Source organism: Chelon labrosus, assembly GCF_963514085.1.
Source record: "Chelon labrosus genome assembly, chromosome: 17".
NCBI classification, from domain to species: domain Eukaryota; kingdom Metazoa; phylum Chordata; class Actinopteri; order Mugiliformes; family Mugilidae; genus Chelon; species Chelon labrosus.
Genome location: NC_140350.1, coordinates 9,986,900 through 10,114,371, shown reverse-complemented (window position 1 = coordinate 10,114,371; position 127,472 = coordinate 9,986,900). Strand labels below are relative to the sequence as shown.

At 40.8% G+C, this 127,472-nt stretch overlaps 1 protein-coding gene across 1 annotated transcript; it reads right to left on the bottom strand.

The window, feature by feature from the left end:
* Window positions 1-7,530: 7,530 nt before the first annotated feature.
* Window positions 7,531-110,374, bottom strand: igsf9bb (immunoglobulin superfamily, member 9Bb; the record flags this gene model as incomplete). The annotated part of the gene is made up of 21 exons (XM_084565162.1): window positions 110,144-110,374; window positions 76,958-77,149; window positions 68,217-68,363; window positions 58,435-58,586; window positions 56,583-56,700; window positions 48,869-49,010; window positions 44,537-44,682; window positions 39,533-39,675; window positions 39,146-39,286; window positions 38,929-39,045; window positions 38,286-38,436; window positions 37,718-37,829; window positions 33,906-34,081; window positions 31,027-31,253; window positions 26,331-26,415; window positions 23,763-23,927; window positions 21,072-21,117; window positions 18,975-19,061; window positions 13,517-15,151; window positions 8,333-8,460; window positions 7,531-7,745 (listed from the first exon to the last, which is right to left on the bottom strand). Exons 1-21 carry the CDS (start codon window positions 110,205-110,207, stop codon window positions 7,531-7,533), a joined length of 4,389 nt encoding a protein of 1,462 aa, XP_084421288.1. The 5' UTR covers window positions 110,208-110,374.
* Between the last annotated feature and the right edge of the window lie 17,098 nt (window positions 110,375-127,472).

The following is a 127,472-nucleotide window of genomic DNA, read 5'->3' as shown; positions in this document are numbered from 1 at the left end:
GCTACATTTCGTCTGAAGCAAGGAAATAACTAACTGAAAAAAGCACCACAGATGTTTTAAATAGCACCAGTTGTCAGAATGTATGTGGTGTGTTGTTTTTTTTTTTTGTATTTTTTTTTGTTTGTTTGTTTTGTTTTTTTTTGGCAATGTACAGCACTGACTTGAATGTCTGGAGTAATTTTTAGCAGCTTCTGCAACGCTCCACGTTCACTTCAGAGCGAAAGGCAGGAGAATGTTCATTAACTTGCACATGCTTCAGTTTAAAACCAAAATCAAAACATCTGGATCTCCCAGTCAGTTTCCAGTTCCCGAGCAGCGCCGCGGGCCACTGCTTCCGTTACATACATACTGTAAATATACACTGTCAAGTTCATCTATCTGCACAGTTTGTGAATTCAAAGAATATACGATTAGGTTTCTGTGCTCTGCTGTGATACAGATTGCAAGGGAGCACCATAGTACGGGTGGAAAAATCTCCATTAATCCATGCCAAAGCATATTTGTAAAAATGTAACTGCAGAAGCCAGCCTGTTTAGAAAATAAATCAAATAAAAGCAAAGATAAATCCTAGCGCGGAGCTAAACTGCTGTCCCCTAAATGAACAAATGAGCAGCGTGGTAAGATGACAGGTACATTTGCTATTCACACCAGATGGACATTACTATAAAAACTAGTTTGATATATCCGTCTCTGAGTGTCTCTGTGTAATAGACAGTTAGATATACAGTACAGCTTGATGCACCATTCTCTTTTGTTTTGTACACAACTGGACAACTCAGATGTATTTCTCTACTTTGTGTACGATTCTGCATCGCTACAGTATAAAGCAACAAATGGATATAAAAATAATAGAATATAGACTTATACATTCTTGAAAACAAGTACTGTCCTCAAATATAGATACTCATATAACCATTTTGGTTCCATGACAATATATATATTTATTTATATATATATATTTATGTCTTTTTCTCTATATTTCCTGACTCTATAATATTAAATTCATAAACTAATTTCTAGCATTTAGAAGATTTCCATCACTCACATACAGAATAGACACTGGTCTGTTACTTAATGTTATAATGCATCACTGAAGCAGACCCTACACTACTCAGTTTCCAGTCAGTCTTCAATATAGTTGATGTGCATCATATTTTTCCTCTACAAAAAAAGAAAATATATATATTTATATATGACAAGGTAAGCTCATCTGAGATGTTATTTACATGGTCTTTATATTTTTCTTTTTTCTTTTTTTTTCAAATCTCAAATCTTTATAGTATTTTTGTACACTCAAGATTGGAGAAAATTAGATCAATACTACATGTTTCTGCAGCGACACACCGGTGGAAAGTATCTGCAGTGATCTGCTGAGCTCGGTTAAGTCAGGTTTAGTTTAAAGCTCTCTGCCTTAATGTTTCATCTGTGGTCGGCCTTTCAGTAAAAGATGACATTATGCGCCTGTTTTTGCATCCCTTCTTCTTTTTTTCCCCCCCTTTTTTTTAAAGGATGTTTTAGACAATGAAAAAATTGCACCTGGGAAAAACTTTCATTTTATCACGGTATCAATTTGCAGTTCACAGCCAAAATGTAATGATGATATTATGAGCAGTATCGGTTAAAATATGTCTATTTATTTACAGCAGTCTCAGTGATCTAATTTAATTCTATCGGCACAACACGTTCACTTGGCCTCGTATTATCAAACTGATTTTTTTTTCTTTTTTTTTAAGAGGAAATGAGGAAAATGATATGGCAGTTTGAGATGTATTAGGCTAGAGATGCATTCTAGCAACTAAATATGGTCCATTGAGTAAAATGACGAGTTTCCGACTTGCACCGGTCTGTGTTAGCACCAGAGATTCTCTGCTGTAGCGTAAGGGGTAACAACATGGCGAACATGGGAATCTCTACGACAATACGTCACCAAGTCTCTCTAACTGCATCTTCAAATGGACTGAAACTACACCAATGTCATACTCTAGGTTTCCTCAGCTCAAGAGCCAATAGTGTACAGTACTAAGATTTTCCATGGTCTTTTAATCAGTGATACAAATGTGATGCTTTTTCTTCAGACATGACTAACTAATAGAGTCATGTACAGCACCAGCAACTACAAATCCTCACAGTTCTCTTAAAATGTGGAGCTAGCCAACATTTTTCAACATTTATGTACTGTACCTGCCACAAACAAGACTGCTATTTGACAAACAAAGCATCCAGTCCAACTGGTTTCTTTTTAAATCAGACTACAGCTCGCGAGATATATGGAGGACAAATAAAGACTAAAGTCTAAATAGATAAATTAATGCAGAAATAAATAATTCATAAATGTAAAACTACAGAATTCAGTTAATGTCTTGAATATATTTCTATATTTATCAGGTGTAAATTGGGCTGTTTCTGTATTTGTTCAACTCTGTGTGAGATTTGCTTTTCTGTGTTTATCTGCACTGGGTTGGCGGTCCTGTCCTCAGTCTAAAGACAGATTAGTCAGCTGGTAGAACCGGACAGATGCAAACTATTTCCATTAACTCTACACGACACAAGCCAGCTATTAAATATATGAGTGAGGTTAGGACCTCTGACCTTGTTCAAATACAGAGATATGTTGTTATATAGAAATGTAGAAATAAATTCAAGACATTGATTCAATTCTGTCCTTTTTATATCACCAAACTCTGCTATTGATTTATTTATGTTAAAGTCATCTTTTTTTGTCCTTTCGTAGCGGCAATGTTCACCTATCGGACTATTATAAACATCTTAGATATAGTAAATCTTCCAGTCCTTATTGACATGCATCTTGAAACAACTCAACTGATGGTATCGCATAGCATGTGCTTTTATTGCATCTCAACGCAACGGTGGACAAACTATTTTGAGGGTCCCATTTGTAAAGATTTACATCCCTAGTTACAGTAGCTAAAGGTGTTGTTTGGTCAGACAACATTTGCATGAACCAGGGCACCTCTAGACAACAGTGTTTTACGGTCAGTTTAAATCAGACCCTCAGCTTTTGTATTGGCGTTTGCTTTAAAATGCCACTGTTGTCAGAGTTTGCTCTGGTAGCGGCGATTGCCCTTTTTTACCAGTAGCATTTAAATGCTTGTACCGTTCACTGAAAACTACATGCAGGGACATGTTTCTCTGTGGCACGTTTAGAGGTATACAGTACTTCTTTGTTAGGCCTACCTGGTTAAGATGTCACACCCGTCCAGCTCACCCTGTCCTCACTTCACATAAGTCCCACTGAAGCCCTTAGTGATCAAACAACCGGTCAAACACAGTCGCACAAAGCTAGAATTTCTCCACGCTGGCCTCAAGAGTTAATTCGAGACTTTGAATTTTCAGGGGTTTCCCCAAAAAGGTTTTGCATTCAACAATGACGTATAAAAACCAATTCACACAACTGAACCAGAACTATGTTACACCCCAGCGTGCATTTTAGTTAAATCATTCTGGATGTGGCCCGCTCCAGAAAGCATTCTGGGGATGATACTGAGGGTTGCTTCTTTCTCAAACTTTAAGAAAATTTTAAAACGGAAATACCAAAAAAAAAAAGAAAAAAAAGAATCACATACTCATTATTATACATTTTACAATATATGGACTAATTATATCTTCTAATTTTGATGGGGAATCTATATCCTTATAGTCTCTTTATTTTTCCACATTAGCCTCTTTAAACTATGGACACCATGGAACAACACGTTCAGTGTTGGCAAAGTGAATCATCTCATTTAGACTATATACCATATTTGTCCTGAAAAACAAACCAGTAAAGTTGGTGAGTATATTTTGACAAAATGTTTGTAAGGTATGTACAAGATGTCACTATTGTCAATGAAGTTAGGTTTGTAGTAATATACTGATTTAAAGGAAGTTGCAGGACTGATCAAATATTTATGCCATATTTTTGAAAAAGGTATGTTAGGAAATCCAGTATCAGGGAAAGTTCCAAAATGAATTCATGTAACAAACTCTTGACATTAATCCTTTAAGAGGGAGTGCTGTTTTGTGGAATTAGTTAACTAGGTTTGTTATCGTGGTTTTTCCTGTGTCATATGCAACAACTTTTGACACCTGTCTTGTAGACCTAGAACTTAACCTGGCTTCCAACAATGCCTCCATTCACTCACTGAAATCCCCACAGAGCTCTGCCCAGAAGACCCAGCGCAACATAAACATCACAAACAGGATCCACAGTGAAACATTCATTAAAGCAAAACGTCAAAAAGGAAAGTGTGGCACTCTTCTTCTCCTACCTATTACAAATACCTCTCAGCAGCTGGTCTAAGAACAATGGTATTGAAGAGCAACAAGGCGAAATGACAGATCTGACTCATGCACCAGAGAGCCTGCAGCTTAGTAAATACCGCTGCTGGCGTGTCCTAACAGTAGCTTTATGGAAGAAGAGCGCCTCTTTTCTCTTTCAGTGTGATTTTGAATCCAACCACCACTCCAACAGCCTGTTCTCAGTGCTTCTACATAAACAAAAAATACAACAATACAGCTTTTATGCACCTTTAAGGAGGGGTCGCTTACTTTATGGTAAGCTTAGCACCTCCGGCTTCTTCACAGACTACGTCAGGTAGTGGCTCTGTGCCACCACAGCATTCACAGAGGTGGAGAGCAGCTGTCACTAATGAAATGTTGCCATTGGCAGCGTCAATGATAAACTTCCTTCTTGCTGAAATAATTCATGTTGTCTTTGGAAGTAGAGACTGTGGTTGCACTTAAGATCTTAACAGTTATACATTGTATTTCAAAGTTATTTCCACAACAAGTGCATCATTGGAGACATAATAATTCAATTACAAATAAAGGCACTAGCTTCTTTAAAGAAACGGTGACATTTTTCCATTAGGCTGAATATGTCACTAATGACTTTTTTTTTTTTTTACTTACTTTTTGCTTGTCTAATAATATATGATGATTTTTCTCAGAAGTCTTATTTACAGTAGCATTTCCTGTTTTGTTAAAACAGATGTAAATGAAAAAAATATGAACATCTTGACTCTTACACTTTAAAATTCCAATTCAAAACCTCAGTGCTGTTTCTTTTTAAGCATTTATTGTGGAAATATCTTAACTGAACAACCAAATTTAGTCACTGAAAAAATGTGGCTAACTTTAGAAGACTGTGTTGGAGTTGCAGCTCAAAATCACAATAAAGTAAAGAAATAAATACATTAAAAAAAAAAAATGCATCACCACTGACATACCACTTCAAACATGCATCGCTCACATAGCATATGTTACCGTAACATCCAAAAGAGAAACTGAGCACCGTTAGATCAAAACTGAAATAAAAGCTGGCGACTAAAGTTTCAGTTGTTACAGAACACACCCGTCCTTTGCTGACTCTAAACTGTCACCAGGCAGCAACATATGCAGAGCGTGATATAGCTGAGGTTCTGATGATATGGCACATCCTTTACTCATCCAATCGGGAAAAAAAATAATAAAAAATAGTCCCCACGTTTTAGGTAAAACAGAAAAATTCCACCATCTCAATCACTGGAATGAATATGTGAAACAAACTGCTTGTACCAGGGACAATAAAAAAAAATTTGGCTCACTTTGTTTTTCCTTCAATGCTATATACTAGTCTCCTGGAAGATGGCTGTACCCTTTAGCCTGGGGTAGCCAAACTCAATTTCTATCAGAATATGAGTCTGGTAACACTCCATTTGGATTTCATTATGGGGCGTGTTTCAACCAATACAGAGAAAAAAATAACTCTGCATGCAACTAGTTAGTCCTCCAACCAATCAGTAAAGTCAATGCTGTAAACAAATTCAGCTCCGTGGCGCTCAGATTAGAAGTACGACAACGTCGCCGTTACTTTTCTGCCCATCACCGCGTGAAGCCCACCCAAAGGATTTGTGTAATGAATTCCTAATGGAGCGACTCCTGACCAAAATTCCACCACAAAAGTTTTGGATGGGGGAACTTCGAGCTGGCCTCCAGGCTTTATACCCTTAGCATTCACATTTCAAATGACAAGCACATAAATAGAAAGGATTGAAAAGCGGCTGGTACTTGGACACATCCACACCCATAAACAAATGTGAATAGAAAAAATTGACACAAAAGAAGCAGGCAACCAGCCAGAAGCTCCATTAAGGCCGCACTGTCTTTATGCCCTCCAAAATGTATGAAAAAAAGAAAATTATCACCCACTATATAGGGTTTGTTTCTTTTCTTGAAAGGAATCATTTTTGGCATAACTTTCTAGATAGGATTTGGAACTACCTAAAATAGTGATGTAAAGAAACAGACAGGACAAGATTTTGCTCCAGTGCAAACAGTTCTGAGATGTGCGAAGCTATGGTTTAAGCTGAAGGGCTGTTTGGAGCAAATCAATGACTGTCTATAAAATTCCAACAATTTTGGAATAGATAAACTACTTCCGCTTTTGAGCGTGCCCATTAACTGTGTTGAGGTTGTGTGGAATGGATGTAAGCTCCCATGTGATTCTCTCTCTGCCAGAGACAGCATACCGCAAAAGTCGGGCTGATTAAAGTAGTCGAGGGTTGTGTTTCTGTTTCATCCTCAAGTCATTCTGCAACACATAAACTAAATACTCAAAGTATGCATATAAAAAAAATAAATAAAAAACTTAAAAAGCAGAGCATGTCATAAGAAAAGCAATCATAATGAGTAAAGATTAAAAAAGGCTAGTTTGTTCTGCTGGCTGATCCTGGTGGTTGTGTGGTCTCGTGTCCTGTGCTCTGAGGTATACTTGGTAGGAAGTGAAAACACCCATATTTGTGAGGCGATTTTCCCGGCAGATAAGAGACTTTGCTGGCGGAGAGGATCCGGTAGAAGGTGCTGTAAACGGAGACCCACAGGTTCGTTTTTGGTGGGGGGCGAGGGACTCAAGCACAAGAACTATGGCCCAAGCCTGGGCATTTTCAAAGTAAAGGTGGTAACTCTCTAGTAGGTTTACTAGAGGGTTATTTCTAAAGAAATTTTGGGAGTTGTACTCAAGTATTTAATTATTCGCTTTGCACTGGAGTAAAACTGTAAAAAAAAGAAAGTGTGATGAAAATCATTCTGGTTTGAATTTCTAAAGTCTAATTACATTTTCAATGGGAATACTACTTCTTTAAAGAATGCACGGAACATTCTTGTGCCTTGTGGATCCCAATCAATAGTTGTCCAAATACTCCAAACTTTTGTCAGAACAAAAGCCTTAGAACCACAACACCAATTGTGGACTGCATTCTAGTTTTTACCATTTGTTTAGTCTTGAGGGTATTTGATTTGATTTCTTTCTTGGGTACATTTGTGACCATCAATCTCATGAACACAACAGAATGCTTACTAATGTAAATAGAATTGAGAATATACCAAATCTGAATGCTGAAATTTAGTGACGTTCCCCCTCACAGATAATAAATTGCAAACATCTTCAATTGATTGATTTCTTTTCTTAGGTAGGATGTAGCTAGTGCAGTGTTATTTTGGAATGGGGGGAGGGGTGGTATTGCATGGTTGTGGCCTTGTTCTCAAGGACTTTCAGAGGAGGGTGGCATGGTCTAGGTCTATGTTGTCCATGCTAGCCAAAATTGCCTTCTGGTCCTCCTGTGGTGGGCGGCGGTACAGCAGAGCAGAGAAGCGAGTATATGGGTCATGGAGGATGGGCCGTTTCTTCTTCTTGCGGAGGTAGAGAGCTTCTTCGGGCTGGAGTACCTGAGAGGTGTAGGCCTGCTGGGTCTGAGAGGTGGAGACACCTGGAAGAGGAGAAGAGGAGGAGGAGAGGACATGGAAATGCAGATCATAGTCAGGTTTGTCTTTTAAATTCTGCTGAGACTGCGGACTACGTAAAACTTACGTCAAAAGTTACGTCCTTCATGGCACAACCTAATTTAAACATCTCAAAGCAGTAACATGCATCTACTGTACATGCAAACCAATGGAGGCCATCTGGTTCCACTTGCTACTTCTAGCCAGTTCTGGCCACCAACTTCAAGCTGCCATTATAAAATAAAAATAAGAAAGGTCCGCTCTAGGTCCAGTGTTCTGCTTTGGCTGTTCTGGGATACTGTAAAAAATGCCGGGTTCCCTGTAAAGAGGAGCTGCTCCCTCTGAACCTTCGAGGGAATGTTCTGACAATCGACAGCAGCACTGAATGTCGTAGCCATATGAATTGTGAGGTCTCCACTGTTTGAACTGAAATGGTTTCGCTCAGGAAAAAGCACTTTAATCTTGCGTTATCAACTGCAACAAATCCATTTTAGTCATACTAGTACACATTGTTATCATCCAACGAACTGATGGAGTGTTAAAACATGAGAATAGAAAGAAACAGGATTCACACCTGCTTTCTTTCTGGTCTTGGAGTTATTGTTGTTCATCATCATCTTTTTGGCCTTTTTAATACGTTGGTATCTCAGTGCATCAATCCTCTCAGACCCCGAAAGGGCACTCGGCGCACCTCGACATTTTCTGGATGAAGAAGAAAGAGAAAAGGAAAGAAAAAAGGTAACCCGAGGCCAAACATGGTCAGTGCACTGTGTTTCTGCACTACGGAGTGCAACGGAGCCCACACAGTCTCAAAACAGCACTGCTCGTGCTAAGCAAAAGGTGCAGCACATTGCCAAAGGATCAATGTGAGACACCTAAAGAGCCGACTCTGAAATCCAGCAAAGGGTGTTTTTGAACAGTGTTATTCAATTTTACAATTAGCATAACTTCATACATCATCTGGATTTACTAGCAGCTATCTTGAAGTTAATGATGGGTATTTTTTCACAATACGAAATCCAGATGGCATTTTAAATTGAGCCCCTTGAAATTTCTTTGCCCTTCAAGGGCATAGAAGATATTTTGCTCATATTGATCCAAACAATCTTATCCAAAAGAAAGCAAAGTATTACACGGCCCCTGAAACCATCTATTTACCTCATGGTGTAGATAATGTCAGTGAGTAAAGAGTTTGAGCAGACACAACATTTATAAAGACTTGCACTGTTGGTTTCAGAGGAAAATTCTCCAAAAATTAAGAATATTCTGAACTAAATGTAAGACTGTGCAATTGATGACATATTTGCAGATTCAATGTTTATTGTAAAGCTTAAGATTTCCACTCTGAAAATAACAGATGCAAATGCTTCCTCGGTGTGGAGTGCATATTTCACAGCTGCTCAGGACCTCCTTCCCATTCAAAGAGGCACATATGACTTGGCAGCCCACAGATTTCTGCCACAAACACACACTTGGTTCTCTCAAGGCACAGAAAACAGTTAACATTACAGGGAGGCCATCTTCCCACCGTGGCTGCAGAGAGAAACCGAACGTCGTTAGTAGAGGGGGAGAATCACAGCTGAGCAACAAAGCATCATCAATATGTGTTCATAGACATGGATACTGTCTACAATGGGCTTCACCATGCTGACAGGGGGAGAGATGGCGGGAGGGGAAAATGGCTACTCGGGAACAGTCACATAATGAAAAATAAGCCAAAGAAAAGCGAAGCACTAAGACAACAGATGTAACAAGAATTTATCCATATAATTGTTTTGTTTTTGAAACGGAAGAGCGATATTTAGCGATGGCATGCATGGCAGTTTGCACATGGAACACGACTTTAAAGGGGAATACATTCAAAAGCACTTCATTGGGCAGCAAAGATAAGGAGGTCCTCAACCCCCCTGTGTGCCCCCTCTCTGCAAAATATTTGTTTCTTTGAATAAAAAGAAGTGCGTGAGCTGCTTTGGCAAGAAACTTGCTTCACAAGGCGGTGAGAACTGTTCTGCAGTCCAAACTTACCAGAGCAAGAGGATACTTACAATAGCTGTGTAGATTCATGCTCTGTACAGATGCTTTGTACGGGGAATTAAGGCCATGTGTCCACCAAGATTCTGTTTTCTAATCAATGGGGCTAAGGAGGTGCTTGAAGGAGGTGCTGGTTACGGCCCCTGGTATTACTCTTTAGCTGTCCAGAGACCTGCTAGCAATCTGGTGCATGTTTTTATAAAGCTGCAATATTTTGAACGTCTTGAAACTAGTGCACTGAGAACTTTACACAGTCATGCTAAGCTTTCATCACTGCCAGGAACATGCAACAGCATCTATGCTGAATTGTTAATGCAAGAAACAGAACAATGGTTCCAAGTGGACACACAGCTTAAGGTGAACTCACAACGCCAATCTTACAAAATATTGGTCCTGGAATATATATATTTTTTCCATTGGTGTCATACAATATAAGCATCTGTCAAATATAAATAGCAGAAGGAGTCACGCTTGAGGAGAATGCTAAGAGTGTCTTTAATAAGTGATCTGAGAATGAAAAACGTCTATGTGGGAAAAGTCCACAAAGTCAATCTTTTCATAACTGGATACCACACATAATAAATGTCATAATATATGTAGGACAAAAGACAAGACACCAAAATAAGCTGGTGATCCTGTCTGCTGAGAAAAGTGTGTTTTAACTCTATTACTGACATTACCTGGATGCAACTCCAGTTCTATGTGCATTTACATCTAACGGATTACATGGAAGAGACAACACTCTTTATGGCCTCTGGCCATGAACCAAGATCCAGTTAAGACTTATCCTCTCAACCCGTACTAGATGCAACTTAAGACTTAATATTTCTGTCAAACGGACAGAGAGGAGAGAGCAGCAGAATGTCTATTTAACTTGTTACAGGTTGTTGGGTGCACATAGTGAGCTACAGGAATACATTTTAAGGCATCCTCACCACTCATCTTCCTTCAACATCAAAGGCTCAACTAACAGTGGCAGTGTCTGACCAAGTATATGTACTGCATCACAGTTATCTTGACTACCTGCAATCAGTTCAGCACTGTTACGAGTAAGACAAGCAAGGAAACGTACGTAGAAGAAATCTAAATAATAAGAAAAGATCAAGCAGAAACTCATCCTATCCTGTGGAAGACAGCAGGATGGGCAAGCTATCTGACCTCTTGGCTATTGGGGTAGAGCCTAACTGTTCAGGATGTGTTGATCCTTTGTGTAATTGCTGTGCTTTGACTACCAAGCAGCAAGAGCATTCCGCTCTTTCTTGGTACTGGTACCAATTAGCATGTGACTTGGATGTGAAGCATAGGGTTATGTTATACTGCAGGTCTTTGCATGCAGCTACTCACTGAGAACTGGCACAATGACAGGGTGGCTGGTTTGTCCTTGAGGTCAGTCACACTGATCTGGTGTGGTGGAAGCAGGCAGAGGCCTAGAGCTAACATAGGAGTGAAGTGCTGCAAAACATGAATCTTCCCACTCAGTTATGGCATCCTACTACATAACTGGGTGATGAATGAATTGATCTGACCCAGGGAGCTTTGGCAGAGCATCATTAGGGTAAATCAAGAGAGAAGTCAGTGGAAAGCTGAGCTTGTATAAGATACCAACATTACATGTACAACAGTAAATAGAGAATGTGTCACATTATAGGAGACCTTTTTAGAGGTCAGAACCTTTGGTTGATGTGATCCATGAGCATGACACTTTCCTCCTTATTGATTTGGCGCCATATGTATTGCTGGAGGCAACATTGGCCTCTGACTTTATTTCTGACTCTTCTGACTCTGTGAACAATAGGGTACAGTGAAAGGCGTTGGTTACCTCATTGTGATGTTAGAAGTGGGCAGCCTGTCATCTGCAGCTCACTGTGGCTGCTCCCACTTGTTTCATAGCTCCCTGAAATATTTCAAACTAATCCGTTTTCAAAAATGCCAAAAATGCCAGATGTTTTGTAGAAGTATTTTTGATGAAGTAATTTAGCAACAGATAGTGACTTAACAGAGATTTATTTAAATGAAAACCTTTGATATTGTCGTTTTAGGTTAGCCTAAGTGTTTGTGTGTAGTAGTGTCAGAATCTTATGACCATGTAGTGTAGTCCAGTATGGCCACACACAGATGGATGATTTGCACCAAATACTATCTTAAAATGTGTAGCTATGGTTGACTATTGCAGAATGTAATTTTCCAAAACACTGAGCCAAGTAACTGATATGTTCTTGAATAAATGAAAAAGAATAAATTGGTTCAACGCTGATTACATTACTGTTGTCTAATTAACGTGTAAACCTGAAGTACATCTTTCTGTATTCCTATTGGTGCCTTAAAAAATTGCAAGTGATTGCCGTCAATTAGCAAACAACTCAAGCATGAAATTATGTTGGTGACACATCTCTGACCTAATTAGCTAACAGATGGCATATGCATATCAGTCAGAATGCATAACGTACTAAAGACTGCAGAACTTAAAACGCATAGCCACTTTGAAAAAAAGGAAAAGGGAAAAAACTGAAATGAACTACACGTGTTTACTGAAGGACGGAACAAATCAAACAAAGACTCAAAGTCTTGTATTCCCCTTTAAAGGACGAGGTGATCAAAAAAAGTCCCACCTGCTAACCCCCCCCTTTCAGACATGGATCCAACCCTTACCTATTGCGGTGTAGAGGACCTGGTCACAACAACGCTGCCCAGATAGCTGAGATCAATCAAAAACAAAGCAGGTAAGACTCCAGGAGCTATCAAGAACCACCACACTGTCCCTAATTCATAATGATGGAGACATTGCAGTACATGAGAAGCGGACAGGCCCTGTGACACACTTTGCCCATCAACCTTTCCTTGGTAGTCAGACCTGGGGGTGACCTGGGAGCATTTAAGGGGGTTTGGGAGGCAAGAGTTATAGAAAGGGAAGGGAAAGTAGGACAGGAAAAAATCGAGAGGTTGGAAGGTAAAGGAGAACTGGTCGTGCAATCAGGTTACTAAGGCCGAGGATGAGCCGCAGGGCCTGCCATGATGAACTCTTCTTAAATAATCCCTCTGCATGATAAAGGCATCGTCAAAGGCTTGGAGCTAGACAAAATAATGGGTGTTTTGTCTGGGGAATCAATTGGATGAATATTATGAGAGTTCTCCTGTTAGGTGAAAGCAGGATAACACATGGTACTGATGAAAAAACACGGATCCTATGGTGATGTCTGCAAATCCCAGGCTTTTAGGGGCTTGGGCCAAAAAAAAAGAAAAAAGAAAGAAAATACAAATAATACACACTGCATTGGCCATAGTATTTTTCATCTGGGTGGACTGTAGCCCTTAAAGGTCTGAAATGTAATCTGTGAAGCAAATGCATTTTTTGTCAATTATACATATAATGTGCTTTCTTTTGAATTTCTCCTTTATAGTGTTTTCAGTTGAAGTGCAAAGTAACTTTCCGGGTGATATTTTTGGAACAATGCTTCACAGATTCAGTGGGTGAAGAAACCTCGATGACATGAAAAGCAGCATTGACCAAATTGAAACTAAAACAGTTTTGATATTCTTCTTTCACAGTGTTATCAAATGAAAGAAAAACTATGCAACTAATCTGCTACAGAGATTACTATATAAACTGGTATACTGTAAAACAGCACTTCAGTAACCAAAATGTCAGAGCAACTTTACACATTGAAGCATTATGGACTGGGGCAGATGACTAAAATGGTATCCCTCTCTGCATGCCTAATGGACCTACCCTGAAGCTGACAACTGGGGTGGAGAGGGCTCAGATGGAAGGATCTCCTCCTCAGTCCTCCTCTGAGATGGCATCTGCCCAAATATGTTGCTGCTTTCCATGGGGGGTGATGGGGACTGGGAGGCTGGGTAGCTGGTTGCAGAGGTGGCAAAGGCCATGTGGGAACGGTAGCTTGGGCTTGCTCTCCTGCTACCCTGGCCTTGGGCAGGTGAGGAGGAGGGGGAAGATCTTCTTGAGAAGCTTGCTGTGGAAGGAGGGAGGAGGGTAATCTCAGACATCTCTGGGGGTATGGGAGGTTGTACAGTGCTGGGACGTGGCCTGGGACGTACTACAATTTCTGGGGAGCCCTCATGAGAGCTAAGGGGGCTTTGGGTGAGGGGTGAAAGTCGAGAGGGCTGGAGAACCACCTGATGCATACCAGGATCCATCCTACGAGCCTGTCTGGGACTGAAACGAGGGGTCGTGTCAAACCATCGTGTGTCCAGGCTACTGAATGTGCTAGGGACTATATGGGCCATTGGATCGGTGTAAGGCAAAAGCGGCACACCCATACCGTGGCTTGTGTGTCTTAGCTGCCCTAAATGTGCCTCTTGCATAGCAAAATGCTTGGCTGGGGAGCCATGAGGCTTGGCCTTACTGGGAGACTTGCTTGAGTGGCTCTTTGGGGCCTCCAGTGGCAAAACAGCTGGGTAGGTGGGCATCGGAAGGGAGGAGGGCTGGAAAGCACCAAGGGGAAGAACATGAGGTGGAGGGGGATAGGGGGAGTCGTGGCGAAGATGCAAAGGGGGATGTGGTGGAAAAATGAATTGGGGACCCTCCAAACTTGCAAATGTGAAATCCAGTCCCTGCCAAATCTCCGGTGACCGAGAGGAAGAGGTGAGGGTCAGAGGAAGTGGGAAACCAGAGACAGCATACTGTGGAAAATCGCCATCTCCCATTTCTTCTGGAATTATAGGGTGACCAAAAGGACCTTCCGCAAGGTACGGAGGGGAGGACATGACAGAGCTGAGTGGGCTGGTATCAGGCATGTAAAAAGGAGGTGGGGGATCATGATCTCCAGGTGGGCCTAGATAGCCATAAAAAGCCCTGTGGTGGAGAGAGCCTCGAATCTGCCCAGTGGCCTGGAGCCGACTGCTCTCCATGATGGTCATACCTTCGAAGGGCCTGTGAAATCGAGGGCTGTAGGCTGGAGGTTGTAGGTAGGATTCCTGACTGGAGATGGGGGAAATCTGGTGAGGCCGAAGGGGTGCCATTACTGGTGGTAGAGGTCTTGGATCATCATTTTCTTCATCTGACTGACGGAATTCCGGATAGAGGTCTGATTCTTCCACAAAGGGGAAGCCCTCAATTCGTCGGGGTTTAACAGACATTTCTGCGTCAGTGGGATCAATGACAAACCGTCCGTCTGGGCCTCGGCTGATGAGTTCTATGGGTGTTGTTGCTTCAGTTTCTTGTTTGGACATGTACTTCTTGCTTGTTATTGCTCTTTTGGTCTTCTTGTATAAAGATAATTCCTCCTTCTTCCCTGGACTTGGAGGTGGTTTCTTCCCACGCTGGTCATGACTATCTTCAGATGATTCTGACGGGGTAGCCTTTGAACGAATGCTCTCTGGGCTCACCTTTCCTGAAGAGGACCTATGGAACACAAAACGTAAGACATTAATATGGAAAAAAATCCAGCTGCATTAGAAAAAAAACACAGCAGCAATTAATGACACTAATTATGGCTGCACTCCATTTGCAGAATTGTGAATTCCACTTCTGTCCTGCAAATTTTGTTGCTTGTTAAATTTCAATTTGAACAATTACAACTAAAGAGACAAATGTTCAAATGCACAAATAGGAAATTAAGAAGTGGTCTGACTCCTTTGTGAAGAGTCTCTGCTTTACCTATAAGGTTTAAATATACCATTGAGTGCCTCACCGCTATGCCACAGATTCTGTAACTTAACCTGAATAAATACTTCACTTGAGAAGTTAAACTTAACAGAGTCAAAATACAGAGGTTTGGTGATACAAGACGTGTTTGTTTCTCAAGCAGTCAGGAAGGTGCACACAAGAGGGGATATCACACACCAAGTGACACGCTGGTGTAAACCACATATCACTTCATGCAAAGTTCCACAACAAAGAAAGGAGGAAAAAACTGACAAAAACAACAAACTGAATTAATGGTACCCACAATAGGACCTTAAAGATCTTCTCTGAAGACTTTTACACAGACATTTTAGTCATTTTAACAAGTTAGTGATTTACTATATGCCAAAATACATTTCCGCTAGTAGCCTTAAGTATTTAAAATACAATAATAAACAAATATGGTGGCACACTGCCGAAATGAGAACAATTTCCATCTTGTGATATGTGCAGTGTGCCACCATATTTGTACTTAAACATATGTTTAGTTACCTCAAAAATTTTGACAATGGTAACAATGACAATGACATAAAACACCCTCACACTAAACCTGAAAGTGGGCAATGCAAGCCTCTTGACTATATAAAATTTGTGCAAGGCACATTTCAACTAATATCTAGAGACTAGTTACATGGGGAGGGGGGCTCTTAGCTGATGCTTCAGTTCAGTTGTAGAGTTAGGCTATGGAGGAACACCTAGTTAAACCACCAAGTAAAAAGTGCGAATGTCCATAAAAATGTCTATGGGTTAAAAGGCTGGGATTTGCATAAGATGAGAATATTACCAGTCATGGATCCTGGTATCTATCCTTTATGTATGATATATAACTTTTGTCTATAGCCAGTATTATAGAATATTTAACACACATTTACACAATAATAAAACTCTTCCCATTTGTAAGAAATTCTTGCTAGAAATTGAATAGGAAGAATGAAATGAAACGACAATTTGCTTTGAAGCCACACTTTATTTTGTGGTAAAAAAAAAAAAAAGAAAAAGAAAAAGAAAAATTACATACACTGTGGGTACTCCTTAACAGAATCACCAAGGATTGTGTTTATAATGATTCATTGATATCACACACAAAATGTTTATCGCAAAACACTGTTATATGTGATAGATATTCCAAGTTTGTTTCCAGGGCTCAGTGCCTTGTCCAGTGTACACGTTATTGTCAGAAATACTGCTGATGCTCTTCAACTGTTTCAACAAAATGCAAATTGAGGCAATAATTAAGGAAACAATTAATGCCACATTGAATGAATAGAGATTCAGTGTTTATTACTGATGTTGTAACAATATAGGTCCTTCAAATAAGTACTATCATTATAAATACACATATTGGTTGGATAAAATTCACACATTTCTTTCCTTAACACACTATGCCGTATGCAGCAGTTGGCTGTAATGTTGCCATTAATACAATTTTAAAATTAGATTTTCTATCAATGAAACAAGACAGGCAGAGTGAACTGTTGTTATTGTGAGTATGACAGTATCTGGGATGGGAAAGAAGTCGTCTAACAGTTCACAAGTGTTAACAAAAGCAAAAGGAACAGAGGACAAATGTTAAGCTGCAGGTTGTATTTCAGGTTTGGAGGTGGAACACTGATTTAAAGGAGTTAGCAGTGAGACAGCCAGGTACAGCTAAAACAACAAAAACAGTCACACAGTATAAGCAGAGTGCTGTGCACAAAGCAGAAAATAACTTTCCTACATGAACAGTTTGATATTTTGGGAAAGGCGCTTATTCTTAGCAGCCAAAAGTTAGTTGAGGCGATTGCTGGTTTCTTTCTATCTGATGTGTTTCCCTTGAAAGTGTGAACTGTGTCATGTTAACTTTGGACTCCACACTTCCATTTTTAGATAATTAAAGGAGGAGTTGCACAAAAGAGTACATAGTGTTTATTCTTAAAAAAAGCTTTTAAAACAGCCATTTTAAATGCTTGTTTTTTAGTCTAACTGAAATTACACAGAAAATGGTTACCTGAAACAACCATCCTGCTATGTTTTATTGAAAGCTCTTTTACATGACTCTTTGTTTCCTTGACTCAAAGACTGAAACATGCAGAGTGCATTAATTAAAGCTACAGTGGCCGTATTAATGGGGAGATTGCCAGTTTAAAATTAACTGGAATGATATCTCAATGCTATACAGCCAGCAGACTGAATACAATGGGAAACAGCTAGGCTATTTCAAGCTTTACTAATATACAATTATATGCAATCTGAATCAAACCTACAGAGAAATAATGAGTTTCACTTTAGTGACAGACTATTTTAGAAGTGCTGGTAGGTGAACAGAGCCAAACAAGCTGTGACTCTATGACCAGTCTTTTTGCTAAGCTAAGCCATTGGCTAATCTAATTAGTTATAAAAATAAGCATCAAATATCAAACCATTCCTATAACAAATAAAATTCAAAAGACTTGTGTCTTCATCCATTTGTGCTCTTTTGGAATTTTTGGCAGTTTTGAGGCTACAGTCCGTGTTACTGCCCCCTGCAAGTTATTTAATCCAACCGCTACTTAATACTCCTGATTTGCTCACTTCCTGATTTCCCAAACTACAGTGTAGTGCTTAAGTGTATTAGTTGTATGAGGAGATCGATGTCACTGTTACATCGCTACAACTGAATAGGGGACAGCTAGCTTAGATTTAGTACTGGAATGCAACACGTTGCTCTGCATCTTGTTTGTTTAATCTATTCACAAGCTTAAAGTGAAAAAGTACACTAACACTAATAATTTGACAGTGGTACTGATATTGGTATTCTGTTTTAACTTCCATTGACCCATTTAATAAACTAGTACATATGACATAAAAAATGTTCAATATATGATACACCGACCGGGAATATGGGCAAATTCCTGAAATGGTGGCATCTTGGGAGACCAGCTTCACTTGACCATCTCCTTGCAGAGAGGTGGAGTGCAAGTGCCGCAGAGGGCAAAATTAGGCCTGTTTGCTGACCCCACAGCATTCAACTGTGACTCAAAGTGGTCACGGCCTTATGCACAAATTTAAGCCTTAATACAATGACAATAGCTTGTCAACAGGTAAGGTAGCTATAGAGACCAAAGAAAGAGGCAGCAAGAATGTTTACTTCTGCTCCACGGGCTATTGAAGAAATTGCTGTTTTAGGCATTTTAAAACAGGAAGCCAACATATTGTTGGTATAGTAATGTTGGTTCAAGTCCAAAACTGTCAAATCAACCATGTCAATATATACTTTTGCTCTGTCAAGGAAATTTCCCCGATATGTCATTATTTCCTGTCTCTGAATCTTGTCAAAATGAATAGAAATGCAGAATATTTATTGTAAAAATAAATCCCTAGTAATTAGATATGGACTTTTCCAGCATGTTCTGGTGATTACGACACGTCATTGTTCATGAATGAAAGACCGCGACCAGTGTTGTTGTTGCCTGACGGGGACATGTGGCCAGAAGCATGCAGACAGGTCAGGAGTCTGAGGAGGTGAACCAAAGTGAAAGATACAGTGTGCACAAACAGGGGGGACAATGGCTGGCACACTCACTGAGGACTGGAAGGTTGGGGCCTGTACCTGCTTGCGTCCAGCCCCTCCCAGTAGGGCTCAACGCTGGGAATGAGGCTAAGCGGACTCCTGTAGAAGTGGGGAGATCAGACAATAAGAAGTGCGGAGGATAGAGGTAAACAGGAAGCCTTGCAATGAGAGATATTTTTAAAAAGGAACCGAAAATGAGTGAAGTGCTTGATGCTGTTTGTAAGGTCGGGAACGAGAAGCATTAAGGTGACAAGAAAAGCTATCACAGTCAAATTCCCCAAGCGTGTTTATTTTGTGCTTCATTTCCTCACATCTTGGTTTCTCCCACTTTAGACATAAGTATGTGGAAGGGTTTTGAGGACGGACAAAGGAAGGAAACATTAGTTGAAATGAGATGTCCTTCTGGCTCATTTACTTCTCCTGTCATTGGTTATAATGTTGTGGCTGGTCAGCGTATCTTTAAACTGCTGGTTGCTGTATTTTTATCCAAGCAAGGGGATTTGTGAATTTGTTAAGGGACTATTTGCAGCAAATTAAGGGTGCATAGGTAGCAGTAAGAGTAAACTAAACTACAGAAAGATATTATCAAGTGCAACACTGTGCAATACTTTATTTATTGACTCCTAAAAAGTATGTTTTATTACTCAGTGAATTAGAAAAGAAACACGGACAATTAAATGAAAGTGTTATTTGTCCAAAAACTCCAGTATGAAGTAATATATGCTTTCTTACTCAGGCCTCCTTCTTCTGAGCAGAACACCCCCCACTCATTGCAGATGATTTGGTTTATCTAACACAGGTGTAACACAGTGATGGATACTTTCCATTTCGTTGCGCCAGAGCCAGAGCTGCAGTCTGTGCATGCTGGCTTAATTAAGGATTAATGTTATTAGTTCCACTTGTGCTTTTCCTGTGATGACAAGTCACAAAGTCTGCTGAGAGGAAAGGCTAATTACGGTAGCTGAGACGTCCTCTATGATGACACACTGGGCTGATTTTAGGGTCACACAGGAACAGAGGAATGAATAAACATGAAATAATAGGAGCTCAGCACCCTGTCTGAATATATTCTCTGTTTAAACTAAAGCTTTGCACTGCGAGGCTCTGTACCCTCCTGGCTCCTTCCTGCTACTCCTCCTACGACCATTTCAGCACAAAAACACGCCTCCTTTTTGTGCATCTGGTCAGTCTTGCTTAAGACTAGTTTAAAAGCAAACTGAGAATGACTTAAATGAAACAGGCTCCCTTTTTTACTTCACCAAGAGGTTTGTGCTGAAGAAAGACAAGACACACAGTTTTTATACAAGGTTTCATAGAATTTGTAATGAAATGAACTGAATAAGTGTGAAGGGCAAGTGAGCAGTACATTCGGCTACTGTATGCTGTGCGTCACTGATTAGTAGTTTTGCTAATTCGTTGTCAATATCCTATAAAATGAAACAGATTTCTTCCACTAGAGGCCTTGATGGGTCATTCACAATCACACAGGCAGAGCTCCCAATCAGTCAGGCAGGTCTAGAGAGACTTTTTTCTTCATGATTCTAGCATTCAATGTTTCTTGGATCACAAACTACATCTTAGTTTGAGAGCCTTTCACTTCTTCTGTTGAGAACCTCAACCCGCAACAGACAACAAGTTAAAACAAACTTTGCAAAGCCCACTGGATTACCACATAATAATTATCGAACCATCAGAGGATTTCAGAACGTTGTGATTTTTGTTTCTAGACACAAAAAAAATATCAACCGATCATCCAAAGGTGATGATGTGTAATTCATATAACACACCTATATCTGTTGAATTCTTTAAGTTAGGATTGTTTGTGATTACACAGTTATCTGCTTTTACTCAACATTTGTCAGTCAGTATATTTATGGAAGCAATATTTTTGAGTAATAGCATGTTCAGACAAAAGGCGGAAGCAGTCCTCCAGACGTGTACATGTTGTTATCCAGGAACACATAAAATGCCTCACATTATGAATTCATGAGGTTGTTATCAGCTCTACATGGAGCATAGGAGCAGAACACACAACAGGTCGATTAAAAAAAGGTTTTTAAGTATTTTCTTTGTGCAGTGGTAAATCTGTGTGGTGTCGGGGTTACTTACGGAGTTTCCATGCTTTTTCTGCAGTGGGTTATGGAAAGAGGGGGGTCTGGAAGATGACAAAAGGACAGAAAAGACTATTATTGCCAACAGCAGTTCACAATGATAAAGAATCCACCAGTAGAGGAGATGAATGCCAAAGGCAGAGAGCAAATGCTAAAGTCAGTGAATGCCGGCATGGTCAATAGGAAGAGGCAAATGAAATGTTTTCAAATTCAAAGATTAACTGCCTTTTTGGGCAAGCCTCATATGTATAATGGGGAACATGTCTTTTTGGTATTCATGATAAACAGTTCTGACTAAACACATTTACATAAAAAGGTTTATCAAAACTAAATTCTCCAAGGATGACATTAGTGTTGCTGCTACACAGCCTAGAGCTTTACTTTAATCTCTTACAGAGTAACAGTAAGATTCAGAAATGCATTTAAAACTGCTTTAAAAGCATCCTAAAATACAGTATATGGGAGGACTACAGCCACAGCTGCTCTCTAAAGTGTCTGCAATTTACCCTTAGCACTTATGCTAAAGTCAAATAATTAAACTGATTTCTCCTGTGGCTCTGAAGCTGAAAGAACATGACTCAATTACAGCACAATGAGGCTACAGTTCAAGTACCTGAATCAGTCAAGTGCAAGTTGGCTAACGTGTGCAGTAAATGTGCTTCCATAAATGCATTAACAAGTAATTCAATTATAATATCACTCAGCGACAAACAAGAAAGTCTCTTCTCATCTTGTTTTTTGTGATATGTACACAGTCAGGGCGGACAGTCTGAGACCGCTTGTGAAAACAATTCTATTTTGCTATTTATTTCCAATAATTAGATTCATCACAAATAATAATACCAGCTTAACAATTTGAGCAAAAAGCTGAATATCCACATGGATTTACAGCATGATCAGTCAATGTCCCAAAGAGCTTCTTGTGATGTCAGGTATACATGGCTTCCTCCTTCTTCTTCTTCTTCTTCTTCTGTGGTGTTGAGGTCAGGTGATAGTGGAGGAAAGTCCAAGACTCTGAGCAGTCCTTGGCCCTCTTTAGTCTTCAGATAGTTCTTTAAAGCTTTGAGTTGTGTTTGGGCTCATTACCCTTATGAACTTGAGGTTGACGTAGGTATCCAGCTCCAGAGTATCAACCCCCAATTTTTCAATCATCTGTTGGGGTCTTGTTTTCTTTATTTAGAGAATTGTGTATCTGTGATGAAGTTATATATGTATCTCTGAGTGAACAAAGCTTGATGTATTGATTTTCTTACAGCATGCACACTTTTGCCTTAACATGCTGTGGATCCAATTGCTCCAGTTTTCATAAAGTACCATGCACTGCCCCTGTGAATAGCTTCAGTCTAGCCATGATCTGATGCTGAGAAAGCTCCACTTTGTTAAGAATGATGCTTTCACTTAGATCAGAGATTCTGGTGAACAATGGCTGCAAGTTGTTTTACTTGAACAAGGCTCTCAATTGATACAGCTCAAGGAAATATGACTTTTTGTTCTTCAGTTCACTGCTGACCCAGCAATAGGTCAGAATCTTAATTTCTTCTTAATTTTGACACATGTAATCATAAGACCCAGATTTTCAATGTGGCCTCAGGCATTACCAACAACATAGACTGATTGTCAGTGACTCACTCTTTGCACCTCTGATTTCCTGTTCAGCTCTGCCACCTACAGAAGTTCTCTGATGACTCTACAGTGGTTGGGTATATTAGAGATGGACAGGAGGTGGAGTACAGGACACTAATTGGAGACTTTGTGGAGTAGTCCCAGGCAAACCACCTGCCCCTGAATGTGGACAAGACCAAGGAGCTGGTCATTGACTTCAGGAGGAAGAGGACTCCAGTGGATCCCATCACCATACAGGGCCTTGAGGTGGAAGTCGTAGATCACTATAAGTACCCGGGAGATCATGTGAACAACAGACTGGACTGGAGGGACAACAGCAATACTGTGTACAAGAAGGGCCTGAGTAGACTATCCTTCATGAGGAGGCTCAAGTCTTTTAATGTATGCAGCAAGTTGCTGGAGAACTTTGTACCAGTCTGTTGTTGCGAGCACCCTGTACTTTGCTGTGGTTTGTTGGGGGAGCAGTACCAGCAAAAAGGACATAAGTAGGATGATCCGAAAGGCTGGACATGTCAGACAGAGAGTTGGAGACATTTGCGTCAGTGAGGGACAGGAGGACACCTTTCTGTAACAGATAACTCCATGTCATTAATGTATTTTTTAATTAATTTAATTCATATCTTTGCCTATTTTTCTTTTTACTTGTGGTTCTCAAGAGTGTTTTTATGTGCAACTGAGCTACTGTGACCAAACAATTTCCCCTCTGGATCAAAAAAGTGTGTCTAAGTCTAAGACTCCCAAACCAGTACATACATTTGTTGCAGAAACAACATGTTTACCATTTCTCAGGCCGGTGAAGTAGTATGAAGAGCAACAAAATCCAGGGACGGAGTCCACCTCCAGAGGACAAGTTGTGGACAGTGGCTTGAGTCAAATGAGAGACTTTCATCCAGGAAACTGGATTTGTGTCTCATTCGTATTAACCAAAATATTCAGGTGACAAGTGATGTTCTGATGGCTGCTGCACCTTTCCCAAGTTTATTAGTTGAATATATTTTGTGATGATCTTGAGCTTAGCACTTGTGGAGACAACTGCTTTTAATAAATACAAGAACTGCCTTCTCACCTCTCTTCCTCTTGAGCTTCCTCCTGCGCTGCTTATTGACAAAGCAGGCAGCCATTGTACTAAACAGGACAGCTGCTGCCAGGAAGCAGATGGTGGCCACAATGCCAGCCACCACAGGCCGTGCCAGACCACGCTCCTCCACCAACTCTGGAGGAGGGAAAAAGTCTGCGGGCAGAGAGTCAGATGGAAGAGTGAGAAACATAAAACCAGTAGTAAGGAGTAAAGGACGCAAAAAAAAAAAAAAAAGAAAATGAGAGATTAACAAAAGAGCATTTATTAAACATAGCACACAGAGGAAAGAAACCCATCTAAAAGTTCAGTTGGCTCGCAGGACTTCTAATATGGCACTCCTCAAGATTAATGCTAGTGTCAACATTCATTTTCTGGTTCCAAAATAAGGGCTGATCTGTGCTGTGAGCTTACCATGAAGATGTGAGCCGCGGAAAAGAGCACAGCGTTCCCTGGAAGAACACCCTGAGCTCTGACTAGGCAACTATTTAATTACAGCGTTTGAGTTCAGTTTTACTAACTTTTCAGACATTTCCTCATTTCCCTGAGCCTTTTTGCCACCATATCTGAAATAAAAGCAGTCCCTTTTGTTCTTGTAGAGGACCATTTGAAGGGTCAAATAATCCTCAGTAACCTAACTGAAGAATCCTGAATCTACAGTTTTTGCTAATATTGTTCATTTCAAAAGTTTGACTGCAAAGTGTTTCCCGCTTCACCGAACAGTCCGTCCTCCTTCAGCAGGTTAATGTGAAAAGAAACTCTGCCTATTCTGTACATCATTCTGCAAAGTGAGGCTCAACCAGCAAAGCATGGAACAAGAAGCAAAACTTGTGTATGTTTTTGAGCAGAGAGACTCACAGTATCATGTGGCAGATTTGTGACTCACAACAAGGGGTGCTTGTGCAGTATGTTTAGTACAGTGCTATGGTGGTAGCAACAAAGTATAATTAAAGGTTTCATGGGTTCTAATAACTACCAGTAAACATTTTAACCTACATATTTCATACTTACAAATAATATTCAGATGAATCTGAAAGAGACATGTTATTAATTAATTGGGAGTAGGCGAGAAGGAAGCAATATACAATGGGGGATATCTAAAGATACTATGATTGTGTGGTCAGCAAAGCTTTTGATGTATTAGTTACTGTGACTGTTAAGAGAAATACTTGTTGGTATCAAGTAATAAAGAGAGGAAGGACAAAATCTCTCATGAACAATAATTCAAAGAACTCTAGGACCATGCAGCAGTTCAGCATGACCTTGTAAGAAGCATTCAAAGAAATAACTACAGCTGTCAGCTTAGAAATGACTGAATTAAATTATTAAGTCACAATAATATAAGATTATTCATAACATCAAACCATGCAGAACTACAATTTGCAGTGCAGTTAAAACACCTAATTCCTATGCTTCACTTCTGCCCTATTTTCCATTGCTTTGTTCAAGATGGCTGTCTGTACACTTGAGCTTGTTACAGGCACGGATGCATCAAAGCCAGAATTAATTTCGGCAGCACAGATGACCATTAACAAGATCGTTATGGTAACGTAAACCCAGCCAGTGTACTGGAGAGGCCAGTGTTTCTGCTGTGCAGCCGTTTTTGCCCCTGACGTAAAACCACTAACTTTTACAACTGTCCCCAGTTATTAATGGGGGAGTTGGTTTAGTGCCGTAAACGCTAATGAATGTCTCAGTCAAGACCTGGGGCTAGAATGTGTGTCAGCCTCCATGATGAACTGGTTGTGGTTTATGCGCTGCAGTGTAGCATGATACAGCAAATCGAACTGTTCCCTTAGCATCAGCCACGGAGCACAACTGTCATCACTGAAAGGGCAGGGTGGATCAACATCATGTTTAACATTATGCACAGAAAAAGTGAATTGCTTCCTTATCAACAGAGAAATGAGCCTTTCATTAAATAGCACAGCTCCCCAATCTTACCAATGGGGGGCAGCAGAGCACTTCAGGGCATCTAAAGGTTCCAGAGAAAATCTAACAGCTGCTCTTACCAAACATTATGCACTCAATGACCCCGGCTGTATAGCGACATCACAGTTTGAACGGTTTAGTATCACAATTAAAGGACTTTTAGTATCGCAGCCAAAAAAGACTGGATTTTTTAGCACAAAGTGGTCCAGAACAATCACTGGAGGATGGCCAGAGCAATGATGTCATACTCTTCAGGATGCTACAAAGGAGGCGCATGTAAAGCAAGCTTAAATTTAATAGTGCTGAGTGAGCAAAATGTAAAGTTGGAGCTGCTGAGTGTGCAATACAGCAAGCCATCCCTGCTCAGATCAGAGATGTTGAGATGCCTGAGATTAGAGATGCATGTTGCAGCCAGACGTTGACCGACTGAATCCCAGAACTGACATGAAAAGCTCCTCTGAATACCAGGGACTCTTAATCCTCTGTCCCTTGCTGTACTATTTTACCTGCAGATATACTACATAATGTTAGGTTCATACATAAAGGTACACATGTATGTATCTTTATGTATGCATAATTTGCCAGTGATGACCACCGATGAGATTCGAATGCATTGTAATGGCTCACCTGTGCTGGACACTCCTACTACATTACTAGGCTCGCTGATCATGTCATCCATGACGGCCATGACACGGAACTCATACCACGCCTCCTGGGAGGTGGAGAACAGAGAGGTTAACATTCAGAAGGTAAACCATTTGGCTACCAATGATCAGGTAGCTTAGCCACTGGAAAATAAAAGGGTACAGCTCCATCTTAAGACTCAAGATAGCTACAAAAATAATAACGTGTCTTCAATATTAACCATTTTTCTCTATTGTGTCCACCATGTAACACTAGTAATAATTTTAAAAGACCTGTAGACACCAAATAAAATAAACGAAACGTCAGTAATGCAGCTTAGAATATGACGAATAATTCAAATTGTGCATTTGCATCAAAATGTAAAATGTAATACGTGTGGCAGGTCAGTCGTTTTCTCTTTGTAGATTTGACCACCACCCATAATGAAAACCCTTAAAAATTTCCCAAAGACCCAGGGCCAAGACCACAGGCCAGTGCGAGCTAGAGGGAAACACTAACAATTAAACAATCAACTTAAAATTATGGAAGTGCCTGTTTTAACACTGTTTCAAAGAATGTTAGAAATTAGTTTCATACTTCTAAACACATTTCCTCTTGAAATGCTCTGAAGTGTGTATCCATTTATTTTTTTGCATATTCCATATCCAAGTTTCTGCATTCTTAATTCAATGGGTGATTATGTGAGGGCAGCCTCTCTCAATATGATTGAGTCCAAACATACACATGAGAAAGTTTGGTTTGATTTTGACACCTAATACTGCAGCAAGCACTTGAAATATACCCCTCCAGAACTCTTCAAGGCTTGAACAGAGCCAGAACACATGAACCACAGATGCCTCTGTGGTCCTCCATCACACAGGTTGATGTGTAAGTAAATTATTAGACTTGATTTGAAATGATGAGTATGGTACGTACATATCTTTAAACCGAATAAGTGTTATGCAAACGTAGAAGAGGGATCACTCGGGACTATTATGAAAAAGTTGTTTGGAATTGTCTTGGGTGTTTAGATCGAGATGACTGTGGCTTAAATGAGCAGATACTGTTCATGATGAGGAATGTGTGGAAATAAAGTATTCAAATGAGCAATACACAGGATGTTGAGAATATTTGCATGACGCATTGCCTTCCATTAAAACAATCCATTAATAGGGACCCTAATGAATGAACTGAACTATGAATACCAGCCCGATGATTTATTATTTGTTTGTGGGTTTAGACACATTAATCACCTTTGAGAAAAACACAAGAATCTGAGGTTCAGTCAGACTTACTCACTAACACCTTGTTGAGTTTCTACTGTGTACTACACCTACGGCGACTGGAACTGAGCGCAGCGTGCTGGAGTTGCAGTTAATGAATGTTGTTACAGGTACTTTTACTGAAATCACCGCAACACAGACAAAAGAAAAACCATCGGAGTAGGTGATGTGTAGGAGGTAGAAAAGAGGGGGAAGTTTCTGTGCATCTCCTGCCACTGAGAGACGTGAACGAGGAAATGCGTTTTGTAAAATTCACTGTGCACGTCAGGCTACCACATAAGGTAGATGTATGCTTCTGGGTCAGAAAGGTAATTACAGAACAATGCTAGCAAACCACACAAGTATTAATGCTCATAATCAATTAGGCTACGATGGTACACCCTGCAAAGATTAGAGTGCCTACAGTGCACTTCCAAAGCTGAAGCATGGATCATGCTTAAGTTGTCAGCTCTATTTCTTACATTGTGGGAACATAGTTTACATTGTTTACACTGTGAGAACAGAGTCAAGAATTTAAAGGTGGTCACAACGTCACACATCCAGGACACTGTGAGAAATTTGCAAGAGAAATGTTACACAAATTAGGTGTTCTGTGTATGTGTGTGAGGGAGAACTGTAGAGACAAGTGCATGTGGGTGTTTGTTGTACAATGGAAGGAGAGATAAAACCATCTGAGTGGAGCAGAAAGTGGTAGTTAGATTAAAGAAAGATGCTCAAACGTGTCACGGCAGGAGAATTAGCAGAGAGGAGCGAGGTTTGAACTGCTGAAAAAGAAGCATTGTGTCAGAGCTCATAAATGAGCAAACATACATAGACTTTACTTTGCTGTCACGCAAATTGCTTTAGGAAATGTCCTGGGCTGCACACCGTATTCATAATTTATACTGATATAGTGCATGACACTGAATTTAATTCCATGTCACAGTGTTTTTTTTCAGTTTCTCTCTGACGCTTAAAGACCTGAAGAGATAAAAGCTTGTGAGAATCCTGCAGGTTAGATACAGCGTAAGAGTGAGAACAAGAAACAGAAACACATTTAAAAGAAACATGGTGAAAACCCACAGCGATGGTCAGAAAGTGAGCTTAGCCAGCTAACACCTGCATTGTTACTATGACAACCAAGGTGGATATGACAGCACACTGTTATTCAAAATGTGACGATGGTAACTGTAATTTAGAGGATTAACTGCAACATATGAAAAAACACGTCACCTTCACCTGCAGCTCTGAACGTATAAGATCTATGAATGTGTTTAGCAGCTGTTAGATTTGAGGCATTTCAGGTTACTTGGTGAATTGAGCATCCATACCCCAAAAACTTCCTAAACGTTTTTTTGTATCAGAGTCATGATTTGAATATGCTAATGGATTTGAGAGCTAAAGCCTGAGGGGTTCTGTTTTTTCTGTCTGCCTTGCTGTCATGTTTTAATTTATTTATTTGTTCTTACACCTTCAGAGGCAAACAGTGAGAAACTGTTAAACCAATACAGATGGGAATGAGCAAACGGGGAAAAAAAAAATCTAAATTTAGTCACATTAAATTACACTAAGTGATTTCCAAAGGCTCAGTCAGATAATGACTAGATCAGATGTAGTGATGTAACTCTTCGGCTTTGTTCACATTTCCAGTGTTGGAGATTTTTTGTTTTGAAAATTTCATGATGCAAAATAAATACTTTAAAGCTTTCATCTGTGTGTATATCTTTGAAGACATATTTTTCAGTGTAACCCTTGTAGTTGTGTCAGTTATAATAGGATCTCTGAACTAATGTCTTGATGTTGATTTTTTTTGTAATGCAAATCTAGGAAGTCTGTGTGTTGTGGGTGGTATCAGCGCACATATTTCTACGTAAACGTGAAACTTTACAGGTCATACTAAATGATCAATTGGGAGGCGGGGCCTGGGGTCTGCTTTAACATAAGTACATCTTAGCATAATAGTGAGAAACAAAATGAGTTTGCTTTATTGCCAAAGGATCTTTTCAAATCTAAATCCAAACCATGGCTCTAACCAAGGTTCATGGTAAGAAAAGCATTGTAGACATCTGTCTTGGTTTCTGAAGAACTTTACATCTACTGGTGGGGGACTTCAGCAAGATGACCTCATTCCTATCACCATTAGGGATCAGCTAGTGGAGATGGTGGACACATACAAGTTCCTGCATCTCAACACCAGACATGTCAGAACCGAGGTCATCTACAGAGGTGGACAGAGCAGTTCCTTCTTCCTGAGGAGACTCAGGTCATTTGTCATGTTTACATCCTCCATGGACGGGTTGGAAAGTTCAAACATTTATGGCATAGTTTTTTTTTTTGTATATACTGTGTGTTGTTCTATTTTTTTTTTTCCTTAAAGGTGTCTTGTTCTTGCACATCATGCTGCTCACATGTGCCTTAAATTGCCCCCCGGGGACAATAAAGTTTTCGAAATATGAATTAAACATCTGCACTAGGCTGCTACAGATGTTCCCCCAGTCTGTTGTGGTCAGCATTACTGTATCTTATTTGCTGTGGTGTGCCAGGGAGGTTGCAGCAGAATGTGGTGCCAACAAACTGGGCAAGCTGGCAAGAAGTGCCGGCTCTGCAGCTAGAAGGTGTGGAGGCAGTGACAGAGAAGAGGATGAGAGTGAAGATCATGGAAATCAAAGCCATCATGGACATCTCTTCTCGTCCTGTCCTGAGGGAGCTCAAGAGAACGGTCAGCCGCAGACTCATCCAGCCTCAGAAAAGAGTTTAGGGGGTCTTTATAGACTTGACAAATACCGCACATGAACACATACAAATTGCACTTGAGGACATGTATAAACACACAATTGGTAAAATATTGTTACACACAGTATAGATTTATGAACATTTCTTTCAAGTTCACACTCTCTGCTGATGTTGTGCCATATCTCGTCTTAACTTACCCAGTTAACTAATAATTACAAGCAATTCATTTCTTATTTTTGTGTGTAAAACTGGAGTCTACTTTTCTTTTGCTGGATTATTGAACCGAGCCGACGAGGCGACAAAACAAAAAGCAGTTATACATTAATAATTGGTCATGGGCTTTTCAGTAAGTGGAGTGCAGCCATTGAGGAGGACAGCTTTGAAACAAAATCTGTTTGGACTTGTTCTTCCAAACTTTCTGGCTGGAACTATGTAGTCATCTGGGAAAACACCTGCTAGCCTCGACGGGCCTCAATGGGCAATGGAAGGTCAGTGGAAATATTTGATGTCATGACCATATACAGTATCACACAATGCTGATAGATATTGTGACAAGCATAATGGCGAAGGTGGTGCATCAGTGCTACTCTGAAAACTGAAAGGTCTGTTTAACCCTCCATTACATCTTATTCACCCTTTTAGTCGATTACTGAATGTAGATAATGTTGAAAAATTGTGCAGTCCGTGTCTTTTTTTTTTTTTACCTGGATGAGATCTTTGGCAAGCAACTCCGTCTCCCCAACGGGAATGCTGTCGTCCAAGACCTCCCATCGTTCCCCCAGGCGAAACTCCATGACATAATGCTGGATAGGTGCTGTGTGATTGGCAGGCGGGATCCAGGTGAGCAGGACTCCCTGCTGCGTGCGATTGGCTGTGAGGCACCGTGGTGGGGTAAGCAGCACCAATGGTTCAGGGGTACTTATAGGAAATACTGCAAGAGCACATTGAGAATGTGTGTGAGTGATGTGTATTTAGTGAGCAGCTCCATCAGCATCTTAACTAGAGTGTGACAAGATGTGATTAAGCTTTTATACCTGATGCATCACAGGCATATTCACACTTATCTTTCTCATCACTTCAACTCTGAATTCTTGCATCCTTTAAAGCAATTTCATAAAACCTTTATATCCCATCTGAGACTGCAATATCACGACAGTCCTTTTGGCCAGTACGTTGCAATCCAGCCTTCCTAGCTTCATGGTCGGATAGGTATGCCTATTTGAATTTACATTTTGTTCTTCCCAGTGAGCAGCAGTGGGCTGAAATCAGCAGCAACTCACATAATCTCATACAACTGATAGAAACACAAACTTTCAGTCTTAAATGAATTCAATATGCTATGAAACAGAGTCTGTGCAGAGTTTAACCACTCAAACAATGCTCAAAATTCTACTAACACACTACTTTAGTTTCTTTAAAAGTCTCATTAATACATTCACTCATTTCAAGTTAAAAGTAAAACGGAAGTTACAGAAAATGAACAAATCTTGAACGAAATGATTAGCGCTGGAGTACGCTTATGATTAAAAGAGTCCCTGGGAGCAGCTTTGTGTGTTTTCTTTGTACTGACTACAAAAGTGCAAGGGGCTCAAGTTATTTTAAAAGCAAAAACATAAAGGAGGGACAGTGAGTCCGCCTGTGTTCTCGTTAAGTTTAATGAACACATCCTGAACTAGTTTTTTCAAGAGCAGTTACCTCACCTCAGCTAGTTACTTATAAGATAGCTTTGAACTAAATTCAGTTAATTCACGCTGTTTTAAGGCAGCAGAGGGATTTACATTTCTAAGCCGAACAAACTTACATTTTATTGTGTGGAGACTGTTTGGCTTAACCCGTTCCATCCTTTCATATTGTATTTTAAAATTATCCCCAGTATCTTTTGTTGTTCAGTTTGGCTTTACAGTTAAGGAGTTATTATTCTCTGAATGTGGGTGTTTTTAAGACTGAAATGGACCAGTTCTTAAGGGGGTTAAGATTCATGCTGCTACCAGTATTCACTAACTCAACAACATAATCATTAAATGTTGATGGTTTCCCGCATATCTCCAACTTTTTTCAATGCGGACTAAGCCACAGTATACGAGGCAGTGCATCTGACTTGTAATGACTGTCGAAGGCTTTGTTGAAAGGGTTGCCAAAAAGAGAGAAAGACAACAAGCAGCCCTTAGGCTGAAGGCTGTGTCTTCTTTGTTTCTCCTCCTTGGCTAACACAGAGGGTGATGCAGCATGGATAATTATCTCAATTTTCAGCGTGTCACTTATCTTTAAGTAATAACCTGTGACACCTTCATTTGCACTTAATAAATGCGCCTCTACTCACTGCTGTGAAGAATGTTTGAGCTTTTCCAAGGTACTTTTTACATTTCTGGTCTGACAATCACAGGTAAAGACAAGTATTTGATGTCTTTGGTTTATCTTACAATGTAAAAAACACAGTTTTGACAATTAACTATTTGAGCCTGTTATTGGTAAACTTCCTCAGCAGGGTTGACCCTTTAACCCCTGAGCTATTTCATCCTTGAAAACAAAACAACTTTATGCTTTAAGACGCAGCTAAGACAGAGCTGTGAGAATTTTGATATACATAGGCCAATCAGCCACAACATTAAAATTACTGACAATAAATGTAGCTTGTCATAGTGGCACTTGTCAGGAGGTGGGATATATTAGGCAGCTATTGCGCATGAAGTGGATGCAGATAAATGGGCAAGTGTAAGGATATGAGTGACTCTGACAAAGGCCAAAGAGTGATGGCTAGAGAACCTTGGTCAGATCATATCCAAAATGGCTGGTCTTGTGGGCCGTTCTTGGTAAGCAGTGTTTAATACCCACAAGAAGTGGTTCAAGGAATGACAACCAATGGACCCGCAACAGGGTCAAGTCCATTGAAGACTCACTGACATATGTGGGGAATGAATGAATGAATAGCCAGTGCTCTTCAATCTCACAGGAGATTTACTGTACTACAAACTGCTAAAAAACGTAATGCTAGCTATGACATATCCTTGTAAATTCAAGACAAATACCTGCTTTTAGGAAACTATGAGGATAGTTTGAAGTTGATTTATCTTTGACTGACCAGGTGAAACCAACAAAATCCCATGAGATGTGCTCTACTCTTTTTGAAGTTTCTCACTAAACATCTATATCCATGAATGCAATATGAATGGCAGTATGAGGCGCAGCTCAATCTTTTAGTCACGGGACCAGCACTCATGCAGAGTGTGTCGTTTGACTTTTCCACAGAGGGGGTGTGAAATTGTCAGACTTCATTTACAGTAACAAAAAAAAAAAATCTAAAATTACAGCCGTATCACCGCAGGGCTCATTCTATGTGGATCATTAACTTAGAAAGAAAGGGACAATTTACATGAACTGGTCTAATCGTTCATTTTTTGTGTTGCAAAATAATGAATAAAGGACAATTTATCATGGTTTATTAACTTCCTAAAACTAAAGATGATGAAAAAAAACTTGAAAAAGATGCTAAATGATTCTGAATGATTTTCCCCCTGAGCAGGAGCCACATTCATTTTATTATTGGATCTCTCTGACCTGGCTGAAAAGTAGTGAGTATGCTCACCTAGAGTGTTCACAGTGACAACCTCGCTGAAGGGGCCTGTGCCAAGCTTGTTTTGGGCCAGGACGCTAAACTGGTATGTTGTCTCTGGCTCCAAGCCGGGCACCACCAACCAGTCGTGGGCTCCAGACACGGGTATGGAAAGCCAGTCGTGCGGACCTAAACGTTCCCTCTTCAGCCTGCACGGGAGTCAGGACAAGAGGTGAGCAGAAAGATGGGAAAGACAACTCAAGAGGCATAGGTAAGTTTAAAGGAAGGCCTGCGTTTCTATGTTTAAATGTTTTCTCTAAGTCAGCACCATCACACAGTTCAGCACACGACAATAACAACATGACATTAAATACATTCTCTTCACCAACACTGATCCAACATGAAACATGATAATATTATAACAGATGTTTTGATTGTTCACAACATGGATTTCACTTGAGGGTTATAAGCCCATGCTGCGCTCAGCTTTGCAGTTTGCTGTTTGCCCATGCCGTACATTCAACATCAAGCGCACCCCCACACCAAATAAAGCAGACATGCAAAGACGACAACACCTTCGTATCTACTGAAGAATAAAATAGCTCACTCGGTTCATTAAGGTTCAGGAAATACAGGAAATCCTTTACCCTGTAACCCTTCATCAATCGATTGTATTTCACCAGCGTAGCTGTAGGAATATAATATCCGTTTTCGGGGGACGGTTCGGGTTGGATTTGTAAACGCATGCTTCGTTTCTAGTAGCCACAAAATACTGTTAAAGTTAAAACGTACTTTTAAATGACAGCAGGGCTGCAGAGGCCATCTGAGAAATGTCCACAGATGCTTACTGTCAGCATGAATATCACTAATATTGACCTTTTCGCTGGTGTATTTACTGTTTTAATCAAACATGATGGCTCCGGTAAGCAGATTTTTTGATTTATTAGTATTCCAGATGCATTTGAGTGAAAGTATGAATTGAGCAATGTAAAAACACCCCATTAGAAGTAAAAGCCCTGCATTAAAACATGCATTTAGTAAAAATACACAAGTACTAGCAAGAAACGTAAAAGTATTGAAGTTAAAGTACTGGTTTGCGTACTCTGACTGATGAAATCTTTGGGCTATTATCCTATAGGATCAGTGTGTGAGCCTGTCAGTGTAGTAGCTACTGAATGTGGAGCTAGTTTAAAAAAAAAAAAAAAAAAAAAGGTCTTTGACCTATTCTCTATTTTCCTTTCTCTATTTTTTATCTGTCTTTATTATGTTTATTGAAATTCATTGTAATCAGACCACATAAGGAGTTTAGAAGAAGAAGGTGGTTTGATATTCAACACTGTGCTGTATTTTCAAATCTTATTATATTATGCATTGTGTAAAATCCATATCTTGAAAGTGATTAGTTACTAAAGCTCTCAAATAAATGCAGTGAATAAAGTACAATATGATTCAGTGGAGTGGAAGTACTGTATGATGTGGCATAAAAAGGAAATAGTCCAGTACAGGTATCTCAAAACTGTACTGAGCAAACATACTGAGTCACTCTCCACCGCTGTAAAGGGTGAGCTATGCAACCTTTCTCTTGGTGATATGTTATAAACAGTGTCCTTTTGTGCTACAAAGTAATCCATACACCTTTGAAATCAGCTATTACCCCCACGTAACAAGGAGGTAAAACTAGTTTCTTGCTGCCTCATTTGCTTCCAGCGATTATACTTCAGACCTATAATGGCTTCAAACTTGTGTAATGACTGGAAAATTGTCTAAAGATGATAATACAAACCTGCATTATCTCATCTATTAGGGGACATCATACGGCATTTGGTGCTGAGCAGAATGTTACAGTCCTCTTTTCTTTTAACTGTTGTGTTTGCCTACATGTTATTGTTACAAGCTTTAAGAAGACACTCAAAGGTTGTGGTGAAACTTCAATGAATTCAGTTTGTAAGTAATTTATTTTTTTAAATTTCATCATACAGCAAAAAGTGGCTAAATTAGCTTTACCTTAAGCTAACAGACTAGTTTCTTAGTTAAATCTGTGGTTAATGCTTCTCATTTTACTAGTTGCCTTTTCAAGACACAAGTGTCTAATATACCAGCCACTGTTATAGATGACAGCAGTGGTTTCTAACCTGTTTGGCTTACATCTCCCTACAAGAAAGCTGTCCAAGTGGGGCGTCTTTTATGTTTCAGAGGTCTATGAGCTGTTAGCAGAGGGATAAAAGCACCCAATGTTTCACAGCTCAACAAAGATTTGTCAAAGGGCGAAGACTAAAAAACAGACTTGTGTGTCAGAACTTTTTTTTCATTTTCACTCTCCCAATAATTATTCCATGACAGCTCGTGTGCCCCCTTTGGAGTGGACCAACGTTGGAAAAATAACTGTAGATAGAAATGAGCTCAGTCCAATGCTGCTGAATACCGAGTCTTTAGTATTAAGGTTCTACCATTTCTACCTGCATTGGGCTAAACATGCCCCACAGTGAAATCCAAACAGAGTGTAACCAGACTCATTATGCACTGTCCTGATAAGGTTTGAGTCTGGCTACAACGGCTAATACTACACCTCTATTCAAGCAAAGTTGGAACCCAAAACCTCTGTGTGAAATGGAGCATTTTTACTATGGGCCACATGTACCTTCAGACAAGTCAAAGCTCTGGATACTTCTGTCACTAATGCAAGTTGGCAGCAACACAAAAGATAATATTCTTTCAATCATGGATCATATAAAACTTTGCTTAAATTCAGATGTGTTTTAGTTGCTCATCTAGTTGCTCAATTTACCGCAAACACCCATCAAATAGGTTCCCTTGTTGGCCTGGGTTAATTATTTAGTACTTCATACTTCTTGAAAATACTGCACATTTTGACATGTATTAACCCCTGGCATCCCAACCTAGGATAATAGTCTGATATTTCTTCTATACTACACCATTAACATTTGACGCACACTGATCAGCCACAACATTAAAACCACTGACAGGAGAAGTAAATAACATCGACCATGTTGTGACAATACAATGTTCTGCTGGGAAACTTTTGGACCTGGCATTCATGTGGATGTTACTTAGACATGTAGCACCCCCTAGACCAGACCAGATACCCCCAACCCATAGCAATGACACTCCTTGATGGCAGCAGCCCAAAACAGGCACACACACAAAAACGGTTTAGCAACAACTCAAAAAAACATGAAAAACAGCACTAGGTGTTGACCTGGCCTCCAAATTCACCAGATTCCAAACTGATCAAGTATCTGTGGGATGATCCGCAGAAGACCCCCCTCTCAATCCATACGACCCAAAGGCCCCCACTAACAACATTATGTTACCAGACACCACAGGACACCCTCAGAAGGCCCATGTCCATTCTCTGATGAGTCACAACTGTTTTGGAGGCATAAGGGAGAACTACACGATATTAGGAAGGTGGTCATAATGTTATGTCTAATCGTGTATATTTCATTTTAGTGAAAAATCACTTAATTTTGATTAAAATGACACTGGACTATTTCTGGCTATGATTTCATGCAATTGAATGTACTGAACATTTCACACCCAGGCTCCGGTCAAGCAGAGGCAAAGCAGCAGCAGCGGCAGCAGGACAGAGATCTTTGGGTCATGTTCAGTTTAGTTGCAACAGTCGTTTTGTTTTGTTTAGTTTTTTCCAAAAATCCAAAATTAGAGAGTCAAACTCACTGACACTGGATCTTCGTGTATTTTCGTTTTCACAACTGTTCTGAACACAACCCTGGAAAAGACATGTTCAGAGATAACGAAGGACAAATTGTAAGAAGAAAAAGCAGGAAGCAAAGCATGCTGGGATGACTCACACATGGCCATACCAGACTGAGAATGTCTGCGGAAAGCCTCCGTCGTAGCCCGCCTCCCAGGACACGTTGGCCCAGGTGGAGGATGCCGCCACATGGACGCTGGTGGGGGCGTGGGGGCTTGTGCCTGCAGAGAGCAAAAGCGGTTGTTAAAAGGGCACATTAGTCACGGTGTGGACCTGCTATGGTACAGTACATTTACTTTGCTAGTCAAGAAATTACTGTGAGGTGGACCCAGTAATGTTTAAGAAATTAAAGAACTGAATATTTATTTTTTTGGGTGCTAAAATACTTAACATGCATTTGTATGGACAAACTACCAACTTCCAGTTCTATTGCTTAAATACTGTACTTGAGCCAAAGTATCAGGGAACCAGTCTGCAGTCAGTTCAAAACAGTAATTGAACTTTAATTTGAGTAGTTGTTTTGTCCAAAAAGCACCAGTCACTGGCAAGAAAAGAGAAGCTGCTTTTAAGGGCTTTGTTGGTCAATGCTGGAGGCGCTAAACAAAGATAATCAAATTTATTTATGAAAGTTTCTACATGTATAAGTGTGTTTGTTGATTTATGCACATGGTCGGTACCTATGACTTGGACGTGCGTGCTGGCAGTGATGCTCGTGGCAACGTTGGTGGCGACACATTCCCACTCCCCGTGGTCCTCCTTGGTGAGTGACTTCAACTGTAAGCTGCCTCTGGGCAGAACGTTGTGCTTGCTTTTACTGGGCTTCCCAACCTGCAGTCCACCCAGGCCGTGGTAAGAAGTAGTCAATGAAAGAGACGCAGAAAGGTGCAAAGTACGTTGGCACGTGCAATACAAGATCCACAAATCTGATTAAACAACCAGCAGCTGCCAGATACTGGCAACAAAACTGCTTCAGTGATGTTGATTTCGGTATCTCACATGAGTATGGAAGTACATAAAATGATGAAACAATAGCTAATCATATGGAAGTCAGCTAGCATTATCAGACATGAATCCCAAATAAGCAAACATCTGAAGGAATCTAATATATTCTTTTGATTGGATATTTTATAGACATCATTAAAAGGAGATTAACAATGCTAATTCGACATACGGTAGTGCAATTAAAATCTGAGCATCCACTACAGGAACAGATTTCCAAAATTAAGATTTCTAAATGGAAAACACTGAACATGACACAAAGCAACACTAAAACACAGACAATTGTCTGTACTGAGACAAGCAGAGTGCGGGATATCTTACTTTCCTCCATGTGATGTTGGGAAAGGGGTCTCCCTCTGCTTCACAGGGGATAACCAGTTCTCTCCCAGCCTCCTGCCTGTACTCCCCTCCAGGAACCACTGAGAATTTGGGAGGGTCCTGCCCAGGGTCAAACAGCCAGAATGAGCCGCACAGGTAGAGTTGTACTTCCTCCTAGATACATGCATAAGAGCTGTTGCCGTTATGCAAATATGCATACCTTTAGCACCAGGGGAGCGGGAGGGGACCATCCCATGGAACCCAGGGCATTGTAAGGCATGCAGGTATAGGTGCCGAGAGAGTCCTCTGTCACCTCTGCCACACGGATGCTCCCGTCGTCCATTTGGCTCCAACCAGGGTACTGTGAATGGAGACATCATAGCCAGTGAATAAGGAACAGTAGTGTTTTGTTAAGACAATCATTAAAAAATGCTCTCATAGAGAATTCCACAATTGTAAAAGTGCTGAATTTGTGCACTGCCAGTAACAAGAACTAGGTGAAAAATAGAATCACAAGAAGCTTCACCTGAAGAAATGACATATACGTTTCCAGAATGACCTGGGGTAAAGTGAGTGGAACCAAAACTGCAGCACTGCATCAACTCACCTTATCTATCCGTAAAGGAAGGCTATCTTTCTTCCACTTAACTAGAGTTACAGGAGGGTTGGCATCTACAGGACAGCGGATGAAGCCAGGCAGACCAATGGCCACGTAGATGACAGATGGCATGTTTACCACACGGGCAGGATCTGGAGAGGAAACACACACAGAGGGAAAGCAGAGTGATAAAACATCTTTTCGTAGCGTGGGGGAACCCAGTGCCTGATGATTATAATAGTTGTAGAGAGAATCTTGGGAAATCACACAGTTTATGGGAAGTGAGCTCATCATAACATGATAAATGAATTTATTTATGTGGAGCGCAGCTGGTCTCAGGGCGGCATTTGTGTGTATTCGCAATTTATGCTGTTCAACTCCCATGCACAACCATTTTGTTCATGATCTAAAATTAAATGTGTACTTACACAAAACAAGATATTGTTTTAACAAAGATTAAATGTCACTAACACCTGCTCTCACGGAGAAAAAAGTGTAATAAGATGCTTTCAACTTGAGTCAGAGAGTAAGCTAGCTCGGCTAAGCTGGGTTGATGAACCTTTTACTAGTTAGCGTTTAGAGGGACTACTTTTGGTACTTTCCTTTCAACAACATAATTAACTTAAGAGGTTTTTGCTTACAGTCATCTTAATTCTCTGGTATGAGCAACCCACTGTCTAATGAAGCATCAAAACAGATTTTTATATTCTTCTTTAAAATAGGAAACAGAGGTTAAATAATAATACCTCAGTCTCCAAAATACAATACATAGTTTGATTGCTTTGTCAAGTCTGGATCTGTTAGATCTGTGTTGTAATAAGCTGCTATAAAAGGATAATTGTTTTCAGTGCAGAAATTCAGTGACTATTAATGAAGCACACTGGAATCACAATATGTTTAATTAACTATGGTGTCATTCAGCAGAAATAAATCATCATTGCAGAACACGTGTGTCCATATATCGATAGGTCAGCTACTTATTAACTACTTTAGCAAATTAAGATTTTTGGGAGTTTGATTAATAATTTGTTAATTCTTGTTCCGATTTTTTTTAGTTAGTCAACAGCTACACGGACCCCTGTTGATTAGGGGGTCTTTAATGTGACTCAGGACTCAAGCGATGCAGACAAATTCAACCCAGACTACCTCCAAATGTGGTCAGAAATATGATCTCTCAAATGTGTCCTCAATGCATCCTGGGTGTGTTCACACCTGGACTTCACGCTGGTCACTTGTGATCATATTCCCCAGGATGGATTTTAATGCAAGGTTTGAAATCAAGATATGCCTAGTGTCTACTGGCAGTAGCTTCATATTTAGCAAACAGATATGAAAAGGGTCCATCTAATGTGTGTGAGAGAATATTCATAAATATTCACAAAATATTCTTAAGGTTATTTATTTTAGGTCTGTCATGAACCAAAACCACATCCCTGCAGCTTTAAAACGACTTCTACTTCTTCCGTCTTAGTGGCGGCTGGCTAACATCAAAGCTGCCAAAGATCGTAATTTGTAAGTTGTGCAATGCACAGGCAAAGGCTGCACCGAAAAACAATAACAACACTGAACAATACGTTTTAAAAAGTTTCCTCGAGCACATTAATCGAACTTTATGGTGCTTGAAATTTAGTTTATTTAAGATCAGATCAGGACTCGGATTGGGGTGCAAAAAAAAATAAAATCACTGGGACATCCCTGCTTGAAACCATTCATTTGAAAATGTATCTGCTTGTTTGTTCTTACTTATGACATTTATTTACAATTTTAAACAATCACATTACATCACACCCAGCCTGCCTCACCTCAGTCAGTCTAATCAGATCCGCTCGGGCTTGCGTTCCAACACTGCTGTAAATCTTCTCTAAATAAGTGGGATTTGATATCAGCAAGCTAATGTTTACCCTCTGGGCAAAGTGAGGCAGGAAAGAAAAAATGGGGGTGGATCTAGTTAAGAAAATATGACTAGGAGGATGGAAAAGAAGCAAACCTTCACCTTGTGTCCGGATTTTTGAAGAGATAAGAGAGAAGCTGGGGGAGGCGAGAGAGTAGGCGCCTAAATGAGGTCAGGGTGGGAAGCTTGACAGGAGGCACTGGGTGATAAGGAGGAGAGATGGTGTGAGTGAGAGAAGGAGGAGGAGGAGGGGTGAACGCTATCGGTGAAGCGGTAGAGATAAGTGAGGCTGAGCGTGAGAAAGAGAATAGGTGAGAGACAGAGAGAGAGAGAGAGAGAGAGATGTGAAGAGGTGACGTAAGGTAGAGAGAGGAGGATGGAGGATGACGTGATTGTGAATACCATGAAGCAGGTAAAAGGCGTTACAAAAAAAGGGGAATGACTGTGTGTGACTTGGTGAGGTGGAATAGACCGCACTGTTGCCAAAACAACTTTGCACTACAGCAGCTGTCCTCTGAATGCCAAAACCGCTGGCCCGCCAGCGCTCTGCCACAAAGAGCCCAGAGGAGCGCTGCCACCAGCACCACAGACGAGAATATCAGCCAAGTTTCTAAATATAGCTCTCAGACAGCGCTATCGCTCACGACACACTGGTTCCCACTGCAAGATGCTGTGGGGAAGTTATTCACTGGCAAGCCCTTCAGGGAGAAAGACGGGGGGAGAGTGTGGGAGAGGGGATTTAAACAGAATGAGACGGAAAAACGAAGGAGGACTTGAAACAATTGGAGGGGAGCGAATGTCGAGGGTTGATAGAAGGGGATAAAGGGGGGAGAGGGAACAAAAGGAAAAGATGAGAATGTGAGAAAGAATAGGACAGGAAGACGGAGAGAGCCCTCTGCAGTTTGACTGAGAAAAGTCCCCGGTCTTATAGCAATGATGTAATCGCCTCTCACACCTCCCTCCCTCCCTCTCTCTCACTACTGGTGTTGCCTCTGTTCACACACACTCACACCCATACGCACTACACACCACAATCTAACGTACAGCCGCCGAAGGAGACAGGAGAGCAAGGGAATTCAAAATGTCTGTTGCCTTGGCTACTGCCGGTGGCCAGTCACCGCTCGTCGAAGGAAGCTAACGGCTCGTCCTGATTCTGCTTTTAGTGTCAAATATTAGCCAGATGCTTTCCTAAAGTGACAAAAATCACACGGGCTGGAGCTGGTAGTGACTGATGAACTGAGAGGGTATTTTATGGGAGGGGAGAAGTGAGGAGGCAGAAACCCACGAGGCAGGGGGAGGGAGAGATGAAGATGTGTTGCTGTGCACATGAATATATATGCATAAATGAGTACAAATGAGAAATGAGGAGAGGGGAGGGGGAGGCAGAGGCAAGAGAAAGAGGGGAAAGAGAGTTTCAAGAAAGCAACGGAAGAAAAAATAGAAAAGTGTATTTGAGAAAGCAGATGGGTGTTTTGGTAGGATTAGGAGTTTGGCTGAGGGGTAGAACAGAGTTAGCCTCGACACTGTCGGAGTGTCCAAATCAATTCCACGGTGCAGAGGATGCACTGACTGGGCTTTCCAGACAAATGAGAAGACTTCTGGACATGCCGCTATACAACAGTACAGGGTTTGACTTTAAACCGGATGGACAGTAACAGAGAACCCTCTTAATATATAGAGACATGGAGTAGTGGTGAGACATGAACAAAGAAAAAGAAATTGTTCAGAGAGTTGGTTTACTTTCAGAACAAACCCTACATATCCGCTACTTTTTTGGAAAGAAGTCTTGGAGCAATGGAGTTGCAAAAGTATTTTCCTAGAAGTCAAACCATTTTATATTTGATAGCAAGTTTATATTGGCAACCATTATTCAGTATACTGATACCAGTTTGGATACCGTTTATTCAATGATCTTTCTTCAGGTTTACTAATTTCGAAGCTGTTTAATTTTTAGAGTCCTTAAAGCGTCATGAGATAGTTAACAGGACTGGTTTCCTATTAACAGGTGTGTCACAAGTTTAGTGGTGGACTTTGTTGTGGTCTTGAGACCATCCGTTGCGTTTCACTGGCGGAGTGGAGACACACATCAAACAACCCTATTCAACTACTGTGTGTAATCCATTCATCCGCATTAGGGCAGGAACTGCTGAACTAACTGAGGAGAAACATCAGCTAGTCATTACTTGGAAACATGAAGGCCAGTCAGTCTAGATAATCTGAACTTCCAAGAACGGAAGATCAGGGTCCCCACTGGGTAAAAATCTTTAGATTTACCAGCCTCAGAAACAATTAAGGGCAATCTTTTGGGAGAAACTGTCTGAATTAGGACTCATGGTGCAAGTGCTGCAAAGACAGAACTCCAGAGGAAGACCAATAAGAGAACTCCTTGGTGAAATTAACAGAAGAAATGGACATTAGACCCGTGAAAATCTAGAGTTCCGTCTGATGAGTACACTTGAGAGTTTTCTTCTCAACTGCTAATAACATAAGATATGTCGTGTGATGGGAAGCTGTGGTATGTGTATAACAAGGTTTCAGGCTACGGGTTCTGTAAAGCAGCTTGAGACAGTATGGATTGTTATTGTCACCTTACGAATGACATTTTATTGAATTAAATGTGTGTCAACTTCTTCAACACTGTTGGGAAAACTCCAGGTTTGCTGAGAGAATGAGGAATGTGCCAAGTTGGTATCAAAGCTGAAGGTGGCTACTTTAAAGAAAATAAACTTTAAAACATATTTTACTCCACAATTCCATATAAAGGGTCTTAAATATTGCTATATCACTATATAAAAGAAAGTACCTTGAATGTCAAAAACTGACTGGATAATGTCTTTTAAAGCCTCAGTCAGTTCCTCACAAAAGCAAATATTAGAGTTTCAATAGCAATCTAAAAGGATCAATGAAGTGGAGTAGCCATGTTTTTGAGTCTCAAATAAATATCTAAAAATCTACTTGGATCCCAAGCTTCATTAGCCCTTTGATTTATGTGTAAGTGATAATGGAAATCTTGGCTTTGAAACCTATTAGCAATAAATATGAGAATACCTTCCAATAAAGCTTTAAAATTTGGCACATATACAAGCAAAAAGACAAAAGTGTAAAGACAGAAGAGCACTCACATTGCACTATTAGGAAGGCAGAGGCAGTCGGTGGTCGGCCCAAACTGTTGCTGGGAGCACAGGTGTATTTCCCAGCATCTTCTGGCTTGACTTGGGCAATGATGAGGGAGCCGTCGATAAGAATACTGACTCTGCGCTTTAGGTCACTGTGGAGATGAAGAGAAGGGACATGTTTAGATCAGGAACAGTCAGCTTGGTGAGTTTAATTTGGCGTTAGGTCCTTCTTGGTACAGAACATTTTAGTTATTGGAACACACTTATTCTACAGGGCGACATTCATAGGCAGATGTACACATATACTCATGTATGATGCAAGACCCCTGTGAAAATGACGACAATACATTTAACCAGTGCCACAATTTCTCAGTGGATGCGCAGCTCTGACTTCGATATAAATGATGTTCGGCACCACACAGGTTGATTTATGATTCACAGCAGAAAGGGTGGTTGCAGAGGACCATTAAGTCTAAAGACTTCAAAGGTATTATTATTAGCTACTAGCCTTGTAGCACAAAAATGATTCCAGTATACGATCTTGACGCTTATGGATTTATTGATACAAATAACAAAGATTTCAGACTTATAAAAACTATATAAATCATTCCTTTTGTAGTTTGTATGTTGGAACAGAAGAAGGGGATCACAGAGATCTGGGTTCATGCTCGACTTAGCGTCATGCACAGTGCCTGCAGATTTCTAAGCTGCACATTCATCCTATAAAAATCACACAAAAGGTGTTCTACTGCGTGGTCTAGATGGCAGCATTTAAATACACTTACATTGGTTTTTGATAGCGAGTTCAACTTTTTGACTAATTGCATTTAATCAAGCACTGTGACTAAGCACATTTGTGAGGTATTTCTGCGTATTTTTGAGTATTGAGATTCTACTCCAATGAAGTCCGATAAATCTCAGGCATAATTGCATGGTTTACTCTGGTACATTGATATCACAACTTGAGAAGCAAGGTGGGCTGCAAATTCTACATTCTGTTACAGCTTAAAGGTTAATGCAGCGGTTCTTGTGAGACAGACTGAGAAAAAGGAAAGGTTAAAATGGAAGCAGAGAAGAGAATTTTATATTTCTTTCATCTTACCAGAGGACTGGCTCTGTATAAAAAAAAACAAAAAAAAAAACTGCAACATTAAATAAAATGGCACAATACTAATCAGTCATGTCTTGATATTTTGCAGTACATGCGTGCACTGAAGTGCCGCCTGTGGTTTCAGCGGTCAAGGATGGTGCATCTCTTCTTCCTCTATCTAAAACATGAGAGCTGAGTCAGCTCTGAGATTTGGGACTGCCGAATGGTGATCAGCCTCCTGCAATAGTCAAGGCCAAGGATAATTTGCATTCCTTTGTTTTGCCCCCTGTGATTCCAGATTAGACCTGATGTTTTATGAGTCTTTAGTGGAACACAGACAAGAAAAAAACATATATATTTTTTGCAAAATATATTGTATCTGATGACTGAACGTAGATTGCTTAGATATTTGTACTTTGACGGTCCTTCGTGTGGAAACCCTTCATTATTATATCCAAGTCTTAATTTTTACATACCCATCTTCAGTCAAAACATCAAATTTGTGGCAAAATAAGGCAGACAGAAATGCTCAGTGATTCTGCTTATGGGTGGCTTAAGAACTTAAAGCCTGCATCCAAGGGTCAGTCAGGGCCAAGCCACGTTGATTGTCAGGCTTATCTTAGAGATTGCTGATTTATTTTGCCATACTCTGTGGTAAGTTGGTTGTTTGCGTTCACCACTGCCGCTGTATCGCTATTCACTACTCATCTTTTCCTCTTAACCCTTATCTTCCTTGTCCATTTTTCCTGTGTTTAATGAACAGTAGCTGGTTTTATTACTTTGCTCCTGCCAACTATATTAATCCAGAAAGTTTAAGTGAGATTTGTTAGTTTTGGTAGTGTAAGGAGACTGGCTGGTACAAGTTTGAATATTATATAATTATGAAAATCGAAAATGTGTGATCAAAAGTGGCTTGTCCTATCAATAAACACAAAAATTTAAATTTCCTTATGGTGTAATATGGCAATATGTTCACGAGGCCGTGGTGATTCTGAAGACACCAACAACGCTTCACAGTGATTTTGACCCATGCTCTATCAATAGCCTACAATTTCCTTCTGCAGTGGAACAACAGCAGCAGCAAATGAAAAATAAAAAGATCAGGACAAGGTTGATGGGAAAAGTATATATATATATTTTTAACCCCAGAGGAGTCTTGGTTCCCCAGCAAACAAACTCCCTAAAAAGATTTGATTAGGGATTCAAAGGGATTTGAATTTGATAAGCTGCTTTGGATGTAGATTCAATAAAATGCTATCAGGCCATCCCTCATAATGTTTTGGTTCACTGGCGTAGAGACAAAGCAATATTTCCATGTCAGTCTGCTTTCAGACATGGAGGTGAAATTTTACAACAGCTGATTACCAGCTGATTAACAATTACCTTACAATAATAATAATAATAATAATAATAATGATAATAAATAAGCCTGTAATTTAGCAGATAGTGTCACAAATATGCCCTTAAATAACTTTTCAAGGGTAGACATATTCCCAGATTAAATCCTGAATATAAGAAGAGCTTTACAATTAAAACATCACAAAACTAATCAAATGAGAACATCCTGTGAGCAGTAACAGTACAGTGTGTGCCATAAAATTACAATACTAATAAGACAAGGAATGCTTCTCCCATTCCGCTGTACTGCGGAGATGCATGAGCGCTGGCTTTAGAGGTGGAAATGTCATTGCTTGCATCGATGCAGGGAGACTGATATCCCTGTAAATCAAACAAGATGAGTGATGACTTCTATCCATACGTTCACTCACTTTGTTGATAATGACATGTGCATTTACAGCCGAGAATGTCTGTCTGTCTGTCTAATATATCATGTCAGCTCAATGTAGTATTTTATTTATTTTCTTATTTTTATTTTTATTAAAAGGCCTGCAGCTGGAAGCTTGCATAGTGGCCGGAGCCTGGACGTGAGAAGTGGATTGGTCTTCCGAAGTTTTGCCCGGCCAGTCAAATCGTTCATGCTACTGACATACAGTAAGTCTGCCGAGTTAAATCTGTCAAATAGTTTTTCTTTTTTTTTCTTTTGCATTCTTGATTCAAGTCTGGCAAAGCTGTAGCTTGAAACCGTCATGCTACGGCTTGAGAGATTTGTGGCACCTGATGGAACAGAATATCAGGTAACTTATTTTGCTGGTGAAGCTTTGATTAATTACCACTGCGAACACAACAAGCACACTTCTCTTCTCTTCTCTTTTCATCATTTATTTAAGAATTTTGCTGCCTACCTTAGAAAAGATGCCAATACATTAGACTGGCAAGTGTTTTGGTGGTTATTCATTTATTCATTCAGCTGGCATAGATAAAGTTGAAGCAGGTGTGTTGGTCGGTCTCATGAGAGGTTTTAGCTTAACATTTCAAAGGGAAAAAATGTTCTTGTGGACTGAGCTGACAAGAGATAAAAAATCGATTTGTGGTTTCAAGATGTGAACATTTTGTCATTATGTTGTAGGGATGGTTTGATGCCACTAACTGGTTACAGTATTAATACATTAGTGCGGATGTACTCCTTTCCATGGTGCTTCTGCAGGTGTTTAATTAAGTTTGGGGTGTTGAAGTTACCAAGGATGCTGCATCCCCTCGTTACATTTGCGTTGCATAAACAGCTTTTTTTCTTCCTCCACAAAGCTGACATGAGGACAGTGCTGCTGACTGGTATCAGTCCCGTTAAAGCTACAGTTCACGTGACACGTGCTGTTCATAAGTGTTACCTATGACACATCTGTGTTCACGGCAAATCACTGAAAAGTAAAGTAGAGACTTGAAACCAACATGTTAAATCTACAAAGGTAAACTATGAGGTAAGCTAAGGATTCAGTGTAGAACTTGTCTGTGTGCACCACTGCAGTTAGTGTTAGTATTCTCATAGCCCCAATGTATGATCTTGCCAAAGCACTTTAATGACTTTTCATGCTGTGTTTTGGCAAAAGTCACAGAACTTGATAAGCCAACAGGTTGAATATGTTTGAATGAATGACTCATGTATAATTCAAATTGACAAAATTAGGATATTGGTTTTAAATTGGAATACTGTTGTGAAATAAAAATTCTACTAATAATAATTGGAAACAATAACCTAAGGCAGTTTATGTGCCTCGTTAAATTACATTTCTTTAGTTTCTGCTAAATGTCCACCACAAAAACAACACATCACAGAAGTTGGCAAGCAATAGCCACAATACAGACAAGTGATATGATATGGCAGACAATAATGAACCCGATCATAACTTTACTTCTTGAAGAAGACGTTGTCCTCCTCCCAGAACCAGGTATACGTCAGATTGCGGGGGTAGGCCTCCGCTTGGCAGGTGAAGAAGGCATCCTGCGAGATGTTCACTGTGATGTTCTCTGGTGGCAATACGATAAACGGAGGACCTGGTGGACAATGCACAGGAAACGGTCACACAAACATACAAAAGGTAACTATAATAATAAGCAAGACTAATTCTTACAAAATATATCTCCAATGTAAAATTGAACTTGCTGGGAAATCGATTACAGTTGGGATGAATTTAAAAAAATAAAGTTTCTCTGGATATGAACTCCACTGTGTTGAACACATTGTGTACTGTGAATTTAATAAGAAGTGTCACTAAAAGTTTAGGTTCCATTTTAACAACTGAGACAGGAGATAAAAAAAAAAAAATGTCTAGAAGGCAAATTCACTGATCAATGAACAAGGTCCTCCATTAAATGGTAAAACATTACATTAAGCATATAGCTCATCTCAGAAATGACAAAGTGGAGGCATCACGAATTAATGGAACATGTCAGTTTGACGGGGGAAGGACAATCCACTGGAACTGAGGTACAATATTTGTTAAAGCGTGGTCAAGCTTGTAAGCTTTATCTAGCGGTAGCAACTTGGCTGCTGGGCTAAAGCATTCTACAAGTTTTCTCTCTCAAACTGTCCGCTTGAATTATCCTGCCAGAGTTCAGTCTGATTCAATTTATCACACGAGGCAGGTAATATTCCACCCAGACTGCCATTTTGTAATTTTGTAATGAAAATCTGCCTCCACAGCATCCGCAGAACAAATATTGATCACGTAACATCCAGTTAAGACACTTGGTGAGGGTCATGTGGGGGATTTATCACCGCATAGTGTCTATACACACACACACACCAACTAATTTTTTTTTTAATGTCAGTGCAAACCTCGGAGCCATATCACATACTTATTTTGCACTCAGTACAGGATTATGAGAATTTACTGAGTGATGCTTCCTGTGCCAGATGGATCATCTTCCTTGCCCGCATTGATATTTTTATACAGTGATTTGCAATCATTTCCTCCCTATGACCATGACCATATGTGTTATCATACTGACTTTGGTCTGAAAGCCCTTCTTTTGCTTTCAGCTAGCTATCACGCACTGGGTGTTTGGAGGACCACTCAACACTTCAGTGTGTGAGAGTATGTGGAAATAGCTCCCAAAATAGGTTATACTGCATAAATAGGGCTCAGAAACACTGAGCAATTGTGTGAGACCTGAATGGGTCTAAGTCAAGACAAAATATTATAATTTTTTTGTCACAGGAAAAGTGTTTAAAAATCCAGTCGCCCAATCAAATGTATCCAAGTCCTCAATTGAAAAATAAGAGGAACCGAAGCAACTGCATTAACTGGCCACCTGTCCGTGAGTAGGTCTGGATTCATGATTCAAATTTTTATTTAACCACTGTTATACACTGATTAAGTCTACCATTATAACCACCTCTGTCTAATATGCTGTTGGTTCTTTGTAAGCGTTCGACTCCAGTTAGCATGTGCCATGGTGCAGGAATAGAACACAGTAGTTGGTAAATAATGTTGCTAATGTTGCTCAAGTAATTGCCGTGTTTCAGTTGCGTGGCAGTCTGAGAGTCAACGTCAATGTGCTGTTTTATTGAATAGAATAAGATAAGATAGAATTTTATTAATATAGAAGAAACGTCTTATGCCAGAGGATGCCAACAAAGTAGAAATAACTTTTATAAAAAGTAAGAAAGAAAGTTTTTCCAAGCCGTAAAACACAAGAACCAGTGGCTGATGGATATAGTTTTAGCAACAGTGAAGAGTACTGCACCTGGTATTGCACTACTTATGAACAAATTACAGCAATATTGCAGAGTGATATTGCACAAGATGTTGAAAACATACTGAATATGGTATTGAGGAAGATAAAACATTACACGTTATGTTTGGAGTCAATGTGTCTTGTTCTCATCCTCACTGGAGTTGGAGGAGTTATACCTATGTAGGAGTAACGACCTTTGGTAGAAAAGACCTCCTGTGTCATTCTGTGGTGGTCCTGGTAAGGCTCGGTCTACTGCTGAAAATGCTCCGGTCAGACTCCAGTGAAGCGTGAAGGTTTTTTTTTTTTTTTTTTTTTTTTTTTTTGATAAGTCTGTTGAGTCTTTTGTCATCGTCTGCCTTGACACAGCTGCCCCAGCACACCACAGCGTAGATGATGGCGCTGGTCACCACCGAGTGATCATCTGAAGCACGGTTTTGACACTGAAGGACTGTAGTCTCCTGAGAAAGTAGAGGCGGCTCTGACCTTTCTTAAGCACGTTCGACATTCAAAAGCCATCTTCCTAGAGCAAACACTACTTACAAGTGAGGAGAGTAAAGTAAATGTGACAGTGATGGATGATTATGCAGTAGGTGATGTAACACTGTTGGGTGCAATGGAAGGATGTTCCCCAGTGTATTTAGACGGAGACAACTGTGAACCTTTTCCAGCAACTCACTGTGCACCTATGGCTGATTGAAAATCTGGAGAAATTATGTCAGTAAGTACTAGGTGTACACATCATGCTGCCATGGTCCTGTCACATCAACAACGTGGTGTGTGACAGGACTGCGTCTCGACCCCCATAGACTCTTAAAGGACTTTAAACTTCCCTCTCAGGTGCTAAAGAACTTTCACACCATTGACAGCATCCTGACGGGAAGCTACTAATGTGTGTGAGCCAAACAGTGGTAGGAACACTGTGATATGTACACCAGTAAGTGTAAGTTAAAATGTTTTTCGCTCATCTTATTCAGCTGTGCAGCTCTCCAATCCATCTGCGTGGACAGACAAGTGTAAACTAATTTCTTAAATGTGCGTCATCTGCATTGCTCTTCTCCTGGCTGCTACTGACGTCTCCCAACTGTTCAATGCTTACTGAGCTGCAGTTGCACTGTTGCAAGACGCATGCCACTGTGTGTTGCTACTCAATGAAGTGCAAAAATCAACAACTGGAAATATCGTCCATGCTACTGCCCTTGCAACATTTTGTTGTACGAGCTGGCTGCAGGTTTTCTCTCGTAACTGTGTTTATTGATCACAACCCTCTGCTTTTACTGACAAGGTTGTACAGTCACAGCCAGCGGCTTGTGTGTCAAAGGCTGCTGGTGCACGATGTTGGAATCGGGATCAAGCAGAAGAGATGAACAGATGGTGTGATGGCCAGCGCACTGACTATAGGGTGACACCACAACTGAAAGGACAAACAGTGGTTTGGGTGTTATGTACTCAATGTTTCTGCACATTTCTTGCGTCTTTTCTCTTCACTCTTGAGCAAAAAATGTAAAATGAAAGCCCAACTAGCACCAGCAGCAATTGAGCTGCCTGTGTTGGGGTCTGTTGTTAAGCTCAGTTTTGCGTTTGAGTTGAGATGGGATTAGTTGAGTTGGGATTCGGCTTTAACCGTTATTTGGGTTTTTAAATTTAACGTATAAACAGCGAGATCTGGTTTTTCAATATGGTTTCTCTGTTTCCCTTCTCCTTGTTAGTCTCTGTGCCAAAAATGTGTTTTGTGAGATCACAGTGAACTCATCATGTGATTACCAAAATCGAACCTGTTAATCCTTGAGACAAGGGTCGGGGTTATAATAAAATATTCTAACTTTAAGTACAACAGGTTTAATTTTAATCAATGGATTATTGTGACTGGACCTCATAGTTTATTAATACTTAATAAAATCAAAATCAATTCTATTCTACTATAACGTTTAACATAAAAAGCCACAGTAAGAAATTTCAGGCCAATGGTTCTATAGCCGTTTAAAAGTCCAACAATTTGCATTGTATAAATACATTTAGTGACACATCCATCACCATAATGTGAAGCAAGTACAGTTCTTTTGGGGCCTGTGAATAAATCGTCATGCACAATTTTCCAGCAAAGGGCACAAACAGCACTGCATCTTCCAATTAGGATGGCTGCCAGAACGGTGAAACAGAGCAGTACCTTGTCAGCAACTTAGCGCTTCTCTTTAGCACCCCTGTCACCTGAAAACCCTTGCAACAAATATCTCAAGATTACCGCAGCTGTCAAATTTAAATACTGTACATGTGTACTGCACTGCCACCAAGTCACCGTCTGGTTATTAATAACTTTTGAAACACTTTCCCATGATGATTTACACACACACACACACACACACACACACAGCTATCCTTGAATTTCTAATTTGCTCATAACGTTGGTTCACCCAAGGACATACACTATATTACCAAAAGTATTCGCTCACCTGCCTTTACTCATTCTATGAACTGAAGTGCCATCCCATTCCTAACTCATAGAATTCAATATGATGTCGGTCCACCTTTTGCAGCTATTACAGCTTCAACTCTTCTGGGAAGACTGTCCACAAGGTTGAGGAGAGTGTTTATAGGAATTTTTGACCATTCTTCCAAAAGCGCATTGGTGAGGTCACACACTGATGTTGGTCGAGAAGGCCTGGCTCTCAGTCTCCGCTCTAATTCATCCCAAAGGTGTTCTATCGGGTTCAGGTCAGGACTCTGTGCAGGCCAGTCAAGTTCATCCACACCAGACTCTGTCATCCACGTCTTTATGGACCTTGCTTTGTGCACTGGTGCACAGTCATGTTGGAAGAGGAAGGGGCCCGCTCCAAACTGTTCCCACAAGGTTGGGAGCATGGAATTGTCCAAAATGTTTTGGTATCCTGAAGCATTCAATGTTCCTTTCACTGGAACTAAGGGGCCAAGCCCAGCTCCTGAAAAACAACCCCATACCATAATTCCTCCTCCACCAAATTTCACAGTTGGCACAATGCAATCTGAAATGTACCGTTCTCCTGGCAACCTCCAAACCCAGACTCGTCCATCAGATTGCCAGATGGTAAAGCGTGATTCATCATTCCAGAGAACGCGTCTCCACTGCTCTAGAGGCCAGTGGCGGCGTGCTTTACACCATTGCATCCGACGCCTTGCATTGCACTTGGTGATGTGTGGCTTGGCTGCAGCTGCTCGGCCATGGAAACCCATTCCATGAAGCTCTCTGCGTACTGTACTTGGGCTAATCTGAAGGTCACATGAAGTTTGTAGCTCTGTAGCAATTGACTGTGCAGAAAGTCGGCGACCTCTTTGCACTATGCGCTTCAGCATCCGCTGACCCCTCTCCGTCACTTTACGTGGCCTACCACTTCGTGGCTGAGTTGCTGTTTTTCCCAAACGCTTCCATTTTGTTATAATAGAGCTGACAGTTGACTGTGGAATATTTAGGAGCGAGGAAATTTCACGACTGGATTTGTTGCACAAGTGGCATCCTATGACAGTTCCACGCTGGAATTCACTGAGCTCCTGAGAGCGGCCCATTCTTTCACAAATGTCTTGTTTCACAGTCTGCATGCCTGAGTGCTTGAATTTATACACCTGGGGCCAGGCCAAGTGATTAGAACACCTGATTCTGATCATTTGAATGGGTGAGCGAATACTTTTGGTAATATAGTGTACTTTAAAGAATGTGATCAGCACACACATACACAAATACACACAACCGAGTTGCGGCAGTGTTGCAACTATAAACCGTTAGTCCCATATGTTAGTTCTGATCCGTAGCCTTCAGCCTGATCCTTTAACAGGCACAGCATTTCCATCTGCCAGTCCCTTAGCAGGACGACCGGGACTAGGCCTGTGCTGGATGACAGAGCTGTTGATGTTGGAGTGTGTGTGTGTGTGTGAGTGAGTGCCAACCCGCCCTATTTGGAACTAGCTGAGTGCTGGAGATTTGTTGGCACCGTAGTCTCTTAGCTGATCTGCCGCTCAGTGGCTTTCCAGGAGGGCCTCTATTAATCCGTCCCTCCCGTAAATTATACAGGACGGGTCAAACAACCACTCTGGCTCAGCCCTGGCTTTGTCCTTAGTCAAAAGGAAATACTGTATGCGACACATTCACTGTTTGTTCTGTGATGAATGAAAGTGCAGTGTCTAAATGACAAAATAAGTATTTAATGAAGCAGTGATTTAAAGGAAGCCAGGAATGTGGTCAGGGAAAATTATTATTCTGATTTGAAAATTTACAGACACTTATACATAATTGTTGTAGAGGTCCCGCTGGCACAAACTTATTAAAGCTCAAGTAAACAATCCAGCCAGCCAGGGTGGATCAAAATCAATTTGCACTACATGGTATATTTAAAACCCTTGGTATTAGACTATTGGACTAAATTAAAAAGCCATTTTTCTTGAAGGTTACATAAGTGCCTGCGCCATGTTTCATGGCAGTATATCCAACAGCTGTTGCAACATTTTACCAAGACCTATCTGGGGGGCATGAATGTCAATCCATGTCAATCCATCATGTTTGAGATAGTTCTGTCTGGACCAAAGTACCTCACCAACTAACCGACACTGCCACCCACTCCTTTGTTTGTCTGTGTGTTTTCTGTCTCATAAGATAGTCTGGCTTAGTTCTTTTTCTGATGTCTAATGTATTTTATGAACACATCATCTGTCATTTCTTATGAAGTGAGCATGTCTTTGATACTCTGTTGACTTTCCAAAAGAATAATAAGAATTAATCTGGCAAAAAGTCTGAAAATGTGTCGCTTGAGCCAGAGATTGGGCCCCAATTCCCTCAGTCCAGATGAGGTCAGGTCATGACCACTCAGCTGTGTTCATCTGGGGCAGCGATCTTTAAATTACATGACCTGGAATGTTTGCTGCCTTTTCATTTCTCCTCTTGGCGAGGTTGTTGCAACAAACCATATTTATACTGTGTTCACTTTCAAATTCTGTGAAACAAAATATATACTTGTGAGTTTGAGGACGGAAGTGTGCATGATGCAGCACATCATAGACAAGAAGTGATTAATTTGCTTAATGATTTTGTGGTGGAGTGTGGACTGATACTGAAAGATTACTTCAGTTACAGAAGTTGAAATTTCATTTAGACCTGAGGGCAAACTCACACTGAGTATTTAAATTATAAATTGTTCAAATGTATGACTACAAATATTAAGCTACATCTTGTCTTAACTGTTCCTAATGTAAAATGTAGTGGTAGTGGTCTGCAAACTAATTTCAACATTGTTTTTCTAATTCCACTCCCAAACATACTCTTGTATTGTACATCAATTTCCACTCAGCCTGTTCTGTTCACATAGATGTGATAGCACCCTTGAGAGAATAGGCAGCAGACATAAAATGAATTGTGATTATTTTACACCAGCAGAGAGAAGACAGATTTAACCTGAACACATTAGGACTAACTTTCACAACTTTATAAGCCGTGCTACCAGCGTGGATCAAGGGTTGGCAATGTATGTCTGTTTGTTGGTCCTCAACTGAGGTCCAGATTGAAAATAGCTCAACAACTGTAAGAAGGATTACCGATTTATAAAGTTATTCATGGTCCCTAAAGGAGTAAGCCTACAGGCTCATTTTGGAGTGAAATGGCTCGGAAACTATTGGATGGACAACCAAGCAAAGTTAATAACATTACCATTAATCTGAACTGATTGTTGTTGTGTGGCGCTAATAACGGCAAATGTTAGAATGGTTGTACTATAGCTGTGCTGGGGGATCTACTGTTACGTAGCCAACTATCTATAAATGTGCTTTTAATATGCTATATGTAGCCTAGTTGATTGTATTCAGAAACGGCGTCAATTAGAAAACATTAGGCACCAAGCCACATTTCTCATCATGCAGCCATAACGTACACACCTTGTACTAGCAGCCGTGTGGTGTGAATGGCCTCTCCCTGGGGGCTGAAGGCTCGACACGTGTAGGCCCCCCGATCCTCTCGAGTAATGGATAGCACCGTCAAACTCCCATCAGACACCTGAACACAGAAACATACAACTTTTTAAAATGTACTTTTGAAGTGGACTGTCAGGATCTTTCCCCACCTCGCCATATCCAGTTAAACCTCCATAGAAAGGTGCTCGGGAGGCACCTTTACGAGATGCCCGAAACTCCTCAGCTGGCCCCTTTTGAGCAAAGGAGCGGCGTCTCTATTTTGAGCTCCCTCACATGCTCAAGGTCCAGTCAACCTTTGGAGGAACCTCACAGGCCTTGCCTTGAGGATCAGCTTCCTCTTCTCCAGAACGGTACGGTACAGCTGATAGGCTGCCTATATCAAAATGCCCTGGATTTGACATGAGGCTCCTCATTGTCTGCTTTCTTTTCTTAAACCTAATCATGACTCTGTTAAGGAGAAACCACTTACAAAGTATTTCTTCTTCTCATATTGGGTGTTCCCTCAGGACCTGGCAATTTCACTTCATGCCTCATGACAATTTTTCTTTTTGAAATGCAGGCAGTGTTTACCTCCCAAATGAATCTTTATTTTATCTATTTATGCAAATAAGTGAGAATAGAGTCGTGATACCATACGTGAACAAAATTGTTTTAGTTAAGCCATCAAGCAAATGTTTATGTTAGATGTGTTAAAGTTGCTCATCAATCTATAGAAGAACCCAGTGCAGTAACTAGTGACTTCTGGAACTGCTGCTGCCTGAAACAGGGACAGATAGATAGATATGTTACTCTCTTATGAACAAAGCTGAGGGCTAAGTCATTTAAATAATTGATCTAATGCGGGGGAGTCGCTTCCATTCCTACATGCAGCACTCAATGGTAGATACTGAACAGCAAACACTACTAATAAAATGCTTCTTTTCTCATTAAACACAACTTAAGGCTAAAACTAGGCTCTGTCGTGCGTGTGTCGGGTTTAAAAGAAGTAAAGATAAGTCGCTGTGCTGTAACACACATACACACTAAATCCCACAAAGATTAAAATGGCAGATCAGTATATAGAGATTGTAAAAGTGGAAAAATAATACCAGAGGAGAATTGTCTTCTTGAAGAATGTTCTGTGTTCGTTGTTTTTTTATGACAATAATTTTTAGTGTTATGTGTGAATACTTTCATTCTACAAGGAGGTGAAGTTATGGGTAGTCTGACAGCAAGAAAAATCTCTGAGCCTTTGTCAAAAATGACAAGTCTGACAAAGATCTGGACTGTGCAATCAGGCAGGCTTGCTTAGTTCTTTCATGAATGCATGTATAAAGAGCTTTCGATCCTATCTCACAACTAAATTATCAAATGAATAAAACCTCTTTTGTCACCTCAAGTCCCTTTTTTCATCATTGCTTCAATTGCTTGACTGAAGCAGCGCCTGTGCAGGCATCAGCAGCACTGAGACACCTGATTACGATATATATATATATGCCACAGCAGTCTTTCACAGGGCACAAAGAAGAATATTTAGGTTTCTCAAAAACAGGATACGGGCCAATCTGAGTATCTAAATTCACCATATGATGGTCACATGCACAAAAATAAAAAGGGAACACCTCAAAACCCTGACCATAACCAGGATAAAGACACTTGGTATCAGAAAGAAAGCTTTGAAAGTGGGCCAGATAATAACTGAAGGGTCAGATATATAACTCAAAGGCTTGTAGAGACCAAAAACACAGCAAAAGGGAGGATTCACCAGCTGGGTGCAAATGTGGCTGGTTGGCTGGTTTTTATGTGTTGGATGTGTAAATCTGCAAGTATTTTGTACCTTATACTTGGCACTGCTGACCATGAGGCTGCCTTCCCGCAGCCAGCTGACAGAGGGTTTGGGGTTGCCGAAGGCTGTGCATGTCAAGGTGATGCTCCCGCCCTCCTTGGCCTCTACGTACTGAGGTGGTGTATCTGTGAACGTGGGTGGGGCTGTGGAGTCAGAGGAGAAGATGGGAGAGAAACATATCAGTCTTTCAAAAGAACAAAAAACACAGATAGAGCAAGGGCTGGTCTTGGTTACATCCCATGTGAACTTGTTTTAAGCATTTATCTGACACTGACAACTCTCACTAAAATAGCTGGCACTGTAACTTTAACTGAAATCAATTCACTTTCTATGGAACTCTGTACAGTTAAGAAGTAAAACTTGTTTGTTTTGAAAATCAACATCAGTTATATTAGGAGACAAATTTTTTTTGGTAAATAGTACTAGTCAGAATGGAAAAAAGCTGAGGAATAAACAGGGATGGCATTATAACACTGCTGCTTTGTGTATTTATACAGTATTCAGGTCCCTTCACCTCTGGCACACTTTATTCTGCAGTATACTTTTAACTACAGATTTACACTCAGTAACCCATAACCCATTGTGGTCCCCAAAGTAACACTGAATGTCATGAAGTCCAAGGAATTCTCTGGAAGGCATAAACCATCTTTAAAGCTGTGAGTGTTACCAGGAGCACAGTGGCCTTAATAACCGAGAAATGGAACCACCAAGACCTCTCCTAAACCTCTCCGCCCAGGGTGGCATACTATCAGGGCCGGTCCAAACATTGGTTACATTTGTGTGAGGAGTTTTCTATCACCCCACATGCTGTGTCCCGTCAGTTTGATATGATTTCACTTTATGGGGTGAAGCGGGCGCCCTCCAACTTTCTGATGAGTAGCCAGCCTTCTGCTTGGCAGTTCTAAACAGCCTCTGTCGCACAGTCAGGCAGGTTTGACATTTCCTGCAGAAGGAAAATGTTTTTTCTTTATATAAAAAAACAACAACTTGCTCTTGTCCTTTTTCAGGGACGTGAGTTGTTATACCGCTCATCGCTTTGACTTTCCCAGGGAACAAAACACTGCCTTTCAGGGTATGACACTTCCAACAAGTGGGATTTTTTTTGTTGTTGAAGAATTACACATTGATATACCAGGAATGCTGGAATTTGCTAAAATCATTTTCAAAATCCTCTTTAGCCCAGAGGCTACATAGATTATGAGCGGATGATCCTACGACACAACTGGTACCTCTTCCTACCATACCATACTTAAGCTGTGTTTTCCAATGGCCCTGCCCCCATTTAACCTTAGCCAATGCCATTCTAAACACTCACACACACACATTGACATCACTGTCAATGATTCAGTACAGATTTTGTTTGGTCCATAATTCCTATTTTGATATTCTCAATCTAATCACCTTAGGACTGAAGCTGATCTGCTTACATGTGTAATCCTGTAGCCTCTCAATTCCTAACATGTCATTCCATCTGCAGCCATCAGCCAGGCCATAGTGCTAATTCCATGCCTCGCATTTTACCACGCCGCAGTGCAAAACCGTGCAACTGCTAACAGATGTCTCGGCTACACTCAGACCCTTGGGGTCGTCACACGATTGGAATCACCTCACTCTTACGAACACATCTATATCCACACCTGGGACAGCCTGAGCTATATGATGTTTTTATGAGCTCTGTTCAAACCAAGACACCACTTTTTGAGGACAAAAGCTGGCCATTCTATATGTAAATCTTCTTAAAGTTTTCGCTTAAGTGAGAATGAAGCAGATTTGGCAGAATACTGTGCGTTTCAACCCTGTGTCAGTCAAAAAATGTTGTATTTAAATGAGTAATGAGTAATACTGCTTATTTTACATGATCTAAATCTTATAAATATAAAAAATAAAGACAATGGACATTTTCTGGTACTTCTGTTATGATAAATTGTCTTTTGTTCTGGTTGTGATATTTTGCATTAAATAGTGTGCATACACTTCAGATTATTAAATATCATTTGCCACAGAAGACCATTAGTTTTTTAAATTAATTAAACTCTTCTGAGAGGAAAACATTTTAGCATTTTGAGAACAAGTACTATTTTTAGAGCACTTGTTTAATGCATTTAAAGATTTAACTTCAACTCTCAATAGCTGATCTTTCACAAAGCATTGGCATTTGTTGATTAAATTCCAAGACAAATAAGAAAAACAAACTGTGATATTGTGACAGCTGGAGTAATGTAATTGGTTGTTGTAGCTCACTCTGAAATGTCTGATATTGACGCTTGAGTTTTTTCAGTCACAACAGAATAGTTCAAACTGTGTGATGGATCATGGTTTCCAAGCACATTAGATGGTTAATCTGTCATGTATGTGAGGATACTACTATACTATTTGCAGGATAGTGATCAACAGTTGTTCTTAACTTCACTCTTTCATAAAAAGTCTGCAGGCAATGACATGAGGAAAAAAAACAAAACATCACAATGTCACAAAACCATTGACACGATCAGGGGCATATACTATATGTGACAAGCAGCAAAATGCGTGTGTTAACAGAGTTTCACTGTGGAGGGACAGTCATGTTGGTTGGGTGTCCTCTATGGGTGTGACACAAAATTATGGTTTTAGTATATACAGTACCTTGGATTAAGATTAATTCACCTTTTTTTGGTGCAGCAGAGAGAACTAAAGAAACAATCAATTAACATATTTATCATTTATTTTTAAATGAAAGCTTTCAGTTATTTTAACTTCAGGACAGCACAAAGCAACATCCCTTTCTTTTTGTCAACACTGCATAAATTGTCAGTGGACAAAGCGATTGGAGGTGTTGGTGCAACAGAATTTTGAGCGGCTGGGTTATAGTGTGTAACTAAATGCTGTGACTAAACGTCATATGCAGAACAGTTTGGGACAAATATAGTGCTGATATTCGATCACGCACATGCCCCTTAAATCCAACTGAGCCGACTAAGTTGCACACAAACTTTCTGTTACAGTAGTAGCATAATCTGGCACTCAAAGCATCTCTGGTATTTCATCTTCCAGAACACCAACCTGAGGAAAGGTGTTTGCGTGTATGCTTAAAAGTGCCGAAAGTCTCAAAAGAGTAGGTGGTAATCTGGGAAACCATTGGCTAATATCACATGACTTAGCCTCTGGGGGCAATGGCCAGTATTTGAGTGCTTCTCAAAGTCAAAGTCAAAGTCAAAGTCAGCTTTATTGTCAATTCTGACATGTGCAACACATAACAGGATTGAAATTTCTTTCCTCAAAGTTCCTACAGTGCAGCAACTTAAACATAAAATGTACAAATATGAAATGTAAAAATATAAGATATATATATGTCTATGTATCTATATATACATACATATACACACCCATATACATATACACATATATACTACACGCATACATACCTAAAAATAAAATAAAATAAAAATAAAAATAAGGGTGGTATTTACTGGTTCTGTCCAGTAAATATCTGAAAAACAAGTAACAGATATCGAGGATGTGCATTTAACAGTCCGACCAGCAACTTGACACATAAGAGTGAAGTTGGAGTTCAGAGATGACATCTATGACTAGAGTTTACACTTGCTTAGTAAACATAATATGTTAGCTTACTGGCTGACAGGGTGTGACAGGACATTATTTATTCTTTTCTCCACACAGACTGTTTACCAGCAGGAAATCAAAGCCCACTCAAACATTATTAGCCAATATTACTCAGACTGGAAATGGAAACCAGACAGTTACTGGTACCACCCTTGCCATTGCTCACAGATAATTCATATTCATATGTGCAAATATGACATGAGTGAGTTAAGAGACAGAACTGGGCTGGTGTGCCACGTGCAGGCACTGCATAGTTCTGCTGCAGAATACAGGGATGGCCAGCAGAAGGATATGGTGAAGCTATTTTTAGGGGTAGCCAACGAAGACTAACCCTAGGAGATATGAACCTGTCTTTGATATCACCTTATGTTGGATTGGTCTGCACAGTAAGAGAGAGCAGGCAAACAGCAGGAGTGTATATAATCTAACCCTAACCTTAAGGGCTTCCTAGAAGAAAACAAAATGAGATGTCCAAGGAAGGCAGAAACTGGGATTCTGCCTACCTAGTCTTGCAGTCTTTCTCATCCATTGATCTACCCATCTATTGACTTTCTAAACTGCTTAGTGGGTAAAACCTCCTTCATTTATTCCAAGCAATACCTGGTCTGATGTTCCTTTCACAATGACCTAAAATTGTTGTTTGCTGTCCTGCTGTTTGTTCATATTAGAAAATTATTTCAGTAAGTCTCCACTCATCATGCTTAGATGTCGGTAGATTTCCACTGGGAAGACGTAAGACCTTCTGTACCCTCAACCTCAATAAAGGTGGGAATCCCTACTTACTTAGTGCAGTTTTCTTGAGTGAGTTCCTTTATCTGTCTTGACAAATATCTTCTGCCCACAAGAAAACCTTTGTCAGTCAGTCTGTTTAAATCGTGCATGCTGCTTAATAAATGACCAGATTCTTGTGATTCTCTCAACATAGATTTAATGCTTTTTGCCACCCCAAACTCGGCAGTGAGGATGGGATCCGACGTCTGATCTGGACTCAGAGCAGCACTTAAGAAGATGATGATGATTACGCCCTGGACAGACAGGGCTCCATCTGAGCCCGGCCAGCACTCAGATCACAACACCAGGAAAGGAACATGTGCAACAACTAACAGTGAGAGGATGAATTGACTGTTGTTTGGAAGCAGACATAGAATAATAGCAAACAAGATTGTCATTAATCTGGACCACACAAGCTTAAAGCAATGTCAACACAAACTTTATGTCACCAAAAACAGGATTTAATGTTTTTTGCCACCACACTGTTCATCATGTTCTCCGCTCTCATGACGCCTGGAAGAGGCCGGGTAACAACAGAAGTTTGCAGGAACGAAGCAGAGATATCAGTTTGTAGAAGAAAAGCAGGAGGTCCGATCTATATGTGTCTCTGCAGAAATCTATATGCAGCCTTTACATCGTCAGTGCCGACAAGTTTGACAGATTAAGTGCTCGGTGTAATCACTGAAAACCACTGATGTTTGACAATGATGGGGAGAAGTGGATTGCAAATGCAAAACTATAAATAGAGGCAGTGCTTCATTCAGCATGATTATGAAGCAGAACAATTCTGTCTGTGCAATTTCTAAAAATATTAGCCTCATTTGAAAATGTGGTGGTGACACACCTAGTTAGGTATATATGACCACGTGATGTTGATTCCTTGGTGATGAGAGGACATTTTGTAATGTAACAAAGTTAATGAGTCACGGCTGGTAGAGTGTTACCACACCATGCCAGGACTGTACTATTGACCTGATCAAAGTTTTTGTGACTTAGATAATAGCATTAGTATCTATCCTCAGTGCACAATGTACAATTAGTTGTGATAAATTAGATTGTCTGGAGCAATATCAATACATGAAATCGTTTTGGAATAACTTTCAAATTATGTTTAATGTTAGCACCTATCAATGTAAAACTATTTTTTGGGCTGTAACTGAAACTGAGCATATGTTCTATTATCGCATCCCTATTTCTTCATCTGTGATTAAATCGAAAATTCTCCTTTTTGGGTCCCCCGACTAATTTTAAATTGAAATTCACACAAGTAAACTCTGATCATGTATAATAATCCTGTGATCACTTGAGAAAGAAAGAGCCATCACATGAATACTTTCATTAACTTTATGGAATGCCGTCGTAAGCCCACTACTCACGCTACCTACTGCAGTTTATGTTAACTACCTGGTAAATACATCTGTGTTTAAATACACTGGGTATTGAAACACTACGGAGTTAGGACGAATGGTGAATGGCCATCAGTGGTGATCAGCAGTGAGATGAGTCTCTCTGTGTTTCTAACTAACAAGGTACACTGGGTAATTCAACAATACATACCATGTTCTATGCTACTATTTTTGAACTAAGCAGGCTTTCACTTTGGCTGGTATAAGTTTGTTCTCATACTGACCTCCACCCACGCTGGCTACACCTTCACAGCTTATTCAGCAGAGAGTGCATTTAATTCAGAACTACCTCACTACTTTTTGTTGCACAAAAAGCAGCAGGAGGACCCAGTGATTAAGATGTGAACATATCCACATGCAGCCTTGTAGTGGGACCATGTTTCAGAACTGGACTGTTGCTATAAATCAGCTGTTAGGGGAGGCATTTCCATAAACTTATCCATGAAGCTAGTGCACAATATAAGATACAATAGGAATAATGTAGATAGAATTTGTGGAATAAGGAATAAAACACATCAATCTGTCTGTGTGTGGAGGTTGGGGGTACTGGGAGCTCTCTCTCTCTCTGTACCATCTAGTTCCATCTCCACCAGTTCAAAGAACATGATGTATTCTGGGCTTGGTGGGAACAACACTCTCCTAACAGAACCCGATGTACTATATTACACACTGTCAGTCATACTGTGACACTACATCAGGCTATTCTACCACTGCTGGACAATCTTGGTGGTGATGAACTGTCTCCTAATAACCGGCTTGTTTGTAGGAGTGAGTTGTGTAAGACACAATAACCAGATTTTCTGAGGGGAGGAGAGTCTGAACATGGCCATTCTTGCCACAGAGTTTGTGGTGACAAAGCTTAACAATGCCATACAGCACGTCCAAAGCCTTATACTCTGGTGTTGCAAGTCACAAACTGGGTGAAGTTTGTTACGTCTTTGACATTTTGACATTGGGGTTTTGTCTCTGCAGGTCCAGGACAGGAGAATGAATGGAGACACAAGCACATACCCCACATACCACAAGCACAGTGCTGATGGCAAAGCAGGTAGCTGTACCATTTAATAAAGACACAGAGCTTTCCTCTCACCTACATACCACTCTTTTTCTCTGTGTCTGCCATAAATAGCAAGAAGTCAGCAAGTGTAAAATCACCCTAACAACCGAGGTGAGGGGAGGGAAGGGAATGGAAAGCTTGTATTTCCATTTTCTTCATGTTCTTCCTTACAACTGATCCTGCACAACTTCCCACCTGTTAATCACAGGAATAAAGGTTGACCTTACTTGAGTAGACCATAGTGCATTGTTGGACACCATTGTCCTGCACATTGTTACTATGTTAGAAACCGAGACTAAACCAACTACTCCTATTTTCATAAATAATACAAAAATATTACAAACTATTGTGCTATTGTTAAAATAAGTAATCATCTGTCGTTACTGCCACTCCCTGCAATGACGGAAGTAGAAATGGCATTTTGGATTATTGTTCGATTGCTAAAAGAAAACATTTCTGGCACACCACTGTCCAAAGATGGCCTTGGCATTTAGAGAACTGCTCAGCTCTATACAACAACCACAACCAATGACAGTCTGACTACAACATCTGATCAAAGTGCTGTGGCACACGTCTGATTCAGGAGCAGGACACTAAAGGGCAGTGGACACATGACAGACAGAAAGAGGCAGGGCGAGAAAGCCTGAGGCCTCTAAACACTTCTGGGAGAGGGAAAGGAAAGGCAAGGCGAAGTCAAACAGAACGAGAGCAACACTGATGAAACTGAGGTAATGTGCCATGACCGGGGGGGGGGGGGGGGGGGCTGAATTCGGGGGTGTGTACAGGACTGCAGGACTGTATCTGGTGTGTCTGTTACCACAGCAACAAGCGCCATCGTATGTTGTCTGATTAAGTGACTTGATTAATGCTAGAGCCACGAAGTGAGGGCTAGAATATTGTGTGCAGGAGTTCCCTGTGAGTGTTTATATTTGTGAGGGTTACTTGTTACACTCAGATCATTGTCTGCTGTTATTTTTTAGAAAAACTATCCGTGACATGGCATTTACGGAAGGAGCTGTAAATGCCATGGATTCTGTCAATAATGCGCCACAGCCACCATGTTGTCTGTCAACAGTTACTGAGTAGAAAATGAGGATGCTTTTGTCTAAATCTGTGGTTGCTGAATGGTACCTTGAATAATTTAACTTTATAAGAAGTGCTTAATCATTCTAAACTCAGTGATGTCGTAGCGTAGGCTTAATCAAAATTATATTTGGGCACCAGACAGGAGAGTAAATTGCTTTGTCAACCTGTCAATTTCTAACTTAGGGGATTCTTAATTAATAAAGTTAGCCTGCTTAACTCAGTACCTGTGCGAGAGGGGTGCGCAAGGAGGCAGGAGTGTGAGAAGCCAAGATAACTTGGCTGAAGGGAAGGGAAAGTCCATCATGGGAAACCAAGTCAGTCCATAAGATCCTCATCCAATGCATAGGAAAGACTCCTAGGATTTTACTGTTAGCTTTCTCCCAATACAGTTTAGATGTATCCAGCAGATTTTGGTTAGAGTTCTTCTTTATTTTCTTAGAAATAGTTGTTTAAATTTCCTTTTAAACATATATTTTGCAAAAACTAGATTTATCCTTAGTTATCCTTAGTTACTCCTCTGTCTGTTCTTCTCTATGTTTGAGAGATTTTTTTTGTCCAATTTATCTCCTCCCTTCCCCCTTCATTTCCTGTCTAAGTGAAAAAGGTTTGGTTGGTCTGTAGTCCCATGTCTCTGCTACAACTTTTCCGTTGGTTTTCTATTTTAGGTATATTTTAGTCCTTATATGGACAGTGCAGAAACACAGACAAGGATAAAGATAAAGATTCAACACCTGTATGTGCTTAAATGTTAATATACGCATGTAACATCTAAAGCCTGCCAAGTCTTACTTATTTTTCATGAGCTTCTTGATCTAAATCCTAAAGGTCTTGATTCAAAAACATTTAGTTAAGAATAGAACCTTAAATTGCTAATATAGCTTGAATGACATTTAATCCTGTGGTTGAGATTAACTGTCATTGTATAGAAGTGTTGAAGACTGGACAATCCTCCCACACAAAGAGGAGCTGATGTGACCAACGTCCTGCGACATGGTCGCCAGTCCTGTGTCTGTGCGTCCCTTTCTGGCTTTTTGGACACTGCTCTTTGCCGGAGCTTAATGAATCCATACGGCAACCCAACCATCTTTCATATCGGCACACACACATCTTTCATACACCAATACTACGGAAGGTGGCACATTAGGTTCTGGCTGTTACAAAGTAGAGCAGCACTAATAGGCTGAGCAACACTTTAGAATTCATTAAAGAAAGCATCATTTTTATCTCACTTGAAATAATTTGTGCCTTTGTTGGATTGGGTTGTTTCACAGATTTTGTGTTTTGTGGTTGATTTAGGTCTCTTAGTGGTCTTTGTCTAGTTTTGTCTCACTGTAGTAATTTAGTGTAGTAGTTTGCTTCTCTTTGTGGTTGATTCATATCATTTTGTAGTAATTTGAGGCTCTTTATAGTTGTGCTCTGTCTCTTTTGGCCCTGTTCAGATCTGGTTATTTGAATGCGTCCAGTTTGATTGGATGATATTGGTACATCATCAATCCAGGATTAACCAAATGCCTGAGCTGTGACATCATTTGGGGCACAGTAGAATATAGTAAGAGCTACTATTTCTATTGGATCTTGCGTGTCTTCTTCTAGTCATTTTTGCATTTCTTTTTGTTCTCCTTTGTGTCTACTACTGGTTGAGCAACACAACTTATTGTGAGATGAGTGACAATAAGAGATCAACCCTTTCAATATCCCGATTCTGTATATTTTTCCCCAAAAGTCAACATAACAGTGTAATAATGTCAGTCAGCATGGGTCTCATGTAGTTATCAGTGTCAATCAGTGAGTGCTAAGTCGCTCTTTTACAGGCTTGATACTGAGCAGCCTGAATAATGCATGATCCTCCTTACCGTTGACGGTTAGATGCACCCAGCTGCCGTTGTGGAAGGTGTCATACTGCTGTTCCAGCATCAGCACCTTGCACTCATACCAGCCCTGGTCGTCTGAACGTACATTCTCTATCCGCAGGGAGGACTTGCCGTGCAGACTGGCCCGGCCTGGTTGGGAGAGACAAAGATGTGTCAGCAGGAAGGGACACACAGAGGTGACAAGGACGGTTGGATTAAATTTAATGGAGGAAATAAATGGAAGAACGGAACAAGTGAGAGGTGAATGAACACAGAGGTGCGAGAAGAGACACACCAGAAGAATGGTAAAGAGAAAATCAGCGTTTTAACAGTTATATTAAAATGATGTATAAATATCACAGAGTATAATCCTTGTCGTAGTGTAGGTGTCTCAGGGAAACATCACAGTGCATTAGACCTGTTTCTAAACAAAGACACTGCAGCTTTGTTAACCTGCAATGCTACATCAAAGAATAGCAACTGCAGTTGGGTACGTGCAGTGAAATCTGTCACTCAGGCCACAGTGCAGCAGAGATGTCCTCATCTCCATGTGCGTGGCGGTCTATTTTGGAGATGCACTAAGGCAAGGACAGGTCATTACTTCCTTTGAGGAGTGGGAAGTTGCCAACATGATAACATGAAAGCCCTTCGGGTTAAAACGAGACACAGTCTGTCCTAACAGATATCAACATCATCTTGTTAAGCAGAGTCAGGGATAGCTGTATTTTACTTTTCCAGATCAAAAGCTGAAGGTGGGATGGAGGTTGGGGGTTGCCAGATTGCCTGAAGCAACTGGATCATAACAGATGGCAACTAGCAATAATGGCTAAACAAAGGGATTTCAGGGAGCCCTGGCTGGCTCAAAATGTCAGCATTGTCAAAGCCTGGCTCCCCTCATTAATCCCCTCAATCCCCTCTACCTTCTCTCCTTTTTGGGTCTCCCGACTAATTTTTGTTTGCCTTCCTAAATCCCCTCTGCAGCATGACACACCAGGTAAATATATCAGCTGCACTGGCAGCTGTCTCAGTGAGTTAAGGTAGACAGTCAAAGTGATGTTTGTTCCCTAGCCTGTGCATGTGTGTGTGTGTGTCCTGGTTTGGCTATTTATATATCAGATTATATTTGTCCGGCTTCCAACCATGTCTGTCTCCTCTCTTGGCTGACTAGAAGGAACTGAGAAAGAGACTTTGTGTTATTTATTGAGTGTCAACTATGTATTTCTTACAGTATACTGTAAACAGTAACTACAGTATGTACCTGCCCTTTGATTCCTCTACCAATTCCTGTTGATAGAGTGTAAACAGCCCATCCTAAGAGTTTACTCATTGTCCTCTTGGGCTTAATATATTTAAGAATAAAAGATAATGTATCAGAAACCATGCATAAGTCAGTATAAACACAGGGTAACTTCAAAATTTGACCTCCAAATATACTGTATACTATATCAAATGAGCTCCTTTCTTTGTCCACGGCTATATCAGAGTACTGGAAAAATGTTTGAAATGGGAATGCCATGCAAAGTTAACTTTCTACATCTGTTTGTCTCTTTATTCTGATTTATTATTCTGCCCTCGTGTAGGGCTGGACCCTAGGCTGGAAGATAAATATTTAATTAATCCAATTAATTCAAGGTTGATTATATACCAAACTCCAGCCAGTTCTCTAAAGTGACGCAGGCTGACGCAGTAGCCAGCATATTTTTGTTTCGCCGGTCAAATGATTAATTCATTTCTGCCTTTAGTCAATGAAATAATACCAAATAAAGGTAGTCATGTTACTTGTGTGATTCGGAAATGGTTCTGTTTTGCACTGTCTGACAGGCAACAGTCAAAAGTAAAAAGAAGTGCTAATCTGACACAAAAAGCACGCTGTGGACAGGGAGCATGTATGTCCATACGAGTTTCTGATCCTGGCTCTGCGGCACAGCTCTAAAATCCCAACTAAAAATCATCAAACCTCAGATGCTTAATGTTCCAGTGTCACCTCGCATGACAAGACAGGGCACCGCTGGAAAGAAATTACTGATGCGTTGGCATTTTCTTTCTGGACAGACATGGTACGCACTTACACGGTCACCCACGCAGCCTGACATGAGCCTGACTGACATTTTATTGACAAGGACTGTAAGAGATGCTCTTCTTATGTTGCTGTTCATAAAATGTTGTCTACCGTTTAAATCTACAGTGTGTACAGGAAAAAGAAATATATTTTGAAAGCACTGTTCACATAGAATTTCAATAAATATCATACACTGTATATTTTGATTTATGTGTTGTGTTCATCTTGTGCAGTATTCACCGATATAAGAGATATTTCTCACCTCCAAGAGCAAGTCATTCCGACTGTTTTGGAGTGTATAAATACAGGCTTGACTCTTCTTCTCACAGCAGTTTCACACCTTAGAATTTGCCTGTCACTTTGCGCCTATGCGAAAATATGCTGTCAGGGACACGTTTTGGTAAACACAGGTTGCAGAAGCAGAAGAAATACCCTTTATCTAATATGGTTTGTGCCGCAGGTATCAGGAATGCCATGGGAATCAAAACTTTTCGACAACCACTGACAGTTTGTCTAGCAGATTATTTTAAAGGATATATAGAAAGGTTAAAGATATTAAGTAAGGGTTATATGAATTCACCGATTCATAGAGAGAAGGGCTTAAGGGCTGCAGGCCCTGAGAAAAATTCAGATCTCTGGCTAAAACGGTGTCCAGTGTGGCAGGAGAGTGTAAATGCAACCTCTAGAACAAAATTAAAACTGACATCAAAAGTCGTATGTCTGAGGTAAAGGCTGGATACTTAATGCCTCAGCAGCAGTCTCATTTAATGAGTTTGATGACACTCAGATGAGCATCCAGGTTAAATCCAGGAGGAAGATTTGGGATTTTAATTGGATTTGGATTGACATAATTTGTAAGAACCTGTCAGTCAAAAGAAGGGAAGATCAAGAAAAGCCTTAGTTTATCTTCGTATGAATGGATGTGCGCAGTCTGCATGTTCAGTTTGCCTTGTAACTGGTAACTTCATGAAACCTATGATTATGCTCAAGTCAGGCAATTGGAAGAATTGAATGTCACAGACCAGTTACAAAATATATAGTAGAAGACTTTAATGCCAGTGGACTCACCAGAATCTTGGCAATATATGTGATTTTTATTGAGTCCGCTAGGGGACAACCGACTAGTCGACTACTCAACTAATCGACTAGTCGACTTTACTGCATTTTCTATTTGTTTTACAAGAAGGTCTTGTTTTAAGAGGTTTAAATCTGCGCCATAACACTTTGACTAGTCGCCGATGAAGTGACAATGGCAACACGGACGCCTCCAAGAAGACAGGTGAGGAGCCCAGTCGGTCATTGCAGCAATTCATCAAGTGTGTAGAAATACTTGACTAAAGATGAAGCCTATTCTACCTTGACATGCGAAATATGCAAGTTTTTGATATGAGTGACATTCTGCTGAAACACCACAATATGTATTCAGGTCAAAAATATAGATTTCATTGTTGCAAAGCATTACTTTCTACTGTGTTTTTGTGCGTGACGTCATCGACACTAGCCGATGTCGACTCGACTTTCACCACATATTAGTCGTTTCACCCCTAGAGTCTGCTAGTTAAAACCCTAATATTTAATACATCAGTATAGACAGCAGGAACACACAAAGAAGGGCTATTGACCAAAATGGTTTTGTTAGAATTTCTGAATAGTGAAATACAGGATTTAAAATCCCCACAGTAAAACAATTAGTCCATTGAAAGGAGAAGAAAGCCGTCGTATGGATGGCAGAACAGAGTCCATTGTCTTCAAAACTGTCCATGTGCTAGTTTTTAGCTTTGATGCATGGATGATGTTATCACCATGCAATCCAGCACATGCAGATTACAGTTTGTAATTATAGCGTGGAAGGGAAAGCCCCAACAGAACCCCATTCATAGTTATACTAAACACAGCACCTCCTTGTTTAAAGCTAATCCAAGTACTGATATTTCACTGATTGTCATTTGTTAAAATTGACCAGTTAGGTCTTTCTTTGTTATACAGTTGTGCAGATAGGATTATTAAGCCCTGAAGAAGACTTTTGCTATTAAATCTTTTAATAACACTTGGTTGTTGGTTGGGTTATTTCTCAGAACTACACAAGTACTGAAAAACTCCAGAAAGACTGGAATGGAATTTTTGTAACGGGGACTTATGAAATTAACGTAAAAACAAACAAATCCTTACTTGCAAGCCTTTTTTCCCAACACCATGGACAAATAGTAGACTTAATGAGTCACCATGGCAACAACAAGTGTCCCTCAGCCACGTCCATTACTTTTTAGTGCCCCTAGGAAACATCTCCATGGTAGTCTATGATCTATACATCTTGCTTTTTCCTGGATTTGCAGCATGTTCCTCTAAATGCCATGTGTTGGTGAAATGTTGGTGAAGATGTTTTCTTAACTTGTTAGTGTTTTGTGTATTTGCATGCGTTTTCTCATGCTGCAGTGCATTCTGCATATTCTGACCAAATTTAATAGCACTCCATCCAATAGTTGAGACTATCACGGTTGCACTAGAGTCAAAACTGTAGGATTTGCCCTCTTGCTTGCCGACGGACTGATGTTGCCTTCCCTGTTTCCACCAGCATGGCTACAAGTTTTGCAAGAAACGGCTGAAGTACATGCTGCACATGTATCACAATCGTTTACAACCACACAAATGATTCAGGATCTAGATACATAGATATTTTATTTATCCTGAGGGATAATGTAAAGCCATGAAGATTTAATGGTGCACTGTGTGATGCTAATGGTTGTAACGTGTAACCCCCAACACAGTTTGCTTAGATCACAGTGGTATGAAGAGAACACAAAAAGACTGTTTAATCTTTTCTATAATCTTGTCTATGGGAGCTGCATAACCTTCTGATCAGTGGTTCAAAACAGTATTATGTAGTGTTTAAGGGTGTTTGAAGCAAAAACAACATTTAGCATGTATGATTTGTTATTATTAACAGTCCTACTGAGGTTAGAAGTCACCAAAGGGCTTTGGTGGCATTTAAAAGAACACTGTGTTCTCTCTGGGCTTGTTTTCCATCCGTACCTCATTAACTGCTTTCAGTGGCAATTATCATACAGCACCCAGTTTTTAAAGTGAAGGACGTTCACCTACTCATCCTAACATGATGGGACATGTGAAGACTCCTTGTCTGTACTACCAAAGAGAGTCTCTGAATTATCGTGACTAGCGAACTTGGGTGATAAATCAAATCTGAAGAGGTCTCACACTTATTCCAGAGTTTCCAGTACCTTTATAAGACTTGGATAGACCAGAAGAAAAAATAATATGTTTTCTACTGCTACTGTGAGAAAAGTTAACGCCAAAAAAGCCTTTAAAACATTTAAAGTTTTAAAAAATCATTCCAACTTCCCAGACATTTGACATAGTCTGAATAGTTCATCTTCAAGACCAAGTGAACATTTGGCCAAATTCAAAGAAATTCCCTACAGTCTATTCCTAAGACATCATGTGCACAATAGGAAGCAGAGACATCCTGAAACATAATGCATCCGCACCACTGCTGTCATCTGTTAAAAATATTCTGCTGATGCAGTAGTAGATGTATAATTCATAAAATAATAAAAATTCCAATTTAAATGATTGTTCATTTCACACCTGGAGTAGAGTATAAGGCATATGAAGTAACTACTTCACAAATTAATGTGTCTGCACAATAATACTGTATTTAAAAAGAACACAATCCCTGAGGCAGAGAAACAAAAACAGCAATCATCAGAACTTTTGTTCACTGATGTTATTATCATACAAGTCCAGCTGTTCCTCGAATCGTTTCTGTCTGTCAGCCTAGTCCTAGTTCTTGTCTTTTCTATCAGCGTCCTGCAGTCAACACGGCAGACGCTACTCATCATGATTGGCATTAACTGTGATAACATGAGAGGACTTGCCTTGGGTCCGCATTTTCAACATTGCATGGAGTTGCATCTGGAGCTGTGGGCTGGCGTGTTACCACTGTGATGGTGTTCATCAAAGGCAGCGCTATTGACCTACTGTAGTGATCAACATTTCAACGTCAGTTCAGAATATACTGTAGAAACATGGACGGCTCTGTGGAAGAGGACGTGCTCCCCATGGAGATATGAAGGACTCGTTCTCATCTAACAAAAACAGTTCATAGTTAGATGTGCTTCTACTCAAATGAATGACTGTTCTCAAAACCTTACTGAAATGATATTCCAACACGCTTGTCTTTTAAACAAAGAATAACATGTGAATTGGTGAGCTTTAGGATTAGAGGTAGATAAAGTCTGCTGCCTTCAAATCAGGTTTGCTGTTCTATCCAGTGTTCAGTCTTCCATGCTAAGCTTTGCTTATCATTTCCTGGTGTGTGTGTGTGTATGTATATATATATATATATATATATATATATATATATAAAAACTATAATCTCCTGAAATTAAACGTTTCTTTCTACTTGAAGTGTGAACCGTGCCCTCACTTTGTTTCTATTTGTTTTACAAGAAGATCTTATTTTTAGAGGTTTAAATCTGAGAAATGTTCTGCAGAACAAAGAAAAGAAACGCTGGGCAAGTCACCTAAAAATGGTGCCATTCTCCTGGACCAGCCTGGAGATCCTCCATGATCACAGAGAACAAAGCATTCTGTGATCACTTCCTTCATTTACATTTTTTCCCCGTGTCTCCTCATTTCCAGTTTTATCTTCATTCTCTATTGAATGGCCATCAGCATGTGTCCATCTCTTCATCTTGCCTTCTCATAGAAGTTGTTCATCTCCTCTCATGAGTGTTTTCCACTTCCGTTGTGGGAAAAAAAAAAAAAGAAAAAAAAAAAAACATACAACGGCTTGTTTCAAACCAAGGGCAGGCAGATGCGTCTGGGAAACAGTGCTCCTTTGGTTGGCTTGACTCATTAACCCCCTGACATCCTCCCAATATAAAGTGGACACAATGTAGACCTCTATGTACAGTATCTCAGCAGCTTTCCCTGTGACCTTATTCATGACCCTATTCCTGTGCCTCAGATAGGCAAGTAAAGGGCCACAGTGGGATGTTGTTGTCAGCCTGCATGCCACTGCTGCAAACAGTGTCCCTCAATACCAATAAACTGACCAGGCTAATTAAACACCCAATATTATACCGCTGCAAATCTAACTGTATTTCTAAGTGTATGAATATGCTGTGCAGAAGTAAGTAGGTTTAAAGTACACAGCCTCCATTACATAGTGTGTCTATCAGAGAGCTCAGGTTTAGCAGTGGTTAGATGAATCAGATGAACATCTAATACACATCAGAAAAACATAATTCAACACTAGATTGAATCAAATGCATTTAAACTACAACCCTAAAGAGTACATTTCAAATTTGGACGTACAAGCAAACTGACTTAATTACGTGATCATCTGGGCTTAGTCCTGATTGTACGTCTAGTATCCAGACTTTGTGCACAGCAGAGCGATGAAACTCATGTCTTACTGATCTGTACAGTGGCCAGCACCTGAAAGGTGCTCAGTGATCTAATCAATGAATAAAGCGAGTGAGGATACCAAAAGATTATACAAAGCTCCCATATATTTGCTGCAATCTTTTCGTCTGAGAGGCTATCTTTCTTCCTGCAGCAGGAGGCAAGTGGGATAAGGAGTGTAAAAGACACTTTTAAAAGAAACCTTTCCGTGTATCTGATGCAGACATGGTCAATCAATCAGATGGCTTTCAAACGGCTCTGATGATTAGTATCTAATAGCCAATGTTTCTCACTACAGTAAATCTGTTTACAACTAAGAGGTTTTCATAAAAATGTGATTTTGCACATCTGGGACAATAGTTTGCAGCACAAATTTAAATCTGTAAAAGAAAACAGATATTCGTGCTTCTTTCCATCCACTAGTTGTAAATATCTTATTCTGTCGAGATAAACATCTAGTGGTGCCAATTCTCCCATGAGCTGGGTGCCATTAAGCCACTGCAAAGGAAGAGGGTGCAACAAAATGACATAACTGAAAAAGAGGCCAGTCAAAAAAAAAAGCTTTAACGAACCCAACCTGAAACAGCAAGGCACTTCTGATTTAGTGTTATTGTCAAATTAGAAAGGCACTCACAAATAGATAGGCTTCACGAGCAACACAACCTCACCTCCCCAAGAATAACCCATAAAAATGTGATGGAAATAGCTGCTGCCAGCTATTGCCAGTGTCTACGCTGGATAATCAACATGCTACATTCTACACTGGTGAGCACCCGGTACACAAGAAAAGAAAAATGTTTTAACACCCTAAACCAAAACAGAGTGGAAGAGTGACTCAGATTGATCATCTAGTAAAGCATATCACTGGTTTGGCCAAGGCCAAGACAAATATACCGACTATACGGGGTAGTTGAGTACTTTAGTCGGCCCTAGCAGTCCTTCTCAAGCATTTTAGGTACAGTACTGAAAGGTCATGTATTGTGTTTGATATCAGAGAGGAGAAACTCCCATTCATGCCATTTCACTTTATTCTATAGAGCAAATCTCATAACGCATTTGAGTAGAGTCGAGCTCGAAAGAGCTCAATGCCACCAGTACTTTTTATTTTTTTTTCCCCATTCGAGCTTGTGCCAGTACACCATGAAATCCCTCATCTCCATGTGATTCAACAGCTGTAAACCTTGTAAACCATTCAGGATACCAAAATCCTGCATTTCACCCAGGTCTCAAGTCACTGTTACTGCGTTGACCAACTTACCAGCGTATTCCGGGTCCACGTGAGGAGGGTGGAAGCGAAAGTTGATGAAGAAGGGCATGGGCATTCCATACTTGAACCACTCCACCACATAGGGCTGGCCGTTCAGGGGGTGGGACACGTCGCATCCCAGGATGACGTTCTCTCCTGCGCGTGCCGTCACAAACTGGGGCTCTTCTCGCACTCCGTGGGCACCTGGGGAAGCAGAAATGGCATGGGTAAGCCGCAAGCCTTTAAGGGACATAGACTGTGTAACCTAAGCACGAAGCCAGCACTGGTGCGAGCCATTTATACTTGTGCGCTCATCACCCTGGCTCACTCTGTAACAACGCCGCCCAAACGCTAGTCTGTGCTGTGTCTTTTTTGCCAGTCGGGTTCTGTTTCTACTTCCTCCTTCACTTTCAACAGTGGTGACTGAAACTTATGTCTGTATCTCCAAACCTCCTCAGTTAACTTCACCGATTCTTTATTGATCCAAAACAATCAATCCGAAAATTGCAGAGATGGAGAAGCAGCTGGAAATACGCTACTACCAACCAGACCAATCACAGCTCTCGTGCTCTGCATCGCCACATCGTGCAGTTACATTTCTGGGGAGGTGCACGTCAGCTACGGCGCTAGGCTCTGCGTAGGTGTCTGCGTTGTCGCCGTAACTTCTGCTTCAACTCTAACGCAGAAGTATAAACTGCCTGGCCACTTAAGTTAGTTTACTGCTGGACAAACATCTTGTAAAGGCCTGAGCAAAAGATAACCCATTCAAGCACAGCTTATAAAAACAGGAAGTGACCTGTATTCACCACACCATAGAAGGGGATTGGGCTTTCTGGTTTATTTCTGTAATACATCTTACACAGTTATTGTTAGTATGATATCCAATCTGTCCTGTGTGGCCTTATCTGTAGTTTTATTAATGATTGATCGGCCTGTATATAGTCACTTTGCCCTCTTGTGTTCATCCCCCAAGTTATTATAGTGCAGTGTGAAATACTGTATGATACAATGCGACAGGTTAAAATTGTACTGGATACGAATGAAAGAGTGTGTTTGGCATAATGACAGAAATATAGCTTACGTAGAAATGTGACTACATCAAACTGAAACTTTAAAAATAATGGGGTTTTTTAAATTCTAATGTGAAATTTGTCTGACTATATTGGTGTATTGTGAGGCAGAATTCAGCCTGCAGGGACTAAAAAAAAAGACTGGACATTTCCAAGAGATAGGGACACCATTAAAAACAGTCAGGCCATAGACCGCCAAATCCTGCAGAGCGGGTTCAGGGCAGAAAGTTCTTAAACATCCTCCAATTATATTCTGGAACATAACACCAGGATTTAAAAAAATAACAAAATATGCAGAAAATAGAGGGGGAAAACTTTGCATGTAAGTGGGACGCTCAGGGCATTTTCTTCAGTTGTTTCCTGGGACAAACTCAGAAGGGTTGCCTGCTTTTTGTCTTTGTCTGGTTGCTGAATACAACCCTTCCAATTGAATCGCTGCCAGTCTCTAGGAGCATTTTTTTTTAAAGAGCTTTTTGACTTTTGCACGTCATCTTTTTTTGAGTTACAACTGTGAAAAACCCAAAAATGTGTGACTCCTCTTGTTAGCCAGCTTGGTCTTTCACCACCCCACGTGAAACACAGAAATGGCGTTTACACACTTTTCCGTGGATTAAACTAACAAAATAAAGTCATCATGTTTAATTAAAAGCTTTGCAAAACTAACACTTTTAATGGTTTTTATTTGAAGCAGAACAAAAAGCCACTTCATCACTTTTTTGACAGCCTTGATGCATTACATCAAGCACTTATAATGACAAGCTTCTTTAAAACTTGAGGCCATTATGAGCTGAGCCATTTTAAAGGCACATTTTGGGTATGCTCATTCCACTTGTTTAACAGAAACATCCCTGAACACATTAGAGATGGTTCAGATAAGGAACCATACGGGAGGCTCTCTAAAAACGATCCAAGTTGAAGCGAGTGCTTGTGTGTGATGACACAAACACGTGCTGGGCTACAAGTTCCATCACTCAGGACAGCAAAGACCGCCACTGACAAATCCAATACACAGCCAAGGCCATCGGGATGAGAAAGGCAAGATTAACAGCGCTTGCAGACATATGAATGTGATTTATGTCAAGAGAATCAGTTACATCTCTTTTATCTGGCAGACAAAAACATGAAAGAGGTAATGTGACAGTAACGCTACTGATGTTCAATAATACCTGGACCTTTAACCTTTTTCTGAACGAATTCGTTTGCTCAGTCATGGTGCTACCCGAGTCAGATTGTGCGTATGTGGTCTAGCTGCTGGACGCCTACATCGATCCCAGGGTTATTACTATGTAGCTTGGCTTTATGAGCGGAAACCTGGCGTGGTAGCATTTTACCAGTCGATACAGCTAATCAGATGTACTCACTGCTCATCCCTCTGTGGCCCGTAAGGAAGCCCGGCAGGCAGATTTTTTTTCTCCTGCAGACAGAAGGTGGCCTACTGCCTGCCTTTCCTCTCATCACCGAAAGCAAAGGCAGTGTGTGCACAATGAACCAACAGGATTTTGTCTATTACAAGGCAAGGATGAATCACATTCTGTAGGGAAGTATAGCATAAAAGTGAGTCAGCAAAATCCTTTTCAGAGACTGAAGAAAAAGTACTACAGACATTTATAGGCATTTCACAGGAAATAACCCCACTGTTGTTCCCCAGTGGCAGAAAGAGCTTTTGCTCAATTTGAAAGTAATGCAACGTGGAATTAAATTGAGTACTCCGTCACGATATGTGGCAAGGGTGGCAGGACCCAAGCCCAGAGAGGCAGGCTGAGCAACTCAAAGTAAATTTGATGGCAACTTACAAAAACAGGAACAGAAGGTGCTGCAGGTAACGCAGGGCAAATCCAAAAAGCAAAAGCAAAACAAAAACTCTGGGAAAAGAGGAATCCCACGGGTGAAAACACGAAATAACAAAACAGAGAAAACTTCATAGAGGACTAAATAAAGGTAACAAAACCAGCAATTTGACAAAGGGAAAGACACCACAATGCATACATATGGGAAGAGGGGTTGACGAGACACAGGTGAAACTGATGAGGGCGGGGCACACAAGGAGAAACCAATCAACCAATCAAAGAAGAAAATGCAGGAAGTAAAGCAGGACAAGAAACACCAAGGCTGACAAAATAAAAGCAGGAAACACAAAGAAACCAAACAGGATCACAACAGAGGTACCAAACATACAAGATCAGGACGTAGTGAACTTATTGTGCGCGCTGTACTGTAATTCAAAGGTATTTTTTATTGCAGCGATGCTACCTTCTGTGTCGGATTCATATTTCGATCGACGTGAGCTCTGCTGGGCTTCACAACTGTGTCACTGCTTGGATCACAATGTAAATAAAAGAAATGGGGAGCAACAGAAAGCGAGAAACTTTCAAATGAGGTTTTCATAATGTGACATAATAAAAGAAATCATGTCTAAATTGTTCCTAACAGTGACTAGTATATCCAAAAAAGCTGGAGATACAATGACCTGGATGAATGAGAACCTTTTCAGACACAGAAACTAGTATCACTTTCTTTTATTTAGTGGGAGAAAAAGCTCCAAGTTCTTGGACAAATAGTAAGAGGGAGAAAAACACATTAAAAAAGAAATAGAATGGGGCTGAGGTACCTTAGCCTATATCTCCTCCTGTGTGACTGTATAGAAGAGGTCTGAGCAAACTGCTAAAACCACAAATACTCAAAGGATGACATTCTGCTTAGATTCAACCCTAACTCTCGACGACTCTCCATTTTCCAATTACCCGTGTGTGTGTGTTTGTGTGTGTGCTTGTTGTGGAACAGAAGCAACAAATTACATTGCACTAATAATTGAATAGCCATTCAAGGCCGCCCATAAATTCTCAAAAGCGTTAACCCAAATTATCAGTCTTCACTTGACAGCATGTGCTTCCACATGCATATTACGGCTGCAGCAGGAAAGCGTGGAAAGACTCCACAGTCACCTTGAACTGAGGTCAATACGAGCAGCAACTAATTGTCTAGGTTTGGCGCTGAACAGAAGATGGTTATCACGGAATTAGTCCTAATTGTGTCACACTAATGAAATAAAATGGCGAAGTGTGAATCAACAAATCGGACGATGTGGAATATCTTTGAATGGCTGCAACATAACCGTCACAGGCCGATAATTTCCCATAGCAACCACATGCGCTATATCTAGAGCATCTGCACAGGACATGATTGAGAGGCCGCGTGCATCAGAATAAGCCTGTGGATTTGTGGTTTGATGTGCACGCGTGTTCTCCTGCTTGCCGGAAGAACCAGATAATAACTGAGCAAGTGTGATTCTCCCAGCGGTGAACCCCCTCCGCTGCCCCACCCCCACCACCAACCCCCCGTTCCCTCGCTCACACACATACGCACGCCACCTCAAGCGGTGCTACGTGTTGATTGGCTGCCGGTGACATCATCGCGGATAGCACAAAAACAGGCCCATTGGAAGGTATGACCTCACTGTTTATAACTGATGAGACAGAGAGCCAGCAAGAAAGACAGAAAGAGGAGAGGCAGAGCCCTCCCTCCCTCCTTCCCTCACCACCCCACACCCCATAAGGGTTTAGCTCCTTTACAATCAAAGACCCAGGGGAGGACACCGTGGCAAGGTAAAGCCACTAAGGTGCACTCTCACACACACACAGCACCAAAAGAGTAAGCAAGTCAAAGGGAGCACTGAGCTGCTTGTGTAAGCCTCCATCAAATTAAAGAGCACATTGTGCTGTAATATTAATCTAGGGAAACACTGGCTGCGCGGAGAAATCAGAGGCTTATTTTACAATCCCAAAGATCGTTGATGGTGAGCCATCACTCAAATCAAACAAAAGGTAAACTGTAGCCATTTAACAAAATCCCTGTTGAGCCGTTAAGATTAATTTGTAGTTACACAGGCCTCACTACAAAATGCAAATATTAGCCAACGCAATTTCCCTCCATTGTTGTTCTGTTGTGCATTAATGTTGTGGTGTTTGTTCTTTGGGTTAAACAGCAGGTGGAGGGAATGGTTTACCTTTGCCAGAAGAGAATACAAGATTACAGCACTGAAACAACTCTGGTTAAATCTCAAAGGAAACATATACATATATTATTAGAATATTATACCATTCATGTATATGGCACGTTTTTCTTTTTTGAAGATGTTTGCGAGGCCAGTGTTTTCAGATCCATTTAATGGTTTTGCAGAAGTTCATAAAAGTGCATACATTAGTGGTACCGTTCAGTTTATTATTTTTAGCTTAGCTTGACCCATTCAGTGGGAGTTGCCGTTACAAGGATGTTATTTACTCTCTAATTTACTTATTTGATCAGGCAGAAGTAAAAGTAAAAATCTCACTCTGGCCTGCTGATGGGACCAGATAGACTTAAGGTGCTTTTAGAGCACTGCGGGACCTGGATGCTGCAACTTAAGCATGCAGCCTACGCCGGTGCTAGCCGTCAGTCTGGCTCACTCTGTAACAACGCCACCCAATCGCTAGTCGGCGCTGTGTCTTCTTTACCAGTCGGATTAATTTTTGTTTCTACTTCCTGCTTAACTTTCAACAATGGTGACTGAAACTTTTGCCGAAATTTCACCAAACACAAGTCATACAAATGTTAGTATCTCTAAACCTCCTTTCCTCAATGTGTTCCATCTTTATTGATCCAAAACAATCAATTCGAACATTGTGGAGATAGAGAAGCAGCCAGAAATACTAAAGCGGAAACTAGTGATGTGTCATGCACAAAAGAGCTTGCTCTAAGAGCTGTTTTCTGTAAAGAAGACAGAAAACAGCGGTGAGGAAGAGAATACAGCGCACATAGCCATGAATGACACCTGTAAGCCAAGCAGCATTGGAAGATATTGGAAATGGCAGAGCGAATGTCTCTGTAAATCCTATGTACGTGCAGTACCAAGTAGAAAAACACTGTCCACAACAATAATACCCAACATGCATTATGGGAAGAAAGGGTGAAAAAGGCCACATCCGTTTGCCCGACAACTGACTGCTGGTCCTCAAGAACCACCTGCTCTTTTATGTCTGTCTCTTGCTTTGTTGAGAATTACAAGATGACATCTTGCCTGCTGGACTGCTTTGAGTTCACCAACAGACACACTGCGGAAAACTTGGCAGAAGAGCTATTAAGAGTAGCAAAAGAGTGGCAAGTAGAGGACAAAGTGGTGGGCTGTGTGAGTGACAATGCTGCAAATATCACCAAAGCCACAAGAATTCTGAAGTGGACCCATCACCCATGTTTGGCGCACTCAATACACCTGATGATTAGAGATGCCCTGAGGGTGGTGAAAACAACCTTGGACAAGGTAAAGGCTATTGTGGAGTTTTTCCACAAAAGCACAGTAGCTGCAGAGAGGCTGGAGTCCACATAGCGCCAGATGGAGATGCCCGAACTGAGGCCCAAACAAGAGTGTGCCACTAGGTGAAACGCAACATTTTATATGCTGAAACGCATTCTTGAAACAAAAGATGCCATCATCTCAACCCTTGCGCTCATCATTGCATCTGCTGATACTTTCAGCCAAGAGGAATGGGAGCTGGTGAAAGCGGTCTGCGTCGTCCTGCAACCATTTGTGGAAGTGACAGTGGAGATAAGTGCTGACAGGTACTGTTCAATCACTCTTATACTTGGCCGAAAACTCATATAATAGACAAAAGTAAAAGTGAAAAAAGCAATATGCCACAAAATTTTAACAAGCCTAATTTTTAAAAGTTTACATTTTCTCTCTTTCATCTATGTCACAGCCTCTAAAATACTCCAGCAACATTTGATGGCCTATCATCAACGGACAGTAAGAGTGCAGAAAGGACAGGGACTGGTTGCAGCTCTATGTCCAGCAGTGGACCGAAAACTTGTGCGGATGGAGTTCAACAATGTCCTCTCAGAAACCAGTTTACTGGATCCGAGGTTTAAAAAACTTGCATTCAGTGACAACAGAGCAGTTGACGAGGCACTTCAGAGAATAAGTGCAGCAGCAACAAAATGGACCCCCAGAAGCCAGCCAGCTTCACCATCAGAGGATCAAGTGGAGGAGGAGCCACAGACTACAGCTGTTTGGAGGCTCTTTGATGAAAGAGCTACAGGAGATGCTGCAAGGACAAATCCGACAGCTGATGTTATAATGGAGATGAGATCTTATCTTGAGGAGCCCCTCATCCAATTAGCAGAAGACCCACTGAGCTGGTTGGAGGCCAAGGCCTCAGTATTTCCACACCTGGCGAAGGTGATGAAGGGGTGAATGCGTGTTGTGACAACATCTGCTCCTTCTCCTGAACGAATCTTCTCGAAAACGGGGCAGATATTGACAGAGAGAAGAAATCGTATCAGCCCGTCAAACCTGAGGCATTTGATTTGTCTTAATGCCAATGTGCAGTAAGGACATTAATACCATCTGTTTACCGTGTTTGGTTGCTTGCGTGGATTTCATCTAAAATATTAAGCTATAAATGATACTAAATAAAGAGCCATTCGGGAGCCGAAAGAGCCGGCTCTTCTTTGAGAGCAGAGTCAAAAGAGCCGACTCTCAGAAAAGAGCCAAACTGCCTATCACTCAAACTTGAAAATTAGTTTACAGTTTTTGGGGTGAAAATATATCACATCAGAGCAGATATGTAAACCTGCAAAACTGGAGGGTGTATTTTCTTCAGGTCAAACGAAAGAAGACTGAGCTGTCAAAGCCCAGGTTTAAAAGATTTGAAAATGCACAGTAACCCCTCAAAAACCTTTGCAACAGAAGAGATTTTGCACGTTTTTTCCTACTAAAAGAGGCAATACTAGATTTTGAGGTTAAGGATGTACTTAGTTTTTCCACAGAAGAATGTTTCATCTATTGATAATTGTATTCACTAAAAAGATCACAGTGTGGTGATGTTCCAACTACCCTTATCTGCAATTTATTCAAAGAAAATGTAGAAAGAAAGTCTTCTCTAAGTATTATTTCCACAAAAGCAGATTCTAAGCCAGATTCTAACTTTACATTACATGGAATTACAATATGTCTTTCTGTTGATGTTGGGGGATGTATGACATTTTTACATTAATAGAAGGTGAGACGGGGGTCTGTACATGAAAATTTACTGAGATGCGATCAATAAATGATACAAGACTGATACGTTCACATCACACTCTGGCATACCACACTGTTGGCACTTAGTACACTTCCTGTCTCATCGTGTCAACCGGTTGGTTCTGCCCCTGTTTAACAGCGACACCTGGCCCACTCTGCTAAGTGCCAACAAAAGTGGAAAATAAATTAGATTTTTACACAGTACAATATAAATTATTGATGACTATGGCATGGGCTGTATGTTAACGCATGGACTTTGCCTGCACTTAAGTGTTCGTGTATCATATTTTAAAGTTGAACTCTCATTGTGGCGGTAAGAAAACGACAGCCCTGTGAAAATAATGGAGGCATTAATAATGTTGCCAGCAAGCACACTAAGCCAAGAGCATGTGCAATGCATTGGGGAAATATAATATGCAGCGAATGGTAACAACATTTTCAGCTACACTTCAGTGCACACCGTAGTAGAACATCTTCCTGTTTCTTGCTTTCAGTGGCAGCAATTCACAACTCATGCTGCAAATGTCACTGCTAGGTTGGCTGCATGTGAAACGCTGTGTCAGCAGACAACAAAACCATACATTCACACTTTTTGTCACCAGATTTTACTCTAGGGTTAGTCTAGCAAAGAACAAACAACTAAGAGTCTTCATCCATGGTCAGAGCGATGCTGATCTGTTACTATCAGAGATCAGAGCCACAGTCTGCCTTACTGCAAATTCTAACAAGTGACTACTGGTGTTAATGCAAAACAAAAAATACCCTGTAGTCCAAATAGCTTTATGGGAATCTCTCAGAGACGTCTGTAACCTCCGACTGCAAATGACGTCTGAGGTTTTTTACATTCCCAATAATCTGAAGAGGAGGGTATTATTTGCAGAACATCACCTAAATGTAAAGTGTGTGAGATGATCACAAACTAATTCATAACTGGCTGCAGCGGAGCAATCCCCTTTTCTTATGTGCATGCTTAAATCTCAGACTCAAAAGTTCGGCAGTGGCTGAAAAAGGAAACTATCCACAAAGGGCTGACCTGCAAGGGGACAGGCTTTTTTTCTATTTCTTGTGCCGTACAGATGAAAATGGCAGTCATTCATTCATAACAAGTCATGTACTGTACATTCAATGGTTCAATGCCATCTTTCTCTTCTATAGACCAGGACAATTTTGAGCACTTTTCCAAGAATAAAAGTGCATCATTTTGTGAATACAATATAACAAAACGAGTTTTCTAGATTTACATTGCTTTATAGATTCATAAACTTTAGCTGCTGCAATTGATTTCCGGGTTTCTAGAAGAACATTTTCAGGGCCGCCTGGTTTAGGCAACGCTGACCCATTTAATGGGATCTGCATGCAAGTTACAGTGCAGCCTGTTGTTGACATTCTGAACTAATTTTCAGAGGTTTCGAAGATGGATAGCTGTCTTTGGTTTTTAGAAAGGTTCTTAGGAAGGTTAAAGTAATAAGCTGTTGTCATCCCAAGAACCTTCAATTTATCTCTCTCTGCTCTGCCTCAACACTTCCTGCATAGACAGCGAGCACGGTGAAAGAAATCTGAAATCTGTCCATTTTATCTGTCTTATCACCTGGGTGTGATCAGAATACAGGTCACCCGCTTAGTAAATCAAACCCAAAATATGTTTCCCTAAAATTATGAGGAGGAAACTTTAGTTTGTCTTAATCACTGAAAGCAACAGAGAGGGGAAGAGCTTCTGTTCCCTTTGAAGGATGAATGAATGTGTTTGGAATGCAAAGTTCAGATCAAATAAGGAGAAAAACCACGTGCACCATATAAAAAGTCCCAATATTTTGTCTACAAGCTTATGGAAATAGTGTCACTCATTTGTGTTTGTCAGCTTGTGCTACGACTCTCAGATACATCAGGGTGACTTAAAACGCTTATGCTACACCATAGGGTGGGAGACTTGACCTAATTCTGGGTCTCCTACTCTGCAAGCATCCCTCATCATTTGGAATTCAAAGGAGATCTTTCCAGGGTGCAGCAGCATCTGATCCCTCCTGCATCACATGTAGAGTAGAGCAGAAAGAGACTTTGCATGCATACTGCAGCACAGCAAAAGACACAGCTTTGACCCTGAGAGACATTTAATCCTGAATACAATTTGTTGTCCACGCACAACTACTGAAGCCAAAGACACTCTGCCTGACTTCAGTCAGAAAACAACCTTTTAACAGCTGGTTCTATGATGATGCTGCCTTTAACAGAATGTCCCTTAAGCTTGTCCTTGTGTATGACCCATTTTTCCAAGTGCTGACATCTATCAAGTGTATTGTGACAGATTCCTGAATAGAGTTCTGATTGAAGCCAGCAGATCTCTCAAACTCAAGGCCAAAATTTCAACAACCAGACAGCTTCTCCTTCTTTAGGTGTGCTGATAATTCACCTTTACCTATACAGCACCTATGCAAGCAGTTCTGCCTTACAAATATTGCTCCTGACAGCACTTTTAGTGGAGTCTCCTTGGCCCTTTGCCCTCCAGGTTACCCTGCAGCCTCCTCTGCATGCTTCCCTTCACCACCAGAGCTGTCCTAGAATTGAAATGCATTACCTGTGACACTCTTTGTGGCTGCAGGGAATACAGACAAAGCAGAAGCGAAAAAAGGCAAACTTAAAGGGCCATAGCTGGAAGCTTCTTTTTTTTTCCCATTTTCACAATGTGGCTCCCCGTGAGCAATGTTCAGATGGCCTGTTCAACTGAAATCCTTTCTAATGCATACATCTAACTGAACGAGTTGTAGCAGCAGCTGTCGTAGTAGCACATGGTTCATAGTCAAGAGACAAGGGTTCATAACCACTCTAGCAAATATGATGTCAGTACATCATATTTAAAGACACCATGTGACGTTTTTTGACAACTAGTAACAGAGTGTTTGCATTATTGGTTAGCATCTTGCAGGCACACAAGATAGATGTAATCTCATTTTAATTTTTTTTTAAATGGTGCATTTGACTATGCAGTTTTGCCTCAATGATGAAGTTTTTGAGCAAAGGTGGACCACTTGCTTACAAAAACTATACAGCGTACCTCCCATCACCATAGCCACTTTATGAATGGAGAGGGTAAGTAATGTAAAAACAACATATTTGGAAATAAAAGTCTTACTTTATCTCATATTCTAGGGTTAAAGTCTAAAGAAACTATGCTAAAAAAAACCTTGTTTAAATGCACCTTTTAAATGTGCTTTTTAAAAAAATTTTTTTTTAGCATAGTTTCTACTATCCTAGCCTACTGTAGGAGTCTTAAGGCCTGTTCAGATGTTGCATTAAGTTCCGATCTGGGCGATCCATTCATTCATTCATTCATCTTCTGTAACTGCTTAGTCCTGTTAAGGGTCGCGGGGGTCTGCTGGAGCCTATCCCAGCTGCCATCGGGCGAGAGGCGGGGTACACCCTGGACAAGTCGCCAGTCTATCGCAGGGTAACACAGAGAGACAGACAACCATTCACACTCATATGCACACCTACGGTCAATTCAGAATCACCAATTAATCTAACAAGCATGTCTTTGGACAGTGGGAGGAAGCTGGAGTACCCGGAGAGAACCCACGCAGACACAGGGAGAAAATGCAAACTCCACACAGAAAGGCCCAGTCGGCCCATGGATTCGAACCTGGGACCTTCTCGCTGTGAGGCATCAGTGCTCTGGGCGATCCAATCACATAAAAAAGCTAGGTGTAACGCACCCCCAGGACACACTAAGATTGCATTTGAGAGATCTGATCTCTGACCACATTTTGAGGTGCTCTGATTCACATGTGTCCGCATGTGCCTTTGGTAGTGTGAACGCAATGCATCCTGAGTCAAATTAAAGACTCAACAGGGGTGCTCCTGCATCAGCAGAGTTTTGCCTCAGAAAAAAACACGACTGCTATTATAAACGATCCCCTGTAAAGGAAAAAGCATCGTAAGTGATGTCTGTTCATTAGTAATGAGAGCCTTTTAAAATAGTCTGTACTTGTAGCTGTTAACTAACTAAAAAATAAACAAACCTAAGTAAGACATTTAACAAATTAAAGTATTTAACTGAGTACACGAGTGTGGCTCTGTGTTAATTATTGATGAGGTTATGTTGATGTATGAGGAGCTGTGTGTGGCTAAGTTACATATTTCCTCAGTCACAGGTGTCTTTATTTACCTTTATTTCCAGAGATTACAGAGCCTATAGAAACTCCCAGGGTTGGAGTTAAAATGTGTGTTTTGTGCAGGTCTAACTACCGCTACGGCGGAGATCAATAATAACTTAATCTTATGTGTACCAAAGTAGTGACACACACACATAAAACAGTGCTGTTCTCAGTTTTGGAGCAGCGGTGGAGATCCTATAGAGACAGTAGCTGTTATAATACTATACTGTAAGCCAGATGATGTTGAGCTTTATTTGCAAAACTGAGATCTGATTTGGAGACGCATGTTCATGCCAGTTCTGGACACCTATCTAAAGCTGGTCACTTGCGATCAGATGGCCGGATCTTAATGAAAGGTCTGAACAGGCCCTTAGATTTTACCATGAAGTGTCTGTGAGGAGGACAAAGAACTGTTAAGAGCCTCTTACCTCCTGCTGAGAGGCTAGAATTAAGGTCAGATGGCTAAGGGGGGGATCAATGGAAACTCAACTTCAGGAATGTCAGGGCAACTCAGTGACTGAAGCTTTTGACTTTGCACACTCTGAGTATTCAATGATTAAGCTTTCATTCCATCAGGGTTTTAAATTTGTGGCACTGTGTGCTGAACTAAAAATGCTGCTGTTGGGTCTTCAGTGGCTTTCTAGCTGCTGTACAGATGAAGATTCTGTGTTGTCTGGCACAACTTGGAAGGTGATTTGACACCTGCCATGCCCAAACCCGGCCAAACTCAGGTACGCTTGGTACACTTCGGAAGGTGCTTAATCAAACTCTGCTGCCTCTGAAGTGTTGGAGTGCTTCCAAGAGGAGCGTGAGGGGAAAGTAATCGGAGAAAATGCTGCACATTACGGGCTGACCATGTAGCAATGAGCTCTTGTCAGGAATGGTGTTCACAGACATTTTGCATCCTTTCAGCATTGGTTGCATTTTCACGGGTTTTCCTCTAAAGAAACTGGTAATATGCCATAATTACATTCCATCACTCCAAGTATTCTCTGTGCAAGCCTATGTGTGATCACAGCACACCATATTTTAGAACCTAGGTATAAATACACAATGACATTCACACTTGCAGCTTCTAGCAGATGCTCTCAGCCAGAGTGACTAATAATACTGCTGAGCATCCATGACTCAGGAAGCACAGTCCTTCAAACGAAGATAAACATTTTCACACGCAGGTGCATAATGTGCTGCAAATGTAGAGAGTCTGTATTTTGACCGGGGGGGACCAACATCGCAAAGGACTGTTTCTGAACCATTTATTTTCGTCGAAGGCAACTGTGGTTACGGAGAAACCAAACATTTACCGGGCTGCTGTCACATAGATGTTCTCCGCACCTGTGTAGCGCAACCTGCAAAGTCTTTAAATGCTGCAAATTGTCCGAAGAGTAAGCTCCCTGCTATCAAACAACACAGCGTCCCTGCACGCTGCACAACCGCCTCAAGAGACACATCCTGCACAGAAAACGTATGCATGAAAATAAACACCGAAGCACCACCAGAATCATGGCAATTTTAATACTTTGATTTGTGGCCTAAAATGATATCACACATACTGCAAAAACACAGAATGTAAGAGGAAGCAAAGTATTTATCACAGATTTCAACAGGCCAGAGTCATTTAGATAGATAGATAGATAGATAGATAGATAGATAGATAGACAGATAGATTAAATAAAAATGTACGTCTTCCCACCTGTCTGTGTTTTTCTCTGATGGAAGCTAGGTAAGCTAAGTAGCTAATGTTATATTAACCTTACAATAATGCTGGCCTGGCTCCAGCAGGGCAGAAAGGGAACACAAACAGAGTCAGCACTGGCACAGCAGAGCATCGGAAGTGAAATCCTGCCCAACCTTCACAGCAACACACACCAGAGCTCGTGTGGATACAGTGAACGCATGCACGCACACATGGACACCGATTAACAGAGTTACAATGCCCTGACCAAACATCTGCAGCAATGTGGGGCTTATCGTCTACCTCAGTCTTTTCTCCCTCTGACAACCGCGTCATTTATAGCTGAACTCTTTTTTATCTCTGTGCTCGTCTACTGATAGACATTATTAAAGCATACATGAGATCTGAGCTGAGACGACGACGACCTTGACAAAGACATACAGCTCAGGGAAAATGTGCAGGAACTGACTGGCAGGTTGTCAGTCCAGAGGTGTTTGGAGTCTCTATATATAACAATATGTATATAAGATTATCTCTCATCATGTCATATTATACGCTGTTAGTGATAAATGCCAATTTCAGACTACAGCTTCAATCGTTGTACACAAACATCTACTAAGTCAACAAAATACAAGGGATGATCATCATGAAAAGCTGCTGACATCCCGTAATCATGTTATTAAAGTCGTCAGAATCCTATCTGTGAGCAAGCATGTCATTTTCATACATAACTGTATAATCTTGCTCCACCTGACTATCGCCCTCTTGTAATGAGCTCTGAATGCATATTTTTACCTTTCTTCTTTATGATTTATGAACATAAGGCATGGCATTACCTTCCTAATGGTGTTTGATCGGCACAGGAATATGCATGCGCACATAAATCATAAAACCTGCCAAACAACCAAAGTAATTGTTTTCTCTGATTTATCGCATTACCCTCACTTGTCAGAGGGATATATGCAAGCGGGGTGATATGACAACGCTAATAAGCATTCATTTAAAGCAAAGGTTCTGTTTTGGTCAAATAATAAAAATAAAAATAAATAGACACAAGCTGTCATCTTTAATCCCTTCAAACTAAAATGATGAATGTCTGCTAAATCGTGTCTGACGGAATTTCAAAGACTGTGCTTAGTTCATTGTTTCCTCATTGACGATGAAGGCTATTATTTCATGTGTGCATCACTACATATATTAATTGGATGCAGTATATATGCGAGTGTCAAGCCCTCCTGCTCTGTGCACTCCACTTCGCTCACTGACACAACATGCTTCCACATTCTCTCTACTATAGATGGGTCTTTCATGATGGCATTTTTTAAAATGGGGTCTTGGAAATTACAGATAGATCTTCAAGATAGTCTTTGCTGCAAAACTCGGAGGAAAATGTGTGGAGTTAGTCACCTATTTTTGGTGTTTAACCTAAAAAGTGTGCATTACTATGGTATACTACAGTATGTTAACTCTTGGTAGGCAAGGAGCCAGTGACACAAACACCCTAATAAATAGACTCTAGCTGCATCAAGCTGAATCTGAAATACTTTAATAATCTCTGCAGGAAAACTGCTTTGCATCAGCTCAAGTTTATGAATGTTGTAAAATTGTACAATGAGTTACTGAGTAATTGTGAATACAAAGGGGAGAGGGTTGTCCATTGTCACAGGACTGAAGTCACCGGAGAACATAATGAAAGTACTGGGGTGCAGAGTTTGTAGTCAAGCAGTAACCGGCTATGGGGATGTCACACTCGGTTGCTGGGTTAGCTTAGAGGGGAGTGTGAACAACAACCAAGATAGCATGTTAAAACTCCCTGGATATGCAGTATGGACATAGCCTCGCTACTGACAGCTCAATGCCTCAGCTGCAGAAACGTCCCTTCTCAAGAATGTGACCGGGTTGACACCATTTGTTGCTAATAAAGGCAACAAGCCCGCCACGTCTTTCCTTGCCTCTCTCAGATGTATTCCTTTCTGCCCGAACCGTCAGAAAGTAATGGCTGTGTAATCATAAGATCTGGAGTAACTGTTGCAACAGAAAAGCAAAGAACTACACTCACTGAGCTCCCCTCAATTCCTTACTACAGTCGCTAACCACGTTGAAAGAAAGAAGACAGTGTACAGCTTCTTTTCTCCTCATCCGCATCATCTGCAAGGAGTTGCTGGGAAACAGTAACGCTTTTCAGTGAAATACATTATAATACGGCGCATCCGTAGCAATCAGACCATTTGTAGTTTCTGTCTGCTTTGGCAGCAGAAGGAGCCTTACCTCACTTTGAACTATAACATTATTTAGAAAGGGTGAGGGTGAGAATGAGGGAAATTCATTAGAAGGAGAAGGGTGGCTTTAAATCTGGCCAATGCAAACAAGATGAACTAAAGTTCAGGGTTATGCTACGATGGAGAGACCTCCAACAGTTGAAAACCTCTGGGAGGCTACTCTTGATAGATGAGTAACATTAGTTCTGCTATTTCACGTGTCCGAGATATGCTGCTGCTGCAGAGTTAAGTATAGTAGCAGGAGAGCTGTGAGTTGTTAGCATTGTTGCCTCATCAATACATGTTCATAAATGTGGTGCGTGCAGAAGGAGCATTGAAGGGAAGGGTGTGTCTCCATGTTTAAGCCTTACATCCAATACATGCATATTGTTTTAACTATTTCTACGTCTTCTCATGAGGAGTATCAGATTAATTTCATGTTTTATGAACTAATCCGCTGATAATGAGCTTCATGATGCCAGTGATGCAGGATTCAATGCTCAGTGGCACATGAGATATTGGTTACATAGAAAACCACAACAGGACATTTTCTGACAAACTTGCTAATCCTGCTTTGTAAAAATCCCCTTCACGGTGCACTCTGCAATGTGAACATTTAATCCAATCCTGGCAGGGAACACAACAAGCATTTTCTTTGAATTACAAATGTGAATTTTCATTTCCTTTTATTAACTGGTTTGGTGAAAAAAAGAAAAGAGCTTTCTGGCTGCACTAACTGCAGAAACTCCCAAATGTGTCATATGAATTCCTACAGTGTGTTTTCTAAGCTCACAGCAGGTCAGTAACTACAGGTCCCAAACAACAATGACAGACAGGTAATGACAAACAACTGAGCATCAGTATTCTTGCATCATCCCCGTATCATCCCCTTACATAACTCCTAACTTGAGGGCAGCTGGTCCAAACCACTTGATGTTCTTTTTGACTGCTTCTAGAAGATCACTTTAAGGCTCGATGTCCGCTTTGATCAGGAAGCTGGCTGTAGACATGAATACAAATCAACTGAACTCGGCTTGTACATAACTTCAGTGATAGTTCAGTGTGTCTAAGCATTTTCTTCTTCATTAATATTCCTTCCCTACTTCGTCTTCCCATGATAATGTGCGATCTCAGATGCAAGCAAATCCCTGAGTGTTGGACTGCAGTTAAAGGTCAGACACGGAGCAGGTCTGATGTACTTTGTGCACTAAGCCTTTTGCTGATACCCAGCTTCCTTTTTTTAGAAGAAAAAAATCATTAGAGTCGGCTTTCTGCAGCACCTGCAGGACATACATGACACACAGGTTCTATCTTTAACGCAGTAAGCTCAACGTACGTTAGCTCAACCAGCCAGTCGGTCCTTATCACTAGTAAAACCTCACAAAACAGCAACAGATATACAACTTCAGATGAAACAGAAGTCTCAATTAGTTTTTAAATGAGGCAAAGATGACTCACAGAAAAGACAAGCTACACAATGAAGACAATTATACACTACACTAAGTATCTTTTACAAGAGAAATAACTTCATGTGACATTAAAAATGTAATTATGTACAAAGCTCAGAAGTAAGAAACTGACCCAGATAAGTCAATAGCATAGCAGAGGAAAATCTAACTTAGTTGTAATCCAGAACCAAAAAAAAATTTACTTAATTCACACTTTACGAAAAATACAGCTGCATCTAATCATACTGTTCTATTAAATTGTAGTGTATCATATTGTTACACATTTATCGGCATCATTTTTGCATTGGACCATGGACCATGTACCAAGATACAAACTCCTAACTCCTAACACATCCAAACCTCAGAGTAACGTTGCCAGCTAGGTGGCAACAAATCAACTACCTTTTGCTCATCTGGGGGAGGCTGTGGCCCAGGTGGTAGAGTTGATCGATGCCTCACACGTGCCTCCGTTTCAGGGGGCAAGACACTGAACCCGTAGTTGCTATTAATGAAAAGCTGTTACAGTCAGATACTTGGGTGTGCACTGAGTGTACTGATCTGACACAGATTTATAAAAACCTAGTGTAATATAGCCAATGCTGAAAATATGTATTAAGTGTCTGGAGATTCCTCCAGTTCTACATCTGGAACTTTACTGTCTGATATGTTACAAGCTGTTCCACTGAAAGACAAGAACCCTAAACAAAGTTGACTCTAAAAGCAAGACAGATGGCAGCATGGCTCTCACTAGTCCAGGTCATGTTATATTAAAAATAAAACTATCTGAAACCAATGCAACTGCACTTTAGAGTTTCTTTTGCCACTCATCTCCACTGCAGCCTGACACAGACACACACACAAAAACGGTTTAGGAACAACTCAAAAGACATGAGAAACAGCACAAGGTGTTGACGTGGCCTTCAAATTCACTAGATCTCAAACTGATCATGTATCTGTGGGATCATCCACACTGGCCCCTCCCCTCAACCCATAGGACCCAGAGACCCCCACTAAAGACATTCTGTTGCCAGACACCACAGGACACCCTCAGAAGGCCCATGTCCATTCTCTGATGAGTCACAACTGTTTTGGAGGCACAAGGGAGACCTAGACAATATTAGGAAGGTGGTGATAATGTTATGTCTGATCTGTGTATTTTGTAATTTCATCACTGTTAAAAATAATCACCAATAATTGTCTCTCAGCAGGTAGCAGTCATGTACTGCTGCCAATATGCCAACTTCTCTGACTGTGGACCCACGATGTAACAACAGTTGCCTTCAAAGATTTAAACAATCCAGGACATTCGGCCAGAAACCAGAGGGAACACAATGGCTTTGTAACAAATCTCTCTAGTTATATGAGCTATCACTCCGATTAGTCACCACCTGTCTCCTCAGACCTGACACGTGTTTGCCAACCACAATCAATAAACAATTGAGATTTGACAGAAAGACCCTGAGAGGCCACCTGCCATCTTAAAGCCTGGGGCTGCTCACTGGTGCAGCCACTCTCACATGCGTACAACTGCTTAGTGAGCAGTAACGTGCGGCTCTCGCTGCTCGGACAAGGTCACAGCATCAGGTCACAGCCGACAGGGGACACCGTGAAACCGTAACACAGGAGGCCTACATATTGGAATACGGACTGTCAATACGGAAATATCTCTTTTAATTCTCACTGTCTCTTTTTTCATTCTTTATTCTGTTTCGGCACAACCTTGGCTGGTCCTGCGATTTTACACACAAGAAATACGAATGGATGCACCGGTAATGTACAAGAGATAAGACGGAAAGAAGAAGCGCAACCACTGTAGCTGTAGGGAATACTAAACAACTCAGATGAGGTTATAAAACAGGATTCCTGGCAGATGCAGGAGACAAATCCTGTATTGTCTGCAAAATTATGTAGTATTATCTTCACAGTAAGCAAATTTTTACCTGGTGGTGGAGGAGGAGATACAATGCCAGCTCCTCTGATATGTCTTTGTTTAGACGTGACAGCTATTCACTTCATACCTCATGTCCAGAGTGCACTCTAGCTGCTCTAAACAGGGGGAGTTTTCCTCTAATTCTCACCAAAAAGATGTCTCTCCGTTATCTCCCTACATTATTCACATATAAAGCCACACACTGTCTCTTTACATGCACTCTCTGCTAGCTGCCCTGTGATATTTTCAGCGAATTACCAGGTCTCCTCCCCGATGCCTCGCATCTGCATTGTTTCTCAACAGTGACCTGACCTTCGGATAGAAAGATTAAGAACAGTTCATGTCAGCATTGCATGAAGTAAGTTGTTACTTGACACCTTGAAACCATCCACTGAGGCCAGTGGGCCGATCTATCAGCCTCACCCTTTAGTGGTGATGGAGAGACATGGATACTGCCATGGGCACACAGGCTAACGCAGCGGCACATACGGAGTAGCCGTCTGATAGAGAAAGGCAATTTGAGGCAGCTACTCACTAGGACTGATTGGATCCTGCAGAGTTTGTGTTTTGTGTGCCAAAGGTTTTAATTTTACCCCTGAGAAATATCTATACTTGTGTTTTTATATGTGCTCTCCACAGGCCAAAAGACAAATATATGATGGCAGTTGCTGTAGATCAATTTTTTGGAGCTGGCGGTTTGATTTGTTTTTACCTACAATGCCAGTAAAGATAAATGATGATCCTAATATTAATTAGCTGTTCTTTATCTTTTGGTTCTAATTACTGCTAACCACAAGAGGGATTTATATGAGGGATCCACATGAAATGGCATCAGTCCAACACTGCTGCCACAGAGCAGCGAGGGGATCATGTATCATATGCAGTGCTGTGCCATAAAGGCCAGAGACCGGTGTACTCAGTCAGTCAATCGTACGCATTTTCTACTGCTTCTTTCAACAGGTCCTATAATCACACATACCTATAGAAATCATCATAGTATAAAAATTATAATGTAAATCTCAGATCTTGGGCTGAATTTAGAGTAGCACAGATGAGGGTATGGAGGGGTATCTTATGGCCCTATCCAATGAATGTTTAATGGGTCTGGAGAAGTCGACGTGGAGGAAGCTGACTGTGCTGCATCAGTAGGCCAGGCTGTAAAATGAGACCGGGGAGGAAGCCAGCCAGCTCAGGATGGTGGGAGGAGAGGGGAGGGGAGTGGAGGGGAGTGAGAAGGGGAGGTGAAGGGTGGGCGTAATGGAGTATAGTCCTCTGAGAAACTGTACAGAACTCGACAGAGCAACCAAGATGTATGTTAGCAGGAAGCCATTACCAAAAACCACACTGCTGCACTAAAAACCCACCAAATGAAAATGGTACGGGTATGAATCATGTAGTTCTGAAATGCTCCATTCCAAACAAGCACTGATATCTGGCTTATTTTAGTAGAAACACACTTTACATTTGAAATGTATTATACTGCCAACTTCCAGACCCTGCTCCGTCTGGTAAAATGAGCATACCTTATCCACTGACCCATCTAATTGCTTTCTGTGTTTAACAGCCAGTGTAGACGAGCCCATGCCTGTAAAACTGGCAGCGGGTGAGAAGTGAGGGAGCGCTGTACCATGGATGCAGGGATCTTTAAGCAACTTGAGCAAAGGCTTTCTTTTGAGCGTGTGGGTTTGATCTGACTCCAGACACAAACTGGAGACAGAATGCATTATCGTCGTCTATAAACAATGTGCAAAGGTTTATTGCCATGTCATAATAGAAAAGTCACATGGACATGACAAGGCTTGTGAGACGGGCAGACCTGCTCAGAATGGCTCAATGGCTACAATATCCCTGGATTATGGACAGAAAATTGGACAATGCATCAAGTTAGCTATGGCATCTTCATGAAAACATCTCAAGCTCCTGAACTACGGTCCTCATAGTCCTTCAGAACAATGACTGGAATAATGCTTATTTTGGCCTGTGTTACAGTGTACATCTGCGTATCCAAATGACCAACTGAAAACCACATGCAGCTGTGAACAATGTGCTAATGAAGGCTATAATCTAAGGGACATAGCACAGAAAGAAAGACAATCATTTCCCCTTCCATAATTAAGAACTGCTCTTTGCTGCCAAGTCAGTAGCAGTGCGAGAAATTTCCAACACCTCTAATCTATTTTGGAAGGGGCAATTAATTGCATTTAACACTTTACCTTGTATGTTCATGTGGTTTTGGGAGAAAAAATGGGAGTTATTTTTCTCATTTCCCAATAATGGTGCAAAAATATACATAGATGTATTTCGTTCTAGCAAGCAGAAGGATGTCAAAATAATCCTTTGGACTGCTTAAAGGGGAATTACCATTACCTGAACCTTATTTCTGGCATAAAATACGATCATTTACTCACCCTTTGGTGTCATTTGGAGTCATTTGGACAATATTTAGATCCGCGTATATCCATATAGCAGGAGTGACAGGGGCACCGAAACGCAATAGCTAGTGCTATTCCCTGTTGAGTCCAGAGTTACCTGTTATCTATTCGCGGATGTGCAGCGGTTTGTTGTTCTTTGGCCAGCTGTTCCTCTCTCTGCCTACGCATCCTCCTTTCAACGAGCTCCTCATCCATATACTCTGGCTCAAAACGGTAAGGACGTCCATCATAAACAAAAGTCGTGGTCCACAACCTCGGAATCGAAAAAATATTCAGCCATGTTGCAAAAAACTAGCAGTAGCAAATTACAGGTAAACGGCGCTCAGAGATGACATCATCCAGGTCAGAGGTTAGCAGGTCAATCTACAGAAACCGGATGATGATAACAGGTAACTCCAGACTCAACGGGGAATAGCACTAGCGTATCATAACAAAATATTGGTGAAATGAACGTGTTTAGCTGCAGATAATATGTTATTTAGATCGTGCGTTTCGGTGCCCCAGTCACTCCCACTATATGGATATACGCGGATCTAAATACCTTCCGAACGACTCCAAATGGCACCAAAGTTATATGGGTGAGTAAAAGATCGAATTTTATGCCAGAAATAAGGTCCAGGTTGCAAAAAACGGTAATTCCCCTTTAATGAATAGCTGAGGCTATTTCCCCCTCCATCTTCATCTTTTCTCCTGTGAGGTGTTGAAACCCCAGCATGAAGTTGGTAGTGGATTCATTGGCATCTAACTCCACAAAAAGTGATTCACTGTGGTGACACAACGCACCAGGACAGTAGATCATCAAGAGATCACAAGTCGTCTTCTGGCATCATTTGGTGACTCAAACCATGTCACAAACTGGCCACTGTTAATGTCACGAGTCCCCTGTCATATGTGATTAATGTGAAGCTATGTACACAACCACTTGACGCAAACTGCAAAAAACATTTTAACATTCAGTAGTCCAACTTCAACAAACAAGCCCTGGATAATAGACCTCACAGTACTAGCTAGAGTAACCATTATGTGAACATTTTTCTTCTCTTTAACTCCAATAGTCATGACAGGTTTTTGGATGTTGAACTCAATTTTAAAGGTTTTCTCAAAGTAAACTTAAAGTAGCCCACTGACTGAAATTCATTATGTCTGTGTGGTCAATGTTCATTTAACTCAATGTCCTTAAGTTTTGAGTATAGAAGAGCAATGGGGGAGGAGGAGGGGTGATGGAAAGAGAATACTGGGAAATACAGAGGCTGCAGCTATTTTCATACTTTTTGAAATAGAGAGAACTATTACTATAAAATTTCAATACCTTTGAAACAAAGCTCTACAAAAGAATATTAAACCAAAATACTGGCATCATAAGCGTACTGGATGTGGGGATTTTAGAACCCGTTTCCCTAATAGGAATGCTTTTCAAAGCGGCTTTTTTTTTTTTTTTTTTGGTGGTGGTGAATGAAATTTTAATGTCCTCTTCTCTAAACGGCCTGAATGGCATTAAGTGAAGGCATTCTTTCAAATGCCAATACCAACCTTTGTACATCTTGTCAGTATATTTTAAAATAAATGTTTCAAATTTGAACAAACAAGATGTGAGTTGAATCTATGAGAAGTTTAGGTAAACTTTAAAACCTGCAGTTAGTCGTCAAGATGAGAAATATCAGTGTTCTCAAGTTAAAATGGCAATAGATATGAATAGAGAGTAGTTGTTTAGTTGAAATAGCGAGGAATTATAAATTCATCTGACAAGATAAAATTAGTTTACTTCAGTGGATAATGGAACAAGTTTTAACTCATAGTTTTAGGGTTAAACAGGAAATGATGATTAGATATCACTGAATTGAGGTTTTCTTCAAGTTGAATTTACTTGCTTTTTTAGGCAGCACGTGAACTTCTGTCTAAGTTTTACCATTTGGAAATGTATGTAGACGTGTTTAGGCTTCTGAATTTACCATACCAGACATGCTGCACCTTTTCTTAACCGAAACATGTACACTCAAAATGAAACCTCACTTTGCTTCGACTTGTAATTCAGCACTAATTAAGGAAATTAGACTAAAATAGAATCCTAATACTCCACAGGGACACAAGATGTCAATACAAGTGGACAAAGTTTTGATGATGTGTCTTTCTGTGTAACCTAACTGCCGCAGAAGGGCTACAGCAATTACTAACTGGGCAGCTTTAAGATGAGTCAGCTAAAGGACACTGGTACGCTGTAATCGGTACACGTATAGGAGACCAATGGCGTCCTGAAGCGGTGTTCTGCGAGGCTGCTCCAACACTTCATCGGTGATCCGCATACCATACAGACACTTATCTTTAATGACCGCAGTTTATTTTAGTCGCTCCCAGATCTGAGGAGTAGCAGCGAGAGAGTTAGAAGGAAGGATGTTTCAGAATAAAAAAAAATAAAAAAAATAGCAGTTGCCTTTATGTGACCTAAGAGACAACTAGTGCATCCTGTGAGATAGTGTCTTTATCCATGCTGAACTACGCCAGTGAACCCGAACATTCTTCTCTGCTGCCTCCTTGCTCTTTTCAGGAGTGATATATAATTGAAGTTACACAGGAAGGCAACACTAGATAAGGAGCGTCGATCCTCCACCACATTGAATTAAGCGACAAACCCTGGCACTGAGCGATAGTACAGATAAATACAAGTGGAACTTGAAAACAAATGCAGCGAAGGCAAATTCTGATACATATATAGAAACATTTCCAAGCTTATTGAGAGTAAATTTAAGTCAACAATAGTGTGTACCATTAAGTCATAGTAATTAATCTTATCTGTGATCCTCCACTGCAAGCATATAAATACTGAAGCATCCCCTCTTTAAACAGTTTTAAAGATAGCAGTGGCAGGAAGCAGTCCATAGTCTGCCTGCCTCAAAACATGACAGCATTAATAACCATGCTGCAAACAGGAGTCAGGTGCGATTCTGTCCTGACTGGACCAAAATAGAAACAGACTGTCCTTAGTAAAACACCACAGTTCTGTGGACTGCTCATTTGTACATAGCTGATGGGGATCAACAACAATCTAAAACTGCACACGAAGCACCTCTTCACGACAATCTTTCCCGTCAGTCCATGCAACCGAGCATCCCCAGCACACTACTTCACTGAACCAAAATGGACGCTGCTGGGAGCTTGGGGGCTTGATAGCAGCCGTCCGTCACCACTCCTTGGCCCAAATACCAGGCTGATTGACATCTAAAGGTTGGTGACTTTTATGGAGTGTGCCATTTGCCCCAAGCAACAGGGGTGCCACTTTTCATTAAGCTCAGTGGGAGTGAAGCTTTCCCTGTGCATGGAGATGTCCCCAGCACATTACAGTGCACAACCAAACACTAACAACTCCAAGTTCATCTCAGAAAAATCTCCTCAATAACATCACGCGCCTGTGCTTGGCAACAGAGTTTGGCTATATCAGCAATATAAACACTGATATTTCCTCTATGATAAAGTACGGATAAGAATGATTAATTGTTAATATAACTGTTGTTGAAGAAGCCGAAGAACATGCAACGTGCTATACTGTAACTGTCAGAAAACCGCAACCTGGTACTAGAGCATCTCCATCTCATTAAACTTTCTGTTTAGCAACAGGTGAAAACTAAAATGAAAACTAAAGTGATGAAGCAATACTTCTTGCTCTGAGTATAAATGCATGTTAGCAGTCTCAGTAAATGGTGACAGATTCCCTGATAAAGTGGATATCTGTTCTAGCCGTTGCAGCTGTTTCCAGCAGCTGGACTGACTGGAGTGAACAAGTCAATCCATCATCATGTATGAGGATCATTTTATTTAAACCTAACTGACGTTCAATTAACCCAGTCCCAATATACTGTAGAAGCAGAGGCTTCATTTCCAAACTTCATCATGGGACACTCTTTAAGGAACACGCATGCACGGCCCATACTGAGGGGAAAACACAACATGCTGTAGTTTTAATATAAAAAGTTGTTTTTTGTGTCCACTTATTGAACGGACAAACAAGGTAACAGGACAAGCAAAACAGATAACTACTCCTTTAAATATTCACGATCAGGCATAACATTATAACTAATATTGTGTAGGTCTCCCTTGTGCCTCCAAAACAGTTGTGACTCATCAGAGAATGGACATGGGCCTTCTGAGGGTGTCCTGTGGTGTCTGGCAACAGAATGTTGTTAGTGGGGGCCTTTGGGTCCTATGGATTGAGGGGAGGGACCTCTGTGGATCAGGCTTGTTCCAGTACATTCCACAGATACTTGATCAGTTTGGGATCTAGTGAATTTGGAGGCCAGGTCAACACTTTGTGCTGTTTTGTGTGTGTGCCTGTGTCAGGCTGCATCCTGCTGGGGATGGCTGCTGCCATCAAGGAGTGTCATTCCTTTGGAGTGGAGGGGGGGGGGGGGGGGGGGGGCTGGTCTAGGTGGGTGCTACAGGTCTAAGTAACATCCACATGAATGCCAGGTCCAAAGGTTTATGCGCAGAACATTGTATTGTCACAAGATGGTCAATGTTATTTACTTCTCCTGTCAGTGGTTTTAATGTTGTGGCTGACCGGTGTATCCATGCATCCAAGTACAAGCAAAGTAGAAAAAAGATTAAGGTAATCTATAAACTCATCAGAATACAACAAATTAATTTCATGATGTATATCTTGATAGGAAAACTGTTGTATAAGATGTATTTTCTTTTTTTTTTTCAATATCCTTCAAATCAATAGAACATACAGGGAACATGTGGGTCCTCCACTTCTGTAAACTAGTGTGAAAACTTGCCCAAGAATGTTGGCACAACATGAGGTTGACAGCAGGAAAATTAAGGCTAAAAATAAACACCAACAACTGCCAACTTAAAACTTTTTTCTAGTTCAATATTCAAGAGGCTTTAAGCTCAGATAGGACTTATTTTATCAGGATGTGTGACCTCAATACAGAAAGCTGAATGCTGGATTCAGAGATCGTTTTATCTGAAGCTACGGGGCTCATGTGGCTATGTTCTTCTTCTTCGCACCTACACCCACGTACACACACTTTCACACTAATCTCGGAGGTTGAAGTTTAAAGAACATGTACGGTGCAGGAAGGAAATCTGACCCTTGAAATCTAGATAGCATTAATATAGAGTGATGGAGAGATTCTGACAACTGGGCCAAGACTCTGGTTCAATGTCCAGAAAAAAATCTGTGAACAACAGAGATCCTAGCAATTTATATGTTGAGCCATTTAGTCATTAACAGCAGTGATCAGATCAATAAAAGGCCAAATCCAAGAAGTCCTGAAGCCACCAGTGAGAAAATGCTGAACACCCAAAGGCTTTAAATCTACGCTGCCAATGAGACATGAGACTCCCTTTTCTTGGTCAGCAGCTTTGTTTTTGCCAAGCAGCCACCCACTTACAGCTAGACTGCTCATTTAGAGATCATTCTGTAGGGATCATCAAAAAACTGAGATACCAGGAAAGTTTGAGGGAATTAATTAGACAGCAGCGCTCCGTGCCATCTCCGTTTAGGTACACAGAGCATCCCAAAATACACATGCTCTGACTGCATCACCAAATCCCAAGTTAGAAAGTTTTCTGTAAGTACAGAGTTCTAGTTTAAATCTCATTTCACTCAAAAATAAACTCCATAATGATGAGAAATGTGAATTATTAGTAGAGGAAAGGTTACATTCATTGCCATTATTGATTAACCTGTCTGTTCTATTTCCTTGTTGACTGCTTGGGCTAACAAAATGTCAATACACAGTAAAAATGCCTGTGATAGTCATCTAAAACTCAAGATGTGATCTTCAAATCTGAGATGCGAAAAAAAGGGTAATCTTAGAATTTCCTTCGATAGTTGGTTCTTTTCAGAATTAATTTCATTTATTACTTGTTTGACTAGAAGCTGGAAAACAGGCACAAATAAATGCTTTTATTCCTTTCGGTTCTCAATACCGCCGCAAGCGAATTTTGCACAGGCCAACCTGACATTGCACCTTTTCTCGGTTTTGCATGGACTGACAGTCATGAGGATCCTCAGCTACGTGCACCATTTACCAGCAAACTAGAGTTCAGTTCAACCAACACTTTTTAACGTTGGTTAAGTTTTAACTCGAATTATACACTCTGCTCTTCATGTTTTACCATTAAGCCTCTGGTAATACTGTATGAACAGATGTGCGTAATCAAAAATCTATGAGTTTCAACCATAGACTGTATATAAATATGGACAATGCGTCCCCTCTTCCTTGCATTGGCAAACTGACGCTATTTTCCTGGGGATACAGGTGGCGCCATCTTGTGAGTTTGGAGCCAGAGTCTGCGCAGTACGGTCCGAGAGTGACCATCAACATGATATTCATTCATTCATTTTCTGTAACCGCTTGTCCTCTAGAGGGACGCGGGCGATGGATTTGAACCCAGAGCCTTCTTGCTGTGAGGCATCAGTGCCAACCACCACGCCATTGTGCCACCCATCAACATTATATTAACTACTTAAAATGACAGAAACCATCCTTAAAAAAAGATTATTTGATGTGTATTTTACTGATTTAGTTTGGCCCAAGTCCCATCCACAAACATGAAGGAGGTGGAGCTCATGACCTGTACTGCAGACAGTCACCAGGGGGAGCTCTACTTGCTTTGGCTTCACTGTTGAGGAGCAGTCCACCTATATACTCTCTGTAGTTTCAACTGAACAGCTGTCATGGTTATATGTGCCAAATTGATGGTGGTTAAAAATGTTTCAGCACATTCTGCATTTTAGTCTCTAGTATGAGTCAAACTGTTACATTTCCCCTACTGCCGCTCCCAGCATCTTTCCTTAGATCTTCCCTGAGTGATCCCAATTTTACATCTGGAAATTGTAATACTACAAACTATATATACAGTAGCTGTCACATCAAGCCATACAGACAGTCAAGTTACTCTCTGACTGGACAGTTTAGGGGATGTCACTATTTACTAGCAGGTTATTACTATAGCGTAGACTGCAAGTACATAACGTCATGAAGAAGGTGAAGCATCTAAAGAATCATTCCGTCGTGAGATCGCAAACGCAACAGACTGAAGTTTAACGGACTTAGATTGATCATGGAGACATCCTTATACTCACACACTGGTGTGCATGGGTGTTACTGTGGTTACCACATAACTTACAGTAACGTTACTTATGCTGATTGCTTCCTGAACAGTTCAAAAACTGTAGCTTAATCTTAGAATCACAGATCTACGAACCAGGTAAAGTCTTTTGTCTGTTTTAGTGCCTTTCAGCACTAAATAGCATATGTTGGGTTCTTTGGTTTCTTACCAGCTCGCATCACCTGAACTAAACACAAACACATCAGAGTCTGACTGAACCAACAGCAACAGGTTAGGTGTGAAAATTCCTACAGTAAAAAGCTTTTAGCGCTAAAACCTTTTGTTTTTCTGTTGTTACCATCCACTCCACTCCAAAAAAAAAATCACACATACACCACTACCCACCCCCCTAATCCCCAGCCCTGTTGGCATGTTGTGGCATATGTATTTATCTAGCAACTGAGTGGCATTTATCTCACAGCTTACTCATAATTAGTCCAACTTAGACCGGGGCAAACAGCCTGTTAGTGGGCATATGTTCAGATCCCAGTTAAAGACACACTGCTCCCAGAGGGGATGGTTGTATGTTGACATGTGTGCATATGTTGCATGTGTCTGTGGGTAGGGGCAACAAGAGTCTGTGTGTGTGTGTGTGTGGGTGGGTGTGTGTGTGCGCGTGAATGGAAGCAGACGGTCGCTGTGGAGCGCACCCTGAGCCTCCATTAGCACAACCCACCATGTTCCCTTCCCTCAAACACCCGGCCATGCTGCGAGAGGCCACTTGAAACCTGGAGGGGAGCGAGTTCATCCGAGTGTACAGAAGAGGACAACACGACGGATGGACGGAGCAGAGAGGAGAGGAAAGACGAGAGGGGGAGTGGAGGGTATTGAGGCCCTGAGTCAGAAGAGAAAAGTGAGAGGAAAGCGGTGCAGAGTTAGGGAAGGATAAGGGGAGGGGAGAAGAGAGGAAGAGAGGCTCTCTGGCTCAGATCCAGGGTTGTCACTGGCGTAAGTCGAGCCATTTGCCAGCTGCCAGCTTGAGACAGCAGAACTCTGCCGCGAGGATGCCGTCCTGAGTAGCTCCTGCAGGCCGGTGTGTGTTTCTGTGGTTGTGTGTCCGGATGCTGCAGCTCTCCATCGCATCAGAGGACAAGAACCATATGCATAACCCGACTGACTGAAGGGACACTCTTTGCAAAACACAAGTCCAGTCACAGTTGCTCCTCCTCCTGCCGAGTCGCCTGCTGTCCCACCCGCCGAAGAGATGAGGGGAAGCCGCTTAAAAACATCTCCCTAAGTCTCCTCCTTTTGGCAGACGATGCTTAACGGTATCCTCTTTAGACGGGACATTACATAACTGTTAGCCGCGTAGCCAGACGAGCCCAGTCGCACGAGACGGACGGATGCCAACAAAAATAAATATATGTAAACCTGCAGGATTCTGTGTCAAAAACCTAACACTCAGTGACAGAATGTTTGCTGATATCATCAAGCGCTCCTTCATCACACGCGCATCATCTAATCAGTGATGATGAGACACAGACGCTGTCCCAATTTCCTCCATTTCTCCAGTCTCTTGAAGATGAGGAGTCGGGAGGGAAAGGAAAAGAGGGGGGGGGACATTTTTTTAGATAAAGTGCAACACTGCTGCAGCTGTACTTGCCCGCCACATGCCTCCCTGCCCATGTCGTCATCGACGTGAGACAAACCCACGTGTACGCAATACACGCTTTAAGTTAGAGCTGCAACAAACGATTATTGTGTTTTGATTAGTCGATTTTCTGAGTAGTTGATTAATCTATGCAAACGTAATGATGACATATTTGAGCGCTATATCTTTGAGCTTTTACTGAATTAAAAACAACAAAAGTTCAGATTTATTGATTGTAATTAGGACAACATGGAAACTCCAGGTAGAAAAAGTCCAGCCAGTGCAACGTTAACTGAAATTTAAGCGGTTTAATTATAATAGGTCTGTATGTGCAGAAACTACCTGGTAACAACTTGGAATTCCTCTCAAAAGCAGTGACGCCATGCTAGCGACGACTCAAAGCCTTTGACCACCACCAACAAGAAAACTAAATTCACTATATTAGTCCAAATATTCAGTGGTTCAGCTACAGAGATGAGCATTTTCAAGTTTCTTAAGTGTGCAAATAGTTTGTTCTTTTGGGGGTTTGGCAGTTTTGAGCAACTGGTCGTATTACTGCCCTCTGCTGGATAAAAATATATATATAAATACAAAACAACAGCAATCGTTTCTCAACCGTCAAGGTCTCAACTTTTGACCTTTCATACATGCAGGCTTTTTTAGTAAACTTTGCGATGAGTCGACATATTCTGTTCAAATCAGCACATTTATGTTTAAATAAATACTCCAAAATAAATAATTGGCTGCTTCCTGGTTTTATCTGATAGCCAATGGTATTCCTTTGGGATTTGGACATTGTTTTGGAAATTAGGGCTGAGTACTGTTACTGACTCCAAAAAACAATTTGATTCTAATTCACAAGGTCCTGATTTCAGCTTTGACACAGTTTTGCTGAAAGAAATTTTCACAAAACTAATGTTTTCATTGGTTCCAGAGGTTTGTGGTAATTCCATAACTAGTTGGTACATCTTGCATGTGGCTTTGCTTTTTGTGCAGCTTTTTTCTGTTTGATATACTGTTTTTTTTTAGTTCAATCAGCTTTCAGGTCTGGTAGTTTTGGACCTACCCTCACATGTGGACTAATCTCAGTGCGCCATTTTACACGATTATTAGTGCAAAACCGGTCACAGTGAGATTTCTGATGAGAGGATGCAGGAAATGCCATTTATTTTAAACATCAATCAGAGGATTTTATGAATTTATATTGGATCTTTCAAAGTGAAAGATCTTTTTTTTAAAGAAAAACCTAGCCCTATTGAAAATTGTGATGTTTAAATATTGACATTTCTGTACAAAAATCCAAGTATCACTTAATTATAGTCCACTTCCCATTTGAATATGAGCATACATAGGAAGAGTCCCTTTCCTCCTCCCAGCCCTCCACAAGGAGATCAGGTGCAGGTGGCTTGTTTGACTTACACCGATCAGCCACAACATTAAAACCACTGACAGTAAATACTGAAGTAAATAACACTGACCATCTTGTGACAATACAATGTTCTGCTGGGAAATCCCAAACTGATCGAGTATCTGTGGGATGCACTGAAACAAGCCTGATCCACAGAGCCCTCTCCCCTCAGCCCATAGGACCCAAAGGCACCAGCTAACAACATTCTGTTGCCAGACACCACAAGACACCCTCAGAAGGCCCACATCCATTCTCTGATGAGTCACAACTGTTTCTGGAGGTACAAGGGAGACCTAGACAATATTAGGAAGGTGGTCATAATGTTATGCCTGGTCGATGTATCTCTCACCCACGAGGCCAGTGCGTTTGTCAAGTCGTTTTAGGCTCAGATAAAGTCAGGATGCGCCTGATCAAAGTTGCATCACAACATGAGTGACAGGAAAGGAGCCTGGGAACTGTTTAAAATCCCCTCAATGACAAAGCGCTCCCTCTAGCGGAAAGAGCCCGCGGTGACTCGGTCTGAGCAGCTCCCGAGGAAGAGGTTAATCCACTCATAGCGTTTTAATGACATCCACACCAGCGCACCATACTAATCACATTTGCCTTCACGTTTGACAAACGCTGGTAAGTCGGTGTGAAGCGCGGGGAACCATGCTGCTGCAGCCTTCAGCAAACTCACACGTCTCGGGAGGAAGGCGTCAAGCAGAATAGGCTGCAAAACAGTCTGGAGCCAAAAACGTCGCAACTAACACAGTGTCATTTATCACTGAAAAGCACGCATCTGTGTGTTGCATTGCTGAGGGAATAAGCGGGGCTTAAACCGGGTTTTAAATCGGCATATTCCCTTTTAACAGTGAACCGGTGTGTCTCCATCATCATCTGCCGCCCGGCTCCACTCAGGTGACGATCACACGTATGAACTTCATGACGCAAAGTGTGAAACATTTGAACATACAAGCGACACATTCAAAGTTGGCCAACAGACAAGCGGGGAGACGCTTTATAAAGCAGCGGGGCTAAGTTAAAACTTGAGCAAAGATTGGATACAGATGCTGCACTTCGACTCACCTTGAGCGGCCGTTCCTCGGGTGCTGAATACACTTGCTATCAAAGTGGCCACATACCAAATCATAGTACTATTGCCGACCAGAAATAAATCTCATCATATCTCAAAGTGCCCCTTTCGGTGAATCTGTCATCGCCGAGTGGCCCGAGACAAACTGAAGCCGGCCGGTATCCTTGTTTTTTTTTGTTTTTGTTTTTGTTTTTTTCTTCTTGTTAACCGAGCCCTGGACACTTTTCCATCGGTGCTTTCCCCTCTCTCTTCCCCTCTCCTCCGCTCTCCTCTCGCATCCTGAGACGGTTCACCTGCGCCAATGGGACAAGAGCAGACGGCGCCGTGAAACCAAGCCCGAGCCTTTAGATAACCGCGGGCCCGCCTCCGCGCGCGTTTCATTGACGGGCGTGGGAGGGCTGCGGCCCCTGATTGGTTACCTGGGCTGTAGCTTTTCTAATCGGAGTGGTGCGTTCACCGGTACACGGTTTATACTCGGAGGTCTCGGAGATGAAACGACTCAGGCAGCCAGAGAGCAAACTCTGCCTTTTTCACCTTAACAGTAAACATAGTTAATAGCAATAAAAACACATTAACTAATTTTAATCTCTTTTAATATTTTTTATTAAGAAAATTGGAACAGAATCAGTTGACTAGTCTACTCAGCAAATCGATTATATGCGCAAAATATTAATGATAAAACAAAAAACGAAAATAAGCTCAAACTATTTGTAAGTTTAGTAGTCTACTACCTGGGACACCATACGCCATAGCAATCTCTTTACAATACAGCAATGTGTGGTAATATTCAACAGGTGGTTACCCTGTATCATAATTAATCATAACCAAAATGAGAATCCCTGTTGTCGAGCCAAGGCAGCAACACTACTTATGAGTCACTTCAGCATAAACACAAAATGTCTTACGACAAGTCATGTACAAAGCTATAAGACGTCAACGTCCTCACTTTAGCGTCTTTAAAAACTTAAGGGCTCATTCCCATTTTTTTTTCGGAGGGCCTGAACGCATCACTAGAGGGAGCCTTTTCATGGTGGGTTGGAGTGTGAAGCCGTAGCGGAGCTGCAGTATCATCCTGCGCAATGAGAGGAGAGGAATCCTCCAGCCCCGCACATCACCACATCACTGACAGCCTCGAATTCAAATCTCCTCTGAAATATAAGTTTGTAAAAATGTCCACTGCGTACGAAAGAAGTCGTGGTGGTCACGTTTCTGTGATGCCACATTATGAATCACATGGCATTGAGAGGACTGTCATTAGAAAACACTGACTAAAGCAATTTTCAATAAGAGCCTACTCCAAGGTTCAGCATGATTCATCTTTATTTACTGATAGAGTGATTCCGTCAATGGCAATTTAAAATGCAACTGACTCAGAGTGCCTGGCTCATAGGGCACCCATCACGCCTCAGTGCCAAATCACTCTGTAGGTCTGGAAGGACCCCCACTGCTCCTTCAGGAGGGGGCTCGGCAACAGTACACAGTATATCCACTGATTCTCATTTTCCACTTTGGCTGCAATTTTTATTTTAGGTATTTTGCAATTTAGGTTTATTCAAGGTAAATGCATCTTTTCATAATGGCTTCAACAACTGACTGGTTGATTTACATAATACATTTACAATCAGAGGAATCAACGAAGACAAGTCATCTCAGCTGTTTGTATATATATATATATATATATATATATATATATATATAAGTGTAAAAAAAAGTTGTTTTTCTGTGGATTAATTAGTTAATTCATTCAAGACAGACGTTCTGACAGCTAATCAAGAATTCAAGAGTTACGGAAAGAACAACAGCTTCCAGCAAAATGATTTATTATGTCAGTCAGTTGAGATTATAATTATCATGCTGGTTTTAAAAAGGAAACATATAATTGGTCAGAAGGAACATTGTTTATGGTATTCTCCTTGTCTTATACACCAATCAGCCACAACATTAAAACCACTGACAGGAAAAGTAAATAACTTTGACCATCTTGTGACAATTGTTCTGCTGGGACACGTTTGGACCTGGCATTCATGTGAATGTTAGACATGTATCACCCACATAGACCAGACCAGGCACCCCCACTCATGACACTCCTTGATGGCAGCAGCAGCAGGATGCAGCCTGACACAGGCACCCACACAACAATGGTTCAGGAACAACTCAAAAAAAGATGAAAAACAGCACAAGGTGTTGACCTGGCCTCCAAGTATCTGTGGGATGCACTGGAACAAACCTGATCCACAGAGACCCCCTCCCCTCAACCCATAGGACCCCCACTAACAACATTCTCTTTCCAGACACTACAGGACACCCTCCATTGTCCATTCTCTGATGAGTCACAACTGTCTGGAGACACAAGGGAGACCTACACAGTATTAGGAAGCTGGTCATAATGTTATGCCTGATCTGTGTACTTTTTTATGATGTCAGTCCAAGTGAGTGCAATTTTGTTTTTCATAACAAGTGATGCAGATGTTAAAAGGAACTAGCATTTTTAATCAAACATCCTGGTACAAAACATCTACTGGTGTCTTTCTTTCTCACTCTCCCCTATCCTGGGGCTACCCGTATCGCCATCACTCCATCAAAGCCTGTGAAGCCTCAGTTACTTGTGTCGGTGAAGAGAGTTTGGTGTGTCAAACCCCAGCATGTCAGAGTCTCTGATGGAGACATGACTGTTACAGGTGCAGCTGGAAGCCCTTTTCTTCCCGTACACTCAACAGCCAGCAGAGCAGCGGAAGCGGTGGGAGTGTGGTCATGTCTCTCAGCTAGCTGTCACAGTGATCAGCGTCTTTAGAGGAGACATGTGAAGTGCAAATAGCATATGGAAATTTATCTTTCATCGTCTTCTGTGAGCTACTCCACCGTCCTCGACTCCTATCAGGCTTTTATTCCTGTCTGCCGTTTAATGAGCCAGGTGTAACCCGCTGACTGTTGCTATAGAAAGAAAGCTAATAATGCGACTCGTGTTATACGATTTAACAAAATGAAATTCTCTCTGTAACTTGTAGCTCCCTGATCTCAGAGGAAAACGCTTGTTTGAGGGGGATTGTTATTTGATCCACAGAAAATTAATCAACAGCTATTCTGGTAACCAATTAATTGTTTAAACAGTGTCAGAAGGAAAACTGCTGAAAATGCACGTTCAGTCCTAACGAAATGCAAATATTAGGCTTGTTCTTGGTGTTCTGTTACAGTAAACTGAATATATCCCTAGTATTTTGATTGTTTGGTCTGACGGAACAAGACGTGGATATGTTAATTTACCCTCTTAACTTGAAACGTTTAAGAGTTTTCTGGTAGTTTATAGACTGATAATTATCCAGTGAATCACGAAAGCAATCAACAGACTGATTCATAATAGATTCAACAATGAAAATAATCATCAGGTCTGGCCCTAGTACTCAGTTCAGTGACATCAAATTGCTGTTAATATTAGAAATGTCTGAAAAAGTTCATGATATATGCTTAAATAAAGTCATCTTTATGAAACTTATTAAATCACACACAGTCAGGTCTTGGCTTTGATTACCACCACAAAATACAATATAGTGAATGCCAAGGAACTGGAAAAGATTTCATTCATTTGGACAGATGATGATCATTTTGGACTATATCCGAACCTTAGGCACAGCAATACATGAACTGAATGTTTAACTAAAAATGTTATACATTATATAGCCACTAATAACATGGCTAAAAATGCAAATCAAATATACAATTAAGTCAAAAAGCATCATGGATAATAGATCGTCACAAATGTCTTGTTACTTAAAATGTAACATGTCACACTGTTAAAAAGCACATGATGTGTGGAAGCTGCTAGCGTACAGTACCTGATGGAGGTCTGGTTCAAACATTTTGTACACACTGTGATTCATAAATTGATAACATTCAAGGCTTAGATTAGTTCCAATGGCTGTGGTTAGCTCTCCAGACCTTTGTCACAGCTATACTGTGTAGGAGAAACACAGGTATTACTGTTAACATCAGCGCCTGTATTCTACCAGTCTGACAGTGAGACAGAATGTGCAACGCTATGAACCTGAAACTGCTGCAACAAAACTGAATTAAGCCATAATTTATTTTTATTCCCTTTTCGAGGCAGACACTTCATCAAGATGAACCAGTGCATTGCATGGAGTGAAAGGTTGAAATGTCCCAAATGTGTGTTTGTGAATTCAACAACAGCCAGTGCATTCTGGGTGTTCATTAGTTGGTTTACGGTTGGGTGACATTCAAGACTTGTTGCAGAAGTCTCAATTTTATGTGTAATGCATAAAAATAGGAATAACAAAGAAATTCTTTATTTTCTAGTCTATTGTGTGTCACTGTGGAGGTCAATGGGGAATCTGGCAAGAACACTTTTCACACTATTCACATAAGCTATTACTCAGCAAGATATTTTACTATACAGCTTACAAATTAGAAGTTGAACCGCATACCCTGCATTAACAGGGAGGACACATTAATATTATGCCGCTGCCTCAAATATCATTCGATGAACTGCATTTTGTAATAAATGTGGTAATTTGGTGCACAGCAGCTGAACTGAATGATTCAGTCTGTAGAAGGTTTTTGTTTCTGTCTAAGGTCTTGGTCTCTTTCTGCAGTAGCTGGTCAGAAACTCGTGCAACATACGGGTCAGCCCTTAACCGTTGTTAGTGAGCTTTTCATGGGACACACAGTGGGACACTGAGGCAGCTGGCTAATGGGGAAACAGGTTCATCATGTGCCTTGAAGCACTCAGACTGGACCTGGGAGGGGATCAATGCCCTCCCTGGTAGTTTGTCATAGTTTGTCAATATGCCTCCAAATAGTAGAAACCCAGACCGATGAAAATCATGTTTTTCACTGTTTCATTACATCCCCATACATACATTATGTTACATATCTTATTATTATCAACTATAGTCAGATGTCTGTGTGTTTGCCATCTGACTGTTAAACACCTGCTCACCAACAACAAAGGAGGTCTGGGTCAATGGATGTGTCCACAAAACCTTAAGTTTTTACAACCATCCCGATAAGCATGTGGGTAATCGTGTCAATGAGATCAGGGCTTTGCTGAATGAAATTCATTTTAAAAACATGCCCAGGTGACAACATGCCACAGGCACTTTGGCATTAGGTCTATGCACCAGGGATTGAACCACTAATCCTCTGATTTGCAGACAACCTGATCTACTTACTGAGCCAGAGCCCAGTATGATCATTCACATTGGAGGACTCAGTACATACACCGTACACTCCCTTTTTTGCTCTTTGCAAATCCAGCGCTATTGTCATAACATATAAAACTCATCTCAGGATCTCATGAGACGCTTGGTTGCCATACAAGTCGCTAAAGACCCTGCTTCTGACAGTTATAGACCTTTTCATTGCAGATGGTCATTTCAGACACTGTTGGATCATCCTATCTGCCTACAAATGAAAACAACTAGATTAGATTAGATTAGATTCAACTTTATTGTCGTTACACATGTTTATGCACAAGGCATCTAGCCTCGAACCAGAAGTGTAGAAGTAGTAAGTGCAGAGTATGTGCATATGTACAGATATACATATGGATTTAAATTGAATTAAAACAGAAAGTGTTCCAGTGTACACAATAATTATTGCAGCAGGATATTTATAGCATAAAACAGTGGAGTCATAGAAACTACGGGAATTACAGCAGGAAACTACGGTTATACATTCAGTGTAAGGGTAGTAGCAGGACTCTAGAATACAACAGAAATGCTGCGAAACGACTGAATGAATTTAAGTTGGACTCAGTCCAGGGTGATCTACAAAGAGATTTGACAGCAGATGTGAGCTTTGTATAAAGCTTGATTTTGAGAATGGTTCTGGTATTGGTTATGACAGAACAGCCCTGGGTAGGATGCTTTTTTTTTTTTTTTTTTGCTGTTTGTTTGTTTCTGACATCTGAGTTTTAGACTAGAAAACGGGTTTTCAAAGAATTTTTGCTGACTGAGTGTGTAGGCAGGTTTATAGTGGGAAGACTGCCAACTCACCACCTGAATGCTGCTTAAGCTGGAGGAGAACCGGCTACCTTTTCACAAAGCAGATTTCAAGTTGTCAGATATCCACCGATTTGAATAAGAAAAACCATTCCTAAGTTTTTACAAAAGATCCATAAACCAATCTAAAATGTGTCAATTCCAGTCTAAAGACAGCCTGATTGGGATCATCTGGGTGCAGTGAAACAGTGCTTAAACTACAATTTTCCTAATGTCACTGTTAATGTTGATGGACTCTCCATGTTCCATGAACTCTCCATGAACCTTAAGAGTCCCATCGGCACATTATGTCAGCAGGGGAGAGGACACTCTTAATGCATGTTCAGATAAAATACGGGAATTTTCATCAACTTGTTTGCACATATTCGGCAGCTGATCCATTTGTTATCTTGCATCAAACAGCTGAATGTTTTGAGCAAGCAAGCAGGGGATGTGCCAACTGTATCTGTGGGAACGTGCATGTCTGAGATCAGCTCGGCTTTTGACTGAACTCATAGTTCTTTTTGTAATTTTTCTCCATCTTTTCTTTATCCTCTGTGTATCGTCTGTGTATGTTTCTGTTGCAGGTTCACATAGAATGGAGGTCATCTTAAGTTCATCTTAAAGTTCGTGGTTAAAATTAAGAAAAATGTAGAAAGTGTGGAAGAGCAGAATGTTTTTCAGTGTATGCAACACATCACCCTCAACAAATCCCCTAAACAGTACGTAGTACAGTAGTCACAGCACAAAACAAACCAAAAAAATATGCCAAGCGCCGCTTGTGTTGTATCCTTGACAGAATGAATGTGTTCACAACATACCTGATTTTGATTCTGTGCTTATGCAACTGTCTTGCAATAGTTGTAGCATTCCTAAATGCAGTGCATGACATCATTCCATCCAGGTAAGACCTTGTTGATCCCTAGAAACCAAATGCACAAATCTCCACTGGGGGCACGACACCAGTCTACCTATAAGGTTACCATAGGCAGGGTCCACCCTACTGAGACTAAGAAGCAGCAACAGAGAGAGTGGCTGGGCATTGGGGAGCCTTGATTGTGGCACTGGCGGATGTTTTTGTGTTCTCCTGAGGCACTAGAGAGTGGAGACACACGGAGGAAAATTGTGGAGAGGAGCCGTTTCAGGAACACAAGCAACAGAGAGCGAGACTGTGAAGACGGGGATAATGAAACTGGATGATGCTTGGAAAATTCTCAACAGTATAGTCTGGTACATTGGACAGTTAAGCATTTTCCATAGTGTTTTAATATTTTTGCACTTGTCTTTTTTGTAGCGCAAGAATCTACTCTCAAAACTTGACGGCAGTGGTAGTAGGTTTTATCTTATGACCGCATGAGAAATAATAATTCTGAATCTCCCGAGGCTGACTCGTACCATTGTTAATGAGCTTGCCGTATTGACTTCACCATCGAAATCCATAACCTGCACCTGGGAATGAAAGCAATTGTTCTGATTATATCCTGGCACAGTATTGAGCTTTCCAAACTAATCGAAAGATCATGACTTGCCAGTTTAGTACAGTGCTGGAAGTCTGTGCAAGGCAAATTATTGGTTTAACTCCACTAGCATTTAGGACAGTCTTTAGAATTCAGTCATGAGTCATTTAGTAATTTTAATGTAGACAGACATAAAGTTTAATAATAACTGCACACAATGAAGCATTTGTAACTACATTATAAACTGCTTACTAATGTCTATTAATGCTTTACTAAGTGTTTCCCATTTTTCATTTTGTGTCTTCTGGATCGGCCATAGCGCATGACTCAGAAAGGGTGGGAATTGGAGTGGAGGGGATCAGTGAAGGTCCGGCTGGCATGCAGCCAGGGCCGTGCTAGCTCCCCCTTCACCACCATGGGGTGTGAACCGAAAACACATATTCAGGTCACCACACAACTGTGGCTGGACGTGAAAGAAGCACACAGATTAATTTACCACATTCATTATCAGTCTCATTCTCATTCACGAAAGGAAAATGAGAATTTTATATTTTCATATGTTCCAAATTATTCAAAAATAGTTTGATAATAGTGTGAAGGATGGTACAATATTAAGTCCACAGCTGATTTCACCCCTCAGATCTGTGTGCTGGTACTGCACTTACTTAATTCCATGATTAAGTAAGTGCAGTAAAGTTAGTAGGTACGGTGGACATTAGGCCTATATTAGAAAAACACTATCACAGAAAGGAGTCTGTATATTGAGACGGTTATTTGGGAATCTCTCCGACTTGCTGTCTTCAAATGGAACTTACGCATTTGTGGTTACGAAATGGGAAGTTTTATTTACAAAATGCTTCGTATTCAAATGGTAACATCAGTGAAAACACTGGTACAAGGCAACTGTTGTCTAAAAGCAACCCGAGGCAAACAGTTTAACAAGCGAAGGAATAATAATAAGATGAGACTATTGGGAATATCATCATTTTCCGTGTGAAATTCCGTTTGTGTTTGTACACAACCCGTGTTCTTTAAATGAGAAAAAATAACAAAATGGCCGGGAGAAATCAACACAACATTAAGTACAACAGGGGGTGTTTTTACTTGTGCAAAAGACAAGGGAACAAGATGGGAGGAAGGATGCTGTGTGAGATAGAAAGAAACTACAAATACGAAAAAGAAGAAGAATGGTAAATACTCCTAATGCTAACATGCCCAGCTCCAAGTGATGGTTGTCAACCAATCTGAGGCCCTGTTCAGACCTGGTATTAACATGAATGATATGGTCACAAGTGGACAACGTTGGGTACTGGTAAGAACATATACAAGACACACTGACAGTTCATTTGGGATCAATCGCATAAATGAACAAATCAAATTATCAAATACGCCAGCATCGTGTATTTAATTAGCCATGTGTTCATGTTGATTTATGCTAATTGCCATGCAGTGTTCAGTTAGCATATTTCCTCAACAATGGCAGGCTGTTCCACTGCTTCAAACAGTACAGTAGTGGCATTACTGTGCCTATGGATGCTTCCAGTGTTGAAGTTCAAGTCTCAGCTTTCCGCCAGTCGATGATATGATTAAGTTAGAGTGAGGATGGTGGTTAGCTCTGATGCCTCACAGGAAGAAGGTTCCGGGTTCGAATCCATGGGCCGACTGGGCCTTTCTGTGTGGAGTTTGCATGTTCTCCCTGTGTCTGCGTGGGTTCTCTCCGGGTGCTCCAGCTTCCTCCCACTGTCCAAAGACATGCTCATTAGGTTAATTGGTGATTCTAAATTGGCCGTGGGTGTGAGTGTGAATGGTTGTCTGTCTCTCTGTGTTAGCCCTGCCATAGACTGGCGCCCTGTCCACGGTGTACCCCGCCTCTCGTTTGATGGAATAGGCTCCAGCCCCCCCGCGACCCTTCACAGGACAAACAGTTACAGAAGATGAATGAATATATATGTGCACAAACAATAAATAGCACTGTTTATTTTTCTGAAAGAGTGAGTGGTAGCATTGTGTAAAGCACCCATTTGCACAATCTTGTTCTGTGCCCCAAATTATATAGGCTCTGTGTTATTTTCATATGTACCGCTTGTGATCTGATCACCAAGGACATATGTTAATACCAAATCTGAATGGGGCAGTGATTACATAGAAAAAGCTTTATAATGGTCAAGAGCCCAGCCTTAAAGTGCTTGACAGATGGGTGATATTAGTTTTGCTGTTTCACAGAACCAAGATACGCTGTTGTCGTAGTGTAAGGTGCAGTAATGGAAAGTTGTGACTAGCTCAGAGCAACCATTTCGCCCTCCTACTTGTTAGCTTTTCAACAGCAAATGAACACTTTCTCAACCCACTACCCAGACAACATCATTTATTCAAATATTAACACTTAGTGCAATGAATGACTGAATTCACCTTCAAAGCATGTTCAGGAAGGACTGGACAATGGACAAAGTAAGAGGGAACAAAGCCTCTAATCACAGAGCCCACTCAGATGCCAAGAATAAATGGGCCAGTAGTTCTGACCTAGTTTGGTATGCCAAGGCAAAGGAGAGAATGACGTAAAGTCATCCCCTGACCAGTAACAGTCATATCATTATGATGTCTTTGCAAATCAACCCCAAAAAAAGTCTTTGATCATTACATTTCAAGATTTTTTCTTGTTCCTGGTGTTACCTGGTATACTCACCAGAGGTATACTTCAACCTTAACCCCAATGTACTCGGTAATATTTTGCAAGTTAGATATAGTCATAACATTTGTTATTCACAGCACACATAACTTGGCCCGTGTGGCAGTCTATCATAACTGGAATATGTATCACTTTAGTACTGCGCATACTTAGCTGCATACAAATATACTGAGCTGACTTGTAATTATATTCCTTATTTGTATAGGACAGAGGAGTAGTGTCTGTGGGACCCAAACAATATGGGAAAGGCACTCTTAATAAAGCTCCTGGTAGCAACCCTACTGTTATGTTAATGCCTTGTCACGCATCACCTGCTGATATCCTATATTTAAATGAAAGAATGTTTTTGAATGAAGAGGGTTCATAATTTTGAGCTATTCTAATATTGCGAAAGTTTCCAGAAAGCAAAGTACAGAGGCCGCATGAGTTGAGCAACCCAGGGGATAAAGAGATGGGAGAAGTTCACAATGCTGAGGAATTCCAGCATGAACATGACCGTGGGTGAGACAGGTGAGGTTCATAACGCCGTCCAGTTTCAACTGCAGAAGTACTGCGTGCTGATGCAGGGCCTGAGGACAATGATGGGGGTTAGCCTGAACTGGGTAGGGTTGATGATTAGCCTACGTTGGCTAAGCCCACTAAGTCCGGTTATAGGACAGGTGTTCTGCCGTGGTTCTGAAGATGAAAATGTCGCCTAAAACTTTGGCAAGGAGTTCTTAAGGCTGAACGTTGTACACAAGAACTAAAACAGTCTTAATCCTCACTATTTCTCACTATTTCTAACAGGTCACTTTATATTTTTAACATAGTTTATAGTTGTATAAATATTTTATTTCTAGTCACTTTATATTTTTTATATAGCTTTTGTATTTTATGTTCAATGTATGTTACTGCTACTGGATGCTTGAATTTCCCTCGGAATTAATAAAGTATCTATCTATCTATCTATCTATTTTCAGGAGAACCAGCTGATGGACATGTACCTGATTGCAAGGTTCACTTTGAAGAGCAAGACATTTCCTGGCCGGTGGGTTGACTGGGTATCTGTCAAGCATTGTGAGATTGTTGAGTCTGTGGTAACAGCACAGCACTCAGCAGAAGCCAGATACTTTGATGCCACATTAGTATGTGCTAGCCCAGAACTCAAAATTAAAATGGACATACAACTAATAATGGGTTTGTGCCAAAGTGGGCTTGGGTAAGAAGCATGGCTGAGCAGGATTGTTGACTGGCCAAGAAAAGTTTATTAGCCGCCTCAACCAAAGCAGCTGTTGGGAAAATAGTTGTGTGAAGAGGAAACTGGAGAGTTGGCATTCTGTCCATGAGTTCAGAGGGCATGCTGTTGCAGGGACCTGGTGGAGAGAGGAATTGGACAGCCTGCTCAGCGTCATCAAGTTAAAAAGTTTTTGACAGGTGAGCCTTGAAGGTCTGGTATTTATCCTGCTGCTGCTGATTTTTGATGAGGCTCCCCACATTAGCTGCTGTCTAACTCCTGAGGGCAGCCACCACATAATAGCATTTTGTGTCATTTGCAGTGATATCTCGTAATGTGAACTAAGCTTCCATTTTTGCTACCCAAGCTGAGGCTGAAGACTCCTGTCTGAGAGAAACTATTAGTTATCATGTCCATGAGGAGCCGTCTCTGGAGACAAAATTTAGGGTCACCGGTCTTTGACTACAGAAAACACAAGGGTTGTTTAATTTCCCAGACTAGTGAGTAACTGTATCAGTACGGCAACAACAACAACACAATTTATAACTATTAAACAACAGCAAAAACTTGAAAATCTCAAATGAATCATGCCCCACCAGCACTGACAGGTATAGTGCATAACAGAAGTTAATTTGAACTATATGCCCTGAGTCAATATTATTTTGTGGAAGTGTCATAATCACCTAGAGGATATTGGTTTTGTGGCTGCAAGGCATGCAATGGTAGAAAACCTTGTGCGAACAATTGTAAAATCAGGCGACTGGTGAAGAAAATTGGAACAACATGATGTCAATTTGACATAGAAACAAAACTAGTGGTCCTACTGGCCAATGTTTTCTCTGAATCTTTGTATTTCCCATGGGACAATGACTTCTCTGACTGATATTTCATCTTATTTTATCTTAGGCTAGATTAGGTTAGGGTGAGTAGTTTAAATTAGGTAATATCAGGTCAGTTAAATTTAGGATTAGGTTAGGTTAGGTGTTACTGATCATATCTGGGATTAACATGCATTTTGGATAATCACAAATTCAGACTCAGATACAGCTCGATGTACAGGGGTGAACACACCCAAGATGCAATAAGAACAAATATAGATCTACAGACTCACACCATATTTAATGAAATCAGTACGGTGTTAAATAAAGGGAAGGCATGATTAGGGTTATATAGGACTGGGATAGTTTTTTTCAGTAGTTTGTTGCAGTACACTGTAATTAAGAAACTACATTTCCTTCTGAATGATGTTTTCCCTGTTTAACAGAACGTCTGTCTGAGTCATAAAAATATTGTAAAGGTTGAATATCAAGGACGTTTGTGTACCAGCCTGCTCAAGGCCTCCTCTTTTATTCACTATTCCATTTAGTCTCTAAATAAACTGCCTTGGCCGGGCCCAGGACAACTGTCTCTTCAAAATTACGGTTGTTCCACTCTAAATCGTTTAAATTGAGTTTTTTAATAAGGGCTTTTCCATGGAAACCTTCATAGATTTTGTAGGTTAAAATTGGCTCTGGGTTGTTTATAGGTCTAATACGACCTCCGATGGCCAAAAGTCTGAGTGAATAAATCAACAAGGAAGCCTGCAGTTACTGCAGTTTTCTGCTGCCAGTAAAACTATTATTTTGGTCTGTGTTAGTTAATGCAAGGCTGATGTCCTTCATGTTTATGGGATGATTGTAGGAAAGGTAAATCTGAGTCATCCAGGTCATGGTATATCCAACAAACAAGCTGAAACAAGGGCAACTGGACATTTAGAGATTCTTGAAGACGTTACACCACTCATTCAAGTAGCATCTTCAGTTCTAAAACACTGATGGGGAGTTGGGAGTGGGTGTTTAAAAAAGAACATCTTTTAGAAGCTACTTGAATGGGTGGTAAAATATCTTTAAAAAACTCTACAACAAGGGAGACCTTTGTACATACCAGCCACAGTAAGTATAATCTTGCTGATTATCAATTTATGCAGATAGTTGTCAAATATAGCCTTTATTTCAGTTTGAATATAAGTAAAGATTTTAAATTGTATCTTGTACTTATGTACTTTATTATGTGATCGTACAACAATGTCCTCATAATGCCACCATTTTATGTCACGCTTCACGTAGGTGTGGGCAGATGGTCCAGCACCTCAGTTAGTTGGCAGATAGTTGTGTTGATTAACAGAAATCTGTGCAAAAAGGGCAGGAAAAAAAAAACAAAGTCTGACATAGACAGATGTTTTTACAAGGCAGTCACAACCCGAGTGTTTCCCCACTGAGCCAGACTTTAATTGCAGTGCAATACTTATGCAATAAAATACTACTGTGATGGCAGATTATCCCATCTGAAATTAATGACACTGACACTGGAGAGCAATACAGTCAAGACATGAAGTGTCATCCTAGTGTAAGAGCCACTCTGGTCCTCCACGGGGACGGCAGGCTGCCCACGCTGAACCTTATACAGCGTAATGAACCTACAGCAGCTATTCATTAACTTGCATTCTGCGGCATGGCCTGATTTCATGGCTGCTGGTCTACCTATGAGGGCTGCTGAGGATATTTAGTCTAGAACTTCTGAAAGAACCAAAGGCTTTACTGAGCCACAAACATGGTTGACATGCTATGTCCCACAATCAGAACAGAAGAAGACACAAATCTTCTTAATTGGCCCTCCCAAGGCACCAGAACAAGACTTTGAGAAGAAGAGGAATCTTTGCGCCAACCACTGGTGTTCAGTTCAGATGAGATAATGTGCTTTAATAAGAGGCTCAAGAATCATATGCATGGTGGAGTGATAAGAACCTGACTGTAGTGAGACCTTCAACTTTCTAGGTCTGTTTTGGGGAATTACCTATATGAGACCAGAGCTTCTTCCCTCTGACTTCAGTCACCTCCACATTAAAGGATAAGTTCTTTCTTTTTGTATGTTTACTTACTTACTTAACAGTAATCATTGTTCCTCATCATAATGTGCATCAAATCTCTGAAATCTCGGACATCTAATACATCTTCAGTATTCTGTTCTTAATAACCATTCGACTCGTTCATACGTCTTCTGTCGAGCCGAGATGTTTACTCTGCAAATGTCTATAATGTATGAGAAATTGTTTGTGAAAGACAAAAAAAAAAAAATGTGACTGAATAATAATATTCAGTCACATTTTTTTTAGCTGAATAATAATAATATTCTGAATTATTCTGAATAATAATATTCTGAATTATTCTGAATAATAATATTCTGAATTATTCTGAATAATAATATTCTGTCACCTTTTAAAATATTCCCATGCCTGAATTTTCCTTAAGTAAGTCCCATAAACACTGAACTGCCCACTGCTCCAAGTGAATGTGTTAAATACAGAGAACAAATTCCTTGCATGTGTAGGTATACGTGGGCCTTTAAGTCTGATTTACATTTACATGTTGATGAGAAAGGCTCTACCAAATAAGCAATGAGCTGCTACAAATGTATATTGCACATATTTGCAGATACACACTGGCAACATTTTACAGCTTTTCAGATGTGCTCACTAAAAGTTTCTCATTGGATAGATGCTTGCATTTGTTAATATACTGTATTTAAAAAAATATTCCAAACAGACATGGTTGCTTACACAAAGACTGAAAAGCAGTGTTGGAAGAACTGTTCAGATGTCACTACTTACATAAGTGCTATCATCACACTCTGAAAATAATCCACAATTCTGAAAATGTTAATTAAGTTAATTCATTTTAATGTTGTAGCTTGCTCTGTGGGTTTCAGGCTCTAAATTTAAATTAATTGAATTGAATGAATTGAACTGCTTTATAAAAATTCTGAAATTGTGGGAAATTGTGCAACAGACACTTTTACAATTTCTGTTTTGTTAAAACAATGGTCCAAACATCAAAATCATTAAATGTTGCATTTAAATTATTAACTCGTTTAAAAAGACAATCCACAAACCCTTTGAGTTAAGAAAATGTAAACATATGTTTTCTGACTTTTGCACTTTCTTTACTACGGACTATTTGAGCTGCACATACTAAACCAGATGTAACGGAATAAAATGTAAAATAATAAATAAAGTACATTCTACTAGTGCTGGACAGCAGCTAACTTGGCTCCATCAAAAGGTAAATCTGCTTTCCAGCATCTCTAAAGCTGACTGAGGAACATTTTTAGAACTATAAAAATATAAAAACAGAAATATACAACGGTCTTTGCCTGACTGTACTTTCTGTTTATCTCCCTGAATCTGCTAAGGGTACCCTCCATGGTAGGCAGCAAGCAGCAGTTGTACATCAACAGGTGGTTAAAAAAACTGCAAATGTAGATTAGAAAGAAAATGCTCCTCCTTCCTTACAGCTTTCTTTACAGTGGATGGGAAATGATCCTGAATGATCGGGTCTCCTTGTTTCTTATTTTACTTCTCATTCAGCACATTTCTTCCATTTTGTGGGAGCCTTGGAGGAAAAGATTTATTTCTCTGTCTTCATTCCACAGTATAGCTCCCTTGTCTTTTAAGGCACAGCGCTCGCACATTTCCTCAGAGTGCTTTAACAATGACAAACTCAGACATATCCCGATGAGCCAGGCTAACTAAGAAAAAGGGTTAAATGGATCTGACCCCGCTTAGGGCCATCGAATGCCGATGAGATGATTAAATCTCGAAAGCTGTTAAGTGGAGTCCAATTGGGTGCAGAGCAGATATATCAGTTCAGACAATGCCCATAGGACGAGTGCACTCCTCAAATGAGATTAATAGTAGTCACAGTAATCATCTGCCTTTGTAGATTTCCCTTTGGAAAAGTCCAAGGGAACTGAGGTAATCATGCACAGTGTGTGATTTCAAAATAAAACAGGGAACAGTCTACATAGGATCCAAGAGGGAGATAAAAGGTACCTCAGCCCAATGTATTCACTGCATGTCCTTTTTTGTCCAACGCTGAGTTAATGTAATTTCAAACATTTTGTTTCTTTTTGGACACAGAACCGAACGGCACACCAGTTTTGCAATAACCCCTACACGACCTGGACAGGTTTTTGGAAAGATTTGTGCTCGCACACAATGCATCCTGGTACATGTGGGCACTGCAATAATGGCTATACAAACAGGAGCAGTTTTCTATTACAGTATGGCAGGCACAGAAGAATTCATTACTTCAATTGGCGACAAATACCATCAACTCTGATTGAATATCTACATTATAAGTGGCAAAATGGGTGCGATGTTAAAAAGATAAAGTTGGCCTCCCTGAGACAATCAGTGGTGGCAGGAGGTAAACCACACTCAAAGTCAAAACGATGCTCACTGTAACTTCACATACTGTGTACTAGGGGTTGTGCCACTTAAATTGTTTTAAAGTGGACTGTTATATGGTGAAAGTCGAGTCATCTTCGATTAGTCGCCAATAGCGTCACTAATATAAACACTGCGAGGCAATTGTAGCCTGAACACAGGTTACTCTCGGCCGTAGCCCACGTCAGCACCATAAACAGTCTGACACTTCTAACATGTGGCTCTCGCTCAGCAAACTCTCAATTCTACCATAACGTCCGTCTCTCGCACGGTGGATTCAATGTCATCAAAGACAAAAAATACATTTTACAACCACAGCACCAATATCAACTAATAATAACTAAGAACAAAACAGAACTGAAACAGGCAGCTCATGCGCTACATATGGAGCGCTGCAGATATGTAAAGCCTATGAGTTTGCTCAATAGCGTTTAACAGTACTACTGCGTCTTGTAAGATGGCATAGTGGAGCCAGGTTAAAAAAAAGTGCAGTATATCTCCGAAGCCTTTTCTGCTTACTGCAACTAAAGCTCTAGTATCTTCTAGCAACATCACCAGTTTGGTGAATTGACTGTTGTCGAGAGGATTTGGATTGTTCCTCTGCTAGCGTTAGCGAATGCCTTTTCAGACTAGTGTTCACTGCAGGAGCATTTTAGGACTGACTTACATATTCTGCATGCCACGGTAGAATGGACTTAATCTACCCG